Here is a 144,179-nt window from a genome sequence, read left to right on the forward strand (position 1 = left end):
ATTTGAGGGTTCTTTAAAAAAATTAGCAACTGTACAAATGCCCCATCAGATATATAGCACATGCAATATGCCAACAATTCAATTACAAGTTTGTCTTACAACTTCAAATGTGGCGAATCTGGCAGTGCATGTCAGAGGGTATGCAGAACCCCTGCTTCCCACATTGATCTCAATGGAACATAGGAGTCCTTTCGCCGCCATGGCAGCATATGCCAGTTGAACTTCCCTTTTGAAATGGAGCCCTGCCAGAAATAGTTTGACATTGTGTGATAGGAGCTGGCAGACTCAGTCACAAAAGAGAAGTTCAACTGGCATATGCTACCAATTTTGACCCCATCTGATGAGGTCATAAGTCTGTGCTAGGCTATATTTCAGAGGAAAGAAGTGGAAAAACAACCTATGAGTATATCTTGCCAAAGAAAACCCTTTGACATTCATATGGTCACTATAAATTGACATGCAATTTGAAAGCATGTGTACATGCAAGTTCTAATCAAGACTAACCAAGAGAAAATGCCCACAAATAAAGTGATACAAACTATGTGAGAAAACCAAGGGTGGGGTGGGGGTGGAATTATTATTATTATTATTATTATTATTATTATTATTAGAAACACAACAAGATTAGTACACAGCAATCAAGATTACTCTGCTGGTTGTTGTATTGGATCACATGTTGGCCACTTCCCAAGTGTCTAGGACAATGTGATGTATCAGCAAATAATGTGTGCAGATCCCACTAGGGTGTTGTTTTTCACCTAACAGATTTATTATTTGTTTATTTATTTACTAAATTTATATACCGCCCCTCTCAGCCCAAGGGCAACTCAGAGCGGTTATTTTGTCAGCGCTGATTGTGTTCAGGTGCAGGCCAAGGTCTTTAGGCACTGCACCCAGTGTACCGATCACCTTGACTGGCTTGTGCCAGAGTCTTTGCAGTTTGATCTTTAAATCTTCATATTGTGTCAGCTTTTCCAGTTGCTTCTCTTCAATCCTGCTGTCACCTGGGATTGCAACATCAACGATCCATACTTGGTTTTTTAACATGATCGTGAGGTCAGGAGTATTGTGCTCCAAAACTGTCAGTCTGAATTCAGAAGTCCCAGGGTAGTTTGATGTGTTCATTTTCTGTAAATTTTTCAGGCTTGTGATCCCACCACTTCTTTGTTGCAGGCAGATGGTATTTGTGGCACAAGTTCCAATGAATCATCTGAGCAACGGTATTGTGCCTCTGCATGTAGTCTGTCTACGCGATTGTCTTGCAGCAGCTGAGGATGTGATCTATTGTTTCATCTGCTTCCTTGCAGAGTCTACACTTGGGATCTGTTGTCAACTTTTCAATTCTGGCTTCGATGGCATTTATTCTAATGGCTTGTTCTTGGGCTGCCATAATCAGGCCCTCCATCTCCTTTTTCAAAGTTCCATTTGTGAGCCATATCTATGTTTTTTCTATGTTGATTTTGCTCTCAATTTTCCCTGGAACTGTCCATGGGAGAGCCTTCTTTTGCCAGTTTTCTCTTTTGCTCTGTATTGTATTTTTGCAGTATTCCCTCTTTGTCTTTTGCACTGGAAGCAGTTTACTACTATTGACTTCCCTCAATGTTGGTTCTTTACTGTCTTTCCCATCATTTGCCAGTGCATGTTTCTCTTCTTCTACCATTTGTTTCACTTGCAGAAGCCCTCTCTCTGTCTCCTGATTTTCTGGGCAGGTAAAGTCTGTCAACATCATTACGCTGGTGTAATGAGTAGTAGATTGTTATCGGTTTTCTTGTTTTTCTGTCCAGATCATCCAGATCTGCTTGTGTCCAGTTCACAATTCCAACAGTGTATCTAATGACAGGGATGACCCAGGTGTTGATAGCCTTGATTGTATTTCCGCCATTTAATTTGCTCTTCAAAACCTTTCTGACCCTTTGGACATATTCTTTGCTGACCACCTTTTTCACATGCCCATGTTTGATATCATCATCATGTTTATTATAACTCACCTTTTCTCTCCACAAGGAGATTCAAAGCAGCTTACATTAAAAGCATTTTGATACAATTTAAAATACACAAATATTAAAATAGAATTAAATATAAATGGTATTTAAAAATGGTTTAGCCTGCCCCTTCTTTAGGCAAGCTTGAATTTTGCCGTCCTCCAAGAAGGCATTGCCCACCACCTTCGCTCACTCTGCCAATCCCCCTCTGGCCTCTTTGATTATCTAGAAAGGCCAAAGATCTAGACTACACGTGGTACGTCTCACTTCTTCAAGATCCTGTTCACATCCTCAGGCTGAACAAATTGCAAGGATTTTGAAATATTTCAAGAAAAAGCCCATGTCCCTAAAAATGAAACCATGGAAAGAAGGGTTAAGCAAATATCTGACCACCTGTCATGTGCATTTGAATGCTAAAGTAAGAAAGAAAAACAATGCATTTGAAACTAACTCTTCTGTTTATGCTATGGGCTGTGATTGACAAAATGGCTCTTTTACATGGGCATGCCATCACTAGTGTTCAAGTGATAGTTATCAAAGTGATCAACCTGCATGTGTGAACAAACTCTGCAGGTAAAATGTTGCAATTGTAGCTTCAAACAATGGGCTGGAAGTTTCAGGATGATTTAAGGAAGAATGGTTAAGGAACATATGCTAGAATTTTTTTAAAATTAAAAAAAATCCCAATGGTAACCCAACCCTGTATTATTTATATATGAAATGTATAACCACCACATTTAGATATGAGGTGTGCTTTCTTCCCAAGAGGACAGCCTTATTTAAGAGTAATAATTTCACATGAACCTAATGACTAATTCATTTAATTTACAGTAGTCTGTAAATTATTCATGAGCATAAAATAGAGAACAAAATTACAAGAGTTAGCAGCAAGCCTTTCCAGTGATTTCTAACTCATTTCTGTTTTTATACAAGAAATTCTATTTTTTTAAGAACATATAGATTTTAAGATGATGCATATAAAACTGGTGAAGGCTTTATTCAGACATCACAATGGAAAATGTCCTTATTATTTCTGGGAATCAGACATCTGAAAATTCAAGCTTCCTCTGACATTATATTTTATTTATAGATTTTATATTGTGTTACGTTTATCTTCTATTTTATATATATTATTTTCCCTTATTGGAACAGGTTGATTCTCTCATTTTCCATCTTCACAAATTCAATTTTGGCTGAAAAGTGTTGCTTGTTAAAGGGCTCTTCAAGATAGGAAAAAGTGTCTGCAAGTATTGGGCCTTTCCCCTTCTTTTAAAAAATATTTTACCTACATTTCTTCAAGTTTGAATCTAAACTCTTTCACTAAATATCATGCCCTTTGCTCCATACCCCTTCCTTGTGTTCTTCTCCTTCTCCCTCCTACTGTTCATGCATCAGGTCTAGAAAAATACATTTCAGAAACTGATTTTCAGCAGTTTCCACTGAGCCTTCTTTTATATTGTTATTGTTATTTAGAAGTTATCATTCAAGGGCCAAAGTATTTTAGCAGTATTAAACCAGTTGAGCATTAGAACAATTTTTCACACTGCAGAATTATATCAGGTTGGCACTACATTGGGTGGTTGCACTGAAGCAGGCTAATCCCAACATACTGGTTGCTATGACTTGATTTCTTCCTCTCCCAAATAATTTGCCAGTGTTGGAAGGCAGCCTCTCCCCCCACCCTCCCTTTATTTAACATTACCTTTGGTGATTGCAGCAGGAAACTCAGCAGCAGAATTGGAACAGAATTGCTTTTCTTGACTATAGCTCCTAGCATCCCCCAACAAGCATGAAAATTGTAATTGTCAAAGGTAACTTTTCCGATCTCTAATCCTGCTCCAAAACATGAAGGTTCCATTTAGGCATCATGGCAAATGGCCACTGGTAGATTTGTCAGATGCATATCTATCTTATTCGTTTTAATTTATCTAAGCAAGAGACCTTTACCAAATCCCATGGCAGTGATTTCCATAAATTTCGAGATGGGATAAAGTTCACCCTCCAGATATTGTCAGTTTTAGGACTTATTATCTCCAGTTACCATGGCAAATAGGGACACATAGGAGTTGATGTACAAAATGCTGAGTTTTCCTAGCGCCAAAAATAACTGCATTGTTGAAAAATTTCTTTTGTCAAAAAGTTCGCTTTCAAGCCTCCATTAAAGAATGTAAAAATATGGCAGTGGGTGGTAATAATGTATCATAAAATATATACTATTGTATTTATATTGCATTTATACTATTGTATAAAGTCCCAAAATAATAGAGTGGCAGATAATTATGCTTCAAATTGTGTAGTAATAGCAAAGTCATTGCTCCCCCCCCCCCCCAAAAGGAGACAAATAGGAGTGATGCAAAATATGTTGTGACTGTATCAGCCAATATAATAAATATAGTAAAGCATATGTCAGCGCTCAGCTAGAGTTTCAGCTAAGATTTAAATGATCTTGTAATTCTCTTTCCTGGTTTGCTGAAAAGACTTGAAGTTTATTTCTTTCATATACCATTTATGTTCATGTATAAATCAACCTCATGCTTAAGTCAAGGGAAGATTTTGGGGGCAAAATAATGGATTTTGATCTGTCCCAACAAAAGTCGAGGGTCATCTGCAACTATTTTTAACATCTTTGTAAGCACTGCTTTAACACTTGCGGTTCTACAAAACCTTCCACACACTGCTTTGAACAGAAAACAGAATAGGATTATAGACTTCATCATATTGATGCCTGCCCCCTCTCTTTGGTTGCGTTTTGCTGACAATCACAGACAAAACAAAAATGTGTGGGGTGCCTCATGGCGGCCCATGCTCCCTCCCTCCTTTCATCACATGGGGGCATTGGGGCAAGGCACATTGACACCCTCTCCCTTCCTTCATCAGATAGAGAAATGTGTGGCAATGCACATTGCTGTGTTGTCACATTGCTGTTTTCCCCTTCAGACAGGGAAAAGGCCAAAAACTGGGGTAGCTCCATCATTTCCCTTACCATGGTTGGGGAGGAAGCTCTTATAACACTTCCTCACAACTTTGACCATCAATAAGGCAGCACCACAGCTACATATCTGTCCCCAAAGTGGAGCTCCAGAATAATAAAGGGCCAAAAAAACCCTTGTGTGGTGAGGTAGTTAGACTCCAGAGACCGGTTTAAATTCCTGCTCAACCATGGAAATCCACTTGGTGACTCAAAATCATACTTGCTCTGCCTCATAAGGAAGCAAAAAACACTTTGAAAAAAAGTCTTATTAAGAAAACCCCATGATAGCTTTGCCTTGGGTCTTCTAAAAATACTTAAAGATGCAAATCAACAATGGCAGAGGACAGAGTCTTATGATTTTATAATAAGGATCTTTGCAAGTGTCCAAGGACACTTGCAGCACACTTCATCTATGGAGCCCCACACCACCCATCACACGACACACACTCACTTCCAGCAGGGCTCTGTAGATGAACTGTGCCACAATTGTGCTAGGACACTCCACCCAGAACACAGGAGGCTTCCTGTGGTCTAATGGCAACATTTAGGCCAGCATGGGGGGGGGGGGGGAGTTGTGTGGCAATGCTTTCCCACATGTGTTGCAGAAGTGTTGCTACAAGTGATGTGAGGCCAGTGAATCTCCACAGATCCAACAGTAAGCATAATGAAATCCTTAAAGTCAGCAACTGCAGTATGCTACACACTACTTCATTCATTCACTAAACTTTGGAAATGGTAAAGGGGAAAATGAAGAACAAAACCAGAATTTTAATATTGTGAGTCAGAAGGGCCTTCTTGAGCAGTGAAAACCTTATGAGCTGGAAAGAAAGAGGGCATAGGCAGGCTTGTCCACAACGAAATAGGGAGGAGATCATCTGGGATGATAAAGCCAACTTAGGATTGCCATAAGTTAGGAATGGCTTGAATAAAAACAACAGCAACACATATACACAAAATTTCAAAGCAACGTTCTCACTCTAAGATTATACCATCTCATCCTGAAACCTGGAGAAAAGGTCCCAGGCCAGGAGATTCAAGAACAGATTCTGGAATTGGAAACTCTAGATCATATCACGAACTGCTTCATGTCCATAAAGTTTCTAAATTATGTGTGCTCATTTCAGAGGCAGCTCTGGGAATATCTAAGGTTAGTCTTTCCTTATCATGTCTTCAGCTTAATGTTTGCTTGAGCTAGCTAAGATACCTGAGTTCATGCTTCCTGTGTTAAGACATGAATTTTAAGTATCAGAGAATTTTTCCCTTCTCTGAGCTCATGGCATACGATTTTATTTTATAAACTTTTCCATTTGACTTGGTTCACTCCCTGATTTATACATACATATCTCACAGCCAGTCTACCCGGCATATCAGAATGAAAAGGATAAAAAACGGATCACATGAAAATGGCAGATTTTGAAGAAGGATTTAAAGGATGCTAGAGAGCTCTTCGTTTAAATTTGTGGTATAGCTGGTGCTTTGGCGCAGCTAATTCTCAAGCTCAGAATAGGGAATGGGGATATATATCCCGACTTGGCTTGTTCTTGTGTGGCACATGAGAAAATGAAAAAGAAAGCTCACCGTAAGAGACAGGAAGATTTTCCCCTCAGTGTCAAGGAGGTATTTTACATCAGGAAGGCATAATTTTGCATATTTTGTAAATGCATGTAAATTAAAATTGTGATCAATGTCCCCTTGTTTTGTGGATTAGTAAAACATAACAGTATTGGATGAATTTTTGACATCATCTTATCAACTTATCCCCCCACCCTCCGGTTCATGCATTGATTTAGAGATACTAGACCATACTGTCCCCCACCCCCCTCATATCCTTACCCCAGAGCTGATGAGATAGAAAATTATTCTTGGACTTCAACTCTCAAAATCCATTGGGGTCACTCAGGGATTCCAAGAGCTGTAGTTTCTGAGGTTAACATTTGTGACTGGAGTATTCAGTTTTTTCCCCAAGCCCAGTTGCTCCAGTAATGCACGTGATAAGGCAATTATACATGAAAGAGACACATTGAAGACCCTGGCAGGAACGTTCTGGAAGCTGTGATTCAAAAGGACATTTTCCCTCAAAATCCTGCTGCCCCAATAATGCATGTAATAAGGAAACCATATATGAAAATCACAGATGTATATTTCTGGCTGGGGGATTCTAGGAGTTGTAGTTTAGATAAATATTTTCCAAGATCTGATTCTCCAAGATCTTTCATTAACTGTCTTTAGGTGATCCCTCATAGTCTGAGAACGATGGTCCTCCAAGTCTGGTATCTTGGTGGTGAATTCGTAGATGGCTGTGGAGCCCTATTCTTGATTTGCATGTTCTCCCACAGTGAGAACATCAATTTCCTGGTGGAAGGCAGTCCCAGTCAGGGTTGGCTTGACATGTCTTCCTCTTGGCACATTTCTCCCTTTCGCCCTCCATTTTTGCCTCTTCAAATTCTGCAGCACTGCTGATCACAGCTGACCTCCAGTTAAAGTGCTCAAGGGCCAGGGCTTCCCAGTTCTCAGTGACTATGCCACAGTTTTTAAGATTGGCTTTAAGCCCATATTTAAATCTATTTTACTGTCCACCAGTGTTACATTTCCCATTCTTGAGTTGGGAGTATAGCAACTGCTTTGGGAGACAGTGATTGGGCTTTGGACAATGTGGCCAGTCCAGCAGAGTTGATGGCATAAGAGTATTGCTTCAATGCTGGTAGTCTTTGCTTCTTCCAGCACACATACATTTATCTGCCTGCCTTCCCAAGGGATTTGCAGGATTTTTCAGAGGCAGCACTGATGGAATTGTTCTAGAAGTTGAGTATGACATCTGTAGACAGTCCATGTTTTGCAGGTGTATAGCAGGTTTGGGAGAATGATAGCTTTATAAATAAGCACCTTGGCATCCTTACAGATGTCCCTGTCCTCAAACACTCTCTGCTTCATTTGGAAAAATGCTGCACTTGCAGAGCTCAGGCAGTGTTTTATTTTGCTGTCAATGTTGACTTTTGTGGAGAGGTGGCTGCCAAGGTAGCGGATATGGTTAACATTTTCTAATGTTACACCATTAAACTGTATTTCTGGTGTTGCAGAGGAAATGGCTGGTGCCTGCTGGAAGAGCAGTTTCATTAACTGTATATCTGAAACATATAGGCAAGGTCCTAATTGTGGAATTCTGGAGGTTTTTAAGCTAAAAATGTAACATTTCCCAGATATGATGCCCAGTAATACATGTATCCATATATGGAATGCAAATACAGTATTGAAATTTCTGGATTTAATCCTGAACAGCTTGGGTTTGAGGGTTGGGTGATCTGCTAATATTCAGACAGTAGACAGCCCTGGGCTAAATCTTGCAGCCCAGTATAAGGAAGCTTTTTAAATGAGTATACGTATTTGCCTGTTCTTGGAGAATTCCAGCATTAGCTAAACAATGCAAGTGACTTTGCATCAATTATTTCTTACATGGAAATATATTTCCAGACACACACACTTTTGTGTGAGTATGCCACAAAATCCTTACTGCATTCATTATTGATTTCCTTCTGAAGAAGATATCTTAGTTTCTCTGGATAAACAAAGGAACAAGCGACATTTGGTGTGCTGTACAGATTTCAGATTAATGTGCTTCACTCCTTTGAAAGCTGAAAGGAATGATCATAACCTTCCTGTATTAATCATTTCATGACAGTCTTTCCTAATAGCACCATTTTTATACCTCTATGGTAAATTTAGCTTTCAGTGTTAAATCTCCAAGTGCACATCATCCATCCTCACAATGTCATTCCATATTTCCAGCACCCAAAAATGTTGAATAAAAATGGCAGGGGAGAAAGGAGAGAGGGAGGTAGTGTGAGTCACCAGGTCATCGATCATATAGAGAAGGCTTGAGTTCGGCTATGAATGACATGTAAATATCTGCTCCTGTTCCCAGGAAGGCAGAGCCCACACTGGGTGCATGAGACAAGGCTTAATAAGAGACCAATCTGAACAGAAATGAAGAAGAAATAATGACAGGAAAAAAGAGAAAATGTAGGCGGTAAATAGAAGGATCTGAAATGTACCATGGCCTGCATCCTACATGAGCTTGCAACTCCACAGAATCAGTTCCACATCCACCCATCATCCGGAAATTAATAAGCCCTGGAAGAGGCTCCTACAGTTGTCATTTGTCAGTGGGTAATGGAGGGAGATAGAGATGATTCAGACAATGGGGAGGAAGTTAACCTCATCTCAGTTAAGGGGGGAAAATGAGGATACATTGTACACATCAGTGGTTCCCAACCTGTGGTCTGTGGACCACCAGTGGTCCCAAAAATGAAAATATGGGTTGTTGTAAGTTTTTTTGGCCTTCAACAATACAATGAAAATATGGTCTGCGGCCTCACCATTGCTACACTGTTGCTTCAAAACTGTGTGACAATGAGTGACTGGTCTCGCGAAATTCTTTTATAGTGCCGAAGCAACGGGGATGTCAGGAGAGGAGGAGCTGACTACCCACAAAAGATCACTACTACCACATCAGCTCTAGGTGATTAAATACGGTTTTCTGTGGGTGAGCAGATGACAAGTACTGGATAGCATAAGTTCTGTACCAGAAACTAGAGCTAATGCAGTCTAACCAATGCAATTTTCTGAATCAGCACCCCAAATAACCAAACCGAATCTAAAGCTGACTAAAAACTCATTCATAACCCTTTTGGTACTCATGTTGGAGAGTGGTCCCTGGTCTAAGTGGTCCCTGGTCATGTGGTCCTGGTGAAGTGGTCCCTGGTCAAAGTGGTCCCTGGTAAAAAAAAAAGTTGGGAACCACTGGTGTAAAGGATGCACTCACCTTTCTGTTTTAGGTCTAAGGGCCTTTCCACCTTGCTCCTATATCTCAGGATCTGATCCCAGATTGTCTGTTTATCCCAGGTTATCTGGCTATGGGGACTCATAAAGCAGATAATCTGGGATCAGATCCTAGAATAAAGGGCAGTGTGGAAGAGCCCTAAGAGGAATCAGGCCTTTGTGGCTAAATTGTCTCCTTCCACCATTTTCCCCTGGGAAGCAACAGCATAGATTGTATAGTATTTCTTATATAAAATACATTTAATCAAATATATAAAGATATATCATTAAATATTTAAGTTAAGATTGTCCACGCCATCATATTTCCAGTTTCTATGTATAGTTTATGAAAGCTCGACAGAGAAGAAAACTGTCAATAAGAAAACCAACATGTTTGAATGTGATGCTAGAGAATTGTGTGAATATTATGAACTGCTAAAATGAAAATGAATGGATTCTAGAGCAAAATAAGTCAGAGATCTCCCTGAGAAACTGAGACTATCTTACTTTGGCCACATCATGAGACAATATGACTCATTAGAAAATTTGACAATTCTCATTAAAATGAGAAAAAAGGAAGACCACATTAGAGTTAGATAGACTCAAGAAAGCTACATTTCTGAACTTGTAGGGCTGTTGATGGCAGGGTGTTTTAGAAATATCATTTTTAGGGGCACCACAAGTCAAAGCCAAATTTATGGTAATTAACAACTACAACAAGCAAGCAAGAGCAGCAGGACTCGACAGCTGCCAGACAGTGGAAGGTTTGGATGAAGTTCAAGAACAAATGAGCAGCCCTCTGCACCCTGTCCAAAATGGGACTTTTGCACGAAAGCTGCTTTACACACATAAAATTACTAACAAAATGCTAGCCAACGTATATAAGGCACAGTCCTAATACAAAAATAGGAAAGGGAAACTCAGCTGATTCTTGGGTAGTATGAGCTGTGCTAAATCCATTTCTCTCTCAGCCTAGCCTTATCTAGGACTAACATATCTTTGTCTAATTTTTGTGTCCCTGGACTAGATGGGATTTGATTCAGATACAACTTGATCCTCTCTTTTGCACCATACTTCCTTCATCTGCTTTTCTGCTAGCAGACTGCTTTGCTGGAAGATTTCTGAAGTCGCTCAGCAGAATAATGTTCCACCTGCAGAAGGACACTTTCTTTGCATAGAAGAGTCTTGTGGCTATTTCTGTTGCCCTTGGATTTCAAGGCACTTACAGAGAACTGGTGCACAGTAGTGATTAAGATGGTGGACTGGGACTTGCAAAATCCTGATTCAAATCCCTGTTGAGCTATAATTTCACTGCATGGCCATGAACCAATCCTTTCCTCTCAGTCTGACCAGGCTTAGGTGATTATTGCAAGAAAAATGTAGGGAGAGAATATTGCACCTTGAGCTTACTGGCAGAAAAGAATAATAAGAGTTTTATAAATTGGTAAATATTTATGGTATTTCCAGATTAAGGTTTTACTTTTGAATTATCATGAGGGAGATTGAGATCTTGTACTGCAGAGATGAAGTGAAAAGTTTATGTAAGTGATTTCTCTCCTTGTAACCCCATCTTTTGCATACTGCCCATACCGGTAACTTTGCCACATGCTGTGCCTTCAATGTTCAGGCATTAGCACATGTAATATTAATCTGATGTTTTAATGATAATCAGGTTATGGTTTTTATTCATCACACAATCCTATGTACTACCAGGGCTCTTGATGTAGGCTGAATACACTGCCTATATAAGAAAATTACTTTCCCCAGCCAAGTTACTGATTACAGCTTCAGTTCTTCTCTTGATGGGTCAGCTCTTGCTAGTGTGTTTTATGGATTCATGACCCTTGGACTGTTTCTTGACTCAGCTACTACTCCCTAGAACTGTCTCTTGATTTATGGCTTTCTTGACTTTGGACTGTTCCAATACTAGGTACCCCCTGCTTCCACAACTTCTGACTTTGACTTCCTGAAGTTTTGCTTGATGCTGAGAGCAGGACATCAAGAGCACATCAAGCCTGTCCTCTCCCTAGAAGCCAAAATGTTTAAATTGAGACTGTCATTTTTTGGACATATCACAAAAAGACATGCCCCATTTAAAAAGGCAATTGTGTTTGGCAAGTGGGAAAAGAAGAAGACCATATTACTAGTAGATAGCCTTGATCTAAGAAGCCAAAGTCCTCAGTTTACAATATCTGACTTTACAAGACTCAATACAGGATTATCTAGAGAGTTCTCATTTTTAGGGTCACATAAGTTAAATTTGACTCAATGTTCAATTAATATCAACAGTTGTAGCTAGTGATGTCCATGTTATTGCATCAGTGAATTATTTCTGGTTTAAGTGTGAACTTTAAAAAAGTGATCCAAGATATGGAAGTTTATGCCTCAAAGAAATCCAGAATATTGTGTTTTTTTCCTTTGAAAACAAAAACCTATAATAGTTTTAGCTCTTCATTGACATGAAAGCTACCAAGATTGCCAGCGGAAGTACTCAAATTGTGATTCCTAGGAGACTCAATCGGCTACCTTCTGCTGACAGGACTGGAGACTGTAGCTTTGTTACTTTGCAGATTGATTGGTTGGTTGTTCACTTGGCTATCCATAGCTATCTTTATATCAAATGATAGATGGGACAAGCAGATAATGTATATACATGCCCAGTCTGAAAAAGCAGAAAACAAAACAAAACATGTTTTTACCCTTCTTCTCCTGAACTATTTGTGATTGCATATGTTTCAGATTTACACTAAGAATAAGGATTTCCTTTAAGACCATTTCCTATTATTGATTATCTTGAATGCAAATCATGGTGTTTACTAAACTGCAGCATAACAAAACAAATGAAGTTACAATCCTATGAACACTTTTCTGGAGGAAATCCCACTAAATTCAGCAGGACTTACTTTCTCAGTGAAGAGGTATAGGATTGCACTGCATATTGCTTTGTCTCAGTCCCATAACATTCACAGATAATGTCGGTGAGACAGCCTTCTTTGTGGCTGTTCCCCTATTGTGAACCCTCTTCCATGGGAGGACCAGTTGCCCCCTCACCCTGCTTTCTTTCTGAGAAGAGGTTAAAACATTTTTATTTAAGTAGGAATTGGTGAAGGCAGATACAAATTTTTAACCATGAGGCAGTATAGAAAATTTATATTTTAGTCTCTTCTAATATCTTTTGTACGCTGTTTTAACTTGTCCTTTATAACTTGTATTTTAAACCAAAATTTAGTTCAATTATGTTTTATATTTTATTGAGAGTTTTCAAAGATGTGTATGCCACCTATAATATTTTTGTAGTAACACTCTGGAATAAATGGTTTGAAATTTATAATGTGTAACCTTGGGGCATAGGCCAAGCTAGTTGGCATTACAGAAAACAGGCAAGATAAAGTAAAGTAAGTAACTTGCTTACGTACATGTTTTGGAGGTCTGGGCAAAATATGAGGTGGTGTTGGAGGAACACTTTGGCCAGAAGGAGAAGAAAGGCAAAGACTTCAGAAGACAGAGATGACTAGAGATACCCTTGATGGGAATTTTGTCCCAACTCTGAAACAGCTGTCTCAAGGACTCTGAAAGAGCACATGTGGGATGTCCAACATTGGACTCATGTAAACATCTGGGAACCTTGATAAGAGAGACTAGAAAGGCTGAGCAAAACTGAGGAATGAAAAAGAGAAAAGAGATTCCTTGGATGACTGGAACTAAGAAGATGGAAAAGAAGACCACACTGCCAAAAGTAAGTTATGTGATAGTGTGCTGACCTTCTTTACCCATTTATGCACAGTCCCACCTGGAAAGGCCTATAGGCTTGAGTATGTGTGGTTAGTGATGTATCTTTCTGTGCTACTGCTATGATCTTGGTCTAAATTTGACATTTTAGTTGCTATCTTTTTCTTCTTGTTTCTGATAGGTTCAATTTTCTCCAGCAAGTTTGTTCCTTCTCCAGCTCCTGTTCCAGGTCTTCCATAAACTTTCACTTTTTTATCTTACCTTTTTCTCACAACAATCACATCTCTAGATATAACATTTTGCCCAACCTAAATCTCTAAACATAACCTTTTTCCTTCCCCTCAGATGTTACTGTTAACCAAACCCTTACAAAAAGCTGCATTCTAGTTATTGCTTTATCAGTTTATGGTCCATACCATTCCTATAAAATGCATTTGCCTTATTTTAATTGGAATATTAGATTTTTGCATGGATCATATACCACTTGGACACAAGCAAGAATAAATCCCTTGAGAATAGAGGCAGAAGTCCATTCTTGGGGGAAGTTCACATCTAAATGTGATACTCTCTATCCCCAAGATTTCATACTAGCTAACAGTGTGACTGAAAGAGTGATGCCTGAAACTACATTCCTTCGCCACCTCCTGTTCACCAAATCTGCTGACCATCAATAATTTCCCTTTCTTCTTGGACTCCACTCCATTCTAATGTGTTTGTTTTCTGTCACCAAAAGCCTGGCATACTCATTAGTGAAGTGGTTCATTAAGATTTTGCCATAATTGCTTTGTTAGGCTAGGCTTCAGCAAGCACCAGTGAATATTAGCATTCATTCAGCCAAATAAGAAGGACCCTTTTAAAATAAAAAATCCTAATATGTCATGAGAGAGATGTGCCCCCACCCCCCTATGAATTCAGATAAAACTAGTTATTTGATAGACAATAAAAATGAAATGTCAAAACTGTTTGGGTGAAATATCCTTGGGGTATAATTTTTCTCCTTCTGGTTCTCCAGCTACTGAGGAATATGAGACAATTTAAATTGATTAGGTGGGCATTAGATGTTGAAAAAGGTCCTTGTAGCATGCGTTCATTCTGTACAGAGCCTCTCCACGGTTTGCTAGAAATGCATAATGGGGAAATTGTCAAGATGGGAAAAAACATGTCATTGGTTCTGTTTCAATATGTCTGGTTCTGCTCAGAGAAATTTATAGAAGCTTTTAAGATTACCTTTGGGCACTGAAAGTACTGGGAATTGTGAGAGGTACTGTAGAAGGTCTTCCAAGCTGAGTAATCAATTAGTAAGGCAGAAGCTGAACAACACCCAGTCCCACAGCCTCTATTCCACTCAAAATTTAGAAGGAGCTGAGCTGAGCTTTAAGAAAATTAGGCTGAGCTTTAAAAGAATGAGTCAAGATGCCCAATTTCACTTGAGGGTGGAAATCAACACTTTGTTTTAGAATCCAAACTGGAACTTGGAGTGGATGCACATTTTTTACTGGCATGGAAGCCATCAGCCACCATTGGAAACAAAGATACTCAGGACGAAAATGATTTGTTCTAATTCAGAGATCTTGTTTTTGCAGAAACAGAAGACTGAGGCTGTGAAAGCTTTGCTTTCTGGTGCTTCAATGCACACAAACTTTGTTTCTTACACAAAATTACGGTTTAAGAATGGGAATAAAATTAATGTCAGGCTAGGCATTTAAGGTGTATGTGGAAATATACATGTATTTCATGTTTAGAACATGAATTGACTTTAAGCTTCATATTTGTATGATTTCAATCCATTTGATTTCAATTGATTTTAAGCTTCATATTTGTATGTGTTTAGATGTTTCCGCTGAAGCTGAGACAATGGAAACATCTACACTGACCACTTAATAGGGACTTAAAAAGCTCAAAAAAGCAGTGTTTAAATCAGTGGTTTCCAACCTTTTTTTGACCAGGAACTACTTGATCAGGGACCACTTTGAGCAGGGATCACTTGAATAATTGCCATATGTAAGCTGCCTTGAGTCCCTCTTGGGGTAGAGAAAGACAGGGTTTAACTGGGTAAATAAAATAAATATTGTGCATGTCAATAGTCCAAAATCCAAAACATTTCTGGTTCCAAACATTTTGGATAGGGGATACTTAAACCTATACAACTATATTTGGAAAGGTCACTCTAAACTATATTTCTAAATGCTTAATTGCTTTTTTAAATTACTGCAATGCTAAAAAATATGGAAACTGAAGAAAATGGGAGAGAAGAATATCCTAACCTTGTCCCCCTGCAGCTAAATCCCAGAATGTTGTGTATTTATAACTGCTTATATTTCGCTTTTTTAAAAAAGTAAGTAGTCACAAATGTGCATGGAGAACTTTAAGAAATAATCTGATCATTTTAGATTAAATCTTTAATGCTAACTTTCAGGACAAACACTAAATCTCAGCACAAAAAGTTGTGTTACATACTGAAATGGGCTTTCTACACGCTTGTAACATAATTATAATTTTACTTATTACTAACAGAGCACCAGATATTTTCAAGTGACCCTTTGCTTTCTCCTAGTTAGATCTGCTAAAATATTGATGCTATAACCCACTAAACATATTGTAGAAAATACTTATCAACATTTTTCCCATTTAAATTTGTACTATATAGGTTTAACATAATAGGGTACTAGATTATTACTAGATTTATACTGTGTTGACAAAAGACCCTTCTCTTCTGAGAAAGTGACCACAACTCAGTGGTAGAGGAGACTTTTGTAGACAGAAGGTCCTCTGATTTAAATACTTTCAGCAGTTAAACATTGCTACCTAACTCAGAACCAAAGAGATGACTATACACGTGAATATCACCATACTACCAATGTAGAAATCAAATTGAGGGATTTGCCAAAACAAGAAAAGGAGTGGATTGTAGAACATATATCAAAATTTGCTGATATCGAACAGTAGATTACAGTAAAGATATTCGAGTCATGTTTCTCAGTATTGATAAATAAGAAAAGAAGAGGAATTGTCATCTATGTGAATAAGAACTATATGGCTAAAATATATTCTGGACAATATGAACGAGTGGAAATATTGCTTCTGGTGCTAAAAACTCTGATAGTTGGCATCTATGTCCCTACAGGAGCAAAGCCTGAATTTTACCAAACGCTTTTATTAGAAATCAGTGAATTCTGCTGTGAAAATGTGATAAAGATGGGAGATTGGAAAGGAGCGATGTCACCCAAAATGGACAGACTATCAGGGGAAAAGATGAAAGGAGATCAAGATATGCTACTATTCACAGGTGGGGACAGGGAATTTAGCACCTACCTAGCCCCCACAATCAACTGCTTGAGGTGCCCACTAGATACAAAAATTAAGCTGGATACTGCTCAGCACCTGGCATGATGACATGAAGAGCACAGAAGTGATCAGAGAAGGGAAGATGAAAAGAAGGGGCTATTCCTCCTCCCCTCTTCTCTCCCTTCAGCACTCTGGATATCATCATTCCAGTCACCAAGTACTGACCAACTCCATTTTTGTGGTAAGGGTGAGTGGTGCCGAAACAGTTCTGGCAACAGTTCAGCCTCCATCTAGCCTCCATCTAGCTTCCAGGGCATTTCAGAGGCATGAAGTGTAGCCTCTATCTGCTCTTGAGCTGGATTAGGGGTGTGGAGTGTATCATCTAGTGCAGTGTTTCTCAAATTGTGCTCCTCCAGGTGCTTTGGACTTCAGCTTCCAGAAATCCCAGCCAGCCCTACCAGTTGTTAGGAATTGTGGGAACAGAAGTCCAAAACATCTGGAGGAGCACAATTTGAGAACCACTGCTCTAGTGACACTGATGTAATTTTTGTTGTTTTGTGTTAAATCTATGGGGGTTTCTTGGCAATATTTGTTCAGAGAGATTTTTGGATCTGCTTTCTTCTGAAGCTGAGACAGTGGAAACATCTACACTGACCACTTAATAGGGACTTAAAAAGCAAGAGCTCAAAAAGCAGTGTTTAAATCAGTGGTTTCCAACCTTTCTTTTGACCAGGGAACACTTTGACCAGGGACTACTTGACCAGAGATCACTTTGACCAAAGACCACTCTCCAACATAAGTACCAAGAGGTGTACAAATAAGTTTTTGGTCAACTTTAGATTCAATTTGGTTATTTGGGGTGCTGATTTGATAGACCACATCAGCTCTAGTTTCTGATACAGAACATATGCCATCCAATAGTCATCATCTACTTACCCACAAAGACACATGTTTAATAATCTAGAGTTGATGTGGTAGTCATAATCTTTTGTGGGTAGTTAGCCTTTCCCCTCCTGACATCCCAGTTCCCTCAGCACTCTAAGAGGATTTTGGGGGACCAGTCGCTCTCGATGCTGCATGGTTTCAAGGCAACAGTGTAGTAATAGTGAGGCTGCATACCCTGTTTTCATTCTTGCAGACCACTGGTGGTCCATGGATTTAAATGATGCTACTGGTTTAAATGATGCATGATGTGAACAGGTTGCAAACTGAGATAACCAAAATTGGGGAAAATACTGCAAAATTGGGCCTGTAATGTGCATTAGTGCATATAGGTGAAAATTACATTGCATGGTGGAATCAATTAAGGGATGGGTGATTCACTTAGGTGCATTGTGGTGGTGTGTTGGCTTAAATCAAACAACAACCCAGAAGCTTCCTCTTCATCTTGGAAAGAAGTGACAAGTAGTGTGCCGGAGGGTTCCGTCCTGGGCCGAGTCCTGTTCAACATCTTCATCAATGACTTAATGAAGGATTAGAAGGCATGATCATCAAGTTTGCAGATGACACAAAATTGGAAGGGATAGCTAATATCCTAGAAGACAGGAGCAGAATTCAAAACTATCTCAACAGATTAGAGAGATGGGCCAAAACTAACAAGATGAAGTCCAACAGGGACAAATCCAAGATACTCCACTTAGAAAAAATGAAATGGGGGATGATGCCTGGCTCGAGAGCAGTACGTGTGAAAAAGATCTTGGAGTCCTCATAGGGAACAAGTTAAACATGAGCCAACAATGTGATGTGGCGGCAAAAAAAAGCCAATGGGATTTTGGCCTGCATCAATAGGAGTATAGTGTCTAGATCTAGGGAAGTCATGCTACCCCTCTATTCTGCTTTGGTTAGACCACACCTGGAATATTGTGTCCAATTCTGGGCACCACAATTGAAGGGAGATGTTGACAAGCTGGAATGTGTCCAGAGGAGGGTGACTAAAATGAGTAAAGGTCTGGAGAACAAGCCCTATGAGGAGTGGCTTAAAGAGCTGGGCATGTTTAGCCTGCAGAAGAGAAGGCTGAGAGGAGACATGATAGCCATGTATAAATATGTGAGAGGAAGTCATGGTGAGGAGGGAGCAAGCTTGTTTTCTGCTGCCCTGGAGACTAGGATGTGGAACAATGGCATCAAACTACAGGAAAGGAGATTCCATCTACAGATTAGGAAGAACTTCCTGACTATGAGAGCCGTTCAGCAGTGGAACTCACTGCCTCAGAATGTGTTGGAGGCTCCTTCTTTGGAAACCTTTAAACAGAGGCTGGATGGCCATCTGTCAGGGGTGCTTTGAATGCAATTTTCCTGCTTCTTGGCAGGGGGTTGGACTGGATGGCCCACGAGGTCTCTTCCAACTCTATGATTCTATGGTGGCAGCATCAATCTCTCAGATGGCTAAAAGCTATTCTGTACCCTCCCAAGCCTGTCACCTAGCTTCACTTAATCGCTTCCTCCTCTGCCGCTTTCAAGCCGCGTTAAATGTTCTGTGTAGATGCTCCCAGTGGGTTTCCAAGGCCAGGTAGAACCTGGAATCCTGTTCCCCAGAATCAGAAGTCCAAAAGGATTCAGTCTCCGGACCAAATGGGGCGGGGGACCACTAAAGGCACCATTCTGTGATGATAGTATGCTGTGAATGTGCCAGGCAGGTACCACTGCCCCTTTCCCCTCCTTCTTTTCCTTCTGCTGAGCTTCCGTGGCCAAGGAAGGGAAGGCGGGTCTCTCCGCCAAGGGAAGGGAAGGGAAGTCAGAGGGACCGGGAAGGCGGCTGTTGCCGGTGGGAGTGGGGAGAATGTGAGCCGATGCTCTGATCTCATTGCGCAAGCCAGTCAGCTGCGAGCTGCCTTTCCCCCTCTCCCCTCTCCCCTCCTCGATTCCCCGTCAGCTGATCCAAGAGGAGAGCTTTCTTCCGCCTCATTCACGCTCCCCTCATTTCCCGAGTGGATTTTTTTTTTCAAATCCACACACCACAAAACACAAACGCTTCTACCACCCACTTCCCAGGCGCAAGGCAACAACTCCCTCCGGCGATTTTCTGGATCAGCAAGATTTGGGGAGGATTTATTCCAAAGGCTGGCCATCGGAGCCGGAGAGACCCGAAAGCCCCAAAAGCCCCCCACCAAAAAAGGCACCGCCAGCCGCGCTTGCAAACTGGATCGCCTCGCCTCAACTTTGGTCCCAACTCCTTCCTTTTCTCCAAGCCAGAATTGGGATGGCTTCCAATTTCAATGACATCGTGAAGCAAGGCTATGTAAAGATTAGGAGCAGGCGCTTAGGTGTAAGTATTGCTGCGGGTTCCTTCCCCCTTTCGGTGGTTGTGTTGACTTTGGGTTGGGAAGGGCACCCTTGGGTTCCTCTCGCTGCTTTTGACAGCCGGGATTGTTTAGGGAATCCTTGCACTCCCCTTTGACTGGGCGAAGTCAATGTTCTCTCCAGAGCCTCTCCACGGCCATGTGCGCTATAAATATAGACACAGCTTTGCAGGGCAGTGGAAAGAACGCTTCTCATTAAGGGTTCCTGAAAAGGGGGGGGGGGGGGGGAGGAAATCCAGCATGGCTTTCCATACAAGTCGAGTTTTCCTTCTCTGCAATTCCACAATCCAAAACACCCCAGACTAGGACACGAAACAATGGCTTCATACTTCAAGAGAGGAGATTCCATCTGAACACGAGGAAGAACTTCCTGACTGTGAGAGCCGTTCAGCAGTGGAACTCTCTGCCCCGGAGTGTGGTGGAGGCTCCTTCTTTGGAAGCTTTTAAACAGAGGCTGGATGGCCATCTGTCAGGGGTGATTTGAATGCAATATTTCTGCATGTTGGCAGGGGGTTGGATTGGATGGCCCATGAGGTCTCTTCCAACTCTTTGATTCTATGATTCAAATGTCCACATTTGAGGCTAAGATGGGATCATCTATAGTCACGGATAGGTGTTTGAGACAGTGACACCTTTGCTTTTTGATGCTCCAGTGTACTGTACACAAACTTTGTATCATGCACAAGTCTGTGAAACTTACTATGCATATCATTACCATCAGGTTGTGTGCATATATGAAATGAATTTCATGTTTATACTTGGCTACCATCTCCAAGCTTTCTCATTCCAATAATAATAATAATAATAATAATAATAATAATCCCAAAGATGTCTGGAAGCATTTTGGATGAGGAATGCTCAACTCGTATAACTTTTCAGATTACGGACTTAATGTAGCAAGTTTTAAACCCCCCAGAGTTCTTTGGCAAGCAGAAATGAAGAATGAATGGGAAGGAAATCCAGCATGGCTTTCAATACAGGTTGAGTTTTCCTTACCTGGAATTCCAGAGTCCAAAACACTCCAAAAATGTCCACATAGGGGTCTGAGATGGTCACCGATAGGTATTTGAGATATTGACACCTTTGCTTCTTGATGCTCCAGTGTACTGTACACAAACTTTGTGTCATGCACAAGACTGTGAAACTTACTATGCATAACATTACCTTCAGGCTATGTCTATAAGATGCACATGAATTTCATGTTTATACTTGGCTCCCATGTCCAAGATTTCTCATTCCAATAATAATAATAATCCAAAATATGTTAGGAAGCATTTTGGATAAGGAATGCTCAGCTTGCATAATGTTTCATATTACAGACTTAATGTAGCAAGTTTTAAACACCACAGAGTACTTTGGCAAGTGGAAATGAAGACTGAATGGGAAGGAAATCCAGCATGGCTTTCAATACAGTTTGTGTTTTCCTTATATGGAATTCCAGAATCCAAAACACACCAAAAATGTCCACATTTGAGGCTGAGATGGGCTCATCTAAGGTTACCCATGGATGTTTGAAAAAGTGACACTTTTGCTTTTTGATGCTTCAGGGTACTGTACATGCACAAGACCCTAAAACTTACTATGCATAACATTACCATCAGGCTGTGTGTATAAGATGCATATATGAAATGAATTTCATGTTTATACTTGGTTGCCATCTCCAAGTTTTGTCATTCCAATAATAATAATAATAATAATAATAATCCAAAATATGCATTTTGGATGAGGAATGCTCAACTTGTATAACTTTTCAGATTACACACTTAATGTAACAAGTTTTAAACACCACAGAGTTATTTGGCAAGCAGAAAGGAAGGGTGGGTGGGAAGGAATTCCAGCATGGCTTTCAATACAAGTCAGGTTTTCCTTATCTGGATTTCCAAAATCCAAAACACTCCAAAGTTGTCCATATTGGTGGCTGAGATGGGATCATTTATGGTCACCAATGGGTGTTTGAGATAGTGACACCTTTGCTTTTTGATGCTCCAGTGTACTGTACTGAAACTTTGTGTCATGCATAAGACTGCGAAACTTACTATGTATAACAATACCTTCAGGCTATGTCTGTAAGATACATATATGAAATGAATTTCTTGTTTATACTTGGCTCCCATCTCCAAGCTTTCTCATTGCAGAAATAATAATAATCCAAAAAAGAGATCTCACTATCTCTGAGGATGCCTGCCATAGATGCAGGCAAAACGTCAGGAGAAAATGCCTCTAGAATATGGCCATATAGCTCGAAAAAACCTACAACAATCCAAAATATGTTAGGAAGCATTTTGGATAAGGAATGCTCAACTTGTATAACCTTTCAGATTACAGGCTTAATGTAGCGAGTTTTAAACACCACAGAGTTCTTTAGCAAGCAGAAATTGGTCTGTGGTAGTGTCTCCAATGAGATAGAAAGCTTGGTTTGAAAAGGAATTGATAATGGGAAGAAGAATGGTTTCCAGGACGTTCCTAGCCTCAAACTTTCCACTAATTTCAGAAGTGGAGTCAGTGAGTTTGCTTCTAGTAACAAAGTCAACTTCAGAGTTTGGTTCTGTTCTCATGCACAGCCCTCCTCATTTCAGTTGGTCTGATAGAAGATAATGTCCAGGCAGGTTGGGCATCAAAAGTTTTGTGGCACCTTCAAGATGTGCAGGTGGATCCTTGAGCAATTCATTCAGAAATGAATTCAAACTCTGCCTCTGTAATTTCAGTGATTTTTTTTCTTGTTATTTGCTGTGTCAAGTTGATTGCCACTTCTGGCAACTCCATGAATCAAAAACGTCCAAGTCACCCTGTCATCTACAGCCCTTCTCAGATCTTGTAGACTCAAAGCTGTCGCTTCCTTGATCAATCCACTTGGAATTGCCTATCCGTCAGAGATGCAATCTTCCTCTTTTCCTACTACCTTCTACTTTACCACCATTCTTGTCTTTTCTAGTGACTTATGTCTTCTTATGATATGGCCAAAATACATAGATGATGAAGCAATTGAAATAGTTCAATATTTTCCATACCTTGGCTCAGTTACTACTCAAAATGGAGACTGCGTATAAGAAATCAGAAGACTCTTACTTGAAAGGGCGGCTATGAAGGAACTAGACAAGATCCCGAACTTCCAAGAAATAAGTTAGGATTGTTCATGCCATCACAATTCCTAATTCTATATATGGTTATAAATGTTGGACAGTAAACAAAGCTGATAGGAAGGAAATCAACTTATTGCACATGCAGTGATGAAGAAGAGTTTTAGTCCTGTTCATACGTGTGCATACACGTAGATCCATCTTAATAGGATGACTGACCACTGTAGTTTTATATATAGTGTTTTTAAAGTTGTTTTTGTAATTGTGATATATGATATTTTAATGAGTGTATATGTTTTTTATGGCTGGAAACCGGGCTGAGTCCCTCAATGAGGTTGAGAAGCTCGGTATAGAAAACTGTGAAATAAATAAATAAATAAAATACCTTCAAGTCTCCTGTCACCTTATGTCAACCTCATGAATTTCATAGGGTTTTCTTAGGCAAGAGTTATGCAGAAGCAATTTTGCAAGTTCTTTCATCTGAAATATATTCTACAGCACTGTTCTCAAATCCAAGTACTCACTAGACCTGGCTTTGTTTAGCTTCCAAGACCAGACAAGATATGGTGCCTTTACAATATTTAGGCCTCCCATGAACATCTGTTTTCAAAAATGATTGTTAAAGACTTAGTATACGAATTTCAAATAAAAAGGATAAACTAAGACTATGTGCAGTACTTTGGGCAGAGGCAGGAGGTTAGCTTCTAAGTTGACATGCATAGGATTGAACCAGTGCCTGGAGTTAGTGATGGGCTGGGTGAGAGTAAAGAAATTTAAACTCAACCCAGATAAGATGGAAGTACTACTGGTCTCACTTAGGATAGATCCAGGAATAGGGCTACAACCTGAGCTGAATGGGGTTACACTTCCCCTGAAAGCCTAGGTTTGCAGTTTGGGGGTGGGTGGGTTCTGGATTCCTCCTTAAACCTGGAAGCCCAAGTGATGGAGGTTACCAGGATTGCCTTTGCACAACTAAAACTGGTGTGCCAACTGTGACCATTCCTGGAAAAATCTGACTTGGCCTTGGTGGTACATGCTTTGGTTACATCCCGCCTGGACTACTGTAATGCGTTCTACATGGCACTACCTTTGAAAATGGCTGGGAAACTTCAATTTGTTCAGAGATCTGCAGCCAGACTGCTAATAAGAGAAGATGTAAGAGAACATACTACTCTGCTCCTGGAGCAGCTTCACTGGCTGCCAATTAGTTTTCGGCCCAATTCAAGCTGCTGGTTTTGACCTTTAAAGCCCTTCATGGTATTGGTCCAGACTACTTGCGACAGAGGGTCCACAATACATGCCAGTGAGAACTCTCAGATGTAGTGAGGAAAGGTTGGTGTCGACTAAGTTCTGTGATTCACTCAGGTTAAAGATTTCCAGAGATTGAACTCAGGATATACAAAGTTGAGGAATAACTTGGACTGTATGATGTATTTTAGGGATGGTTTTAAAGTATTAATGTTTTATTAGTTTAATGTATGTCTTAGGACATGTGACAGCAACTACTAATATTTGATTTAAAATGTTTTAACTTTATTTATTTATTTATTTAGGAATTTTACATTTCTTTTTCTTCTCTACCTCTATTGGAGGGACTCAGAACGGCTAACAACAAGAATTCAATGCTAAACAATAAATAGCATTTTAAAACAACATATATGAAACAGTAAGTTAAAAATACATATAAGATAAAATATATATAAAGCCATTGTCCAACTCAGTCCACACATTGTGGTCCAATAACTTTAGTCTTTACTGGTCTCAGCCATCACTCTGCGAATGCCTGATTCCAAAACCAGGACTTCAATTGCTTCCTGAAGGTCAGGAGGGAGGGGGCAGACCTAACTTCATTTGAGAGAGAGTTCTATAGCTCGGGGGCCACCACAGAGAAGGCCCTGTCTCTCGTTCCCGCCAAGCACAATTGCAAAAGTGGCAGGACCGAGAGCAGGGCCTCTCCGGAAGATTTTAACAGTCTTCATAGTTTATAGGGGAGAATGCATTTGGACAGGTAAATTGGGCCGGAAACATAAAGGGTTTTGTAGGTTAAAACCAGCACTTTGAATTGTGCTTGGAAGCCAATTGGCAGCCAGTGGAGCTGGTGCAACAAGGGAGTTGTGCGCTCCCTGTATCCAGCTCCCATGAGCAATCTGGCTGCCGAATGTTGGACTAATTGCAGCTTCCAGGCAGTCTTCAGAGGCAACCTCATGCAGAGTGTGTTACAGTAGTCTATTCGGGATGTAACCAGAATGTGAACCACCGTGGCCAAATCTGGCGCACAAGCTTTAACTGTGCAAAAGCTCCCCTGGCCACCACCGAAACCTGGGGTTCCAGGCTCAGCGATGAATCCAGGATCACTCCCAAGCTGTGAACCTGTGCCTTCAGGGGGAGTGTAACCCCGTCAAGCACAGGATGTAACCCTATTCCCTGTTGGGCCTTACAACTGGTTTTTATCTGCCGCTTTGGGCTCTTAAGTGGGGAAAGGCAGGGTATAAAGTTCTTAAATAAATAAATACATAAATAAATGGACTGTCATAGTAGTCGTCCAATGAGAGGCTAATAACGCAAATCTGATCCATTGTACTCAGAGTAAACCCAGCTAACATCAATGGGACTTACTTCCAGATAAGTGTATGCTGTATCAAAGGTTAACAGGGGTATTCAAAGATAAATCTAATTGAGTTCAATGGGATTTCCTTCCCATTAAGAAGGTACAGGATTTCCGCCTTAATTAGGTTTGGTAGAAATACTTTGACAATCAGAATGTGAAATCCTTCAGTTTCTCTTGCAACCTGTTGCCCCTGTGTTTGTGTGTGTAATCAGAATGGTTATTCTGAAGCATTATAATATTATCTCAAGCTATCAGATAAGTTGTGGGAGAATGATTATCTGTATGTGTAAGTTATTTCTTTTAAATGTTTCATCCATATTAGATTCAGATCTGTACAGCTTTAGCATTTCTTATTTAAAATTCCAAAATCTAAAATACTCTGAAATCCAAAATTTTCTACAGGGGAAGCTGAAATAGTTGCACCTTTGCTTTCAGATGGTTCAGTGTGCAAATATTATTTTTCATAAACAATTATTAAACATAGTGTGTCTAAAGATATGTAAGAACTTTACACAAATTTCACATTTAGTCTTGAGTCCCATCTGCAAGTTGTCTCATTATGTACATATATGCAAGTACATGTATTCCAAAAATAGAGGGGGGGGGGGGAACCCTGAAATTCAAAGCACTTCTGGTCCCAAGCATTTTGGATAAGGAATACTCAACTTGTATATGAAGGGTTATTTCTTGCAATAAATATGGAAAGATGCCCACTCTAGCCAAAAGCATTTGCAGGCTCAACTTTTGCTGGTGTAGTATTGAAAGGATTCCTTCATACATGTATTGCTATACTTTTAAAAAGCCATGGTCTTTGATGTGCTAATTGAATATGCAGATGTGTTCTGAATAGCTTGGGTGTTGGAGGAAAAAAATGAAACTTTCTTATATTGACGTGCGAGCTGTATATGTTTACAAAGTTTTCATGATATGGTAAATATGTGCCTGCGTGCATTTAGGCATCCCTTGTTTTCAGACAAATTGATGCCCTAGCTTTAAAAAAAAAAAGAATAAAGGAATAAATTGTGCATAAAGGAATTAAGTAACATTTTAAAGATTTAAAAGGTCTTCTAGCTAAACTTTTTCTGGGCCCAGTCTACTTCAACAGATGCAATTTACCTAGTTTCGCTTTTCATTGTATATTTCAACATTTAGTTCATTTATTTACAGAGCCATTAAATTTTTATTCTTAGATTCATGGTGGTTTATATGGTACATGACCATCTAACTCAGACATGGGCAAACTTCAGCTCTCCAGGTGGTTTGGACTTCAACTCCCACAATTCCCTATTGGCTATTAGGAATTGTGGGATTTGGAGTCCAAAACACCTAGAGGGACGAAGTTTGCCCATGCCTGAGTTAGATGGCCATGTACCATATAAACCACCACGAATCTACCAGCTATTAGGAATTGTGGGAGTCAGGCCCGTAGCCAGGATTTCGTTTCAGGGAGGGGGCTGAATTTTTTTCAGGGGGGGGGGAGGGTTGGGGGGGCTGAGTTTTTTGGGGGGGGGCTGAGTCTGAGTGAAAGAGGGTCTAGCCTAGCAAACCTTTTGTATCATTACCCCAATACCCCCATGCATATGGGATAAATTGAGTATGGTAATCAGATCATGATATGAATAAACATAACAGTTTAAATAATGCACCAGTAAGGCCTTTTCGCGAACCAAAATGAGAATTTCAGCTACATGCCTGGTGGGAGTTGAAGTTCAAGCCACCTGGAGAGCTGAAGTTAGCCCATGCCTTGTCTAACTATTTGTGCATATATATAGTGTAGGATTGAGTTCTAGATCCATGTTTGCTTTCAGTGGCAAACTTACCTGATAGGTTTTGGCAATTCAGTATAATACCTCTGCCTTTGTTGTTCCATCCGTAGACTGTGGTCATAATTTTCTCTGGATGAATATGCAAGGACTGATTTCTCTCAGAACTACCTCCTAAAAGCTTCATTATAGGGTTGCTGTGAGTTTTCCAGGCATATGGCCATGTTCCATACTGCCTGGAAAACTCCTGACGTTTCATCCACATCTATGGCAGGCATCCTCAGAGGTTGCGAGGTCTGTTGGAAACCATACAGGCCAGAAAATTCACAGCAATCCAGTGATTCTGGCCATGAAAGCCTCCGACAACACAGCCTCATTATACTTCATGCAACACATAGTTATAGTATGGGATGCCAGACTTGTAGAGCCAATCTGACAGGTAGAGTGAAATTCAGACATAAACCAAAAGTACGGTAGAAGTTGGAAGGATGTAATATGAGAAAGAAAAAGACAACAGTTATTAAGACTACTTAGCTAATTAAATATATAGATTGGATTGTCATTTAAAAAAACAATTAAAATGACCCTATATATCCTCAAAACTCTCCATTCCAGACCAGAGTGGATCTGTTTTCCTTAATATTTGTGTTTACCGATTCTGTTTCCCTTGTTAGATTCAAATCCATGCTGTCATATTGTAAAACACAAGCCAAGGTGTTTCAAACAAGATAGTGAGATGGGCGTTCCAAAGGTATAATTCTTTCACTATTTAAGGACATGTTGCACAAGATGTAAGGTGTTTGAAGTGAGATAGTGAGATGGATGTTCCAAGTGTTTCATTGTTTAAGGACATGTTGGATGAGTTCTCCGGTGTTTGAAACAAGATAGGGAGGCGGACACTCCAAGAATGCATTTATTTCACTACTTCAATGCTTGCTGCACATGATCTAAGGAAAAAAAAGTCCACTTTGCACAAGAGTCCAAGGTTTATACCTTGAAAGAGGTCCTCATATGCAGTCCAGAAAAAACCTTCAGAGACACTCATTAGCCGAAGCAATGTAACTATTCTTTGTTTTGTTTTTTTAAGTCTGATGCGTTTCTATGGATATGGCTTCTATTGATAGAAATATCTTGAGAATATAAATCTTATTCAGAATATCTCTATCATCCCACAAAATTTCTGTTTTTAATTGAATAATGAAGCTCTAATTAGTAGATCCATATGTTTATAGAAATATGAGTGCACAGATGAGAAAAATTGTCAAGTTCAGGAAGTATGTTGAGTATCTATTAAGCACAACATTTCTCAGTGTGGTACTTAGGTAAAGGTAAAGGTTTTCCCCTGACATTAAGTCCAGTCATGTCCGACTCTAGGGATTGCTGCTCATCTCGATTTCTAAGCCGAAGAGCTGGAATTGTCCATAGACACCTCCAAGGCCATGTGGCCTGCATGACTGCATGGCGCTGTTACTTTCCTGCTGGCGGTACCTATTGATCTACTCACATTTGCATGTTTTCGAATTGCTAGGTTGGCAGAAGCTGGGCCTAACAAAGGGAGCTCACCCCACTCCCAGGATTCGAACCTGCGACCTTTCAGTGCTTTAACCAGGCGCTGTGCCACCAGGGGCTCCAGTGTGGTACTTAGAATATGTGAAAGCTACTAGGCATTATTCTGGAGGAAGTGTATTCTTTTGCAAGTGTAGTTATTAAGCATACTTCAGCTAAACTTATACAATGAAGATTTTATCCTTGTACTTAAATTCATGTTAAACCTAGTAAATAGAGTTAACACAACGTTGGAAACAGAAATAAAGAAGCTGGATGTCAGATGGGTAGTTCGGGAAATGGCAGCACCCAAATCAAAACACTCATTGAAAATATACTTATAGGAAGTGCAATTGATAACTGATACACAGTGTGGTGTAGTAGTTTGAGTACTGGACTATAACTGGGAGAATAGACTTTGAATCCTTGCTCAGTCATGGAAGCCTATTGGGTGACATATGCATGTCACTCTCTCTCAGTCTCGGAGGAGAGCATATTCTGCCATGAAACCCTCATGAGAAGTTTGCCTTAGGAATTCCATAAGGAAGACTGGATTTGAAAACAAACAAACAACAGCAACAACAAAAACATTATAAACTTATAGCTAAGAAATGGGGATGGATGTTATCCTTGAAGTGACTGCCTTGACCTTGACGGAGCTGGGGGTGACGACAGTGTGGGCTGGTCCATGAGGTCACGAAGAGTCAGAAATGACTGAACAAATAAACAACAACAAAGAAATGGGGAAGGCAGAAATATTATGTCTCATAAAGGGGCACTGGCTGACAAAACTGTATGCCATGTTCAGCGAATTAATTTTTAAAGTGCCACCACAACTGCGTTCTTAATTTTGCAGCAACAGACTCACATGGTTCTTGGAATTATAGATATTGACACTTACATGAAATTGTTTTGTAGCTAACATTCTCTGGAGGCAAATGATATTTATTTTTCATTAACATATAGAGTGATTAGTTATTAACAAATAAAATACCCTGGACAGATTCAATATAAACACAGTACAAGCTCTTATGGAAAACAGCATCTCGTATTGTTTCATTTTTCTATTTGTTCACATTTTTTTCCTATTGTAACTGAAATGGAGAATCATTATGATTGGAAGGTTCATGTAATGTACTTGCACAGAGCTTAGTTTCTATATGTTGAAAGGAATAGTAAAGGTTTTCCCTTGTTATTAAGTCTAGTCATGCCCAACATGGGAGGGTGGTGCGCATCTCCATTTCTAAGCCAAAGAGCCAGCATTGTCCATAGATCACCTCCTAGATCATGTGGCCAGCATGACTGCATGGAGCGCTGTTACCTTCCCACAAAAGTGGTACCTATTGAGCTACTCACATTTGCATGTTTTGAACTGCTAGGTTGGCAGAAGCTGGACCTAACAATGGGAGCTCACCCCACTCCCCGGATTCGAACCACCAACCTTTTGGTCACCAAGTTCAGCAGCTTAGCAGTTTAACCCGCTGTGCCACCAGGGGGGGCGTTGAAAGGAATAGATGGTAATAATAAAATTAAGGAAATGTCTTCAATTCTGATCTATATCCTCCAAGTTGATTTCCATGGCCAAGCGGGGATTTGAACCCTGGCCTCCAGAATCACTTTCCAATGCTCATATCACTGTACCACATTGGCTTTATGGCTTCACCAACATAAAGATTATATCTTTGACTGTTAACAGAGAAGTAAGTAAATAAGAAGAAAGATGGAGATTCTCAGGGAGCTGTTTTTATATACTAGTTCTAACTTCTACATTTCCTTTATTCTTCTATGGGATTGTGGCAGAATATTGTCCTTCAAATTGAGCATACTATCTCATTGTTTCACAATCTATATAAATAAAAATGCAATGTTAGTTTGTGGGATTAACATAACTAAAAATTCATTGGACGAATTGACACCAAATTTGGACACAATACACCCATCAGGCCGAGTGACCATCACTCATAAAAACACTGAAAAACACAGAAGAAGAGACTTAAAAAGCCAAAAAACAAATAAATACATTACAATACATGCACAAAACCACATATATATATACACAAATACACATATATACACATATACACAAATACACACATATACACATATACACAAATGCATACAATTGGTTCAAACCGAGGATGTGGACAAGGTGCTTGGAGGAATGAGAGCTACCACATGCATCCTAGACCCCTGCCCATCCTGGCTTCTAAAGGAGGCCAGAGGGGGATTGGCCGAGTGGGTTAAGGTGGTGGTTAATGCCTCCCTTCGGGAAGGCATTTTTCCAGCCAGCTTAAAGCAAGCTGTGATAAAACCGCTGTTGAAGAAACCATCACTGGACCCCACTCAATTGGTAAACTATCGGCCTGTTTCCAATCTTCCCTTTTTGGGCAAAGTCATGGAACGTGTGGTGGCCTCACAACTCCAGGCATTCTTGGTAGACACGGATTATCTAGACCCGGCACAGTCTGGCTTTAGGCCGGGACATGGTACCGAGACAGCCTTGGTCGCCTTAGTGGATGATCTCCGTCGGGAGCTCGACAGGGGGAGTGTGTCCCTGTTGGTGCTACTCGACCTCTCAGCGGCCTTCGATACCGTCGACCACGGTATCCTTCTGGGACGCCTCGCGGGAATGGGTCTCGGAGGTACTGCTCTGCAGTGGCTCCGGTCATTCCTCGAGGGTCGGTCTCAGAAGGTGTCACTGGGGGACTCCTGTTCTACCCCACAACCTTTGTTTTGTGGGGTTCCTCAGGGTTCAATACTGTCCCCCATGTTGTTTAACATCTACATGAAGCCGCTGGGCGAGATCATCCGGAGTTTCGGGGTGCGGTGTCATCTGTACGCAGATGATGTCCAGCTCTGTCACTCCTTCCCACCCGCTACTAAAGAGGCTGTCGAGGTCCTGAACCGGTGCTTGGCCGCTGTGATGGTCTGGATGGGGGCGAACAAATTGAAATTGAATCCAGACAAGACAGAGGTACTCCTGGTCAGTCGCAGGGCCGAACAGGGTATAGGGTTACAGCCTGTGTTAGACGGGGTCGCACTCCCCCTGAAGACACAGGTTCGCAGTTTGGGTGTAATCCTGGACTCATCGCTGAGCCTGGATCCCCAGGTTTCGGCGGTGACCAGGGGAGCATTCGCACAGTTAAGACTCGTGCGCCAACTGCGACCGTACCTTGGGAAGTCTGACTTGGCCACGGTAGTCCACGCTCTGGTTACATCCCGCCTTGACTACTGCAACGCTCTCTACGTGGGGTTGCCTTTGAAGACGGCCCGGAAGCTCCAATTAGTCCAACGGGCGGCAGCCATGGTATTAACAGGAGCAGGGCGCAGGGAGCATACAACTCCTCTGCTGTACCAGCTCCACTGGCTACCGATTAGCTACCGAGCCCAATTCAAAGTGCTGGCTTTGACCTTTAAAGCCCTAAACGGTTCTGGCCCTACATACCTATCCGAACGTATCTCGGCCTATCAGCCCACCAGGACCCTAAGATCTTCAGGAGAAGCCCTTCTCTCCATCCCGCCTGCTTCACAAGTGCGGCTTGCGGGAACGAGAGATAGGGCCTTTTCTGTGGTGGCCCCCCGGCTTTGGAATGCCCTCCCTACTGAAATAAGATCAGCCACCTCGCTAATGGCATTTCGGAAAAAACTGAAAACTTGGATGTTCGAGCAAGTTTTCAACTAATTCCGATGTGATGATGTTTTGATCATGGACTAGCAATCAAGGATAACGAATTGGATTACGACTTTAACTATGAGATGTTCCAGTCTGTATTGGTGGCCCAATACTATGTATGTATATGTATGTATTTTTATATTTTATTTTATATTTTTAAAGTGAATATTGTATTTTTAAATATGTTGTAAACCGCAATGAGTCGCCGCACAGGCTGAGATATTAGCGGTATACAAGTGTACTAAATAAATAAATAAATAAATAAATACACACACAAAACACATCTACACAGACAGTAACACGTGGCAGGGAACAGCTAATTATAATTCTGGTCTGGAATAAGAAAAGAAAAATGTCCACCTTCTAGAAATACAGTGAGTTTTTTCTGTTATTTCTTCTGCTTCTAAAAATGTTACTCAGATTTCAGAGGTCTTGATGATAATCATTGGTCCTGTGTTTACCGGGGAAACATTAATGTAATTTACTTTATTCTTCTCCCTGGAACAGAAACCACACAGACTTGTGTAAAAATGGAGGAGGTAGTTAGGATATTGCCTACTGACCTCATTACCAATCTGTATGCATCCAAGAGGCCTGTACCTTCACTGGAACCCACATATAATCAAGCAAACAAACATACATGAGCTTCCAACATGTTCTCTATTTTCATTTTTGGAGAGTTGTGCCACAGGTCTTTAAATAAATCTGACCTCTAAATTATGGAACTCGATATAAGAATGCAGTTAGTGTGACTGATCCTAATCTCCTCATCCACATTCATGTGTAGAGGTTATAGTTTGTGGGAGACTGAGGACACGTGGACATTTTCCACAGAGTGGCCTTGGATTCAGCAGCTTTATGCTGAATCTGGGACTATTGTCTAGGTGTCTCTGAACCGCGTTCGCTCCACAGGGAAAGCCTGCATTTTATGTTCTCTTTGCTGTTGCTGCTGCTTCTAACAGGCCACAGAATTCCATTGAAGCTCCTGAATGTCACAGGCACCTCTGCTGATGTAAGAATGGAGTGTTAGCGTGACCAACAAGAAGAAGGGGAAATCACTCCCTCCTTGTTGGTCACATGGTCACCTTGTTCTGACATAACGAAAGGTGCCCACAATGGCCAGGGGCTGCGACAGAGCTTATAGGAGAGAGGCCCATATAGCCAGGAACGTGGATGGATTCCAATTGCTGGCTAGGAGTAGTGGCAACACGGGAATAATCCATCACCTTGCTCTTTTCTAATGCGATATGAAAAGGGTGATAGTGCCACCTTGAAGCTCTGTAATATTCCAGTTTCCAGAAAACTTTGAAATGTCTCCTGAGTTTGTCTGAAATGGTGCGAAATCACATTAAACTGAAAAAAACAAAACAAACGGCAATACAAATTTGATGTTGTTGTGCATTGTGAGGACAGACAGCAGTCTGTTTTGAGTACAGCCAAGATTTTGTGCTTGTGTATCTAAGCTGTGAGAGTAGCTAACAGCTTTGCAACACTATGCTTGTACATAACACTCTTTCAGATTTTCACATGCTCTCATGTTGTGTGCCTGGTTTAAGAACCTTATCATACTGGTCGCTGGAATCACCATGGATAATGGTGAATCTGGTAATGCATGTTGGGGGGCATGGGGAATCCATTGCCTCCAAACCCCGGATCACTTACTTAACCCCATCCTATGGGGGGAAGCATTGGCTGCCTGCCCCCCACCCCCACTGCTGCTAGTGCAATATAGGAAACCTCCTGTGTTCCTGCCACAATGGCATACACTAGTTCCACTGTAATTTAGACATGGAGCCACTTCGAAAGTAGTTTTATATCGTGGGATGGGAGCTGGTAGGTTCCATTACTAAACTATAGCTGTATGCCGCTAAAAAGTCCTGTCTAATAAGGTTGTAAGTAAAGCAGAAAGGGTTCTTAAGTGCTTACAGTCATTTTTTCTATTGAATACTCAAGAATAGGACTCAATGAGCTGGAAATCATGTTGTAGGCTGGGGAGAAGAGTGATCACTGCTACAACAAATGGCAACAGAATCAAATCCATGTGAAACTTCTTTTTGGCTCTTACTTAGTTAAAAATTAACCGTGCGGTATTGTTCCTGCTGTTCCTTCACTAGGACCCAGAGGAAAAAAATATGACAATGAAACTAGCTGCAAGTTTCCCCATTGCCACCCCATTTTATAGGATTGGAGCCCCGTTCCTGGATGCTATGTTATGATGGATTCTGGCTTGGCAAGAGTTGAACCAGGTGAATTTTGTGGTCTTTTCTAACTCTATGATTCCTAAAGCAACATTTTTCACTGAGAAATACTTTGGGGATATGCAGTTCTTTGACTACACATTCTCATGCTTCTTTCCCAGACATTGTAAGACACTCACTTTACCGTGGCCAGTGACATCATGTTTCCTGAGTTTTGTCTCACATGTGTGATTGCCTGCTTCTGATGTGTGAAGCAACATTTTCTCAAACTTGGCTTTGTGAATCCTCCAGGCCTGTCCCTTTTCACGAGGTGAAGTTGGAACAACTTAAGGCAACCTAAGTAGAATGCCACATTATACTTGAATGGAACGATATCCTAGGCTTTCACACTTAGTAGTCTGCCAACATGATGAAATAGACCTAGTTGCATTTTTCAGGATGAAACAGGACATGATGTCAAGTATTCTTCATGAATGAATAGTGCTAAACATCTGAACTAACTGAAGAAAATATATGTGCCAGACATCACTCCAAAGGGAGGAAACAGAATTAGAGAATTCTATTGACAGCTGTGGGTTAATTTGAAAATCAGATTTGAGTTAATTATGCTTAGCAAAATTGTAGTTTTGTATGCTTTTAAAAACTGGCAACTATATTTATTTAATAAAAAAGAATAGTTGCCATAGCAGCATTACAATCTCAAACTGCTCCTGACAGAAAAGGGTGTTATGGAGTAATAATATTGTGTCACAATGCGAAATCACTACATTCATGTTAAAAATATAATCCATCTCAGGTTCCCAGTACAAAACGTATTTTTATTTATTGTTCTTTCAATAATAGATACAACAGTAGTTATTTATCATTACTTATGTATTTTAATAATACAATTATCTTCTTACTAGTAATATTATTCATATTTTTGTGATTTCTGGGCATTTAGTGTAATGACCAGGCTATCTTTTCTTTTGTTGAAAAAACTTCAAAGAGTTAAATATTCTTTGAGAGCTCAGGAAATGGAAATGTATGATGAAAATGGGTTATGAGAGCACTTACGATTGCTAAAAGATTTGATTTGTTTATATAAGAAAAAAAGTTTCCTGTCAATTGTATAATGAACCAAGGCTTGCTCTCTCATTAGAAGGAATAAATTGCCTGCACTAATTAATTTTGAAAGACATGAAAGAATATCAAATGACCAATTATTCAGAAGTTGATATGGGGAAGCCATTACAAATTACTGGGGTTGGATAGTCCAGAAACTGGCTTGTGTCTATCTACATTGCATGTGTATTTATTTATCTTTCTTATTGATATCATTGTTTATCAGTTGCATTGTAAACATAAATGAATTTTGAAGAAAATATGTACACGGCATTCATTTTCCAAGGGCACAAAACTACTAAAGCATGACCCATGTATCGATTAGATTGGTAACCATGGTTTCACTAAACAACCAAAAATAAATATGGCCATTTTCTAGGTCTTCAAGATCACCTCTATGGTATGCTATAGCCAGAAACATACTATACAAGTTCACTGGAGGACTAGAGAGGTACTCTCTCTAGTATTTTCTAGGTTCTCCTGTGTGGTTCTATGGTAGGTTTCCATCAGAAGTTGATCATTTCTTTAGGATTCACTATTATACATAGTTATGCATTTCCACTGTAAGTCCAGGAATGTATCACCTGTAATGGGGGGTTGTACAAGCAGACCCTGAGTTATAAACATTTGACTTATGAATGAGTCATAGTTAAGAAGTGGGCTGAGACAACGGGACGTGAGAGAAATCTATCCCTCAGAATGGAAATTCATTTCTGAAAGAATTATCGTGGGGAAAAAGTGTCTCCACTGAAGCTTTATAATCAATCCTTGTTTCCACAACAAGCTAAATTTCCCAAAATCCAGTTTTCACAGGACAGAAAGTCAGGTGGAATCTTCTGAATGGGGGCACAGACAACAAAACAAACATCACAGAGGTGTTAACCCTTCCCTATGCTATTCAAAGATTTAAAACATATTTTTGGCTGAAGTTACATTTAAAAAATGTACATGTTTCCAGTTATGTACAAATTTAACTTAAGAACAAACCTATAGAACCTATCTTGTTTGTAACTCGGTGACTGCCTGTACTGTATTGGGTGGGCCAGGGAAGGAAAGTAGTCAAAATGGCCAATCCTCTGAACTCCAGCAAAGCCAGACTCCAGGTTGCTCTAGACTCCAGAGACTCTACCTTGTTTCTCTCCTGCCTTTTGTACTAAATAGCTGCCTTACTCACTAGGAGAAAAGCCACAGGTACCTGAACTCACTCTTGGTGTATCCTGTGAAGGACTAGAAAAATCTAAATTTCCACCACTAGTATATGACATTTTTTGTTCTACAACTGGAGTGGTCTAACAACAAAATGTGTTGTGATATTTTTCTGGCAGATGCCCAAATTAAGTGTCTGGCCTTGAGTTCAGTCCATCTTGCCCAGGAGATGGGGCTCAGTTGATAGTCTGAGGCCAGCCTTGCCATGGGCTGACAATCTTGCTAGCTCCTCTCATACAGTATATGCAAGCTTCATATTTTTTATATAAAAACCCTCCCAGTAGTATATGCAGATATTTAGACTGTGCACATGGATTTATATGCTTGATTTATTATGTTTATTTTGTAATAGGTGATTCATGCAAGCAAACATTCACTTGTTTTCTATGATTATTAACTCAAGAATCTTCGCCATCCTCTCGTCTTTCTCTTGTTTTCTTCATTTCCCCTGTTCTGTTTGCACTATTCAACAAAGAAGAAGAAAAAACTCAACTGCAAATATAAATAAATGTGGGAAATGCTTAAAAACAGACATGATGCATTGCGGTAGATTCGGTTAATGGAGCAGCTTTGAGAGAAGGGGTATTTAACTCTTCTTGTATTGTTTTCCCAATTGTAACTGCCCTTACAGCCATTATTAGCTCTGCTTCAAGGACACAAATTGCAGTAGGTTTGTTGTTATTCACTATCACATCAGCTTTGACTTAGGGCAACACTGTAAATGAGAAATCTCCATAAGCACCAGTTATAAACAAACCCACTCAAGTCTTGAAAACTCAGGACTGTGATTAATGTTATTGAGTCATTCACACACACCCTATCAATAGGCTCATCACAAATGCCAGACGAAGCGTCCCACTCCATCTGGCGTTGGGGAGAAAAGAGGGGTAGTGGGGTGAATCTGTTGCCCTTCTCAGTAACGCTTTCCCCATTGCATGGGAAGCGTCCTTCTGCGGAGGGCCTGTCCTGGCTCCATTAAAGTCAGCACAACGTAGGAAGTCTCCTATGTTGTGAGGGAAGCCTCTGGTGAGGCTTTCGCCCCGATTAGGGGTGGGGGCCTCCACTGGAAGTCACACCACATTAAGTGATAGCAGGTGTGGGGCTCTGTGCAGAAGACAGGGTGATAGCATTCTAAGATGCCTTTTTAGGTGAGCGTGATGCTGTCATAAGCCACCTTTTCACACAAGCTTCAACATTTCATGGACAATAGAGTTGGTTAGGTTCGCTTCGTTAAAACCTTAAATTAATTAAAACCTATTGAATTTGGCCTTTTGAATCAATTTTGAACCATGCAGGAAAAGTAAGAGGTGTAATTACGATTTGAACCACGTACCCTTTTTATTCATAAATATTTCGTAATGTTCGGAACTCTCCCAAGGTTATTTACATTTATTTACATTTTCACAAGCATTAAGCAACTTTTGTAAAGTTTTGCTTCTCCTCCCGGGTGATGCAAAGGAGGGATGAGGTGGGCATGCCTAAGCACAGCCATTGTTGTAGTTTGTGAAGGGAAGGCCCCCAATGGTAGAGATTGCAAAAGGCCCTGTTGTTAAACTACATTTCCCACCCTGCCTTGCTGTGCATTAGCCAAAATGGCTGAGCAGCAGGCTCCTCCTCCTCCTTTTCTGTATTACCAGTTGGAGCACCGGAGTTTGCATTCCTCACTCCCCTCTCTCACCTCAATACCAAGGTTGCTTTCTGTTATAGATCAGTGGCACTAAAGGTTGATTGGGATATTGGTTAAAGCAACCAATTTTGGAAAGGAAGGAGAACCTGTCAGAAGCACCTTCCTTCCCTTCCTCCCCTTCCTCTCTTCCTTCCTTCCCTCCTTCCTTCCTTCTTCCCTTCCCTCCCTCCCTCCTTTCTTCTTTCATTCCCTCTCCTGCCTCCCTCCTTTCAGGTGGATCAGGCAGATCTTATCGAGCAACCATTTCCAACTGCTTTGCCTCAATGCTACACAATCCTGGGAGCTGTAGTTTTGCATGGTCTTTTAGCCTCCTTTGCCAAAGAGTGCCATACTACAAACTCCAGGATTCCATAACATTGAACTGTTGCATGGCTGCATCTAATCCAGACCTGGGCAAACTTTGGCCCCTCCAGTGTTTTGGATTTCCACTCCCATTATTCCTAAAAGCCTGAAGCCTGCTGCCTGGTTGAGGCCTGGCAGTGGGAGCCAATTGGCACCTGAGGGGGCATTGCTGTCTCCTCCTTCTCAGCATTGACAGCCGAGGCAGGCCTGGAGTGGAAGAGCCCCCCGGTTAGGAGTGGCCTGAGTGGAAGAGCCCTGAAGTGCTAGTGCCAGTGCTGTTTTTTTCCTACTGCACATGTGTATCTGCTATTAACGAAGCTGTTTTGGAAATTTTGGAAAGTTTTGGGGAAAAAAAATATTTTTAAAGGAAGTGACTTTAGAATCGAACCACCAGCACCCCCTACAGCCAAAAAGAGTTTTGGACCATTTTTTCTGGATCAAATTGGGACATCTCTGAGAGTACTAATCAGAGATTGGTCAAGATGGCAAAAATTATTAATGAAGAACACAAAGGCTAAGAGAGGCTACTACATTTTGCTTACTGGGAAAGACAAGCTTTCACTCCATCCTGTTCACTCACGCATGCTGAGTTAATTGAACTCAATTTGCAGCAAAGTAAGCTGAGGAAAAAGGTTGAAACTGGGAGAAAAGAGAAACTGGGGCAGAAAACAGCTCCAGAACTCTCTCAAATAGAAATAACCAGAACAGTGCTTGCCAAATCAAAATAGCCCGAGAGTATGTTATGTTGACTTCATGGCTGAGAGGCCTCCAAAATAATGGGTTATCAACTTCCCTGTTCAGTTCTTGCAAACTTGATTGAAGCAATTCACTTGCAGTCAAGTCTTCTTTTCTTATTGCCTTCCACTTTACCAAGCTTTACAGTCTTTTTCAGTGAATCATTTCATCTCTTGACATGTCCAAAGGAGGACATGACAGTTTAGTCATTTGGGCGATTGAAGATTTCACTTGTGAAATAACATGGGGAAAATACTTCATTCCAATTCAGGTGCTGTGTTGCTACTTTCAAGTTGAAAAACAAAACCCTGTCTTCCATGTGTCATGTAGCTTTCCATAAAACTTGCAGCTAGTTTTGCCTCTGTGCTCTTGCTATGGATCATTGTTGAATTGTGAGACAGGAAGAAATTTAAATCACACCAGGAAATCACGCAATATAAGTTTAGTGTTCCTTATCTGAATTTAGGAATACTAGTATTTTGCATACATACATAATGAGATACCTTGGAGATGGAACTCAAGTTTAAATATGGAATTCATTCATGTTTCATAGACACATTCATGTTTCATAGACATGAAGGGAATTTTACACATAATATTTAACATAATTGCGTGCCTGAAACAAAGATTGTATACATTGAAGCAACAAAAAGTAAAGGTGTCATTATCTCAGCCACCGATGTAGATGATTTTGGAATTCCAGATAACTGATGTTCAACTTGTATAAATGACGGTTTATTCTCTGTCTAGGGTGTGTGAAGAGGATCTCGTAACACTTTCTACTATGTATTTATACTTTGAATGCTGCAGACAAAGCTCATTGTTTTTTATCCTGTTGTCAGTGGGTCAAATGAGCTGCTATATTATGCATTGTGGCCTATATTTCACTGTTGGTAAACACCACTATCTTTCTTTCCAGTGCCTGTGTCTAAACATAGACAGTTCTTTTGGTTTCCTCTTAGACTCTTTTCTTCTTAGTCCTTGTATAATTCTTGCCAATCTCTTGGGCATTCTGTACAGCTTATAAGATATCACTGTCACATTCTGCATGTGTTCTTGCACTCAGAAATAACACTGCCTTTTCCCATAGATTGTGACATGAGGAAAATCCCAGTTAGAGAAGAGCTTGTTTATATATAAAGTGTGAGCTGCTTAGAGTTCGGCATTCCATAGTGACTTCCTTCCTGCATCCTCAGTATCCTATTTAAAGAGGTAATTTGAGGACGAGCCTTGGAACAAGACTGTACCTGATCTTTTATATCAACTGCCCAGAAGTTTCAAGCTATCCATGGCTGTTCCTTGCTGAGGAATCCGGATTCCCTTATGTACTTTCTCCCCAGACACTTCCTGGTGCTTTAGCAGTTGTTTCAGTGCTGATGCCAATTAAGAATGCACTGAATGTCCAAGAGGAAGTAACAGCATGATGCCCATCAAATTTCTAGTTGATGCCAAGGGCAGCTGTATTTAAACATGATAACTGCATTATTTTTTTAACATGATAGTTGATTGTAGGTGTGTTTCCTTTTAACCTGTACCCTCAGCTTCCTTGTGTGCTGAATCCTTAAAAGTGTGGGATTAAATTAATTAATTAATTCAGACCAAGACAAATGCAACTCATCACTACTGTCTTGTGGCCTGTGCAAGTTAAGTGTGGTGAAAGATATACCTATAATAAGACCATGAAAATAATGCAAATATTGTAGTCATACAGGGAAGGCCAAGATACTCAAAAGGAAGATTAATATTTTTTTTATGAAAAAAAGATATTAAAAAACACACACATAATTATTTACTTATTAACATATATGAATATATGTTAAAGCATGAGTGATGTATGGTTTGAATGTCAGACTATGACTCTGCAAACCAGGATTTAGTTCAATGCTCAGCCATGTAACCCACTGGGTGACCTAGGGTGCCGCATACACTTTTAGCTAAAGAGAAGTTAGCCCAAGAGTGGTCAGTTATGACTGGTCTAGGATCTAGTTACAAAAAGATCTTAGACCAGGTTATGAACAAGACAGGTTATGTAGGTTTATTCTTAAACTGAATTTGTATGGAAGTCAGAACAGGCCCATTTTTAAAAGTATAACATCATCCAATTCTTTATTTATTCATTATTTATTTATTTGCTTTATTTGTACCCTACCTTTCTCATCCTTTTGAGGGAATCAAGGCGGCTTACAGCTCTGGAAAAATTCAATGCTTTACAAAACACAGTCATAAAAGCATATTACATCAACTAAACAATTAAACAATTATTTTGTTTAAAAAACGTTTTGGGTAGCATTGGAAAGGGTTAACACATCCGTGGCATTTGCTTTACTGTGCCCTTGTTCAGAAGATTTCACCTCTTTTCTGTTCCTGTGATAATAAACACAATCCACATGTTTTAATGGGTTTAATATGAATTGTTTTAATATTAATGATGTTTAATGCTGTTTTAATATTTGTATATTTGCATATTTAAAATTGTATGCTGATATTTTTTATGTTAAGCCACTTTGAGTCTCCTGCAGCCATTGTATTAGAGACTGTAAAAATATATTGGAGGGGAAGCTATTGTTGAGTGTCTACTGCCTTTCATATAAGACCAGCAGACTGTATTTGGTTAGTGGGGGGGTCACATGTTCTTCAGGCTTGCTGTAGCTCAAAATCCCCAAATGTACAGGATTTTAGTTATCTCTTGGTGTTTCAAGCTTTACTGTCTTTAGTATGCAAATAAGGACTTTCTTCTGTTGCCAACATTCTTGACAGGCAATTTGTTTGATTTGTCTGTTTTTTCCAATTATTAGAAGACCAAGGGGAAACCAAGAGGGAATGATAGCTCATAGCTGTGATATTTACATTCCTTGCACTTTGGTTGCATGCTTTGTTACATGACCTAACTCATGCTGGCTCTTAGGGAATTGATACACAATTTGTATTTCTGGGCCACAGTTCCCCTAGATTCTATGGATTTATGGTCTAAACTTGTCATAAAGGGGAAAAATGTCTAAGACAAAGTGCTGGCTGTCACTGGAGGTTTAAAGAATAATGTTTAAAAACAACAATGTTAATTTTAGAGCAACATCTTGCAAAATACTGGAAAATGCTTTCACGTGTTGAATTGGACAGCTCATGTGTTTGATGAGCGAGATTGGTGATGAAATTTCCTCTTGAAAGAGGTTAAAACTTATTAAAATTATTATTAAGATTGACCATGACTGCCAAAGTCTATCTTAGAAATGTAGAAAAGAGATAATAAGACTCATGTGGCAAAGTCTGAATTATTCTTTGTTAGAAATGCTTTGGTCATCTTTGACAGTCTATGGAATGCTTTTTTTTTTTTTTTGGAAACATTTCTGGGATGTGTTTTGAGGCTGAACCAGGTCATTTGCTGCCTAAGGTGAAGGACAATTCATGTAAAGAAACTGAATGGAGTGTCATTTGTATCTTACTTGAACATAGAACAGATTCTTCTACTGTGTTTGAATGGGGACAAATCTAGGCATGATCAGGCAAACCGTGAGGAATACATTACTCCATCCGCCAAGAGATAGCAATTTCTCCTTTGTGAAAAAGTTAGACTACTGAGCCATACAATCTAGGGGAATTGTGGTCTGAAATTACAAGTTGTTTCCCCTCTCCAGTACCTGCTCTTGAAACCATTACTTGATAAATGTAGGGCCAAGCCATAAGACATTATTATTCTCTTAGAAGAAAATGTAAATATCATTCATATTTGTTTCCTTCTTGGTAAGGTGGGTATTCATGATGTAACTTTTTGCAAGACAACATAATGTTTTGCAAATTACTATGCTTAGTCTGATCTCACCCTCTTGTTTTGCTGCAATGTGATGCAGCTTTCAGTGTGCCATCTTGGACCTTTTTAGATTTGCTGCAAATCCACTCATTTAAAATCAGAATAAACAAAACAACCGAAATGTCTCATAACTTTGAGTTGGTATTGAGTAGTATTGTCAAAAGATGTTCTTAGGTTATTTTATGTTCTGTAGCTTATTATTCCTGACTGCTTCACACTTACCCCTTAGGCCAAGGTCTGCTTCATTCACGAAGCATCACATCATGGTATGACAAAATAGTAGCCAGTATGATGTAGTGGTTAGAGTGTTGTACTATGACTTGGGAAATCCAGGTTCAAGTTCCCATTGAGGCATTAGACTAATTTAGTGGATTTTATCCTTTTATTCATTGTCAACTTGAGCTATTTCATATGTTTATTGTAAACATAATAAAAAAGCAAGATGAGAGCTGTTTATGTGCCTTGAGCTCATTTGAGAAAAAAGTGTACCAGAAGGGCAACTAATGAATGCATAACAGCGATGGCATGGGTCCAGAATTTGGTCAAGGATGGATCATAGGGTGAGTGACATCTGCCAAATCTATATTCTGGGTTTAAAAGTCCAAGAGAATTTTTGGATTAGTTTGCAAATAAGTTGTTTTTATGCAAGAGGAAATTGGTCAGTCACTACCTTCTAACATTATATAGGTGAAAACTCAAATGTATCTAAGCAACATCACACTGTTGTTATGCTGTCACCAGGCCCGTAGCCAGGATTTCGTTTCGGGGGGGGGGGGGGGGGCTAAAAAAATTTTCAGGGGGGTTTCGGGGGGGGGCTGAGTTTCGGGGGGGGGCTGAGTCTGAGTGAAAGAGGGTCTAGCCTAGCAAACCTTTTGTATCATTACCCCAATACCCCCATGCATATGGGATATATTGAGTATGGTGATCAGATCATGATATGAATAAACATAAGTTTAAATAATGCACCAATAAGGCCTTTTCGCGAACCACCATGAAAATTTCGGGGGGGGGGGGCTGAAGCCCCCCGAGCCCCCCCCCCCCCGGCTACATGCCTGGCTGTCACCAATATGATAAGTTAATGAGAAAGAAAGAAAAGCTGCAGCAGTTCAGTTTTACCTGTGTATACTGGGAAGGCAAAATTCAGACCTGTCCTCACTTCTTCTCCCTATTGAGTTAATTGAGTTTAGACCACTCTTGCACTTTGAACTCAGTTTTTAGCTGTGGAAGCTTAAAGGAGTGGGTAGGGTGTACAAGAAGACAAATGGGGATTCTCTCTACCAAACAGGGACAATAGGAAAATATGGTTAGTCACAGAAACAGCATGCCCATCTGTTCTTTAGCCTAGTTTTCCCTATGACTGAGGAACATGCTATCAAGTTTACTTTTTTGTATTTGTATACCATTGCATTTCATTTTGGATTTCATTAAATGCCAAATGCCAACAGCATTCAAACAGTTTTCTCACCAAGTGGGTGACAGTTCATCTTTTTAAAAATATATATTTTATTGAATTTATAGGGGAAGAAAAAACTTGATAAGGGAGGTATAGGAATATCTGGGGTGTGGGAAGAAAAATCTATCTGGGGTGAAAAGGGTAAAAGGGTTTCCCTATTAATGGGGGGGGGGGTGTTAAAGGGAATGGAATTAAAAAGGAAGAGAAAAGAAAATGGGGAATGGGGTAAAAATGGAAAATAAAAAAGGAGGAAAAAATCAAAAAATGAATAAAAAAGAAAAAAATAGCAATTTTAACAGTAAAACAGGGGGGAAAAAAGATAAAGATAAAAATAAAATCTTGTTGACTTCTGAATCTTTCCTGTCTTTTCCAGTTCATCTTTGAGATGAGTTGCTTTCAATGTTTTCTGGAATCCTGATGTCTAAATTACATAATTCAAAAGCAACAACTTTTTACAATCAACAACATTTGGGTTAGGGGACAATTTTTCTGCTTTGAGTTACTGTTAAAGAAACCATCTGAATAACCCAGATACCTAGACTGCTTCATTATACATTGGATGTACAGAAGGGAACAATGTTTTATTTCTATTAAGTGGAGATGTTGAATCTAAAACATTATTGATTCAGCATAAATATTGAATTTATAACATTCTCTATAATATTCATAGCTAGTAAATGACTGCCGTTACATTGCTACATAGCAGAGTGACTGATGTGTATGGAGATAATAATAGTGCAACAGGACCAATGCAAACCAATGTTCACAGTCCCATTGTGCTTCAGGATACCAACCAGAAATAGCTGCTGTACATTGGAACATACTTGCTGGTGTATTATTACATATCTTCACCATTCACTAACAAGGTATATAGCAAATCTGCTATATACCTAAGCATGCATAATATTACATAACAAACAAGTGTGCAAAAGGATCTTGAACAATTTTTGTAATATCAGGATTCATAGATTAAGAGTGCATCCACACTGTAGAATTAATGCAGTCTGAGTCCGCTTTAACGGCTTTTGCTGGTTTGGTGCAATGGAATCACAGGAGTTGTAGCTTTATAAGCTTTAATGCTTCTCTGTCAATGAGTTCTGGTGCCTTTTCTAAACAACCAAAGTGATAACAAACTGCATTAACTGTACTGTGTAGATGGACCCTAAGTTGATTTCTTCTGCACAGAGAATATAACTACCCATATCTCTTACCCAGTGACCATCCAAAAAAGAGTAACCTTTTCAAATGTTAGATGAGATGTTAAAATTGGAATGGTGAGTTCTGGTTTATTGGAATGGTGTGTTCTGGCAACTCTCTTGTTATTGCTTCTTACTGACCACAAAAGCATTGGAATTAGCATGAAATTGAACAGAAAACATTTTGCTCAGTTATACTAACAATTAAGTAATGTTGATTAAAGTAATGCTTGCTCGTGGCTCTTTCCTTAATATTCCTTTTTGGCAGAGCTTAATGGAGTAAAACTGGTTTAGATGAGCAGAGAAACCTGCTACAAAAATCGGGTTATATAGGCTCTATTACACTGAAATATCTTGGCTGTCAACACAAGAAATTTAGAGAAAGTTATGAGGGTAGAAAAGGTCAGAAGTGTAGATCACATGTATTTTTTAAAAACTTACATTGCACTATTGTGGTTTAACATGATGGTTCCAGGGTTGGGAATCCAATTGCATGTTTGCATGGTTGACTAGAACCAGACAGTAAAATGCTTATAACATTCAGATTATGTTAACTGTCCTTAAAAGAGAGCAATTGTTGTCTCAATCTCTTAAGAATAGAAGCAGCTAGCACAGGAGTCTTAGCAATGGAATTGCACCCCTGTCAACTGTGGAAACCTAGGCTTCCAGGCTCAAGGTTGAATACATCCAAGCTTTACACTTGCACTTTTGAAATAATGCATCCCCGTCCATTACAAACTGAATTTTTATTTTCAGGTCTGTATTTTCACTTACTAGGAGTACCTCTATCCTTTCTGGACTATATTTCAATTTGTTCATGCTCATCTCATTTACTAGTGATAGGAGCACTGGTTGGAAACCAAAACATCTTATTTGGATTGAGGTTGAAAGGAGTAGAGCTGGGTGTCATTCATATAATGAAAGCTCCTGCCTTTGCTGTGGAGTTCCCCAGGGTGCTATCTTCTGTTATTTAACATCTACGTCCGACCACTTGCTGGACTGGTGCGGAGCTTTGGCATCAAGTGCTACCAGTATGCAGATGATACCCAGCTACTCTTGCGTCTTGAACCTGGAACAACTGCGATTCCTGAGAAATTTAAGCTGTGTTTGGAAGCAGTGATGAGTTGGCTATGAGCAAGCAGACTAAAAGTCAATCCTGCAAAAACTGAGATACTCTGGCCTGGCCAGCCGCCAGAATTAACCCAGTCTCTGCCTGATTTCGATGGGGAAGCTCTGGTTCCGTCTGCCACTGTTAAAAGCCTTGGAGTTGTGTTGGACTCATCGCTGACGATGGAGGCCCAGGTCACTGCCATAAGTAAGCAGGCCTTTTTTCATCTTCACCAGGCAAGGAAATTGGCATCCTACCTTTCGGTAGAAGCATTGGCAACAGTAATCCACGCAACAGTCACCACGAAGTTGGATTATTGCAATGCCTTATATGCTGGCCTTCCGAAGTCAATGACCCAGAAGATTCGAATGGTCCAAAATGCAGCAGCCAGGCTGCTAGCGGGATCATCTATAAGATCCCATATTACACCGATTCTGCAACAACTGCATTGGCTACCAATAGAACATCGGATCTCTTACAAGATACTGATCCTGACATTTAGAGCTCAAAATGGCCAAGGACCTTTATATCTTAGGGACCGCCTCATTCCTTTTCTCCATCAGTGGTCACCTCGATCCACCCAGGAAAATCTCCTCTACATACCGGGTGGCACATTTGGAAGCTACAAGGCATAGAGCTTTTTTGATCTATGCTCCAATTCTGTGGAACTCATTGCCTCCATATATTAGAGCAATGTTGGAGTTGTAACCTTTTGCAAAGGCGCTCAAGACTTGGCTGTTCGGTTGTGCATTTAAGTAACCGGATCAAATTTTGCCATAGTCACTGCTGAATGTTTTTATGTTGAATGTTTTTATATCGAATGTTTTTATATCGAATGTTTTATATTGTGTTTAAACTGTTTTAAATTGTAAGTCGCTCGGAGCACTTTGGTGGAGAGCGACTAATTAAGAAATAAAGTGATGATGCTGATGCTGATGATAATATAATGATAGCACAAGACCTCAAACTTTCAGACACCCTCTCCTAGCAGCTTCATGTATCTTTTAAATAGTAGACAAAACAGATCCTCAAGAGAGCCCACAGGTGAATTACCAACGAGTTGAATAGAAGGTCCATAGCACTGCTTTCTGGGACTGCTTCCACACAACTGAATAAAACCCTGCATTATCTGCTTTGAACTGAGATATATGACAGTGTGGACTCAGATAACCCAGTTCAGAGGAGCCCCTGGTGGTGCTGTGGGTTAAACCTCTGTGACGGCAGGACTGAAGACCGACAGGTCGCAGGTTTGAATCCGGGGAGAGGCAGATGAGCTCCCTCTATCAGCTCCAGCTCCTCATGTGGGGACATGAGAGAAGCCTCCCACAAGGATGATAAAAACATCAAATCATCCAGGCATCCCCTGGGCAGCATCCTTGCAGACAGACAATTCTCTCACACCAGGAGTCACTCCTGATATGACAAAAAAACAAAAACAAAACAAAACAACAACAACAAAAACAACAAAAAATCAACCCAGTTCAGAGCAGATATTGTGGGATTTTCTGCCTGGATATTCTGGGTTATATGGCTGTGTGGAAGGACCCTGTGTTCAACTCTCCTGGGAAGAATGGAAAAGTGTAAAACAATGTCCCCAAATCCAATCTGAGACAGAAAGATGCCCTAATGTTGTTTCCCCAATAGCTGTACCTCCATAGACAAAATTGCAGCCTAAACAGTATTGACCATGGGTGCCCAACTTTGAACTATAGTGTATGATGTACAGAATAAGTAGAAACATGTTACACAACTAACTATAGATTGGTTTTTTTTCTTCTGAGTCAATAGAACCTTTTCCCAATTACTGTATTGATTTGTTATTGTATTTGATAAGACACTCCATGACTAGACATTTCTTTCATTGCAATTAATGTCATATGTAGTCAGTGAAAATATTGATCAATTCAGAATATTTACAGCCATTTTGACTTGGCGATTCAGCCATGAAAGATTGAATACCATATACACACAAGTATAAGCTGACTTTTTCAGCACTTTTTTAAGGCTGAAAATAGTTGGCTCAGCTTATACATGGGTGAGGCCGGGAGGGAGGGAGGCTGGTATTGCTAATTGGGAGCTGTCACCATTTGCACTCCTTGTCATTGTGGCTGAATGAAAGTGGGTGCCCCCTCGCCAGCCTCCTCCTTGTTGTCCAGCTGCTCATGTGAGCTGGGAGAAGGAGGTGCTACCCCTTGGAGATCCTTGCCACTGCCATGATATGGTGGCGAGGGCCAGGGGCCTCCCTTACCCAGGAGAAGGAGGTGCTGCCTCTTGAAGGCCATCAACAGGAGCCTCTCTGAGTGAGGAGCTTTCCTGAGCTAGGAGAAGGAGGCACCACCCGTCAGAGGAGGATGACGAGGAGGGGGAGAGAGGTGGTTTTCCTTCAGCGCATCCTCCAATGGCAAGGCATTAGCTCCTCCTCCTTGCCCTCACCCTGACTCAAGTGCAGCCTTGTTGCCTCAAGAAGGCTCCTGGCCCTCACTGCCACTGCCATGATTCTGGCCCAGTTGAAGAGCTCTCCTCCTCCTTCCTCTATTCCCATATCTCCTTCTCCTCCTTTCCCTATTCCTCCACCCCATTTCTTTTTTTCCCTTCCTTCCACTCCTTCTCTTCTTCCATTTTCTTGCTCTCCTCCATCTTCATCTATTCCTCCTCCTCCTACTTCTTTTTCTTCTTTCCTCTCCTCCTCCTCCTCCTCTTTCTTCCTTCTTTTTCTCCTCCTATTCTTCCCCCCTCTTCCTTTTTCTTCCTCTCCTTCTCCTTCCTCCTCTATTCCCTTCCTCCTCCTATTTTGAAATTTGCCAGTATCTGCTGCATTTCCCACCCTAGGCTTATACTCGAGTCAATAAGTTTCCCAGTTTTTGTGGTAAAATTAGGTGCTTTGGTTTATATTCAGGTCAGCTTATACTCGAGTGCGCACTGTAATTGGGCACTTTCTTTAATATTTTGAACCCTATCTAATATTAGTGCTAGTGAACTCATTGATTTTGTGCACAGAACGTATGTAAAGTCACCTGTCTGATCTTGGAAGCTAAGTAAGTCAGTCTTGGCTAATATTGGGATATGAGATTACCAGTGAATACCTGGTGCTGTAGGCTATATTTCAGAGGAAGGAACTGATAAAACCACTTCTGAATATTCCTTACCCAATAATACCTTGTGCAATGAGTGGTGTCACTTATAAATCAATAGTCAACTTGATGGCACTTACACACATACATTTATAGCAATTGATTGCAATTGTTTTATACTCAGATTCTAGATTGTGCAGAAGTGGGCAATTACTGGCAACTGATATTGAACTTCACAGGTCCCCATTCTCAAATGGTGCAATTGACACCAGAATTAACAGCTTCCTTAATGGTTTGCTTATGCCATACAGCCCTGCTAGTGTGCAGGGCAGAAGTGCCTCTTTTCTCTCCTTCCTTCCAGAAAAGAAGACAAAATATTTTTTCCCCTGTAGTGGCAACATCACTAAATTTTGGTAGTGCTGTTTGTGGGCAGTTCTGTCAAATGGAAAGTAGTGGAGAAAGAACAAGATGGGTTGGAGGCTGCATTCAAGTTAGCCTCTTTTGCCTGAAGGTAAGGGTATTGGTAAGATATCATTTGGGGCATAAAGCAGGAAACATTTTCAAGATATTCTTTTTAAAAACTTTCATGTTATTCACATGGAAGAAACAGACTAAGTCAGACCGTTATATGGGAGAGCAATGTGCTAATCAGCTCACTGTGCACACTTTATTATCAGTAGCTTGAAATATCTTTTCTTTCTCTGCTTCTTTTTCATTAAAGACAATAACTGAAAGACAGGGAGCCATAGAATAAAGAGGCCTTCATAATTGGGAAGCACATTCATTCCCAAGCTGCACAGTCTGCCTAGTCACAAGGTAGTCATTGGTGATAGTGTGCTGGCAGCCAGCCCATGTTATTAATGAACCGATTCATTTTTAAAACAAAGTGTAGCTGACCTGCACTGGTGGAGGCTCCAGCCAGGTAGCAAACCTCTGTGCTGAATTAATAGTATTTTCTGTACCTTTGCCATTAGGGGCATATGGTAGTTTCTCTACTGTAAATATTAGAGCCACACAATTTGTCTGGAATCAGCTTTGGATTTTATTAACACAAAGTTGCTATTCCACAACATTCACGATCACCAATAGCAGCAACATAACGAAATGAGTACCCTTGCTATCACACATCTCTGCATTTGTACAACTAATTTGCTGGTCTATGGTCCCATGGTAATACTTCTGCATAACCTTGTAACTTGCCCCGCCGTTGCTCTGTATTTTTAAAAGAATATTTTTAAAGCAATTTCACAATTCCAGCTGAAGTTATTTATTTAAAAATTCAGTTAAAATAAGAAAAATGCTGCCTTGGGAATACCGAGAGGGAGTGAATAGAGTGGGAAAGGAGAATACCTCCTCTTGATGTCACTTCAGTGCTGGCATGTAACACAAAAGTGGAATGGTCCCATCCACCAGGTACGTCATGGGAACATGTTATGATTTGCAATTATTGCTGTTTTTTTCATCCATCAGAAGTGGGAGATGGGCTGGTATGGGGAGAAAGCAGATACGCAACAGGATGCAGATGGTGTTGTGCAATTGGGCCAGTCAGTGCCAATTTGCCTCCTTTGTGTCAAAATATAACTGAGTGCCTAAATTCAACTGGAAGTTTGTAGGTAGAGATGAATATCAGTTGACTAGATCAAAAATGCAGAAGCCTTTTTAGGGTACAGTGACTTCCTGGCTTAAGGTGGTGGATAAGAAAGTGTACCATCACTGTTCCACAGATGGATGTCAGGTGGAATGAAAGATATATCTTCTTTAAACATTAGCAACAGCAATGTGTCTTCCACTTTGCCAGAAACAGGCTAGTTTAGGAAGATCAGAACAGGATGTATAGTGTACCTCTGTCCTTCAACAAAGAGGAGCAGCTGGGAAACACATTTTTGTTGTTGTTACAATATTTAAGATTCTCTTTCCCATAGGGTGTGTGTGTGTGTGTGTGTGTGTGTGTGTGTGTGTGTGTTAGCCCCCCCCCCCCAAATTTTTCAGGTTGGACCCCCCCCCCCCCCCGGTTTACTCATGATTTTTTTAACTGCCTTAACCCAATTTCCCATGCTAAGTCTATGAGAAGCAAAAAGTAGAGTTCCTCCAAAACTTCAAGCAGGAACTCAACCAAATTTTGATATTTTTGTCACGAATTTTTGTCACGAATTGTCACAAATACTTTTTAAACCAGGTTCTTTTTATTGCAATTTTCAGTGTGAGGGGGTATATCAGAACTTTTACACTTCTACACAAAGAACAACATTGGACATACAGACATACACATTCTATGTAACTGCATTGCATTCACAAACAACTTACTATTACTTTGGCAAACAAAAAAAAGGAGGGGGGAATTACATTTTTACTCAGCATTCACACACATGTACATGCATCCATCACCTCACATACAAATATTATCATATCCTTTTCTCCCTCCTTGGAGAAAAAAAACACCTCTTAGGCCAGACCCTGCTTCCCTGCAACCTGCCAACACATAGTTCCAAAACTTCCAGAACTTCAAAATGCATCCGTTCCCTAAGCACAATGTCAAGGACCAGATTTCTGTTTTCCATACAGCAGAAGCCAACTCCCTGCAAATGTATCATCTCCCTGCAAAAGCACTTCTTCCTCTTTCCTTGAGAAAAGGAGCAAGTGTACAGAATCCTGTTTCCTATAACAGATCTGACACTCTCCATACACTCTTTCTCGTTCCCCAGGAGCTGAAAGGTGGGTGACCAGCTACCCTATTTGTCACAATTTGAGAATTATTAGATTGAGTCTTTTATAGAAATATTCTGCTGATGTAGTAAACAATTGTCCTGTTTGGAACTATCTTGAGTTTTCATCTCCTGACAGATGCTGATCTTCAGGTAATAAACCATTGTGTTCTGGGTGTTACTTGAAAAAGCATTGTCTGACTAATATAAACAGAGATCATTTCCTTTAGAGTTAATCCAGTTTTTGGTCAGCAAATGTTGACAGAAGTAAAGATTTATCTTACCATTGTCACAGTTCCTATCAAAGTTTACCATTTCAGTTCTCATCAGCAGGTTTTAATTACAGTCCAGCAAGTTTCTTTCTATTTTCTTGTGCTTTATTCTTAATAATTTTATTATAATAATGAGTTTCATCAAAATGTTTTCCACTGTGAATTAGAAAGACATTTTCAGCCAAGCACGAGTTATTCTTATGGTACTCTGTTTTTTGGTGTCCATTGTATTGCATGTTTCCATCACACAAATTAGTTGGCAACCAATGCACCAAGCTTCTGATTATTACCTTTACCCCCAACTTCTCCAAACTCCACACAGAGTTTTGGCAGGTTAAACTTTGGGTGTGAGTACCACAGAACACTTATCACTCTCGGTAAGGTACATTGATTTTGAAGCTGTAGGAATAAGGGAAGACTTTATAAGCTTTGTGAAGATAAGTGATATGACAGGTGAAGGACTTGCACACATTATTTATAAAGCATTAGAAAAAACCAGTTTGAACTTGAAATACTTGTGTCGACATGGTTATGGAGGAGCTGCTAATATGAGTGGTCATATCAATGGTGCACAGGCAATTATATCTGTTATGCCCCCAGCATGTTGTTTATAAGGAGGGTGCCTTAATTTTGTTGAGAACAGATTGGAGTGGCACAGATAAATATTTAACAAGAATTTAATAACAACAAAGTTTTAAATAGTCACTCCTCCCAGGACTAACTAATAAAAGCCTTTGTAAGAAAAGGTAAAAGTCTTGCTGAATTGAGACTTCTATTTACTTAACTTCACTTTGTGTTCTTCCTTCTCATCCTTTTGTTCATCTGTGTCTTGCAAAAGAGCTCCAATGTTAACATGCTGAATGGTCCTTTTCCCAGAAGACTTCAACCCCCCCCCCCCCCTTTGAACAAAATGACTGACTTCAGGGGTGTAGCTGGGCCTGGATGCAAGGCTCCTCCTCTGGGCAGGGTTCTGAACGGGGATGCCTTAAAGGAATAATAATAATTATCCCTCTGATAATTATTATACACAGAGAGTTGAACTTTTCCTGACTAAGAAAGACCCAAACTCAGGGAAAATGGTAAGGGTGTCTGTGCGGGCACCCCACTCCTTACTAAAACTTCTCGTGAAGTTTTACCCATTACTAATCACCAATTAACAACTAATTGAACACAAAAGGCCAACTTTTCTAACTAACAAACTTTTCAAGCAAACAGTTTGGCATGATGATGTGTCTGATCTTGACTGTCTTAGTCTTGGAGGAGAACAAAGTCTGCAAAAAGTATCCTCACATAGTTTTCCCATTGTTCCAGGTTGGTCAGAGCAGTGTGGAGCATTATCACTATGCATCCTCTGTCAATCTCTTTAGCTCTATATGCAAACTGATGTTTGTCCAATGTATGTGGAAGGCAAGGCATGATACAGACCAGTTTATCAAGGTACTTCATGATGATGGAAGTGAATGCCATTGGTCCTGGAAATTTCAGTAGGAAATATATTTGGTACCAGAACAATGATGGAGGCCTTCAAACAATATGGAGTAATAGAATGAGATAAAGTCTAGTTAAAAATTATAGTAAAAACACCAGCCAATTAGTCAGCATAATTTTTAAGCATCCAACTAGAAATGCCATCTAGTCCAGCAGCCTTCCTAGGGTTTGCAGCTCTCAAAACAGCCCTTACCTCATGGTCCTCCATAGTGAGGTGGGAGCTGCAGTTGCCTGGCTGAATGCCAGCTACCACTTGTGGGGTTACTTCAAAGCGGGCAAAAAAAGTGATTCAGCTCCATTGCCAATGAGACATCCCCCTCAGCAGGAATGTCATTGTTGGATTTACAGTTAGTAATTTGTTGAATCCCCTGCCACACCTGCCTCACATTGTTACTGTGGAAATAATTCTCGACCTTCCTCTTATACTCCATCTTGGCCTGCCAGATACCTTTATTGAGACTCTGTCTGGCAGTGTTGGATAATTCGAGAAGGAGCAACACAGTCAATAGAGTAGAGGGGATCAGTGTTTCCTTAAGGTTCTCCCAGGATCAACAAATCTCTTGACTTCTGCTATTCCGCTCAAAGAAGAGTCTGGTTCCAGGTTTGTTTTTTTTTAAAAAAAACCCTTAAATCTCTAGATTTGTACAAGAGTATGTAGGAAATGTCATATCAGGACTTCTGTCAAGCACGGTAAGATTAAGGGTTGCATCATTTTAATCACATTCAAATCTATGCACTTACAGGAGATGGAAAAAAAACAGAAATCTCCATTCTGCACCTCACAGGTTATGGTACAGACATGCATTTTTGTGCAGTTTGGTTATCTCTCTGTAGCATAAAGAAATGTATGAAGCTGGATCTGCAGCTGCAGAATATTCCTTGTTTAATAAGAATAACTGGTGCAGTTAAAGCAGCAGGAGGGTGATGACAGTGTCATGCTTAATAAATTTCAGGCATATTTTATGACACTAATGTAGCAGCACAGCTTTCTATTACTTATTGGTTTGACTGTTATCCTAATTATGAAGATAGTTTGCATCTGCCGGCAGTGAGAACAGGCTGAGGTTGGGGGATGACGCCTGCTGAATTGTCTAAAGAAAACTCTTGAAATATTGTAAGGAAATTTAAACAAATCAAAAGCCCAGATGGTTAAGAGTAGCTGGAAGCAGAAATGGTCAGAGTCAGTGGGAAAAGAAAGCAATAAAACAGTGACACAGAACTAAATAAACTCTTCAGGCTTCAGAATGTTAAGAAAAGGTCAAGGATATTTTGTTAAAATACAAGAATTAGGAATGCTAAATCAAAATCATACCATACCATGAGATTTCTATATCAAAACATTAGAATTAGGGAATGACCCCTTGTGAGTGTTATACACTCTTTTGGCCATTGCCAAATTTTCCATTGCCAAATTTGGCTAGTGTGGTGCCAGCACCTTCTCCAGCAAGTCTACTTTAAAACAAAGTGTGCAAGGAGCATGCATTTTGTTCTAAAGTTGAATTGCACTCCTAGAAGCTTCCAAGATTCAGCTTTCAAAAACAGACCAAGATCTCCAGTTTAACACCATTTTAACTGTCAAGTCTCAATGCTCCGGAATCCTGGGATTTATAGTTTGGGGTGGTACTAGCACTCTTTGTAAATGAAATGAAACACCTTGTGAACTACAGCTCCCTGCATTCCATAGCATTGAGCCATGGCAGTTCAAGTGGGGTCAAAACTGTGTTAATTCTACAATGTAGCTGCACCCCTAGTTCTTCTAATAATTTTCCATCCAGCTAAGACATACATGGCAAACTATCCGGAACCTCTATATGCAGTAATGAGTAACATAAAGGGAACATACTTTTTTGGCTATTTTATGACAGAAAACTATACAGGTTAGTTTTAGAACTGATGACTCCCAAGGATGTTCCAGGGGGCAGACATTGGTCAGCAATTTCAGGTGCAGTTTTTTGTTTTTTATTCATTCAGTCACTTCTGACTCTTTGTGAGCTCATGGACCAGCCTACGCCAGAGCTCCCTGTTGGCCATTCAGCTGCAATATATCACCTTATTCTTAATATTTTACCCTGTTGTAATTTTTGCGTCCTGATACTCTTAATAGTTTTTTACAAGTTATAGTGTATTTCATTAGAAACTTGATGATGGATTTTTCATTTTTCAGATATACTGGTCTGGCTTAGCTGGAAAAAAATCCAGTTGGAAAAAGCTGTGTTGCAGAACTTGGACAATTAAAATTGCTGATGTGGAGGAATTTTTATCTTGTTTTTTTTCCTCCCTTCTTTTAAGGAGAGAACAATCTTAGTGAAGCAGAACACATGGCGAGAAACGTCTTCCATTAATGAGCTGCTGCCCTATCTCTAGGTCGTCTATTTTTACAGGTTTATCTTAAGTATATAAAAGTCAAGTTTTTGGCACCAGACCAGACTGTAGAATATGATCGTTGAGTTGCACTTTAAAAAAGAAAAGAAAAGCTCGCCGCTCTCCAGAATGTCTTACCTGTCAAATCTCCCCTCCTCTCCATTTTCTATGACCCGGGAGCATACTGGGTTTGTTTTCTATTTTTTGTTGGAAGCAGCAGAATCAATAAATTGAAAGGCATGTTTTCTAGAAGGTCATCTCTGCACCTAGAAGGAGCAGAGCCTGCCTAGACTTTTCCTTTATAGGATTGCAGCCAAAGTGATAAAAGTCAGCTTATAAAGATCAAGGGGACTCAGTGCTGGTGAAGCTTCTTTAGCTCTGCAGCCTGGTAGGTGATCTTGGACATGTCACAATCTCTCAGTACAGCTATCATTTTGAGGCTGAATGAGGCAGAAATGATAATGTGAGCTCTGGATGTCCAAACATAATATGGAAATAGTGTCCCCTTCAGTACTTAAGCATATGCGTAGCAACTGAAGCTATTACATCTGTTTTACAAATGATGGTGCAAAGAGTTAGAATTGTAGTTCATCTGTTTTCAAGGTCTTGTGGTAAAAGCCTCTCTGAACAAATCCTGCAGAAAAATCTATGATAGAGTTTGCTTAAGGTCACCATAAGTCAGAAATGATGTTTTTGTGTGTGTCAGGAGTGAATTGAGAAACTACAAGTTGCTTCTGGTGTGAGAGAATTGGATGTGTGCCCAGGGATACCCATATGTTTGATGTTTTACTATCCTGTGGGAGACTTCTCTCATGTCCCCTCATAAGAAGCTAGAGCTGAGATGGGAGCTCACCCCACTCCCTGGATTTGAACAGCCAATCTGTCAGTCAGCAGTCCTGCTGGCACAAGAGTTTAACCCATTGCATCACCATGATGTGAAGGGACACAACAACATCAACAAAAGGCTTTCCTGTTATCTGTGCAACCCAGCTGTGGGGAGGGTATAATCTCTTCCAGTTAAACAAAGGATTAGGATATGTTGGTCAAGAGAGTGACAAAGTGAAAGAACAAATACAGTTTGATTTCACTAACTGCAATGACTCAATGCTTGTGTGCCAGCTGCGCCCATTCCTTGGGAAGTCTGACTTGGCTACAGTGGTCCATGCTCTGGTTATATCCCAAATAGAGTACTGCAATGCTCACTATGTGGGGCTGCCTTTGAAAACCTCTTGGAAGCTTCAATTAGTCCAATGGTTGGCAGCCACATTGTTAACCGGAGCGGCGTACAGGGAGTGCACTACCTAAATGGTTCTGGCCCAGATTACCTGTCCGAATGTATCTTCTGCTATGAACTATCACGAAGCTTAAGATCATCAGGAGAGGGCCTGCTCTCGATCCCACCTTCTGTAACTACACTCCCAGGATTCCATCACATTGAGCAATGGCGGTCAAAGTGGCATCAAACTACATTTACTCTGAAGTGTAAATGCGCCTACATAGAGAGAGAGAGAGAGAGAGAGAGTGAAAGAGAGAAGCAACTTTGTGTTGAATCTGTTAGAATTGGTAAAACTGAACTGAATCTGACTCTAGTTTCAAAAGTAAAAGGAAAATAGAGGAGTTTGAATTGGAGTGAAAGGCTTGGTGTATTGACTTCCCAACTCTGATGTGTAATGTCCATATTCCTGGAAGTGGTTGTATCCAGATATGCATGCAGATTCAGTTTTGGATCCAGCAGGAGTATAGCTACGAAGGAAGGGCAAAATGAGGGCATTAACCCACAATAAGAATTGTGTCCCTCCCCCTGAGATTCTCCTTCAGTCCTCACATTTTTGCCATTGCAGAGAATGAAATCAATTTCACACATCGTTTTAACATTTGCTATGTTCACATTCTCTTGCTAATGTTATCCGACCCTTTCCTTTGAATGCCTAAAGTGTATGCCATTTTAATAATATGACCCCCCCCCCCCATAACCATGGAGAAGAAGTTCCAAGATCCCCTCCCTTGGATACTTGAAACAATGGATAATAGTGAATCCCATGTTAAGTTATATGTGGGCTGGAAATGTGCCACAGAATTGCACCGGAGGAGCTAGAGGGATCTACAAACACTTCTTGGGAAAATGTTTTTGGAGTGTGGTAAGTGAAACTATGGATATTGAATCCATAGATAGCATTTTACTTTAAATGTTCAGTTGAATTTTGTAGTTCCTGCAGTTTGCACCCCTACAATTTACCTCGATCAGCCCTACATATGTGGTTCTCAGGTGTATTGTTTTTCTTAATTACAGAGCTGTCTTGGCCACACATAAAATATGTTGTTCCTATGTGAGATTCCCAATACATTGTCTGTTTGAAATATGGATCAAGGTAGAAGTCTCTCACTTTCTGATACAATTTACAATCAAGTAATATGTGTGCTATATCCTCAATTTCAGGTGCTCCAAGTTATATAGCTTAATCAGTTCATAGCTCCATATGTGGAAATGCATGCTATGCAACCCTGACATTACTGATTCTTGATGGTGACAGGGGCAAGTTTGAAAATTCTGGCTTCTGTCATTGTGTTTCTTTCCTGATTATTAGTGGGTTGTCTAACCAGATGTTGAGCTATATAAAATCTAAATGCTTGAATAGTTATGGTTGCTAGTGGAAGCAATCCAACTCCATCTTTGGGTATTCTTTCAAGATATTAGATCTTCCTCATTTAGAACAAACTGCTACTGTTTGACTCCTTGGCTCTGAAAAGCATCCTGACATAATAGCTGCCATGTGTCAGGGTCAATACAAAAGTGTGAAGCAGTTGCTTTTTTGCTCCGCTTTAATGAAAGCAGAAAATTAATCATTTTGAAGCATCAGCACTTAGGGATACATTAAATCTCTTTGTCTTTTCCTGTGTTCCTTTTCCTGCAATCCTTATGCAAATGGAAATGGAATTCTGACAAGCCATTTTATTGATCTCCTTAGCTCTTGATGCTGCTTCAGATGTTTTTCTGCTAAAAAGTAATTGTTGGTTGTATTACACCAGCATTTGAGGGGGAGAGGGGGATGGGAAATGACTTTTTAAAACTACAGCTGCCAGAACCCTCTGCTAGCTGGCAAACCCTGAACATTTGGTCCACAAACATAATTTCTGAGCCTGACATGATACTGTCTATGATCACAAGGTTGCCAGGTGAAATATAGGACCCGTCCAGACAGTACCTTTATTGTGGTATCTACCACAATAAAGGAGGGGCTTTCCAGACAACCTTCTGGAAAACCCCGTTTTGTAGTGGATTTATTAGATAGTGGGTTTATTCCACACCTTCTTGGAAGATGCAGGATAAACCCACTATTTCCGGTTCTGGACAGTATTCCCACAGTTTATTGGGCTAAATAATCCTGGTAAATTGTGGGAACCCACCCGTCCCCTGAAGCCCCCAGCCCCCTTAGAAAAGTAATGAAAACTTACCTGGCCTCCATTACAGACTTTGGCCAGCTCTCCCAGTACATAGAAATGACATGCCAGGAGAGCGGGGGGGGGGGGGGGGGGGGAGAAGGTAGGAAAATCGCTCCCCCCCCCCCGCTGCTCTCCTGGTGTGTCATTTCTACACACCAGGAGAGCTGGCTGAAGCCTGTAATGGAGGCCGGGTAAGTTTTCATTACTTTTCTAAGGGGGCTGGGGGCTTCAGGGGAGGGGGAGGGGGTAGAGCCTCCAGACATTCTCTCGGGCTAGTCCTGGGAGAATGTCTGGACATCCACCTTCTGGGATGGGTGTGGACACTCCTCCAGGAAAACCCTCATGCAAAAAAACTTCAAAAAAAACATTAATAAAGCAACTTGGGTGTTTTTTTAACCTGAGATGATTCCTCCATAGGAATCTCTAGGTTCTCCAGAAGGACTTTAGTCAAGATTGGCAGAAACTGACACAGGACTGAGAAATTCCTCAAGAGTCTGTTTGAATCAAGTCCATAAACATTGAAATCCACAAAAGTTAAACCTACAAATCTGGAGGGCCAACAGTAATTGAACTGATTTAACAGGCACCAGGTTTTTCTTGGAAAGAAGCTGACAGAAACCTGAAGAAGAGAAGCATTTTGCGAGTGCCTGGGCTGAGCACTTATAAAAGGCACAAAGACAAGCCCAGAGTTCATATTTTTGCCTCCACAAGGACTCAGCATCACATCTACAAAGGGTGGGAAAACTGATAGGATGAGGAGGCTGCTGGACATGTCTTTTCTTAATATGATTCCCACTTAGAGGACAAAACCTTAAATACTGGTGTTTTTGAATGAGGATTTCAAACTGTTGCTCTAGCCCTGCTCACTGGGCCAGAAGCAATTACTTTCTCTCCCCCCCCCCCCCCACCCATATTCTAAGTCATACCATCCCAATGTAGCTGTTTTCTAGTTCAGTCTCCCCTATTTCACTACTTTCCATTGAATAGAAATGTAAACATAAGTTATTTAATATACTGGCTACTGATCTGAATAATTGTTGTGAATAGACATGGCAATGTTCAGTGAAACAATGAATTAATGCACACTTATTATTAAGATCTATTATTCCAAAATCTAAATGCTACCAAAGGATGTTGCCCTCAGATGTTTGCAAACCTATTTCACTTGCTCAGTGCATTGAGTTGTGTCCCCCTCCCCCGCCCCTCAATTTAGTCTAAGTCCAGGAGCTGCAGATTTGTTGAATAGGCTACAGCTTAAATATTGAAAACTGAATCCTATTTATAATAGCATAGGTAATGCTTGTTGGGAAAGATGCATTGCAATGCATGTAGATCATATATGTGAATATTCTGCAGAACAAATTGGAAGCACTAAGGCAAAAAATTAAAATGGTACACTGTTGTATTACATGTTCAGAAACTGACTAGTCCAGTGGATAAATATTACTTTTGCCAGACCAAAAAATCTTACTTTTAAAAACTACAAATTTTGGTATCTTTCCTGGAGGAGTGCCACGTTCCCAGTAATGCAGAGAGAGTTTAACCAAAAAACTAGGGCTGGGCAGTTTCGTTCGTTAATTTCGTAATTCGTTATTAATTCGTATTTAAATTAGCTTACGATCCGATATAGAGCCATGCAGGAGCAATTAAAAATCGAAACAAATTTTTCAATTTATTTCGTAATTGTTTCGAAATTGTTTCGTAATTGTTTCGAAATTGTTTCGTAATTGTTTCGAAATTGTTTCATAATTGTTTCGTAATTGTTTCCGTATGTCTGGTGCAAGTTTTAGGGTTGTTGTTTGTTTTATCAGTGATAAAAAAATAAATTATCACACCAACAGTCAACAACAGAGGGAGAGGGAAGCTTCAGAAGTTCCCCCTGTCCCATTTGGAGGGTTTTTTTGCATATTGCGCAATTGCGTCCGCCATTAACGAATCGATTCGTAATTGTTTCGTAATTGTTTCGTAATTTACGAAATTTTGTATATTTTGAACTTTTTTAAAGAAAAATTTCGGAATTCTTTTAAAAAACGAAACACAAAAACCCCCTAAAAACGAATCGAGTTTAGAAACAAATTTTTCCATGGTTACCCAGCCCTACAAAACACCCAGATTGTGCCAAAAACATCCTTATTGAATATGCAATATGCAATAACTTAAATACATAGTCTCTTCGATATCCAACTACAAACATAAAGATAGCACTGGCTGATAGTATAAAATGGTCTCAAGTTCAAGGGCTCAAACAACATTCCCAAAATAACATTCAGTAGTCCAGGCAAAGTAATGTCCATCAACCAGAAGTTTAAACTGGTCTTTCTGTTCCAGAAGTCACACCAAGAAGTCAGCCCAAATGCTTATACAAAGTTCCAAGATTCACTGCTATGTTTCAGGATTCCTCGGGATACACACAGGCTCTCAGGATCAGAACTGCCCACCTGCTCGTTCACCCACCACTCACTTGTCTCTCATTTGCTCACCTGAACCCACTTGCCTGTTTACCCCCACTCATTTGTCTGCTCGCCATCCTGCCCTCCGCTCACCCACTTGCTCAACTACCCCCACTTGCTTGTCTGCTTGCTCTCTCACCCAACTCCACTTGGCTCCCACTTGCCTGCTTGTCTTCTGCTCACTCACTATCCCACCCCTTCCTTGCTTGCTCACTCTCCCACACACCATCCTGCCTCCTGTTTACTTGCCTGCTCCCGCTTGGTTGTCTGCTCATTTGCTTGCCTTCCCCCTCCTTGCCTGCGCCCCCACCCCTGCCTGCCTACTTGCCCTCCCGCTTGCCCTGTCGCTCACTTGCCTGTCCTATCTCAACTGCCCATCCCTTCATTCACTGTGCTTGCTGCACTCACCCCCTCTCCCCTGTTCAGATTGTTCAGATCTCATGATTGGTGATGGAACATGGGACAGTCTAGCTTTGGAGATACTGTGCAAACCATGTAGCACAGAAAGTTTTGTCTTCCAATATATTGTCACCAGTCGCCACCCTTTTCCACTTTTCATATTTTAGCCTGCATTAATAGGACATTACTTTCCAAGTTAAGGGGAGTAAAACTTCCACTATATAATCAGTGCTCCTCTGGAGAGAGAGAAAAAATGGGGAAGTTGAAGGAATTGGGCATGTCCAGCCAGGTGAAAAGAAGACTAAAGAGTGCCATGATTGCACCCTAAATATCTAAAGGGCTGCTACAGAAAGGAGGGTGCAGGCCAGAAGATTCACTAGAAAATTCAACTCTGCTTGGTAAGACAGAAGCCACTGGGGAAAAGATTTCAGATTGATGGAATTAAGCAAGCAAGCCATGTCCATGAGTCCGCAAGACCTGAGCAGGGCTCTTGATGATAGGATGTCTTGGAAGTCTCATGGGTTTGTCCTAAATCAAAACGGTAGTGAACAACAACAAACGCTGGCAATAGAACCTGGTCTAATAGTTTTAAAATGTTGACTGAATCTTGGAAAGAACTTAAAATAAAACCAGTTTGTCAAGGAACCAATTACCTAGAAAGGTGCAGTTGTCTCTTTCCCTGGAAACATTAAAAAAGTGGATGGATAGCTGTCTTTTGGAATGCTCCAGTTTCAGGTCCTGGATTGAGCAGGTGGTTGGACTTAGAATAATAGAATCATAGAGTTGGAAGAGACCACAAGGGTCATCCAGTCCAATCCCCTGCCATGCAGGAACACAGAATCAAAGCACCCCTGACAGATGGCTATCCAGTCTCTGCTTGCAAACCTTCTGAAAAGGAATCCTTACCATGCTCCAAGGCAGCATATCCCACTGCTGAACAGTGCTTACAGACTTGATGGCTTATGAGTCCCCTTCCAACTCTATAAACATGTGATTCTATTATTATTCTTATTGACAAAGCCAGCCTTGATTGTTCAATCTCTTTTTTGTCTGCATTTCAAAGCAGAACTGCTGAGATGTGGAATGCAAAGTTTTCAATAGCATACATGGCAAGCCAAACTGAAGAGGGCAGGCTCTTCTCTTATGAATCCAATGAAATGAGTGAAAGCTACCCATCAGTTGTGCACTTTATTATTCCCCAATTATTTTGGTGAGGACAGTGTGAAGGAGCTTTCTGGAGGAATGGATCTTTGAAAAAAAAAAGTAAACTAATATATGCCACATCTTCTAATTTTTTATTAAATGCAACACACATTAATATAATTGTTAGTATAAACAGTGGCCTCTGACCAAAGGTTTAAAATGAAGAGCAACTGCCTCTGGAGTTACAATTTGTAGCTTTACTGAGAGAGTAAAAAATTAATTTCACTTTGTCTGAAGGCAATTTTTAGCAGTATTTTTATTACACTTGACAAATTGGCATGTTTACCTTTTGGCTGCTGGCATTGCAGATTGAAACAATCATGCTTAACCTTTTGAAAATAATCCTAAAGTTATTTTAATAAGATACAAACTGTTCCTGCACAAGCTGGATTCCCTAAGTATTTGCAGTGCTTTTCATTTGCCTAGTCGATGAACAAAATGCCAGGCACTTGGAGATTACAGCAGCTTTTGGACCACCATTGCCCCACTTGGAAATTGAACTTGTTGTTTTAATCCCTAGGCATTATTTTATAATCAAGTATCACTATTCTTCTCTTGGGATGATATACAGGCAGTTCCCAAGTTATGAACAAATAGGTTCTGTAAGTTTGGTCTTAAGTTGAATTTGTTTGTAAATCAGAACAGGTACATTTAAAAAATGTGACTTCTTTCATACACACACACACACACACACACCGCTTTGGATAGCACAGGGAAGGGTTAACACCCCTATGGAGTTTTGCGGTCTGTGCCCTTGTTCAGAAGGTTTCACCTCACTTTCTGGCCCTGTGATAATTGGATTTTGAAACATTTGACCTGAAACAAGGATTGATGAGAAAGCTTCACCTTTTCCCCAAGATAAATCTGGTTGAGAAGTGGTGAATGGATAACCACCATAGTTACTTGGATATGCAGTGACTCCAAGAATATAATTGAAATGTGTTTTCCAACTATCAGGATGGGTAGAATTTTAAACTAGGCAGGAGAATGTTAGTAGTTGGAGGCTTAGTTTTCAAAATTTGCATATTGACATTTTCTGCACAGAAAGCAGAATTTTCTGTACAGCAGATATTTTTTTCTGCACAGAAATACTGTAGATCCTATCCCAGGAGAAAATGGTAAAGACTGCATGGTTTTTGAAGACTTTCTTGTAGTAAGAAGAAAATGGCTAAACATACCCATTTCTTCTTTCAAGATGAATTTTAGTAAAGACATATATCCTTACAGTGTAGTGTATTCAGTGTACAGTTTTACTTGACCATCTGACAATCACACCATACACAATGATTACTCCGCTGTGGGTCTAGCACTAGGAAAATGGAAATACAAATTGAGTATACCTTATCTGGAAATCCAGAATGCTCTGGAATTGTTCATGTGAGTGGCTGAAATAATGATAACATTGCTTTCTGATGGTTTGATATATACAAACTCTGTTTTATCCACAGAATTATTAATTTTTTAAAATGTCATGCATAAAAATTACCTTCAGGGTATGTGTATAAGATGTATATGAATTTCATGTTTAGATTTGAGTCCTATCCTTAAGAAACCTAATTATATATATGTGAATATTCTAAAATCTGAAGAGCAAAACATTTCTGGACTGAAACATTTGAGGTAAGGGATACTCAACCTCTACCTGAAAATGATGCTACACTAAATATGGTGAAGATAAACCAAAAGCTCAACCAACAATCTCTTGACAGTTCAGCCTTGAATCCCAAGGTTATAATACCATAGTTGTTGTTGCCAATTTTGCTCCTAAGTCAAAAATATTCTGTTAATATCAAATACAGATTTCAGTGCTCAAGGATACATAATGAGAAAGAAAGATGCAGTGTTTGCTTTAATTACACAGTCATTAGATTGGTATGGAATCACAAGCCCCACAACAAAATGAACTCCTTAGGCATCATGTCTCTCCTGGGACTGAACATTACTTTACACTAACATATTTACCATTTGCATTTTTCCAATTGATTCCAGAAAGGCTAATGCTCATATAGCAATTTGGTAATCATTTAAATTTTATGCTGTTCTATTGTTTACCTTCTATTGCCCCCTTGGGAAAATATAGAAAAATCTGTGTCTTGTCCCTAAGGATGGGGATTTATTTGGTTTGCATTTTAATGCAAACTGACCTAATTTTCACTCCCCAAAGTAATTTTCCAGCTAGAATGCATTTATCCTTCAGTTTCTGGGTTCCTCCAAATTTTATTATGAATTTATTTGATTAAAATTGTGATAAAAAGTTACGGAAATAGTAGGTAAAATTGTTTCAGTTAGATAAGTAGCATCTTATTACAGGATACTACTTGCAAAAATCTGACCACCCCCCCCCCCACCCAAATCCAAATTTCTTCACATGGGTGGGTGAGATAGTAACTTTTACTTTCTGATTGTTCAAGTGCATAAAAAACTTTGTTTCATGCACATTTTTAAAGAAAAATATTGGATAAAATTTCAATCAGGCTAAGTGTATATGGTGTGCAGAAAACATACATGAACTTTGTGTTTGGACTTGAGCCCTATATCCAGGATATATTATTATGCACATATATGCAATAGGGGCATTCCAAAGTAGTGTGTTTGTGTGTGTGGGGGGGGGGGGGCATGGGGGGAATCCCAAACCCCAAATACTTCTGATACCAAGCATTTTGATAAGAGATACCCTACTTGTATTTCATACAGAGTTTCAAAGAAAAAAATTCAAAGGAGTGCATTTTTGTGTGTGTGTCAGGAGCAACTTGAGAAACTGCAAGTTGCTTCTGGTGTGAGAGAATGGACCATCTGAAAGGACATTGCCCAGAGGACAACCAGATGTTTTGATGTTTTACCATCCTTATGGAAGGCCTCTCACACATCCCTGCATGGGGAACAGAAGCTGACAGAGGGAGCTCATTCGTGCTCTCTCTGGATTCGAACCTCCAGACTGTCGGTTTTAAGTCCTGCCTGCACAAGGGTTTAACCCATTGCATCACTGGGGGCTCCTTAGGAATGCAGATGGGATCAAACTAATTTGCAGTTGAAAACATGTGAATTTCATAATGCCCCGTTGCTCCTATTTGGCAGGGACAGTCCTTCTAACATCCCATTTTCAACTGTTTTAAAATGTTTCAGTTTCTTTCTTCTTCCCCCATTTCCCTCTTTATCCTCACTGTACTACAATTGTTCCAAATTGAGTTCAAAGTGCAAAAGTAAATTGTGTTCAATTAAGTAATCACCTGTGAAAGATTGGAGGTTATGTTCTGGACCCAACTCAAATCAGGATGTTTTAAAAATAATATTTTAAAATAAAACATCAATGAGAAAAATTTCAAAACTTACTTATTTTAAAAACACACACATTTGTTTGTCTTTCTAGCTATATCAGAGATGTTGGTTGGTCTTCAAGAAAGCATCAAGCAAAGGACCTAAAAGGATAGAAAAGTTTTCAGATGAGCGCGCTGCCTACTTCAGATGCTATCACAAGGTACAAAGAGCTTGATGACATGCAGGCTTCTCCTGCATTTTCTTGGTGAAAATGTAATTTTCTGTATATAACTTTCACAGCCAATCTAGCCTTTGCTAGATCCAGATAATATTTGTAGGAAAGTGACATTACAATGCACTGGAATGGGGTTTAGTCATGACCGACATTCTAGCTTCAGTAGGATTTTGTCTCCACTAACGTTGTCTATATTGGAATGCAGTACTTCCAGCTTTACTGAATTAATTTGCATCTATTTACTTGCAGCCTTACTAGATAAAATAGCATAGACTGCATTTTGAAAGGAGTTGGTTTAAAAAAAATTGAAATGCTTTGGACCATCATCCTTTGAGATCTACAGAAGTTTATGAAATATCACAACTAAAGCGTTCTAACAGCAAACATGGTGCAAAACATCTATCTGTATTAAAAATTGCTGGAGCAGGAATATGGAAAAAAACCTCAGTGTTACAGAGATTTTGATCTAGATCTTGACACAGTAAGAGAGACTATGGAGGATTTTGTACTCTCTGTGACAGCTCCCTTGTCTATACAAGACTGAAACATCATATGTTCTTGTGGGGTTTGATGTGTTTTCTTCATTTTTGCTCAAAAATATGTCTTCACAAAACTAGTGTCTTATCTTTTTATGAAGCTAAGCACACAGATAATAAGCACAATCAATCACAAAGACACAAACAATCTTATTCTGCTATTTGTATTGGTCTATGCAATAAGCAACAGTTTTTTGCACTCTTAAGATTTGTTCATTTATTCAAAACTCTAATCTCGAAAATGAGCAAAACCTCTCAGACATCACTATCAAAAATCTGTTGCACTATGTGCATAGTTTCTGTCAATGTGTTACTTTAATGGTTTGCATCCATTCACTGCAGTTTGTCAGAGCTGTCAATAAGCAGAAAATGTAACTGGTCAGGACTATCCCTTGGAATTTAGGTTGAGGACATTGAGTTCCAATTCCATTTTACAAAACAAAAACAAAACAAAACAAAAAGTCAGAATGCAAATCCAGAATTGATGTTATTTTACAATGAACTAGTCAAGGTTATGGCACTGAAAATATAAATATCTTTCTATTTAAAATAAAATAACTGTATCTCATTAATCCTCTGATTCATCATGGTTCATGGCAAATCTAGCAGGGCGTGCAGGGGGCAGGGGAAACCTGTTGCCCCATGCCCTGCATCACCCACCTTCCCCCTCACCTCAGTATCCTAAAGTCATCACAGTACAATGGCCTTCAGCTAATGGTTGACACCAATTGGAGTAGAACCATCAAATTGGGGGTTTCTTGTGGGACTTTTTTTTTTTTTTTTTTGCAAATCTTCATTTACCAAATTCACATTGATGTAATGTTTTTTCTTTGGTTTGGACTAACAACTGAGTTTAGGCCACTGTAATCCTTGAAATGCTAATAGGAACAACATGGCAGGAGTTCATACACATTTAATCTGTCCTTGGCACTGTGGCTTCTCATGCTGTGTTTTGGAACTGTTCATGTAATCTAAACCCAAGGGACTGATGGGACACACAATCCATGTTACATATGCAAATGGTGCCAATTATGGGAATTAGAGCAAAGACATCTGCTTCCATGCAGAAAATCCTCTTGCTGGATTGGGCATGATCGTAGGCTTATTGGTGATGGGAAAAAATCCTATATAAATAAGGAGACCATAGTGCAGGAGCAAGAGAGTTAAATCAGTTTTATGAGAGTCTTCAAAGAGCAGGAAAAGGTCATATATTGAGCAGTATTCAATATGACTGGAGCACCATCCAATTTGAAACAGCCTTATATGATCAGGGTAGACTCCTACAATGTGGTTCAATGTATGAAAACTGAATTATATGAGCCTATAATGACCATATAATGCAGTTTGAAACTTCATTATATGGCAGTGTAGATGAGATCTGAGAGTCATGCTACTCCAAGACAAAAAGTGACAGCCAAAATGGTATTGTAATTAAAGTGTTTACCCAGGGGTACCCTCACAGTGCAAAATTATATCATTTTGATATTAAAATTCTCTGATAAAGAATTCTAAATACTAGGCCTGGGTAACAACGGAAAAATTTGTTTCTAATATCGTTTCGTTTTTAGGGTGCCTCAGCGTTTTGTATTTAAAAATATATCTGAAATTTTCCATTAAAAATGTTTGGTATTTACGAAATTTCGTTAATATTTACAAAATGTTTTGTAAAGATGGCGCCCGTGGTTGCGCATGCACAAAGCATCAACGAAATTTTTTTAATTTAATTTTTCATTAAAATTTAATTATTAATTTTTTTAATAATAAAAAAAAATTGGCAGAAAATGCTTGCCAAAAAGAGCCACAGGGCAAACAGACTGAGCCTCCCCGCTGCTCCCAGCTCTGTCCCACCCTCCTGAGTCCTGCGGGCTCTCTCTCTCTCTCTTTCTCCACCAAGAGGAGGGAAAAGAGAAGAAAGAAAAGAGGAAGGGAAAGGAGGGAAGGCAGGCACTCACTCTGGCGGGCCCTCAAGCGCTGCCGCCGAGTCGGGCCCGGCTCCTCCGAAGCACACCCACCGCAAAGGTGAGGAAGGAGGGACAGGGCCGCCTTCCCGCTGAGGGTCACTCGCCCTCTCGCTCGCTTGCTCAGCCGGCGCCTTCCCCGCCCTCTCCTCCTCCTCCTCCTCTTTCAGGCTCTGACTGGCTAAGGAGAGGAGAGAGAGGAGAGCTCCCAGCAAGCATCTTACGTATTTCCGAAATGGACGGAAATACAAAAATATTTGGCGCATGCTGTTTCGATTTTGAAAATACACTTCCGGGTTTGGAAAAAAGTTTGATATTGTTTCGTATATGGGAAATTAACGGGGGAAAAAACGATATACAAAATTAACGAACGAAACCGCCCAGCCCTACTAAATACCCATTCAGATAAACATTCCAAGAATCCATTGGATGAAGTTGTGGCTATTAAAATGGCTGTAATACTACTAGTGGTGTAGTGTGAAAGGGGCCCGGAAATTTGGAGAACACTTAATGGGGAGTGGATGATTCTGATTAATTCTCATTTGTCTCAGGTTGGATCTACACTGCCCTATATCCCAGGATCTGATTGCTTTGAACTGGATTACAGTAGTCTACACTGCCATATAATCCCCAATGGCCGTGGCCACCCCCAGCTCCTTCAAAGTCAAGCCAGTCACTTCAAGGATACAATCTATCCATTTTGCCCTTGGTCTGCTCCTCTTCCTTTTTCTTTCAATTTCCCCTAGCATCAGTGTCTTCTCCTTTCCTGTAGATTTAGGCAAAATGAAACAGCTGCACCTTCTATTCTCTGTGTTCTTCCTCTTTAATAACTTTTGTCATCTTTACTACACTGATGTTACCTGCCCCCATATTTTCCAGTTTTCATGTGTGCAGGATTGGAGGCTATGGAATCTCTCCAGAGGAGGACTTCTCTGGCAGTATTTAGTTGTCAGGCAGGTAAATTTAGGGAGAGATATTGAAGTCCAAGCATTAGATACCCTTGTCTGATATCCATGTTTTTTATATTTATATAAATATAATTGCTAGTGAGAGCTGGAGCCAACAAACTATTTGAATCCTTCTTTTTTTCACCTTAACACCTAGGGGTGCTATCTTGATTTCTCTCTGGCTGAGAAGATACATGTGTAATTCCCAGAGGCACAATGATAGCAATAATGGGCTGTTTAATTTTTAATCTTTGGAAGTAACATCTTAATATGTTGAAAAATTGGGATGTAGGCACACAAACAGCCTAAGCGCCTGTGAACGAAAAGATAAGCTTTCAGTAGCTAATCTATTCTTATTTGGCTTGAGTGGCGTTTCAGAAATAAATCTCATGGGAATCTTGAATTTGAAGCTCCTTAGTCTATTTGCTCCTGCCTACATCTCTCTGATGCATAATTTATGTAGACTTGGTCATAAAACGCCAGGGACTATTTGCTGTACTTGTCACATCTAGAAATAGGAGTTTTGTGAAAATGTATATGAGACAATTTTCAAAAGGCCTATCCTCTTCCTCATTTGATCTCCTATAGGGATTGTGCGTAGGGTATATTTAGAACAGTTTTAATTTCAGCTCAGTGCAGAAAGTGTGTCACCTGTAATGATACTGAGCTGAGAAATTATCGATGCAAATCTTATGTCTCTTTCTCACTTTTGCACTCTTCATAGCCACGCAAGGCAGTGTGTTACATCCATTTCTCTTTGAATGATGTGGGAATTAGTGCCTAAATATAAGACCTGAGCTTCTTAAATATTCTGTTCTCTCAAAAGGGATCTATTTTCCCCCATGCATAATCCATAGGGTTGATTTTTCCACATTCAGAAAAAGGAGATATCTGGAACTTATGGTGTACAGCTCAATTAATTCTCTTCCTGTGATCATCCTGTGTGCATAAATTTTGCCTGAAAATAAGCTATTTAGGTTCTGTCCAGATTTTCAAGAGCGGTTTTAGATGGGGCTTTTCACAGGACATCAACCTGCCTCATGTAGGGAATTCCAGAAGGAAGGAAAAGGAGATGGTGGTGGTGGAGGAGGTATAATGATGTTAGGGTGATAATGGCGCTGGGAACAGACCAGATATTTGTTGGTATATCCCATCCTATATCAAAAAACACAGGGTGGTATATTGTGAAATCAAATCTAACACTCCTTACATTCAAGTTAAATTTAATTGCAATTTTAAAACAATAAAAGTTAAGCTAATATAGTCTAAATTAAAACTTATTAAACAAAATAATTTAGTCATAGAGTTGGAATGGGTTTCATGGGCTATCGAGTCCAACCCCCTGCTTAATGCATGATCTTAACAAAGCATCCCCAGCTGGTAGCTGTCCAGCTGCCTTTTGAAGACATCTAGAGTAGGAGACACCACCACTCTCGAGGCCAGCATTTTTCAAACCGTGCTCCTCCAGATGTTTTGGACTTCAGCTCTCAGAAATCCCAGTCATCTTATCAGCTGCTAGGAATTGCGGGAGCTGAAGTCCAAAACATCTGGGAGAGCAGAATTTGAGAAGCTGCTCTAAGCAATTGGTTCTATCACCAAACCACTCTTACTGCCAAAAATGTTTTTCTCATGTACAATTGAAATCTACCCTCCTGTAACTTCGAACCATTAGGTCTGGTCCTGAAACAAATAGAATCCATTTTAAAACATAGACCTGTGCAAACTGAAGAACATCATGAAATCTCGAAGACGTTCATACAATCTCTGATTTTACCTAGTTTTATCTAGATGTTAAATCTTGCAGTAATTGCAGGTCCTAACTCATCTTTGAGGGGAATCCTTTGTAGAACACATTGTAGTAGTGTAATTGTTAAGTTCTGAGACCATAAAGTACTGTGGCAAGGTAATCGCTATCAAGGAAAGCTGCCCAGTTGAAGTTGGCCCCAAGATTACTAATTTAAGGCTGTCACACTTTGGACATATTATGATAATAATGCTTAGTAGAGTGGAATAGGCAGTATGAAAAGAGGGATAATACCCTACAGATGGATTTTCATTCAAGGAAGCCATGTTCATGTCTTGCAAACTCAGGAGTATGGCTTGCTCTGAGAGCTCTCATTCTTCAGCTTCATTACAATGGGACTTCCTTTTTCTTCGCCTTCTGCTGCCCTTTAAACTGTCTGAAAACTTTATATAGAGATATTTCCAACCACCGGGAACAGATATAGAGGCACACAGGAGGTTTCAGGGAGTAAAGGAAAATTGCTGTCTTTCCTGTTCTGCTGATAGGAGCAGTCCTTCTGTTGTTATGAGTTAAACTGAAACCTACAATTACACTATGTATCTCTGCTCCTGGTTATAGATTAGGCTCCCATGAATGATAACATTATTTTCCTTATATATAGATTCTGGAATTAAAAGCCATTACAAATAATTACTGGCAGTATTGAAATTGATACTGTGTCCTAATAAGCAACATAAGTAAGTTGAACTCCACAGAGACATGAGCTGCTACTCTATGGCTGGTTTTTCCTTGTTACTTCGGTGATTTATTGCACTAATTCATCAGATTTATGCTCACTTGCATTAGTGATGTATTATACTCACATTTAACCATGATGCATTGGCTTCTTGGATATAGAAGCTTGGAATTAGGATTTACTTTACCATTGGGAGTTACTTATAAACAGAATTTAGCTCACAGGATACTGGTACTTCAAGGGTAGAAGACCTATTCCCCTTTCTGTCCGAACTTCCCCAAACTCTGCTCCAAAGAATCAAGAATGATGGAAAGTCAAAAACTGTAATTGTATGTGTAAGGCTTTTTAAAAATTCAGCTTTTAGTTTCTTTGCTTTCTAATGTGTTACCAAAACTTGTTTTCGAAATGTCACCACCAGAGTCATAGTCTGTGTCAAAAACTGAATAGACACCATGCCAATGAATATTTTAAAGCTTAGTTTTAATAGTTTTCTTTCCCTTCCTTTTGATGTCAGTAATGCTTTCTTTGTACCATAGGAATTAAGCTATACCTTCAAGAGGTTGAACATTGTGAGATATTTTACTTTCTATATGCTTTAAGAAGCCCCCCCCCTTTTTTTTTTTGCAGGGCAAAAATTCCCATGATATTTAGAATGCAATCACATGCAACCCATGAGTTGACTTAACTCTAAATGAATATGTACAGGATTGTACCCTAAGGGGGTCATTCCAAATGGCTAGTGGGGTGGGTGGATTTTTCAGTGGCTGCAATCCCCCCCTCCAAACATATGTCATTCCAGCTATCTCCTAGAGCTAAACATATTATGTTTTATTAATTTTGAGCAGGTTTTCATTTCACAGTAATATATTATACAATCTTGTATTTCATGTTAATCATGTTGTGTACACATACCAATACACACATTCTTTCACTCACACAAACAATACAGTTTGCAGCTGGAGTTTTAATCTCCTCTATCTTTTCCTCAATGCAGTATCTTTTCTAAATTCCAATCTTTCTTTGCTGAAAATTGTAATTTTCTGTGTCCCTTTGTTATTTGATCAAGTTTTCTTAACCACAGATGTTCCAGTTTTTATCTATGAAATGTAAATATTGTTGGTTGGGTTGTTGTAGGTTTCTTTGGACTATATGGCCATGTTCTAGAGGCATTCTCTCCTGACATTTTGCCTGCATCTATGGCAATCATCCTCAGAGGTAGTGATGCTTGCCATAGATGCAGGCGAAACGTCAGGAGAGAATGCCTCTAGAACATGGCCATATATCCCGAAAAAACCTACAACAACCCAGTGATTCCGGCCATGAAAGCCTTCAACAATATAATATTGTTGGCTGATTGTCAACCCCCAGTCAATATGCCAAATGCCTCAAAACTGTGTATGAAAAGTTGTTTCACCCTAATCTCCTGAATGACACCCAAACACACAAAATCTACCCTAAATTCAAGGGGGTGGAGTTTTCCAATAGGCTGAATCCACATGTGGGCTATTTCCTAGCTCCAGTACAGTATTGTGCACCAGTTTTGCTCTATTAATGTCACACTCAATTGCTTTAAACCAAACTGTAATTGGTCTTGAAAGTCACACAGTTCCCCCACCCTGAAGTCATGTCAATAGAAAAGCTACAAAAGTATTTAAAAATATAGTGTAGTATTTAAAATATAGTATAAAATTACATTCAGGCTATATACAGAATGTGTATGAAACATGAATGAATTTCTTATTTGGACTTGGGCCCCATCTCCAAAATATTTCATTATATACGTGTCTTCAAATACAAGGGGAGGATCCCAAACCCAAAACCGTTCTAGTCCCAAATATTTTGGATAAGGTATACTGAATCTGTGTTATCACAATGCATGGTAATGCATACCAAGGCAACCATGCATTCTTACTTAGAGGTGGCATTCCTCTGTTCATTGCTTTTAGGATGATGACTTAAATTGGTGATTTGTTCTGTTCTTATATTGTTTTTATTATAATATGTATATTTATGCTTTTTAAAATGCTTTTTTCTTGTTGTGAGCACCATGCAGTGCCAGTTGTTAGCCCCCCTGTGTTCCTCTGCGGAGGTTGAGATAGGACAGGACATAAATGCCCTAAATAAATAAATAGATAGATAGATAGATAGATAAATAAGTAAATAAAAGATTGTCTCCCAATAGTTGTCCCAGTTCAGTATAAATATAAAGGATACTAAAAAAAATGTGAGCAGCTATTTCAAATCCTGCCTCCAACAGTTACCACCTCCATAGCTGACTGAGCCACACTTGGTCACAGTCTGCCCCACTATTGTGACATGGACTACATCCCTGATAGATAATTACACATTTATATACATATTTTGTTTGTGAAAATTTGCCTCCTCCTCCTTCTCCCAATCCATATGTACTATAGTCAATCTAATATATGCATCACAATACTTGGGGCTATTACTGAGTTGAATGGATGTTATTGTGTTAATGCAGACGAATGCTTCTTGATATTTTCAATATCAGATCAGGACCTTTGGAACTATAGATAATGGCTATGGGGAAATGAGCAATCTCCATTGTCTGTTTTATGAACTAATGCCATAAGGAAGCGCAAATGTGGGAAGAAGATGTAGCCTGGTGAGAGCAAATTTTCCTCTTCAGGTGAATGAACTTTTAAGTTTTAGATGTGAACTGAGGCTTGCAAAATGTAGGTTGAAATATATTGCACTGCCTTTCAGATTTCTACCCAGCAGTTGCTCTTTCAGCATCTGACCTTTAAGAATGAATTGATAACACGAATAAATTGAGTAACATCTTTCTTTTATTGCTTCTTTCCATCCCAAACACCATAAAGCCACCACGAGCAGTCAATAGCCCATACTTCATCCATATAACGTTACCTTCATTTTATTTTTATTTTTTTAAATTACTTGGAAAAGTGTTCAAAAACTGAATCCAGAATTAAACTGTCTGGAGAATATTAAGTATTATTAAAGGGCAGGAAAGACAGTATGTTCCACTTCAGCTGAAATAAAAAGTTTCAGAAGAAGTGAAGTTTTAAGAAGAATATTTAAAATTGCCTTTAAACTCCATTAGCAAAAAACGATAAGTCCAGAACCGGAGATGCTCAGGAAATGTTTCTCTCTGGTGGGTATTAGGTAGCTCTTTATTGGTTCAATATATGTGAACTGGGTCTTTCTTGCACCTTAATTAGATTCCCTCCCATCCTCCCCCCCCCCCACCCCACAAATGAGATTTTATAAGATCAGGAACAGCATTCAGCCTCTTTCCTTTATTTGACATGAGTGGTGGTGGTGAGTTGGTTCCCAATATGTCCCCGTGTATAAAATTGTTCCCAAATACACCTAGAGTTTGCTTGTCTCCAGATATAAATGATACATATACAAAGTAAATTTGACTGAAGGGACAAATAAACCCTGGCGACAAGAGTGCATCTTCTGTTGCATACTCTCCAACTGTCCCATTTTGACTGGGGCAATTCCAGTTAATCTTCTGTTGTCCTATTTTAGCTGGTTTTAAGATATCCACATTTATTTCTCCTCCTCCCAGTAACACCCTTTATCCTTTGTTGTATTTCTGCAAATTGAATTCAAAGAAAAAAAACTAATAACTTGGCAGGGGGGAAATGAGATGATGGGTGAAATCTTTTCCTTCAGAGTGATTTGGCAAAAGCAAACTGCTGCAGCCTCTCCTGACTTGTGAATGATTTCTCAATCATAACTTTTTTTCCCATCTTGATGACACCCTGATGTTACTTGGCCACACCTGTTCTGTTTTTCATCTATGATATTGGTGGTAATACTATTTCTTCCGATAGTAGCAAGTAAACATTAGGAAGTATATGGCAGCACTTTGTTAGTGTTTCCTCACCATTGTTCTTAGTTGCCACAGCTTTCCACTTCTTGCATGATGTTCATCCCTTCAATGAGTAAGACCAGTTTTCAGCATTGTTGAGCCCGATGCATTAGGAAACTTTAAAAGAGAGCATGAAAATGACAACTGTCCCTTTGACCACAGAAATTGTTTAGGATACACTGTATATATTACAAACAATATACATAGTTCGCCACATTTCATAGAATCATAGAATCATAGAATCATAGAATCATAGAATCATAGAATCATAGAATCAAAGAGTTGGAAGAGACCTCATGGGCCATCCAGTCCAACCCCCTGCCAAGAAGCAGGAATATTGCATTCAAATCACCCCTGACACTTATTCACTTATTCACTTAGAATCTCCTGTTAAAGCAACACTCTCTTTTCAGTTACCCCATCATTCATCCCATTGAAAACAATAAGATTTAATAATGTCTGTGAGTTTATATATTCATGTGAAATCAGAAATACATTTCTTATGAACAGGGGGTTGTCCTGTACTGTGCTAGTGAGACTCAAGAGATGACATTTGAATGTATGAATTAAGTGTATAACTGGGCCAGAAGCTTTAAAAGGGAGTTCATTATAGTAACCCTTTACTTTATCAATATTATGCAGAAACAAAATTAGTTATTTCTATTTTATGTCAAATAATAAGTAGATAGAGCGAGCTTTTCTGCTAAAGCAAACAAAAGAACAGAAATTAATGCACTGAGATTATGAGAAAAAAAAGATTCCACTTAAATATTAGGAGGCACTTCTGGACACTAACAACCTCTTCACATGGGGCTAAATTCGGCAGCGTGTGCCAATTCAGCCCCACCCACCCACCAAGCCAGCCAGCTGTCATCAGATGGCACTGGTGTGGATCTGTGGGTGAAGGAGGGTGGATGCTACCACTAGGGAAACATGGGAGGGTTCCTGTGTTGCCATTGCAATGCTTGGGCAAAAGTCACGCTTGCTCACACTTCCCTCATCTGATCGCTTTCACCTGGAACCAATGGGGGTGAGGAACATTGGGTTCTCCACACTCCTCTATGAAGCGGAGCACTGCCAGTTACTGTGTGACAAGGTCATAAGAGATATTCAACATTGGAGTACATTGTCTTGGAATGTGGTGGTGTTTTCATCTTTGGAGATTTTAAAGCCTCTTTTAGGAGTGTTTTAGTTGTTTAGATTGTAGCGGGTTGGACTAGAATGGCCTTGTGGCCCCTTCAAATGCGATACAAGAAATCTGTAGTTTTGGAATTTTGTGTATAAACTCATTACCTGTGGTGCAAAACATGCCCAAGTAGTGAGATCATATTCTGTAATCTTGGTAACTAAAACAGTTACCAAGATATATTACATCAGCTGGCTTCTAAATGATTTACATAATCTCATAGATACTGCAGGATTAATTTATATTATTTTATATGTTCTGGTTGACAAACTGACATTATTGTAGTTTTTGAAATGGTGCCTATTATTACAGAAAAGGAGTGATGCTGTCATTTATTATATTGTTTAGTTATATAACTTACCCTAAATACTTATGAATGTCAAGAAATTTTATTTAAAAAATCAACCCCCTAAAACCTGGATTGAGTTATCTATGGGTCAGGGTGAGCAATGGGTTAAACTCCTGTGTTGGCAGGACTGACAGGTCACAGGTTCAAATCTGGGGAGAGCACAGATGAGCTCCCTCTATCAGCTCCAGCTCCTCATGTGGGGACATGAGAGAAGCCTCCCACAAGGATGATAAAACATCAAAATCATCCGGGCGTCCCCTGGGCAACATCCTTGCAGACAGCGAATTCTCTCAAACCAGAAGCAACTTGCAGTTTCCCAAGTCACTCCTGACATGACAAAAAAAGTGTGAACACTGTAACTTAACTCATCAAAAAAAGGAATCACCCATTCTTTGCATAGAGTCATAAAAGGCAAGAGCTTATTCTGTTGTGAGATAACCCAAAATAAACACCTACCTCTTTTACTATCTTCACTGTGGCTTTTCTGAATACTTTGGCAAGGAAATGGAGGTGGTATTGTAGCTTTCCCCTCTCCCTAGAATAACCCTTGAGTTATCAAAAAGTCGTATCAAAACCCAAAATTTTGGTCCTAAAACCTGCCCTTGACATACATGAAGTTGATTTATATATTAATTTATATGGTATATTCTTCTATTCTTATGTCAGTAGAAAAAGGAAAAACAAGGAGGCGATAGGACCTCTTCGAGGAGAAGATGGGGCAATGCTGACAGGGGACAGGGAAAAGGCAGAACTACTTAATGCCTTCTTTGCCTCGGTCTTCTCACAAAAAGAGAGTCTTCAACCTCAGCAAGATGGAGTGGATGAGGGATTGGAGGACATCCAACCCCAAATTGGGAAAGAAGTCGTCCAGGAATACCTGGCCGCTCTTAATGAGTTCAAGTCCCCAGGGCCAGATCAACTACACCCCAGAGTATTGAAGGAACTAGCGGAAGTCATTTCGGAACCATTGGCAACCATCTTTGAGAGTTCTTGGAGAACGGGAGAAGTTCCAGCAGATTGGAGGAGGGCCAATGTGGTCCCAATCTTCAAGAAGGGAAAAAAGGACGACCCAAACAACTACCGTCCGGTCAGCCTCACGTCGATACCGGGCAAGATTCTGGAAAAGATTGTTAAGGAAGTGGTCTGCAAACACTTAGAAACAAATGCAGTCATCGCTAATAGTCAACATGGATTTATCAAAAACAAGTCATGCCAGACTAATCTGATCTCTTTCTTCGATAGAGCTACAAGCTGGGTAGATGCGGGGAATGCCGTGGATGTAGCGTACCTGGATTTCAGTAAGGCCTTCGACAAGGTCCCCCATGACCTTCTGGCAAGGAAACTAGTCCAATGTGGGCTAGGCAAAACTACGGTGAGGTGGATCTGTAATTGGTTAAGTGGACGAACACAGAGAGTGCTCACTAATGCTTCCTCTTCATCTTGGAAAGAAGTGACGAGCGGAGTGCCGCAGGGTTCCGTCCTGGGCCCGGTCCTGTTCAACATCTTTATTAATGACTTAGATGAAGGGCTAGAAGGCATGATCATCAAGTTTGCAGACGACACCAAATTGGGAGGGATAGCCAATAGTCCAGAGGACAGGAGCAGAATTCAAAACGATCTTGACAGATTAGAGAGATGGGCCAAAACTAACAAAATGAAGTTCAACAGTGACAAATGCAAGATACTCCACTTTGGCAGAAAAAATGAAATGCAAAGATACAGAATGGGGGACGCCTGGCTCGAGAGCAGTACGTGTGAAAAAGATCTTGGAGTCCTCGTGGACAACAAGTTAAACATGAGCCAACAATGTGATGTGGCGGCAAAAAAAGCCAATGGGATTTTGGCCTGCATCAATAGAAGCATAGTGTCTAGATCTAAGGAAGTAATGCTACCCCTCTATTCTGCTTTGGTTAGACCACATCTGGAATATTGTGTCCAATTCTGGGCACCACAATTCAAGAGAGATGTTGACAAGCTGGAAAGTGTCCAGAGGAGGGCGACTAAAATGATCAAGGGTCTGGAGAACAAGCCCTATGAGGAGCGGCTTAGGGAACTGGGCATGTTTAGCCTGAAGAAGAGAAGGCTGAGAGGAGATATGATAGCCATGTATAAATATGTGAGAGGAAGCCACAGGGAGGAGGGAGCAAGCTTGTTTTCTGCTTCCTTGGAGACTAGGACGCGGAACAATGGCTTCAAACTACAAGAGAGGAGATTCCATCTGAACATTAGGAAGAACTTCCTGACTGTGAGAGCCGTTCAGCAGTGGAACTCTCTGCCCCGGAGTGTGGTGGAGGCTCCTTCTTTGGAAGCTTTTAAGCAGAGGCTGGATGGCCATTTGTCAGGGGTGATTTGAATGCAATATTCCTGCTTCTTGGCAGGGGGTTGGACTGGATGGCCCATGAGGTCTCTTCCAACTCTATGATTCTATGATTCTATGATTCTATGATTCTATATCTCTTAGGCATTGAAATAAAGACTTCATTTAAATAAAGCTGATTGATTGCAACTACAGTCAGTCCTCCACATTTGTGGGTTTAACTGCTGCAGATCTGATTATTTGCAGTAATATTTTCTCTCTAGGAATGTCTAGGTCATCCAACATAATTCTATGCTTAGCTTCTAGTTGATGTTGCCCATAGAATCATGTGGAAGAATCTACACATTCTTAGAGAGAACAGTTATTTAGGCATTTGTAGGACCTCTAGTATAATTCTATGTTCCCCTTTGCTTAAAGTTCACTAGTACATAGTCATGCTGCAGAAACCAGAAATTCCTGGAGAGATGCTCCTTCTCAAGTATTGCACCTGAATTCCCATGAAAGTGGAGAATCCACTTTAGTTGACTAATCTAGTGCTGATTAACTGATACATTATAGCAAGAGTGGTGAACCTGAATCCCAAGAGCAGCACACTGACCCTGGCTTAGTTTCTTTCATATCTTGGCTTCATTCATGCTCTGTGCACCTTGCAAACAACTCACTTTTTCTCTCCATCCCATCAGGTCTTTGAATCTAGGCTTTACTGTGTTTCGACAGAGATAATGTTTATCTTGAAAAGATAATGTTTGCCTACTCCTAAGATACAGGAAGGAAAGAGACTTTGATAAACATGTAAATCTCAGATAATCTGATCTGACACATGAAGTTAGAATTACAGTTGGGAAAAATTGGAGGGTTCCAGCTGTTTCACAAGTTGTCTTGTCAAGTGAAGAAAAAATGGGAGCATTACTGCTATATGGATGTATACTCTTCAGTGCTGATTAGTCCTCTTTTGGCCCACATTTTCCGTTGATTTCAAATGTTTAGTTTCCTTTATCTTCTTCCTAAATTCCTCTTTTATCCTTAGCTTACTTAAATTGATGCAGACTTCAGAAGTGTAAAATAGTTAACACTGAATTAACTCAGCTGTGGAAGGGGAGAATAAACTGTACTTTCCCCAGTGTGCTCAGACAAAGCAAACTGCTGCAGTTTCTTATAGCTTGTGTGTGCTTTTTCATCAATAACATGTGCCATCCTGATAATACTCTGCATGACAGAGGGTTGGATTGAATGCCTCCAACTCTATGACTCTATGATTCTTGTATGCTGCTTGGTCACACATGTCCCAATTTTATTTTTTGAAATGTTGGAAGGTTTTGGAGATGTGACTTCTGACATTATGAATCAAGTACTTTGGTAAAGCACTTTATTGTGTGTTGTGTTCATCTTTAACTCACCATGTCTGATCTTTCCCTTTTTTATGGATTGAGCACACCAATTAGTTTATGAGATCCTACATTCATGAGAAGGACTATAACTTTATACTCATGGAGTTATGTGGCAGTTGTGCATCACCACCTTTACAGAGAGAATTCACAACCAAATACATATTGTGAACAAGTGTGTAATGTATGACCACATACACTTCTGCAACCTTTAACAGAATATGGCTTTCCTCATTTGATAACATTTTCCACTTCTAATTTTATGTATCAGGCCTACATGACTTGCTACCTTCAAAGCCACACATAATCCATTCAGCCAAGTACAATACATTAGAAGCCCCCTAGTTTTCCAGTTCTATGCCCTCCAAAACCAACATTAGAGTGCCATTAAAAAGACCAAGATTATTAATGGATACACGAGGTAGGAAAGGCTGCATCAGTTTGTTTTTGCCTTATACAACTGGGAAGAAAAGATTCCACCCCTTCATCTCCTTTCAGTCTACTGAGTTGAGTACAAATTCTTTTGAGTTGCGAACTCCATTTGCAACAAATGAAGTAAGTCTGAACCAAGAGGAAAACTGGGAATTGGAGAGGGGAACCAAGACATGTGAAAAGCGGCTAAACAAGTGGGATGACAGAACAGTAATTGGGATAGACCCTGCCAAATCAGGACAGTTGAAGAGTATGCAGTCCCACACTGGAAGCCAAAACACAAAGTTGATTGCCCCTAATGGGCTGTCATACACTGTTGATGGAGTATCTTTAGCTGGGTGAGTCATATGAAAGTCCATTCTACATACTGCAATATGTCTTTATATAAGGATATTAATAAGAACAGAAGGCTTTTGCCATATCTACTCATTTGTTTATTTTTTAAAATTTCAGGTTACAGAACTTAATCATGTGAAGAATATATTGCGGTTGCCGAAAGGCACAAGAAAGCATGCTGTAGGAATATATTTTAATGATGAGACATCCAGGACATTTGCTTGTGAATCAGGTGGGTGTAATGGCAGAGGCTGGTTTTTTTTTTTTTCTTTTTCAAAAATATAATTATTTGAGATAGTAGTAAATGCCACACTAACATGCAGATTTCTGGCCAATTATATGCAGAACTTGAAGCAGATGAATGGTGCAAAGTCCTGCAGATAGAGTGTCTGGGGACTCAGATTAATGACATTAGCCTTGGAGAACCTGACCTATTGGCTTCCGGTGTAGAGAGGGAACAAAGTGGTATGTAAATACAGTTTTATACACAGCTACAAATAGAAATGTTCAGGGTGCTTCTACCATGTGCTCATAAGAGTCAGAAATACACAAGGTCTGTGGGCCTGTTCAGCAGGGTGTTAAATTCCTGCCTGCAGTCATATTTGTGATCCATGGTTACTTCTCTTTTCTCCCTCCCCTCTTCTCTCTATGCACTTTATAGCCAGTGATCACAAGATTTACTTCTAAGAAAGATTTGCTTGCTTTTGTGAGATGTGTTCTACTGATCACATTAAATAAAGTGGCGATAGTTTGAATAGTTAACCTGCTAACCTTTATCACCATCGTTGGGATTTTCAATTTACAGAATGGTATCCCACATAAAAAGCTTTCTGCATTAAATAAACTAGTATGTCAAGCTGACGGATATCCTAAGCTGTTCTATGTGTAATGTAGTAAACATTAAAAGCTATGAACGTCCTCGCAGATTCAAGTTGTACAATTAAAACATTTTACCCATCTGTGTGCTGATGTTCTGCATAGTGCAGGGAATCACATAGTGCAACCCCTATGCCTGCTGAAGATATCTTCCAGGACTTTGTATGGATGTGTAAAATCCTTGGTATAGTGAACCCCATTGAATTGATAACTTCTGTGGAAGCATTTCATAGAGATGCTTCGGAGGACTTCGGAGGTGCACTAAGAATTGTTGAGCACTTTGGAAGCTGAAAATGTATGACTATTTTGTTATGACTGTACTTTGTCTGCAATCTTTTAATTCTGCAAAGATTTTTTGTCTAAATCTTTTGTTTTCCTCCCAGAGAGATTCAATGTGTATTTGATGCCATCCCCTAATTTAGATGTCCATGGGGAATGTACCTTACAGATAACTTTTGAAAACATCTGTCTTTGGGACATCCAGAATCCCAGAGTTAAACTTGTTTCTTGGCCTTTAAGTGCCCTGCGGCGATATGGGCGGGACTCCACTTGGTTTACATTTGAAGCTGGAAGGTGAGTTAACACTTTTTGTGTGTATGTAGGTATTTTCAGTTTGCCTATTGCCCTATGGTGACTTCATGAATTTCGCAATGTTTTCTCAGGCAAGGATTTTGCCAGCTAACTCCTATGAAATTAGGGAGAGGGCCTCCTCAATGGTGGCCCACCAACTCTGGAACTCTCTCCCCAGGGAGATTAGACTGGTGCCCACCTTGTCCACTTTTAGTAAAGACATAAAAACGTGGCTCTTCCACTTTATTTTTGATTAAACAGTTTATCAATGGACTTGATAATTTTGCTCCTGCACTTTACCACTGTTTCCTGCCCTATAGATATAGTGTTCTATTTGACACTGCCCTTCTAGCCCTAACTTATCCTCTGGCTCCAGCACTTTATCCATCAGCTCTGTCCATACAACTGTATTGCACCAGCCACTGCCCACCTGAGTTTTGGATTTGGTTGCTATGTCATGCTATTGGTTCTTTGTTGATGGTATTTTATGTTGTTTTATGATGTTGCTTTATAAATTTTACTATGTTATATTTTAAACTATGTTTGAACAGGCTTGTCCCCATGTTAGCCACCCTAAGTCCATTTGGGGAGATAGTGGCGGGATACAAAAATAAAGTTGTTGTTGTTGTTGTTGTTGTTGTTGTTTAGTCTATAGAACCTGGTATGATCAACAGATGTTTCCCAATACAGATCCCTTTGAGATCTTAGGGTTGCTTCACAGGCAGAAGCAGGCTGCTGGCTCCACTGCTGCTCTACTCCATTTTTAATAGAGGCTGGCCAGGCATTTACAAGGCTGCCCATGAATTCATAGTCACTCTATATTTTGCAGCTCTGTATTCCTTATTAAAATGGTGTAGACAGCAGTAGAGGCAGCAATAATCCACTAATAATAATACAATCTGCAAAAGCTAAACCTGTAAATTTGGAGGGCCACTAGACTTTATGGCCACTTAGGGTGTATGTATTTTGATTTACAACTTCTCTCTGTTGTTTCTTTCTTTCTTTCTTATTTTTGAAAGACTGCTACAAGTGTGCATTTCCAAATCATTCTGATCACATTGGGACTTTGTTTTTTTCCTCTTTCCAACAGAATGTGTGACACAGGGGAAGGGCTATTCATCTTTCAGACAAGAGATGGAGAAGCCATCTATCAGAAGGTTCACTCGGCGGCTTTGACCATAGCAGAACAACATGACCACTTGTTACAGAGTGTGAAAAACTCCATGGTATGCTTGCTAGTTCTGCCTGTCATCCTCTGACAGTCAGCACTGCTGACATCTACTCCATAGGTCATCTTGCTAAGCATGACTTCAGATTTAGATTTTCAGAGAGCAAACAGTTCCAGCATATGACTGTCTTTCTTTTGTCCTTGTTAACTCATTCCATGTTTTTGTTTTTAACATATGGGGGTCATAAAAGGCACCTGGAACTGCAGTTGCTTTTTAATTGTTGGAAAATGTGCTAGGAAATTACTTGCACCAGATTTGTTGTCTTATAGAAGGCACTTCTTTAAAAAAGGAAAGAAAACCCACAACAGTATGTGTAAGGTACAGCAAAGGATCTAACTCCTGTAAATCAGAATAGGTAATCAAACTGTATCGGTATGCAGAGCAGGGCAGTCCTTTCAGGAAACAAAGTCATGATTATGAGTGATTTAAAAAAATGAGCCCAACTGCTTTCCTCAAGCCTCCTCAGATAGGGTGTAGTGGAAAACTTCCTGTAAGCAAATGGTTACTGGTGGTTTCCATGTCAGTAGAATGATGAATACCAGTCTTGGTTTTAGTCCAGTTGGCAGAATGAGCTTGTTCTTCTCAAGGAACAAAAAATCTTGGGCAACTAACATCTTTTTATTGGTACTAAAGTGCTAAAACGGTTAAAAGATTCCATGAAATACTTTTCTGACAGAGAAACTGGCACTATATTGTGTATAAAAAGGGGTGAAAATAATAAATGGTAGTGGAAGGGAGCCAATGGCTACTGAAAAATATTTGTTAGTCTATGTTTCTTGCCATTTTTTACTTCTAAGTTCTTGAATTAAAATATAAGATGATATCAGCAAAGGCATCTGTGATAACCAGGAGCTTTCCGGAGCTCTGTGGTCATCTACAATGGTCACAGGGGAAACATGGACCTGATCCATAGAATCATAGAATCACAGAGTTGGAAGAGACCTTGTGGGCCATCTAATCCAACCCCTGCCAAGAAGCAGGAAAATCCCCAACCAATGGCCATCCAGCCTCTGTTTAAAATCCTCCAAAGAAGGAGCCTCCACCACACTCCAAGGCAGAGAGTTCCATTGCTGAACAGCTCTCACTGGCAGAAAGTTCTTCCTAATTTTCATGCCCTTTTACTTGCACTGATGAAAAGGGATGGTGGTGCCAGTCCATGTGTGCACCAGAGCTGGTCTGCTTTCCAGTTACACACTGTGTTGAAGTTTTGATGAAACTCTGGAGCATCCCCTGACTTTCCTTAGCATGAGACTAAACTGATTCACTCTGATTTACCTGTGGGCTTTCAGAAGTCACTTCTGGTCCACTTTGAGTTTTGTGGTCAATGTAGACAACTCTTAGTATTTCCTTTCTCATTTATTTTCTCTATTCTTTAATTTATTATTAGCAACTTTATGTTGCCAGGTGACATGTCTCCCTTTCGTTGTTCCATATTGGTTTTGATTTATAACAACCTACAAGAGATCTGTCTGATTGTGTTTAGCCAGAACAGTTCTGTAAGCAATAGCCTGTACTGAAGGTGTGTTGATTGCCTATTAACTGTTAGCTCCATGGCTGCAACTTCTTAAATTAATATTACTTGATCAATGGCTTGATTGATCAAATGTGTTTTACAAATTATTTCAGCTGCCTAAATGTCTTCTTCTGAAGGAATTACAGGCTGTCCCTGAGTTACGTCTGACTTACAAACAAACATCTGACTTACAAACAACTCACACTAAAGAACAGGGGTGAGACAACAGGAAATGAGAGATATGTGCCCCTAAGGAGGAAAATTACCCCCTGAAATAGTTAGCATGCGGAAAAGGTGTCTCCACTGAAACTTTATCTGCAATACTTGTTTTCATAACAAGCCAAATTTTTCAAAATCCAATTATCACAGGGACAGAAAGTGAAATCTTCTGAAGTGTGGCACAGGCAGCACAACAAATATCACAGGGGTATTAACCCTTCCTTGTACTACCCATTAACATACATATATGGATGAAGTAACACTTAAAATGTACCTGTTCCAACTTACATACAAATTCAGTTTAAGAACAAACCTACAGAACCTATCTTGTTTGTAACTTGGGGACTGCCTGTACACATTTGTAGCAAGAAACTTTTTTATCTCCGTGGCTGGAGTTGAGCATTGCTTCCAGATGCCAGAGATTAAAGGCAAAGGCCTTTACCTTTGTCTGTGTATTTTATGTCATTGTTGTTTACTGTGTAAAATGCACTGAATGTTTGCCTTATATATGTATACTGTAATCCACTTTGAGTCCTTCTGGGGAGATAAAACGGAATATAAATAAAGTGTATTATTATTATTATTATTATTATTATTATTATTAACATTATTTTGATAATTTAAGAATATTGGAAGCTAAGCAGAAAATGCCCCTTATTTTGTCTCAAGTTCAAAAAACTAATTTTACTAGAAATTTCTAGAGGCAGAAAAAAATCAAAGACAGAAAATCTTAGCAATTTTTTCATGCCTACCACCCCATTGAAACATTTTAGGTCCAAGATATGACTTTTTAAAGCATGATGCAAACTGGAAATAATTTTCAACCTGTCCTGTTATTTAAAAATGGATCTAAAACATGGTTAGAAGTGCCCCTATGCTTCCATAACGGAGGCAAATTCTGTGGGGTTTTTTTTGTTTTTGGGGGGTTTTTTTACAAAATATGTTTAGTAATGATAGAGACAGTGGTCTGCCTATATCTTAAAGGTACCAGATCCTGTCTAATTGTGGAAGGTAAGTAGGATCACTTCTGGCTTGAACTTGGGATACCAAAAACAAATACCAGGTTCTGCACACTATATTTCAGTGGAAGGAATTGGCAAATCATCTCGAAGTATTTCTTGCTTAAAAGCACACCATGAAATTCATAGGGTCACCATAACTCGAAAGGCATATCCATTCACATATACACACATGTGGCCTCATACAGTTGCCCACCTCTGCTTTCCATAATGGAAAAGTTGTCCATAAAATTAAATGATAGTTTTAATTATCTTGTGGAATTCACCTACACAGTCTGTGACTTTCTCTTTTTAAAAATCCTAGATACTCAGAATTTGAGGCACAGCTATAGATTCATGTACATTTTAAATTCACAGATTTTAAATTCACAAATCTTACTGATTAGTTCTAACTTTCAATGTGATTATTAAATTCTGCTGCCCTGGAGACTAGGACACAGAATAATGGCTTCAAACTACAGGAAAGGAAATTCCACCTGAACATTAGGAAGAACTTCCTGACTGTGAGAGCTGTTCAGCAGTGGAACTCTCTGTCCCAGAGTGTGGTGGAGGTGCCTTCTTTGAAGGCTTTTAAGCAGAGGCTGGAGGGCCATCTGTTTGGGGGTGCTTTGAATGCAATTTTCCTGCTTCTTGGCAGGGGGTTGGACTGGATGGCCCACGAGATCTTTTCCAACTCTATGATTCTGTGATTCTATGAAATGGTGAATCAATGTGTAAGTAAATCCTATTTATTCCAATGGTTTGATTCTAATAGGGACAAACAATAGCATTTGGACCAGAATGTTTTCTTTTAGTCTATTTATATACTAGGATTAACTGCTTTTCTCCAACCAGTGAAACTGCTTCTGATAGAAACATCTAATTCCTAACCTGATGTCATTTTCAAATTCAAAATAATTTCACTGCCACTCCTTTCACCCAAATTGAATGAGGATTTATTAAACTGAAAATATGAGGGGGGCTGTGATGCCAGCATACAATATTTTACAGAGCGCTACATCTCCTAAAATAGATTCTTTCTTGTTTCCATAGCACTGGAATATAGGATAACATTGCAAGCTGTGTTAAAGCATGAGCTGAAGAGACATATTTACTTAAGATTGTGTAGGTGGAAACATCTATTGTGTGGCATGATTCACTATTTGTAAGAAAGATGTGGGTGTTTAAAGATAAGGAGTTGATTTCAAGTTTTATGTGATTTGCAGAGAGTGTTTTGAATGGAATGGTTGCATTTTATAGAAACAGGAAGTTCAATACCCCAAAATAAGAACCTGTAAAAATTCTGCTACATTAAACCACAGGGCCATCTGGTCCTATCTGTTGATTCCACATTGGCCAACCAGATGCCTTGGAGGGTTAGACCTTGAGTCTCGGATTTGGGAAAAATACAGGATATAAATACAGGGAAGAAAAAGATAACCAAGATGAGGAGGAGGAGGGAGCAGCACCATAACTGCCGCCACATCATTCTCCTACTTGTGCTCCTTAATAACTGCATACTGACTCTACTACTCAGTCTAATATAGAACTGCCATGATTTATAGTCATGGATAGCTTTATCTTCCTATATTTTCTAGCCACCCTGATTTCGCAGGGACAGTTGTAATACACATATTCTAGTTTGAATTGTGTAATACGAATATGCCTTTCTCCCTTTAAAGCTCATTCCAGACTAGAGGTATTAACCCCTGCCCCCTCATGATCATCACCATTTTATGACAGTGGAGATTGCTCCCCATCTTCGTATGACACACCAGCTTATGAGAAGATGTGGAAACAATGTGGAGTTTAAAGTTCAGAGAAAGCCAATGGCAAACTCTTTCAGAATAAATTTTGCTAAGAAAGTCCCATGATAGGTTTGGCTAAGAGTCACCATAAGGCTGAACTCGGAAAGTCAGAAATGACCCAGTTGGGATCTAAAGATGAGACAGTACTCATCAAAAGCATAATATTCAAAAGTAGTTTCTACTTTGTCAGGCTACAGCTATCTATCTCTATTTTATTAACACTTTAAATGTGCTTCCTTTTAAGACAGTATAGAAATAAAAAAAATTAGAAGCCTAAGATAAATGTTGATGAGACATTCCCCGAAGAAGATTGAATGCAGTCTTTTTGTGTTCACCCCATTGTCTCTTTCATTTTATTCCCACTGCAGATGAAAATGAGTGATCGGGCCGTTTCCCTTGGCACCATGGTCCCTTTGCCACGGAGTGCCTATTGGCAGCACATCACACGGCAACACAGCACTGGGCAGCTCTTTGGCCTACAAGGTAGGAAACTGATAAACTATTCAAAAATAGCCTTAAATATTATCAGAGTCCTCTCATCATTTATCAGTGTACTGAGACATATGTTTTGCCAAATTGTGGCTTGACATTTTTTGAATGATCCTTAGGCATTCATGGCTTTCTCCCTTTACATCAACCACTGACATGGTCTCATTACCTCCATAAACTTCCAATTTCAGGTAAACCATGGTTTTCTACTACAGCTGAGTCACTAAACCATGGTTTGTACTTATCATTTAAAGCAGAATTGGACAAGAGCAAACTGCAGTTAGATGATCTGGGTGCAATGACAAATGATAGCTTTCCATAAACAAACAGGCAAATTAAATAACCAGAAAATGCAAAATGAGGAGGGAATGAGACAAGCAAGCATGAAAGCAGTTTTATTCATATACTGATAACTTTGCGTATAAACTACTGCTGCCAGTTGATTGGAAGATAGTTCTTTTCTGATAATGCACACGAACACTGCCAACCCCCTGGTGATTCAACATTTAATTCAGTTGGTCTGTTTTAGTTAGATCTAGTGGACCACACATCATTAAATGCTAAGGTCAGGAGAATCCATCCCATGTATTTCCAGTTCCTATATATGGGGATGGAGAATGAAGAAAGCTGACAAGAACAAAAATTATGTCAAATGTAGTGCTGAAGCAGATTTTATAGCTAAAGTGAACCACCAAAAAGACAAATATGGGTCTGAGATTGAGCCTGAATTCTTCCTAGAAGTCTGAATGGCTTAACCAAGGCTATCATACTTTGGACATATTTTGAGACCAAATTATTCATTACCGTCACACAGAGGTTCTGAATTTCTACTCAGCCCACTAGGCAAATGACTGCTGACTGATGGGTGTTTACATGTTGTCCCCACTAACCAAAGCTTGGAAAAGTTATGGGTATTATTGTTGAACTACAGTATCCAGTATCAATTCTAGTTGGAGGCTTTGGGAGCTGTAGTTCAAAACATGTATATGGTTCTTTCCCTTTTAGATCTTAGACTGATCTTTTCTTCATCAAATTATAAGGGGTTCAGTTTTGTTTCAGTACAGCCAAAAACAAAAGTGTGAAGAGAGTTTAACCAGATCTTACAAGATCACAAGTACTTTTGAATACATGAACCATATTATGTTTTGGCATCTATGGGATGAAAATTTATAACTTCAGTCCACTACCACCTTATTCTCAGCCTTATCTTTGCATTATTTCTTTAGCTGGATTTTAGATTCCCTTTGCTCCACTGGTACTCTTCATTTTGGTGAGAACATAGATTCCCCCTTTTTATGTAAATGTGGATATTGGGATCCTATTCATGGCTGTAGAAAGGGAGAGTGGGTAGAATTAAAGGCTGAATCCTTTTGGTTGGCTTCAGCTATCTCTATAGTGGAGTTCTATTGTTAGCGCTTTGAAATTAATTAGGTTTACAGCCCAAAGCTAGTCCATGCTATTAATAAGCTGAAAGTTCAGCAACCATGCTATGAATGTTCACACACACTCATTATACATGGAAGGTCATTTCCTTCCATTTCTGGACTTAGCCTAGACATTTTGCAAAAACATTGCAGATGTTTTAACTTATATCATCGCAAACATGAGTACAGGGAATATTGCAATGTTTAGATCTTCATTTAGTACCAATTAAAGTAGATTCATTGAATCAGTATGATTGCTCTATTTGTTGTCTCATCATTCAGCAATAGATTCAGCAAGTTTATTCTAGTTGAGAATAACCAGTAGAATTCAGACTTTTATCACCCCATCCCCATCATTTCTCCTAATATGGGAATAAGGTAGATATATTTGTGCCATTTCTCATCAATGCTTTCTCCTACAATCTCTGAAGGACATCTAGTGGCCAGGACAAGTATGTTCAGTGATATCCAATATAACAATTTCATTTGTTAGGGAGTAAAAAGATGAGTACTCTTAGTTTTACAGTGCGAACCTGTACATATCTACTTGGAAGAAAGGTCCACTGAGTTAAATGTGATGTGTTTCCAGGTAAGTGTGTACCTTCTCTCCAACAGTGCTGATTTGGCAGGACAGCCCCAGATTCAACCTCGGAGTCAGTGGCAACCATTGACTTGCTTAGTATAGGTTTGCGTTAGCATACTCATATATTTTAAGCAGAGGCTGGATGGCCATTTGTCAGGGGTGATTTGAATGCAATATTCCTGCTTCTTGGCAGGGGGTTGGACTGGATGGCCCATGAGGTCTCTTCCAACTCTTTGATTCTATGATTCTATGATTCTATGATATCAGGAATCATTTGACAGCACACAAGAGCAATGCCCTCACTACTCCCCTCTGTAACTACATCACTAGTTCCCAAGTTTGTGAAAATGCAGAATAATATTTTTATGTATTTCCTTAATGATAGTTGACTAACATATTGCTATTTCTCCCTCCTTTTGACTTGATTTGGAGAAGAAAGTCCACTGAAGATTCATCGAACAGAAACTTTCCCCACCTATCGATCAGAGCATTGATAAAAGAGAGCCAAGGACTTTCAGAATACGTGTGCCTGTGTCTTGCAATGAACAAAATGTAAAGAGACTTTCATTGACATTGGACAACAATAAACAAATAACAGCAGATAGAAGAGAGGAAGACCGGATTAAGATTGCAGGATAATTTTATAAAACGTCTTCAGCCAAAGGACGTGCAGCCTGAAGATAACTTTGGAAAGTCACTCCATTTGATAGTTATGTCTGGAAATACAAAACTATCCCACAGTGTGATTTTATCCCCCTCTTGAATATAATTGATATAGGTTGATGATTTGTCCTATGGTATAAATTGTTGAAGATTTTTCTTCATTAATTTTGATGGTATCTTAGATTATGTAGTTTACCGTCTTTGTGTATTTTCTCTTTACTTCAGTGTCCCAATCCATCACTGAGCGTAGCACTTTTCATAATAGTGACCAGTTTTTTTTGGAGCTGGAATCTGTTGTCCTTGTCTATTAAAAGTCTGGTTAAGACTCATCTAAGTTATCAAAAAGACACTTCTCTTGTCTTTTGATTTATGTTTCTTTCATAGCATTGAACTCTGCCTTTTAGAAGTTTAGAAATATAAAAGTTATTTCCACACCTTATGAAAAGTTGCACATATGTTTTCCTAAAGGAACAATTAGATAACATAAACAAGAATGACATACCCAAGATTCTGTGAGCGTTAACTGCAATAGTGTTTGCCTCCTACATTAATATGCTCTTATTTGAGATAGACTTTTCTTAGAGCCACATGATACTTCAAGCCAAATTGGAGGCCAGATCATCTCTGTGACACTTGTATGGAGTACAGAACAGATTGAAGATAATATAGCAAAGGCCACTTAATGTTAAGAGAAGTAACAGGATATTTGAAAGCAGCCATGGTTGATTATACCATCATCACCATCACCATCATTATTATGTTTATACCCTGCTTTTTCTCTCCACACGGAGACTCAAAATGGCTCGGGCAGCTCAGGGACAAGAGATGGCACCTACATTGCCCCCTCAGAATACACAGCAAACCACCTTTGGCCCAAACCACAATAATTTGTGGTGGCCACCAGGCACAAAAATGATACTGTTCAACTCTTGGCTCCTGGAGTGTTGATATCCAGAGCACAGAGGCAATTGGAGAAGGGAGAGGGGAAAGAAGGGCTCTCACATCACCTCAGTACTCTGGATGTCATTGCTCCTGGTACTGAGCACTGGCCAGCTCCATTTTTGTTTCCAATGGACACATACCATGAACAGCAGATGAAATGGGGCAGGATTAGAGTCACAGGTGAGCAGCGTCGAACTGGTTCTGGTACTGCTCAGGCATACAGCCAACATCCAGCCACTAGGGTGCTTTGGGGTTTTGAAGTGTAGCCTCCATCTAGCTTCCAAGCTAGCTCAGGGGCGGGGAGTGTAGCCTCAGCAGTGCTGATTTGGAGTACACTGCCCCAGATTAACATCAACTTTTCTTTCCTGTCAAAGTGCACCCCTTGCTATGCCAATGGAAAGCATTTTGAGAGCACTGTACTGAATGAATGGGAAGAATGAGATGTCTTCATTCACTTGAGAAAACTCTTCAGCCAGCTCCGAAGAAGCTTGGAAGCTGGTAGGGCAGGCTTTCACTATTGACAAAGAGTGCATCTGCATTGTAGAATTAATGCTGTTTGATACTACTTTAACTGTCATGGCTCAATGCTATGGGATCCTAAGATTTGTAATTTGGTGAGGCATCAGCACTCTTTGGCAGAGAAAGTTAAAGAGAATGTAAAACAATGACTCTAGGATTCCATAGCACTACGCCATGGCAGTTAGTTGTGTCAAACTGTAGATGCACCCAGAGTTTACTTCTTATACTGTCTCCCCTGTCATTGTGTCACCCATGCCACCAATGTCACCACTTGAGGCATCATTACACCAAATAAAAGGATTGTGGGCATGAATGGTTCAATATGTGGATCACAGGTCAAATTTTCCAGCCACATCTTTCCTCCATCAGAAGGATATACTGTGTGTGAGCATTCGGTGTATGTGTAGAAGAACTTAAAAAAATATGCCATGCTAGAGGAAAACATAGGAAAAAGGTAATGAGCTGTGATATGCTGGAGGAGCTAATTGCAATACACCTGCTATGCTTCCAGACCTTCATGTCTTTGGAACTACTAAAAGACTGTGAAAGGAAGAACTTCATGAAGTCCCTAATGGGGCATTACATTTATAGCTGATGAGATATATATATATATATATATATATATATATATATATATATATTGTTTCATGCTGTGCAGACTTGTAGCAAAGGTGATTTTTGTAGTCAAAGGCATGTCAAAGGCATGTGTGGCATTGTTCACTTTATCTACTTTCATTGGGTGGGGGAAAAAAACCCTAGAATGCATGAGATCACTTTAAGATTCTTTTCCACAGAGATGCTTCATATACACTTACCCAACCTTGGCATTTCTTCATGGCTGCTTGTATATTAAATGAAGTCTGATCACAGGGAACTGCAGAGACTTTTCCCACCCGATCATGAAACATGATTGACTGCATAAATAATTATTTTGCCATGGATCATAATTTCTCAAAAGACTTCTTTGCAATGCTTGGTTCTGCCATTAGGTGTTGCCCTATCACTGCTCACTTTCTCTGGATGTGCAGAAGCAAAATGTGATAGTATTTTACAACGCTTCAACCAAAATAATCAGGGAATGCTTTATTTCCCCAAAGAAGTATGTTTGAAATCAAAAGCAACAAAATACCAGCTAACAGAGATTTAGAGCCATAAACAGACTGTGGTAAAGTTACTTTTAAAGACTATATTTCTCAGAACCCTTCTGAATTCTAGAAGTGATTTTTCAAGGTCTGAACAAGAATTAATCAATTTGTGCAAGCTCTAAACCAGCTTTATTAATTATCTACACTGACCTTTGATTCTAATCATGCAGCTCCAACTCCAGATTAGAATGACTAATATCCAAAGGCACGTATCAAGGTAAAGAATTGGTATCAGTCTATGTCCATAACATTGGCTATTTGTTAGAGTGCAGAGAGAAGGGAAATGGCTACATTTCTGGCAAGCTTTCCTGAGGCTCAAGTTTGCATTCAGAACTGGAACAATAGTTCTTAAAGACTGTGACATGGCTGGAATCCCTGGCAGTACTTAGAAGTATGAGATTATGGATGATATATGAATAACTCTTGTTTCATAATTTCAAACATATACGAATGTATATCCTAGCTGAATTGGATACAGTATGCAGTTGGATTCAACATAATCAGAGTTCAGTTGTAGCTGCATGTCTCTAGTATATTCACATATAGTAACTAGTGAAGCCCCAATGGGAAAACACATTCTCACCTTCATCAAAGGGTACAGTAAACAGAATATTGATTTGTTGGAACATGACCAGAAGAATGCAAGCCAAGTCTATAACACAAGAACTGTGGGCACTGAGTAAAGGAACTAGGTAAGTTTAATGCAGAAGTTGAGTATTTCTTAACAAAAATGCTTGGGGCCAGAAGTGTTTTGGATTTCAGATTTTTTTTCCAGATTTTGAAATACCCGTTTTTGCATCTACAGTAGACTCTCAGTTAAACCAGCATCCACAGGAATTGGTAGATGCTGGATAAATGTTTCTGGTTGCTTGGGAGCTACTATTGAAATAGGCCTAATGCAATACCGTAAAGTTGGTATTGACTGGGCATTAATATTGAAATACAGCAATTAAAAGATTAATAAAAACAAACTAAACTTTATCTAGCACATTTTTGCTGTTCTAATGTATTATTAAAACACATTTTAAAATTTTAAAGTTATATTTTTTATTCTTTTTTGCTGGTTCCTCAAGAGTTCCAGTTCTTTGAATTCCAACTAAATGAGAGTCTACTGCACTTCCAAAATGTAATATCTTGAAAAGGAAAATCAAACAGGAAATTTATTTCTGTTTCATACATATTGCATACACTTGAAGGTAATTTTATACAATATTTTAATTTTTTGCATAAAAGAAAGTTTGTATACATTATTATTATTATTATTATTATTATTATTATTATTATATTTATTCATACCCTGCTTTATCTCCTCCAAAGAGGACTCAAAGCGGCTTGACATAAAATCATCCACATAACCATTTAAAATATACAAATATGCAAACATTAAAACGGGATTAAATATAAACAATATTCAAAAATTCCCAGTTAAAAACCATTAAAAAAATTCAAAGTTAAAACACGTGCCACTATCTCAGCCACCCATGTGGGCATTTTTAGATTTTGGAATATTTTGGAATTTAGAATACCAGATAAGGGATGCTCAACTAGTTACATATCTGAAGTCATTTTTTTCTGCTGCTCCAGAGGGGACTTTGAAGCAAAGGATTCAAATTACAAGAAAAGATATTCCAGGCAAACTGCAAGACTCATTTGACAGTGGAATAGCTCACCTTGAAAGGTGGTAGAATCTCTTCGAAATAAAACCTGAATGACTACGCACCTTGAAGTATTAATAACTGTCCATTCAGAAATGTAATCCTATACAGATCTCCCTTGTTGCATTAAAGCAATTGATAACAATGCCACATTTCATGTTACAAACTATTGTACTTATTAAGGGATACTTTAATGACACCTTTTATTTATATTCTTAGGGAGGTTATCAATTTTGCAGTTTAATCTTCTTTATTTTAACCATGAACATAAACAAAATGTTCCAGATACCGGAGAATATAGTGATAAGGGTTGTATTTAAGCATCAGTGAAGAAAGAGGAGAAAAATATTTGAGTAGCATTACCAAAAGTCCTAGAGAAAACAATATTTTCTGATATTGGGATGGGAGGTCACAATGGAAGAAGGAGAATAAACAGTCAATTATTATTCTATTTATTTATACCCCACTGAGGTATACTGAGGACAACCCAGTATCTCTGCACGTTTGTGGTCTGAACTCAAAACAAACCTGAGGGTGACATTTCTTGTAAACTTTCATGTTCTGAAGGTGAGCTAAATAAGCAATATTGCACCATGTTGGTTGTAGATATTTTTAATAAAGCAGAACTTGTATAACTGTAGCTGTACGCATACAGCCAAGCAATAAAGCAAAAATCAAAATGTGCAGTGAAACAGATACCCAAAATTTAATATGAAGGTGATGAAAGTAAAAGGAAAGATATTAAGGAAGAACAACATCAGAAGGGAATATGGATGTAACAGACAATCTGTATGACTCAGGCAACTGTGGAATTCACCAGAAAGTGGTTCATAAAATGATCCTGCGTAGAAAGAAATAACAATTATTTTTCAGGTAAGATGTAGAAGTTCTGATTCTCGCTGTTTGTCCTCATAATCCCCAGGAGCATGCTGTTTGCCCTCTATATCCACAGACTCTGGATCCAGCTATGCCTTGAAAACATTTTTAATTCCAAAAAGCAAATCTTGATTTTGTCATTTTATATAAGACTTTATTTTGTAATTGTATATAATTGGATGTGAACACTCATGAATTTTGGTATTTACGATATTGACCTTAGTGATTAGAGTTGTGCACAGATCCCATTTCTTTCAGTACCTATGGCACCTCGAGCACCTCCGGTACTTTTGGGTTTCTAATGTCTAAAATTCTATTAGCATACAAGCAGTTGGACTTTTTTCTAGAATCATACAGCAATAGACAAGGGAAGGTAGGCAACCCACAAATTCATCTTTTAAGCAGAACAGTTCTCTTCCAAACTTCCATTTCCATGTTTTCAGGGAATCTTACAGACATGTCCATATTTTTCAGTACCTGGATGCATTGTGATAGGAACTCATATGGACCTTATAGGGTCCTTAGAATGTCCCTGCAGATAACATTCTTGTAGTACTTACAGCTACCAAAAGTAACTGGTTGTGTCTTTTCTGACACCCCCTCCCTGCCCTGCAAGAATACATAAATGGCTGTGATGTGTGTGAGAAGCTGAGTTGATTACAATGGCATTTTGATGTTGGATCTTAGCTCTTGCATAATTGAAATAGAATTCAGACCTACTCAATGACCCTCAGTTCCAATTATTTATGTCATTGTTACTGTCTAATATGGGTGCCTCTATACTGTAGACCAGGAGTCCTCAAACTTTTTGAACAGAGGGCCGGGTCACAGTCCCTCAAACTGTTGGAGGGCCGGATTATAATTTGAAAAAAATAATAATGAATGAATTCCTATGCATGCTGCACATATCTTATTTGTAATGCAAAAAACACTTTAAATAATACAATAATTAAAATGAAGAACAATTTAAACAAATATAAACTTAGCAGTTTATAATAAATATAAACCTAGCAGTTTGAAAACATGCAAATGTGAGTAGATCAATAGTTACCACTCCGGTGGGAAGGTAACGGCGCTCCATGCAGTCATGCCGGCCATATGACCTTGGAGGTGACTAGGGACAACACTGGCTCTTCTGCTTAGAAATGGAGATGAGCACCATCCCCCAGTCAGACATGACTGGAATTAAGGTCAGGGGACAACATTTGGGCCCACGGAGACGGCCAGCAAAGCGGCCCAAGCCTGTTGCTGGCTGCCTCCCTCCCGTTCCCCAGCCTCCTGGATGCAGCGAGGCAGCATCCAGGAGGCTGGGGAAAGGAGCTGGGCCCACGGAATTGGCCGGCTTTGCCCGCCGCCTCCTCCCTTCGCCCGCCGCCTCCCTCCCCCTTCGCCCTCCTCTCACCCTCCCCGCGGGCCGGATAAATGCCCTCGGGCCGGATCCGGTCTGTGGGCCGTAGTTTGGGGACCCCTACTGTAGACGCAATGCAGTTTGACACCATTTAAACTGCTATTGTTACATGCTATGGAATCCTGAGGAAACCAATTTTGGACAGTATTGAACCTTTTCTGCCAAAGAATGCTAGTGCCTCACCAAACTACAAGTCCCAGGATTTCATAGCATTGAGCTATGGAAGTTAAAGTAGTGTCAAACTGCATTACTTCTACAATGTGGCTGCACCCTAAGATCCAAGACAAAAACAACAAAACTTTAATATGTAAGCTACAGAATCAATTGCAATTTCTAGAAGGAATTCTGAGACACATAAAATCATCTTCAAGAAATCTTAGATCGAAAGGATACATATACTTATTTTCTAGTTCATGTTGAATTCAGCAAACAGCTTCGTGTTGTCTGATTATTCTCTTCAATGCCTTCTTTCAAGTGTTAGTTTCTCTTATAATGCCAGATTTCTCATTCTCTTGTACCATTCATTATGGTCAATAGGCAGATCACATTTCTGTTTTTTAAGCAAAATCCTGCATGATTTCTTACAAAAAAATAAAATAGGTATTTTTTACTTACATAAACCGAATACTATATTTGTCATATAGATTGAGAAGTGCAAAGCACAGGTTAAGCCCAATGGATTAATTAGCAATTTTATTAATTTCATTTTGAATCTCATCCTTGAATAACTGGGCAAGTGGGCACGTTCTCCGGTGATGAAAATTGGCACCTATAATACTGTATCCTCTCCAGTAAAATGAAGACATTTCCTGATTTATATGCACTAGCTTCACCAGAATGAGGTGCTGGGGTGAGTTTAATCAAGTTTTCCACTCAGTGAATGACTCTTCTTATACTTGGTCTTTCAGCTATTGCGTTTAACATTCATGGATGGCACAGTTTAGTTACAAATCTGTGGTGCAGAATCTAAACTTAGTCCATAGATACTATGCAGCATGATTGGAAATCCTTACCTCATGTTTCAGTCACTTGCCCTGTTTGGTTTTTTTTTCTTTTAAAACTCAAACAAACAAGAAACAATTGGAAAAAATAAAAATAAACAAAACCTGTCCCAATATTTTTTTTCTTTTTTTGCCATGGTGAATGTAACCAGAGGCAGCCCTAGGTAATTTTCAACGGTAAGCAAACAGTATTTTGGCACCTCCCCCAACCAATCACTGATATGTATTTTCTGCTTGTCATGGGAGTTCTATGTGCCATATTTGGTTCAATTCCATCATTGGTGGAGTTCAGAATTCTCTTTGATTGTAGGTGAACTATACATCCCAGTAACTACAATTTACTCACATATGTCAAGGTCTATTTTCCACCAAGAGCGCCTCAAGAGCGCCCCTGGGCAAAATCAACTATACTGCAAATGCTTACTTTGCGTAATGGGTTGAGCCGCCCCTGAATGTAACTTTGGCTCACCTTTTCTATTAACCTATGTAATATTTGGATGGGCGAATCAAGGTATTTGGGTGAATCAAGTGGTGCAAAGAAGAATCAAATCTCTGGGCTAGAACCCTGATGCATAAGGGATAAATAAAGCATTTAAGCAATGAGGACAAGAAAGAAAGATGACAGAAAAATCCAGAAAGTGTGCAGGCTTGTCACATGTGAATAAACCCTGTGGCTTTACTGCACTGTCAATGATGACCCAATTCATTTTTCTGCTGAGGTTGATGGTGCCCTCCGTCTATAGAATACACTCCCAAATGAGGTAAAGATCCGCTCCCTCCCTCCTGGCTTTTAGAAAAAAAATTAAAATCATGGTTCTGGGAACAGGCCTTTGGACAGTAGATGTATGTAGCATTTTAGAGGGACATTGACTGGAATGGTGATTCAACTGACGAGACCATTTTATTGTTTTAATGCTTGTTGATGTATTGTTTTAATTATGATTTATGTTTAATTGTGGTTTTACTATTTTAATTGTTTGTATTGGCATTGTTTTGCCATTATTTATGTGTAAACCGCTTTGAGTCCCCCCAGGGGTGAGAAAGGCAGTATATAAATACTGTAAATAATAAATAAATAAATTGTATACCAAACTGAAAGTCATTTTGACATGTAAATCACACAAGCATATTTCCCCCATCCCTGGCAATAAAAATACAACAGTAAATAATAATAATTTGTTATTCTTTCATGACACACAGATTCTCCTACCTGAGGTCTCTTCTTGACCATGCCTAACAGATGGCTCAGGCTTCTTAGATTTTCAGCAGTGATGCCAAAATATATATAAAAAATGGAACATCAGACATTTAAAAAATGTATTGGAAGTTCTAGTGTTCTTTCAAATCCCAAAATGAACTCTAAAAACATGAATGCAATGAAATGTTGACATTGTTATCTCATTGATAACCTGATGTACTTTCATTAGGCTATCCTGGAATAAAGTATAAGGCAGGAGAATAAAAAAGCCACGAGAGTAAAGACAAAGATCCCTCCTGAGGAAAAGTATTCTTGTCATACATCAAGGGAACCACTGACCACACAGGGAAGCTGATGAGGAAACACAACATACAAACTATCTACAGACCCACCAAGAAAATCCAACAAATGCCATATTCAGCAAAGGACAAGAGGGATCCTCTCACTTCTGCAGGAGTCTACCATGTACCATGCAGCTGTGGACAAGTCTACATAGGGACCACCAAACGCAGCATTGCCCAGACATGAATCAAGGAACATGAAAGGCACTGCAGACTACTTCAACCAGAGAAGTCAGCCATAGCAGAGCATCTGATGAACCAGCCTGGACACAGCATATTATCTGAGAACACAGAAATGCTGGACCACACCAACAACCACCATGTCAGACTACATAGAGAAGCCATTGAAATCCACAAGCATGTGGACAATTTCAACACAAAAGGAGGAAACTGTGAAAATGAAACAAAATCTGGCTACCAGTATTTAAAAACTCTAAAATTACAACAGAAAAACAACAGAGAGGAAATAATCTGGAACATCTAATCACCTCTCAACAAAAGTTTGCCCTAGGCACTGCCAGGCCATCAAATGCTAATCAAGGTGGTCAGTTGAATCATTCACACCTAGCTCCAGCAGACAAGTGTCCCACCCTGGTCATTCCACAGATTTATAAACTCACTTTCCTAGTTCCAACAGACCTTACTACCTCTGAGGATGCTTGCCATATATGCAGGTGAAATGTCAGGATAGAATGCTTCTAGAACATGGCCATATAGCCCGAAAAAAACCCTACAACAACCCAAAGGTAATAATAGTCTTTGGTTCTAAACCTCTTGATGCTATTGCTGTGTGTCTTCAAGTGGTTTCTAATTTATGGCAGTCTTAATGAACCGTATCACAGGATCTTCTTGGCAAGATTTGTTCAGAATTAGTTTGCCCTTGCCTCGCTCTCAGGCTGAGGGAATGTGACTTGCATGGGCTTCCATGGCTGAATGGTTCCCTGAATCATAATCCAAAGTTCAAACCTCTATATTACATTGGTTCTTACCCCATGCTGATTTACTATTGCCTTAAGTATCCTAGGGATCATTCCAGATGGAATAGAAAGAAAAGGCATTCCAATAATTATCTAGATATAGTATTGGAGCTTCAGAAAGCACAGCTTGATTTTTTTTTTCAATAAAAAAATCCATGGAAAATAAACACATGTTAAACAGCACTGTGTTCCTCACTAAGGGAAATCAATCCACCAGCTCAATTTTGCTGTAAACAAGGATTTTTTTATTTTAAAATATCATTTATTTCTCAACTTGACTTCTCATACGAATAAATGCTTCAGTTGCATTTTGGGTTTAAGGGGAATATGATCTTGGAAACTATGTCTGACTGACCCAATACTTCTGCATAATGAGAGCATCTCTTGTTTTGTCATGAAAATGTCGTGTTTGTAAATGCTTTAGTTCAGATTTTTTTGTGTTCACTGATTAATGCAGAAAGATTTTATGTAGAGTTGAATAGATCAATTATTTAAAAAACATGTGAAAGTCATAACCTTGGTCTTGAATCGATGGTTTCTTAAATCAACAACATCTGATATGTAGACCTGGATAAATATTTTTTCAAATATTTTGTATTCCTTGTGTAACTTGAATATCATTTATGACATTTGCTGTCAAAGAATTGTCACAACTTCTTAATGAATGCATACCTGTATATACTGAAGATCAAAATGCATTTGGCAATCACTTTGTCTAGCCACTGTTGTGTGATGAATTAACTGGAGAGGTCATTAGCTAAGCAGAAGGAGAGAGATTAGAATACCAGCTTTACTAATATAGTTATTAGTATACCAGACAAACCCTGGCTCTGGGTGAAAGGTTAGTTGGAGCTGAATTTTGAGAGCCTCTTCTGTACTCTAGGGCTATTATGTGGACAATTGTTAAGAGAGAATTCATCCACTGAAATCCAAAAGCATTTTAAGATATTTCTGAAGTAATGTAATTTTGGACAGTAAGAAACATAAACTGAGAAAGTCCAGTGAAATAAATGAGAAGGGCCATTATCTATTGCAGTTAAATATCCCTAAACTAGAGTTAAGGATCCATAACTGTCTGAATTCACTAACTTTACATAGTCGCAACCCAATTTAACAACGAGAAGCTGATCTGACACATGGAAGTGGAAGAAGAATGTGTTATGTGGCTGTTCTCTGATTCCAGTGCACACTTATGTTGTCTTGTAGCTCAATTTCCTATTCCCCAAAGAGGGCACTTTTCCTCAAGCATATCTTACTCTATGTATCCCTCCACCTCCTCCTTTTCTTTCTAATGCAGAATTTACTCAGATAGAATTTACTCTGAGTTCTGGGGTATTAGTAAAGTCATGAAATCACTTCATGTCCAAACCTTAAAGGAGTTAAGGTTTTGAATTCTCCCTCAGAATTAAAGTTGGAGTTTACTGTCCCATAGTTATGGAAGTGACCAAACACTGTTATACAATCTTTCTTTGAAAAAGATCCAAGACTCAAATTTGGGCATGTAGCCACCCTCCCCGGGAAAGCCCAGGTTTTGAGGGGTTTGTGGGGACTGAAACTCATGCCAAAGTGAGTTTTTTAAGCATGCACCAAAGAGGGTTTCAGTCTTGTCTGGAAGTGCCCTACATCAATAACCATCCCTAGCAAATACAACACAGCTGTTTGTTTTTTTGTTTTATTACCAAAATGCTTAAAAGACAAGCAGTCAAAATCACATTGGATTAAATATTTTGGATCTATGGTGAAAAACTGTAACTATTATTTAGCTAGAAAACTAGCAGGGAGTCAAAAACAAATTAAGATCTGCTAATCCTTACATTAATTTGACCGAAGCATGTTCAGTCAGCAGATTACAACCTGAATCTTAATGTGACTTTCTACTAGAGTAGATCTATTGAATCAATAGAATGTACATGAGTGTTGATTTAATCATATTCTAAATATAAACACACAAATAATAAACATATTGACAACAACATACAGCTGTTTAAAACTGTTTGACATGTCAAAAACATAAAGTAGAGGGTTAAATTTATTATGAAAGGGTAAAAATAGAAAGTGATGAGATGATCATGGTTTCCACAAACTTTTCTTTCTCTTCTTTCAAACTCATTTTTCAGTAATTGTTTTCTCTCCCTTCATTCCATTTATGCAAATAGCAATCCCTTTTCCTGACCATATAGCTAGTTAAGGGGGAATGAAAACACTGATTAACTTCCAATCCATTACCACCACCCAGTTCTTACTTTTTGGAGGGTGTGGTGGGGGAGAATGACAAATACAGTGATGTAGTGATTTAACATATTGGCTAGTTAGGAATCGACACTGCAGCAAACAGGATGATGTGATGTTACTACATTTATAGGTCTTATTGCATCCTGAGTTCAACTGATGAAAGCAAAAATGTCTCTCTAAAGAATTGACCAACATAAACCCAACCTGAATGAAAGAAGGAATTGGAAAAAATGTCTTTAAAATAAAGGGGGGGCATCCATCTTAGCTGCTTAAATGTTGTTTGATTTTGTTTGCTTTTTTAACCTCTAGGTGTCTCTCTCTTTCCATCTCGGAGAAATGGTGAAGGAGGCAGCCAGCAACTTTATTTACTTTATCAGTGCCTACCCCATGCTTTGATCCCTAGCTAAACTGGGGTTTATAGCTAATAAAGTCAAAATATCTTCCGCTTTTTCTTCTTTTTATCTGACTTAAGGAGTATTTCTCTGCCCCATTTCTGCTATAACAAACTTCCATTCTTTATCGCCCTTGTTGTACATCCAGCAGTAGTGCCAGCATGAGGTACCTTGGTTACTCTAAATGTAAGCTCACTGATGAAACCATCATGGGGCTTATGGACAAAAGGATAAAATTGCAAACGGAAAGGCAAGAGAGCTGTAAGTGTGTCCCTTCCAAATACATGAGGCTTATGCATGTCTTCCTTCAAAATATATGAATCCCTCTCCTGAATATGGAAAAATATTTTTACTGGACTACAAATGCCAGAATCTCCAGCACCAGTTTGAGGCATCTTGGCTATTCCAAATAGGATCACACTGATTAAAACCTTATTAATAAAGTAATCACAATGCAAGCAGGAAAAAAGAGGGAACTGAGATGAGTGGCCATGATGGACGAGGAGTTCTGGGATATATAATCAGACAAAGTGGGACTTGAGACCTGAGCTGCTGCTACCTCCTCAGCAGCTGAGAATATTGTGTGACCATAAAAGAGATAGATACCGCTTGAAGAATCCTTTCTGCATACAAGAAGAATAACATGTCCATGTAAGAGAGAGGTCCAAGCACCTCCCCCCCCCCCCCCCCCCACAACACACACACAGTCATATAACCCAGAATATTGAGGCAGAGAATCCAAGAATATCTGCTTTGGGTTATCTGTATCCGTACTGCCATATATTCCAGTTCAAAGCAGAAAATGTGGGATTTTATTCAGCTGTGTGTAAGAGGCCTGAGGAGGCAGCAAAGCAATTTTATAAGGTTGAACAGGTTTTTTCTCTCTCTTTTCAGTTCCATGGAATTGCTCTGAATTTAGAAATAAAATTCCTCATTAATCTTAATCTCACAAGAAGCAGCAATGTTACTAAGTTGACAAAGTCTATGATAAAATATTTTAAAATTACAGTTTTTTAAAGAATATTCACAGTTTGAGTCTTTTTTGGTGAAAAATTCACTTTTTTGTAGCAAAAGGGCCTTTTCTGCATGGAAAACAATATTTTCTTGCATAAATAACTGTTTTGTGTGTAGAAAATGCCATTTTCAGTTGTCTGTGTGCACATACATGTGTGTATGTAAATTTTGTGCAGAATTAATCCTGAGCTGCAAAGACTCTAATCAGTTCATAATTCTTTTTATTTATTTATTTATTTATTAACTTTATTTGTACCCTGCTACCATCTCCCCAAAGGACTCAGTGCGGCTTACATGAGGCCGAGCCCAAACACAACAATACAAGCAATAAAACAACAATACAAGCAATTTAAAAGCATAGACAATAAGATAAACAACATTATCAATAAAACAACACACAATTAATTCTTCCCTTTAGGGCAGTTATTCTCAACCTTCCTAATGCTGCGACCCCTTAGTACAGGTCTTCATGTTGTGGTGACCCCCAACCATAACATTATTTTCGTTGCTACTTTATAATAGTAATTTTGCTACTGTTATGAATTGTAATGTAAATATCTGATATGCAGGATGTATTTTTAGTCACTGGACCAAATTTGGCACAAATACCCAATACGCCCAAATTTGAATACTGGTGGGGTTGGGGGTGATTGATTTTGTCATTTGGTAATGCTAGAGTTGCTGGGATTTATAGTTCACCTAAAATCAAAGAGCCTTCTGAACTCCACCAATGATGGAATTGAATCAAACTTCATCATCATCATCATCATCACTTTATTTCTTAATTAGTTGCTCTCCACCAAGGTGCTCTGAGCGACTTACAATTTAAAACAGTTTATACACAATATAAAAGATTCAATATAAAAACATTCAACATAAAAACATTCAACATAAAAACATTCAGCAGTGACTATGGCAAAATTTGATCCGGTTACTTAAATGCACACCAAACAGCCAAGTCCTGAGTGCCTTTGCAAAAGGTTGCAACTCTGACATTGCTCTAATATATGGAGGCAATGAGTTCCACAGAATTGGAGCATAGATCAAAAAAGCTCTACGCCCTGTAGCTTCCAAATGTGCCTCCCTAGGACCCGGTATGTATAGGAGATTTTCCTGGGTTGATCGAGGTGACCACTGATGAGGAAAAGGAATGAGGCGGTCCCTAAGATATAAAGGTCCTTGGCCATTTTGAGCTCTAAATGTCAGGATCAGTATCTTGTAAGAGATCCGATGTTCTATTGGTAGCCAATGCAGTTGTTGCAGAATCGGTGTAATATGGGATCTTATAGATGATCCTGCTAGCAGCCTGGCTGCCGCATTTTGGACCATCCGAATCTTCTGGGTCGTTGACTTTGGAAGGCCAGCATATAAGGCATTGCAATAGTCCAACCTAGTGGTGACTGTTGCGTGGATTACTGTTGCCAATGCTTCTACTGAAAGGTAGGATGCCAATTTCCTTGCCTGGCGAAGATGAAAAAAGGCCTGCTTACTTATGGCAGTGATCTGGGCCTCCATCGTCAGCGATGAGTCCAACACAACCCCAAGGCTTTTAACAGTGGCAGACGGAACCAGAGCTTTCCCATCGAAATCAGGCAGAGACTGGGTTAATTCTGGCGGCTGGCCGGGCCAGAGTATCTCAGTTTTTGCAGAATTGACTTTTAGTCTGCTTGCTCGTAGCCAACTCATCACTGCTTCCAAACACAGCTTAAAGTTCTCAGGAATCGCAGTTGTTCCAGGTTCGAAACGCAAGAGTAGCTGGGTATCATCTGCATACTGGTAGCACTCTATGCCAAAGCTCCACACCAGTCCAGCAAGTAGTCGGATGTAGATGTTAAATAACAGGGGCGAGAGGATAGCACCCTGGGGAACTCCACAGCAAAGGCAGGAGCTTTCAGAGCTTTGGCCTGACCACTCCACCCTCTGTCTCCGGTCCCGGAGGAATGAATTGAACCATTTGAGGGCTAAACCTCGTACACCAGACATAGCCAATCGATGAATCAGCAAGTCATGGTCCACGGTGTCAAATGCAGCTGTGAGGTCCAAGAGTACCAATAGCGCTGATCCGCCTCGGTCTAACTGACAATAAATTTCGTCAGTAATAGCTACCAAGACAGTCTCTGTCCCATGACCTGAACGAAAGCCTGATTGAAAGGGGTCCAAACCCGCAGTCTCATCTAAGAATTGCTGTAGCTGTCCCGCCACTGTCTGTTCAATCACCTTGCCCAGGAACTGAAGGTTTGAAACTGGGCGATAGTTACTAGGTATGGCAGCATCAAGGCTTGGTTTTTTCAGGAGAGGGTGGACCACTGCTTCTTTAAGGCAATCTGGAAAAATTCCTTGCTCCAAGGAGCTGTTGATGATGCTCCTTAAGGGATCTCGTAGTCCCTCCCAGCACTCCTTAACCAACCAGGAGGGGCAAGGATCGAGGGAGCAGGTGGTTGGTCTTGCTGCAGCTAGAGTCTTTTCCAGGTCTTCCATTTCTAATGACACAAAATGTTCGAGAAATTGGCCACTAATTGGCCAGGAGGCTTCTAGTTCCCTCAACTTGGCACACAGAATTCCCATGACCAAGAGAAAATACTGGGAAGGTCTGGTAGACATTGACCTTGAGTTCCTACATCTCACCTACATCCAGAGAACACTGGGGACTCAAGCAATGATGAATCTGGATCAAACTTGGTACAAATACTCAATATGCCCAAATGTGAACACTGCTAAAGATTGGAGAAAAGAGACCTTGCCATTTCGGAGCTGTAATTGTTGGGATTTATAGTTCACCCACAATGAAATAGCATTGTGAACCCCACCAACGATAGAATTGGACCAAACTTTCCACGCAGAACCCCCATGATCAACAGAAAATACTATGTTTTCTGATGGTCTTTGGCAACCCCTCTGACACCCCCTCGTGACCCTCACAGGGGTCCCGACCCCCAGGTTGAGAAACACTGCTTTAGGGTCTTCCAACACTTGTGAAACATGTTTTTAAACCATTATTTTTGCATAGTATGATATGTTATTTCCAATATTATGCTTTGAATTTCATTCTTTCATCTAACATTTGCCATAAAATTATTAACAGAATGGGAACATGAGCATTGAGCTGATGTGGCTCCTAGCTCCTTATCATGTTGTTCTGTCCCAGCCAGGCAACTTTCCAGAGCAGATTCTCCAGAGTATTTTTAGCTTCCAGAATGCACCCTGAAGTCAACAGTTTCAGAAGCAGGTTCTTTGAGATTTAGCCCTTTGTCCCTAGAGAAAGAGATGGCTTTCTATGTTCTTTTTTGCTACTGCTGTGTCTGCAACCCCCTTCCTCCTCTTTTTAAAAAAGTAACATATTTAGCCAAACCTCTGAAGATAGAGAGCAGACACCACGGGAAAAATCTCCAGTTTATGCTGATAAGCCAGTGTGGGTTTCTGTTTAGTGTATTGTTTTTGGGAGATCTAGATTCCAGACTCCATCAACCCATGAAAATCCCCTTTTGCCACTGGACCAGTGAGTCTCTCTAACTCTGGCCTACCTCCCAGGATTGTAGTTGTGAAGATAAAGTGGAGATGAAAAAAGTCATGTACATCACCTCTGCATCATTGGTGAAAAGACAAGCTATGCATGTACCTCGATATGCACAGTGCAAATCTTCACAGAGCTATGCTTTTATTTTATATAACAAAATTGAAAAAAGATGCAAGCTGATATGATTCACAGCTTCTTTTGGTGTGTGATAAAGGCAAGACATCCTTGGCTAAATATATTTTCCCTAAAATCAGAGCTAATATTTGTATAAACACTTAACAGTATTTCTTAACAAACACATTAACCACCCAGATGAAACCTGCATGGTGTTAGATGATGGATATGCTCTATTTTTACCATGATTTAGTCAAAGAATAAAACATCTAGTTTTAACAAGTTTTTTTTAGAAAAAAAAGAACAACTATGAATATGGATCATATCTTTTAGTACTTAAATTTCAGATCCAAGAAGCTGACATTATATTTATGACACTATGTTGCTGTTTTTAACTTAGAAATACTTCCAAATGCTTGCTCTTGTTTTGAGGGCCAGGAATGCTATTTTGTAGAAAATATCTGTATAAAATATCATAAGACATAGGGAAACTTCTTGCCTCCAACAGAGTTCCCTCTTTTTAACTCCTGATTCTGCAAGATGTCTAGGTTTTCAAAAGAAGCATGAAAGGGAAAGAAAGAGATGTGGTGCACAGTGATGACAAACAGAGCAGAGTCAGATATTTCTGCAGTCTATACGAAGTATTTGGCTATAGTAAAGGTTTCCCCTGAAATTAAGTCTAGTTATGTCCAACTCTGGGTGGTGGTGCTTATTTCCATTTCTAAGCCAAACAACCAGCATTGCCTTTAGATACCTGCAAGGTCATGTGGCTGGCATGACTGTTTGGAGCACTGTTACTCTGCAGTACCTATTGATCTACTCACATTTGCATGTTTTTGAACAGCTAGATTTGCAGAAGTTGGGGCTAACTGTGGGAGCTCACTCTGCTATATTAACCAAAAACTCTGGATGCACTGCAAATGCACTGCTAGCTGTCATCATGTTGCACAGTGGCTTCTGGTGAGTATCACAGGGTGAGTATCGCATTTAAACCAACTTTGCCCCACTTTTAGCAGAATTTATTGGAAACTCTTGAGTATCTTAGTGCTTTGGGCAGTCTCTCTGATTTAATTCCACATTTACGATCTCTAAAGTTTATGTTATGGTGTACTCTGGGGAGGACCACTTTCAATACCTGGAGGAAATGCAGAAATTGTGTTTCACATCTTTAGAGAGGGAAACAAATCAACAAGGTCTCCATCAACTCTACTCTTTCCTCTTTTTAAGAGCATTCTGGTTTAGTAATTCTGACCCAAGAATAACAGCAGGGTTCTGTATATGGCAGAGGTTAGCAGTTTTCAAAAACCGAATTCAAGTGTTTTTGAGACTGTTTTTTCATCCACAAAGGGACAGCCTGACTCCATAATTCTTCTCTACGCTAGCATGATGTCATCATTATAACTGCTCCCTATATCTGAATTCTGATTACCCTTTCAGTGGTTAGTTCCTATGCACATAGTAGCAAGAAGATTAAATAAGATGGTAGTACAAATTTAAATGGAAAGAACACAATCAGGATGATGTTAAATGATTTTACAGCATTATATATTAATGATACTACATGGACTAAACTGCAGGAAAGAAGAAAGGTTGGATTTGAGTTGATGGTTCAGGTTTTTTTTTAATGGACACTGATTAAACAGTTGACCTTCAGATAACAACCCATGGAAAAAGAATAATTTCATTTTTCTGTTTAATCATTTGCATCCATTTTACATCTTGGGACTAGCCGTACCTATCCATTTCCACCCATGATACACGTGCAGAGTTTTTGAAAAGATTGTTTTTTTTTGGGGGGGGGGGGGGCATTTCCCAGAATTTCCTGAAATAGTACAGAAAATGTGAAGTCACAGGCTCCCAGTCCTGCTTTATAGCATACTGATGTCTGACTTTCAAAAATCTACCCATGAAAATGGAAAGTTTAATTTGGCTAGAGGTGATTTTTATCTTCTATCAGGGAAAAAATGAATGCAAAGGGAATATATGCGGGAAATCATCTACTGCTTGGTATAGCCATACACCTCTATTCCAGATAACAGAAGTAGTAAATATTTATAGGAAGAAAAAGAAGAAGAAAGCATCTTATAGTGGACCTTTGATGACCTTTTGCAGAAAGATGATAAGGATCAATAGAAATAGGAGGTTACCTTGAGCAGTAATATAGAAAATAAACTCTACTGAGGTCTATTCAGGGGGTCTAGCTTTGTTTTTAATAACATTTACTCTCTTGATGGATTAGTCAATTTACTTGTTTATGACATGAAACCAAATCAATCCAGATTCTCTCTCCTTTTGCAGCACATGATGGCACAGCCTTTCCACACAGATACACAAATAATGATTCAAATGCACTGCTTTGTTACTTCCGAGTGGGAATAGGTCATTTAATTAGAGTTTCATTTTCATATTCAGTGTTAAGATCTCTTTTTGTTTGGGGATCCTTTCAGCTTTATTTTATTTCTTCTGCTGTGTCTGCTAAAAGAAAATAATAGATTAAATTACAGCAGAATAACAGTCACGTTTGAGGAGCATAGAGTTTCTTATCTGTTGAATCTAGGCTATGCAGACTGTTGTGTATGTAACTATGATGGATGAGGTAGCCAATGAAAGGGGAGAATAATGTGGTTATTTGCAGCAGCACTACAAGTTAAAAATAAACAGAGAAACAATATTCAGAGTTAGACACAATCATAGAATTGCACGGAGTGGATCCAAACTAGATATGTAGACTTTTGCAACCATGTGCATGGACAAGAAACCAGAGTCCCACATACACTGCCAAATAATTCAATGTAAGGATTACATTAGCCTGGTGCAGTCACACGACACACAGGCTAATGTGATTGACCCTAGGGTAAACCACTTAAAATGGCTTGACTCTGGGTTTAAAAACCACTGGGAAGATCCAGTTTTTCCTGGTGTTTTGGCAGTGGGGACTACAATTTGAGATCCCCATGTGGGATCCAAGATTGCATCCTCTTTCAGGCAGCCCAGAGAGGTGCAATTGCAGTATCTTCCTACCACTCGAGACCTCCATTCACCAAATAGCAACAGGAAATTCTCTGTTACTGTTGCTGCATGGTCTTCGCTTCCTGTGACCACTGACCGCATAGGGAAGCTGATGAGGAAACACAACATACAAACTATCTACAGACCCACCAAGAAAATCCAACAAATGCTACGTTCAGCAAAGGACAAGAGGGATCCTCTCGCTTCTGCAGGAGTCTACCGTATACCATGCAGCTGTGGATAAGTCTATATAGGGACCACCAAACGCAGCATTGTCCAAACACGAATCAAGGAACATGAAAGGCACTGCAGACTACTTCAACCAGAGAAGTCAGCCATAGCAGAGCACCTGATGAACCAACCTGGGCACAGCATATTATTTGAGAACACAGAAATGCTGGACCACTCTCACAACCACCATGTCAGACTACACAGAGAAGCCATTGAAATCCACAAGCATGTTGACAATTTCAACAGAAAGGAGGAAACCATGAAAATGAACAAAATCTGGCTACCAGTATTAAAAAACTCTAAAATTACAACAGCAAAACAGCAGAGAGGAAACAATCTGGGACATCTAATCACTAGGGCTGGGCAACCACGGAAAAATTTGTTTCTAAAATCGATTCGTTTTTAGGGGTGTTTTGTGTTTCGTTTTTTAAAAGAATTCCGAAATTTTTCTTTTAAAAAGTTCGATATTTACAAAATTTCGTAAAATTACAAAACAATACAAAACAATTACGAAACAATTACGAATCGATTCGTTAATGGTGGACGCGACCGCGAAATATGCTAAAAAACCTCCAAATGGGACAGGGGGAACTTCTGAAGCTTCCCTCTCCCTCTGTTGTTGACTGTTGGTGTGATATTTATAATTTTTTTTATCACTGATTAAACAAACAACAACTATAAAACTTGCCCCAGACATGCGGAAATAATAACGAAACGATTTCAAAACGATAACGAAACAAATACAAAACGAATTCGAAACAATTATGAAACAAATTAAAAAATTCGTTTCGTTTTTTAGTTGCTCCTGAATGGTTCGTTATCGCTTCGTTATCAAAAAAATAACAATTTTTTAACAAATTACGAAATTACGAAACAAAACCGCCCAGCCCTACTAATCACCTCTCAACAAAAGATTGCCACAGGCACTGCCAGGCCATCAAATGCTAATCAAGGTGATCAGTGAAAACATTCACACCTAGCTCCAGCAGACAAGAGTCCTTTGTCCTACCCTGGTCATTCCATAGATATATAAACCCTTTTTCCTAGTTCCAACTGACCTCACTACCTCTGAGGATGCTTGCCATAGATGCAGGTGAAACATCAGGAGAGAATGCCTCTAGAACAGGCATGGGGAACCTTCGGCTCTCCAGGTGTGATGGACTTCAACTCCCACAATTCCTTGAGGCCAAGGTAAGCCTTTGGGGTGAATGCCGAGCCTCAAGGAATTGTGGGAGTTGAAGTCCACCACACCTGGAGAGCCGAAGGTTCCTGACCCCTGCTCTAGAACATGGCCATATAGCCTGAAAAAACCTACAACAATCCAAACCTTATGTTGGAGCTCAGCAGCAAGATGCTTTGAATGCTGGGGATTCTGATTCAGAGAATGAAGGAGATGATGGGATTTTTTATGGAGTCTGTGTTTTCTCAGGTTGAAATGCAGGCCACAGATCACAGAGTCAGGCCAGGGCCAGAAGAGATAAAGGATGTTCTTTTTTCCCCCCCTGAGAATCAGTTGGCTGGGCCTTCCCAACCTTTGGAGATTGGGGAGTTCACTCGTGATAGGACTCCTCTCAGAGATAGCCAAAGAAAGGTTAACAAGGAGGTCAGAAAGACTTTGTGAGAAACAGGTACAAAAAAAAGAAAAAGATAATCTCATGTTTGGTGAATAAGGTTTGATCTTAAATTAGGTTCTGTCTCTTGTAGCTCTTCAGAGCAGCCAATTTCATTAAACAATCTTGTTCATGACAAGCTCTCAAGTTTGCCAAGGTTTTTGAATGGATTTTGCCTCACCACGTTCTGGTTTTCATGCTATGGATTATTGACTATGCTTTGGCTCCTTGGATTTTCATATGGCTTGTTATTTTGGTGTTCATGTACCTTGCTCCTGGGTTTCCTGTATCTTGATATACCTTTGATTTCATGGACATTACCATTGTGGACAATTACTATTTTACAGTGCTTTTTCTACTGCATTTTGGAAAATACCTTTTTATCCTTTTGTAAATAAACTTCTGTAGTTACTAACTACTGGACTCTGATGCTGGGGGAAAAGCTGTTCCAGATCTTGTGTGTGACACCTTATCTGTTATTGCTAAGCATTTTGTGATGCGTTCTTGTCATATTTAGGCAAATTAATAAAATAATCCTGCTTTAGCTTCTGAAGATTATATGATATGAATGCTGTCTAGATACAGCACGAAGAAACAACCACACGACTGACACATCAGTTTGCTTGAATGTATTGATTGACGAGACACATATTCTATGAGTTTGCAATACTGTATTTCTTGTCTTTCATTTGAATGCCAGAGGAAGTGTAAATATTTCACTAGAAACTCTTAAAAACAGAGGGCACCTTGTAAATTTATCAGCTTTTAAATGCATCTGCCTCCCAAATGTTTCACCCATCCTCTGATCTGCAGTAAGTTAATACAAAGGCCAAAATCCTTTTTGTTAATACCAACTAAAGCTAATTAAATAGCCACTGATTTACTAAGTTATAGTTATTTCTTTGGGTCTGTTCCATTAGGAACTAACAATAAGATTTAGACCAAATTTTACAGTGGGGCAAACTGGGAGAATCATATATATGTTGATGGGTTTTTTGGTTTGTTTATAATCATTTTTGAATTTGGAGGAACAAGCCCCTCAAAATTCCCCAATAAATCAATTTATATTATGGTGTCAGGCTACTATTAGTTTAACGGATTTGTTGCAGTCCTGATTAACAATAGTATTAGGCATAATTCCCAATTGAAATTTTGTTAAGTGGCATTGGGGTGGCTTTTAATTTGGAGGACAAATTCTCCTCATAGTCCTATAGGCAATTTGTGACCTGAATTTTATGTTTCTCCACAAGAAGTTGCCATGCTTTGTTTGTTTTTTTAAAAGCTTACATTCAAAAGACTTCATTATTACTTCATGTTTGCCTATATCACTATAATATTCAAGCACAGGTGGTCCATCTAGATTCTCTGTAGGGTTTCATTTAGCAGATGTAGACATCCAGCTGGCACAAAGTTGATGGATCTGTTTTTCGTTTCAGTTCTACATTTATTAATGTGTTGGAGGGAGACTTAAAAATGCAGATTTCTTGATTTCTCTCTTCCATCTTTCATGTATTGTGCTCTCTGCTGTGCAGAAGGTCCCAGAGTTGCTTATTTGCAGTGTCTTTGGCAGAACCTGCTGATGCTGCCTTACATATCACTTCAAATTCTCTTCAGAACTGCTTGCACCTCTCTTATGCTTTTCTAGGAAGTTAACTTTTGGTTATTTTCAAACAAACCACACCTATTTTTTCAAGTAACTCAAGGTGTATTTACATTGTAGTGTTGATGCAGTTTGATTCCACTTTATAATAGCATAATGCTATGGAATCGTGGGAATTGTAGTTTGGTGAGGTATCTGAAATCTTTGGCAAACACGGCTGAAGACCTTGTGAGACTACAGCTCCCATTATTCCATAGCACTGAGTCATAACAATTAAAGTGGGATCAAACTGCATTAATTCTACATGTAGGTGCATCATGACTGTTCCCATATGCTCATGTTACTCATTTGTAGACTAAAGGAAATAATTAACAGATTCTTTTGTAAATCATACCTAGCTGGCTACCTGGAAATATTTTATGTGAACCAGAACTGACCAGGTACAAAGTACAAGCTTTAGCTTGATCGATCTATCAATTGATCTATTACTCAATCAATCAATCCATGCTATCCTTTCTTTTTTTTCATGTCAGGAGCTGCTTGAAAAACTGCAAGTTGCTTCTGGTGTGAGAGAATTAGCTGTCTGCAAGGACATTGCCCAGGGGACACCCGGATGTTCTGATGTTTTACCATCTCTGTGGGAGACTTCTCTCATGTCCCTGCATTGGGAGCCCGAGCTGACAGAGGGAGCTCATCTGCGCTCTCCCCGGATTCGAACCTGCGACCTGTCGATCTTCAGTCCTGCCAACACAAGGATTTAACCCACTGTGCAACCGGGAGCTCCTTTCATGATCTCCTCTAAAGCCTTTGCTTCAAGTCTGACACTCAAGGATTATCCCTGGCTATGTAAATCCATTATTCAATGGGTCCCATAGCACTCTGATATCTATTGTACAAATGGGCCCATGACACAACATCCACACACTTGGCTCTAACTGTGCAGTGAATTCAGACAAACAGCTCCCCTCCTGAGAATGTGAGTGTATTACAATGTCAAAATTCACCATTACATGATCATAAGACAGTTTACGATGATATGAATACCTAAAATGATGCCTGCACAGTAGTGCGACCAGATGATCAGGAAACTTCCTGATCATCTGGATGTGTCCAATGGAAGCCATAGAAGAAGAAACAGGTGACAAGATGGTGAAATGATGTTAGTTTATTAGTTGAAAATCTTGATATCTTTTGACCTTTATGGGCTCTTGGACTTCTTGATTAGAAATTTCTGAAGTTTAATTCTAAGTTAACCCCCTTAGGGTTCAAGTCACATACAAGCCAAAACAGATCAATTAAATCCATAATAAAATGTACATGACCATTAATGGACAATGAAAAAACATTTTGAATCCATATGTAATGCACACTTAATGCAATGAATTGTATGCACTTCTGCAACCTTGAAATCAGCGGGAATGTTCTGTATTGCACAAAAATGTCTACCTACTTTTGTATAAAATGTATACATGTTTTATACAAAAGTGGATAGATCAACAGAGATTTAGTTTCTGTGTTAATTTTTATTGTATTAAACATAATAGGCCATGTAATTGTTGGTTACAGAAAGTTTTTTTTTTTGTCCTTTGTGACTTAGTCTGCTGATTTAGTTTTTTTGGAACAAGCAGTGGTTTGAGTCAGAGTCATTAAAACTCATTCACTAAAATAGGCCACCGTGGGGGTGGGGGCACATTTACAAAATTAAACTAGCAATACTAGAACTCATCTTTTAACAGTTTACACACAACAAGATTTCTAGTGTCGTTTTTCCATTCAGGTTCTTCTCTTATGACAGGAGCAACACACTTATCTTTGAATTCATTTAATGGCAATATGATTCCGGACATTTAACGGCAATATGACTCATATTCTGAAAGGATGACAGCCTTATTCTCCCTTTTGCATGCATGTCAGAATTGCACTTGAAATGCAATGTATTGTTTGGGGCTTAGTGTCAGTTAGAGCCATTTCCAATGATCTGTCATCCTCCAACTCAACTGATTTTGTTGGAATGTGTCATGACTCCCTCTGATAGCTCAGCAATGAGCACATCTGAATATCTCATTGTCTATAACACACACCTGAACATTTTTCCCTGGCCTATAGCCAGACTTTTAAAAAGTTAAGCACGTGGATATCAGAAGCAGCATTGAATATAAACAGTATTATTATTATTATTATTATTATTAACTTTATTTGTACCCCGCTAGCATCTCCCGGAGGACTCGATGCGGCTTACACAGGCTGAAACCTCAAACACAATACAGTAGAAAGTATAACATCACAACAACAAGGCAAATCAGACAATAAGCAAAATAACATAACACCACAATACTAAGCAAATCAAGCAATAAGCAGAATAACAACAAAGACAGTACATCAGGACATTATTAAAACTGGTTCGGCCGGCGCACTGGGGTACAAGGGTTAAAAGTGCTGAATGGCAGGAGGCACGTAGGGTTAAAAGTGCGATGTGCAGTGACAATTTGTTATACTAAGGTGCTACTAGGACTTGGGGTGGGGATTCCTAGTCTGGGAAGGCACAACGGAACAGCCAAGTTTTTAGGTTCCTTCTGAAGACGGCTAGAGTGGGGGCTTGTCTGAGCTCTTTTGGGAGGGCGTTCCAAAGTCGGGGGGCTGCCACAGAGAAGGCCCTGTCACGTGTCCCCACCAAGCGCGCTTGCGACGTGGGTGGGATCACGAGCAGGGCCTCCCCAGATGACCGGAGCGAGCGTGTGGGTTCGTAGATGGAAATGCGGTCACGCAGGTAGGGTGGTCCCAAACCGTTCAGGGCTTTGTAGGTGAGCACCTGCACCTTGAATTTGGCTCGGAAAATAAATGGCAGCCAGTGGAGCTCCTTGAACAAGGGGGTTGACCTCTCTTGATAATGAGCTCCAGTTAGCATCCTGGCTGCTGCCCGCTGGACCAATTGTAGTTTCCGAGCCGTCTTCAAGGGCAGCCCCACGTAGAGCGCATTGCAGTAATCCATTCTAGAGGTGACCAAGGCGTAGAAGACATTCTTCCCAGGCTGGATACCTTGGTTTTGATCCTGCAATGGCTATGATTATATTCCTGTTTTATCAGTTTTCTGATCCATGGACTGATTTGATTCATGTCATCTACATTTAACAGGTTATATACCACAGAACACATGAACTACCATATTTCCTTGTGCTCATTACCTTGAATGGCTCTTTACAGCAAAAAATACCAGACCAATCTTTCCATCCATCTGAGAATTATTAAAGTGAGAGAGATGGACAAATGTAGAGTGTTAGCCATTTCAGGTTCCTCTAGAGCAGGGGTTCTCAAACTAAGGCCCAGAGGCCAGATACAGCCCTCCAAGGTCATTTACCCGGCCCTCACTCATTGTTAAGCTAAGTCTGAAATGACTTGAAAGCACACAACAACAACAACAACAACTACAACTACAACTACAACTACAACAACTACAATCCTATCTCATCAGCCAAAAGCAGACCCACACTTCCATTGACATACTAATAAGTTTATATTTGTTAAAATTGATCTTCATTTGAATTATTCTATTTTAAAGTGTTTTTTGCACAACAAATAAGATATGTGCAGTGTGCATAGGAATTCATTCATGTGTTTGTTTGTTTTTTTGAGTGACAGTGACCTGGCCCTCTGTTTAAAAAGTTTGAGGACCCCTGCTCTAGAGCATTGACTGGCTGTATTAGTGTGCCTGGTGACTATGAGAAGTTATATTCCAGTGTCAACCAGAAGTAGCCAGAAATCATACTTCAGGGCCCCATTCACACTTCACAGTTTCAGGCAGTTTAAACTCATATGGCAACATGCTATCAAATCCTAGGGCTTGCAGCATAGGAATAGGATATTATAATTGCTGGCCAGAGTTCTCTAGTGTCTCAGAAAACTACAAAACCCAGGATCTCATGGAATAGAACCATGGGAATTAAAGAAGAAAAATACCACTCTGTCAATTCACCTCTAGACATGTTTAAGAGAATTTTCAAACTGCTTCAGAGTGTTTTCTCTAAGACTAGCATTTACACATCAAGACAGTGGCTTGGAGTCTATTTTCAAATCTGTCTAATTTTACGGCACCATTAAAAAAAATCAAGTTATTCCTGTCACCCAGCCGAAGAAGCAAAGTTGATTAAACTGAGATTGTCATGCTTTGACCATATTACAAGAAGGCATGACTTACTAGACAAGACAATAAAGATTGCTAAGGTACAAGGTAGTAGGAAAAGAGGAAAGCCACATTCCACATAGATAGACTTAATCAGGGAAGCTGTTGCCCTGAGTCTGAAAGACCTAAGAACAGACATTAATAATAGAGTAACTTGGAGGGTCCTGCTCATGGCGTCACTGAAAGTCAAAACCAATGTGATGGCAGTTAAGAACAACAAAAGAAGTGAGCCAAACCTGCAAGGGATAACCCAAATGATGCCTGCGACCTGCAGGTTCCACAGATCACACCCACAGTGAAGAATGTGCTGCTCTGTATGTGGATTTCACATTCTTAATACATCAACCACATTCTTATGTGAATTACCCAGTTTGTTGGCACTCTAAAGGGGTGAGGCCTTCTCCCATAATCATAGTCTTCCCCTGATTTTGGAAATATTGAATTACAGGTAAAATAGTTACTGTAATCTGTTAAATGATATCTCTTACATGATATGCAGCTAAACCATAATGAAACTTCAAAAGGAATATAGCAGGGGGGAGTGATGTGGTTTTTCCTGGATTGCAACAAGGGCTATTTTAGTTACATATACAACCTTGTTCTTTCCAATGAAATTGTGGAGATCAGGCTGAACAGCAGAGAGGGAGTATTCCCAGTTGGTATAATTCATCCACTTCACACATTCGCCAGAAGAGATTGCTAAAAAAATTTAGTTTTGCCAAACAGCTTGTTGTGGGGACAGGAAATGAAAAGCTTGGTGTGCCCTCACCCTTTGACAGACACATAGTTTAATTCAATCTTAGAAGAAGAAAACAGGTAGAGTAAGGGAGAGTGTCTAGGGCAGTGTTCATCCATACACATTTCTCTAATGATGGATCATGCAACAACTGGAATATTTTAGTCAGCCTGTCCACATTTTGGCATGAAAAGAAAACTGGTAGTTAATGATTTTGAATGACCACAGGTCAGATTCTGCCACTTGCCTAATGAAATAGTTTGTTCTTTGCCTTTTCATTTATTAATAGCAAATAGAAATTAATTTCTCTTGTGCATTTCAGGTGACCTTACATTTATTAACATAAACTTTCTACGTCTGAGTATTTCTCATTTTCTTTTCTATCTGCCTTAAATACATGCATAAATTACATTGGTTTTTAATTCATGTTCCAGATTTTTTTAATGATAATATGCAAAACAACTCTTTTAAAGAGGTGAAAAGACCGGAAGTAATTAATTAGATGTATTTCACTATAGTTTGATCCCTGGTATCTAGGATAGGAAGCTGCCAGTATTTTAATTAAAATATGTCTAGTCTTTCTCAGTGCAATATGTATACACCTTCACTGTGGTGTTAAACAAAGCACTGCAGAAAGCAATGTAGCATGAGGAAATGATAAACCATTCTAGTCATACCTGTCCATGAAAATCTACAGAATGGCAATGATTAAATAAAACATGTGCTTACTAGATCAAATAATACCCCAGCTCAAAGTTTTGAGCTTTGAGCAGAAGGTGTACTGAGATACTGTACATTCTGTCAGTAAATTGCTGAACACGGCAAAGCATCAAACTCCCTCAATTTCATCCACTGGTAGGATAGAATAAATCTTTAATATCTAGGGTTAAAAGACACAAGGTTCAAAAGAATGATGATAAATAGATTGGGGAGGGGGGCATCATGCAAATCCAAAGCCAAAAACAAAATCCAATGTATTATTATTCATGCCTTGAGATAATCAACTACACTTGGAAACAGTATTTAATATATGTAAATTTAACAGAGATGATATATACAATATAGAAGAACAACTGAAAACAAAAACCACACCTGGAATATTGTGTCCAATTCTGGGCAACACAATTCAAGAGAGATATTGACAAGCTGGAATGTATCCAAAGGAGGGTGACTAAAAGGGTCTGGAGAACAAGCCCTATGAGGAGCGGTTTAAGGAGCTGGGCATGTTTAGCCTGAAGAAGAAAAGGCTGAGAGTAGATATGATAGCCATGTATAAACATGTGAGAGGAAGTCACAGGGAGGAGGGAGCAAGCTTGTTTTCTGCTTCCCTAGAGAATAGGACACAGAAAATTGCTTCAAACTACAAGAAAGGAGATTCCATCTGAACTTGAGGAAGAACTTCCTGACTGTGAGAGCCATTCAGCAGTGGAACTCTCTGCCCTGGAGTGTGGTGGAGGCTCCTTCTTGGAAAGCTTTTAAACAGAGGCTGGATGGCCATCTGTCAGGGGTGATTTGAATGCAATATTCCTGCTTCTTGGCAGGGGGTTGGACTGCATGGCCCATGAGATCTCTTCCAACTATTTGATTCTATGATTCTATGAAATAGGAAATATGATGACATGCACAATTCTAACTTTAATATTCAATTATATAGGGATTGTAGCATAGATTTCTACATCTGGAGATGCACATTGGTTGTGCTACTTAATTCTTGAGTTAAATGGTAACCTTGCAGAAATGAATATTTGTATGTATCACATCTATATAATGGGACTTCATTCATAACTCTGTTTTTGCAAAGTTAAAGTGAATATGGGCATTCAACATCAGACAAATTGATTAACTGCTTCGTTAGGGGAACTTACATATATACGAAACACCAACAGAATTCCAGCCTAGACAGACAAAAAAAGAAGGAAAAATGTGTTGTCGAAGGCTTTCATGGCTGGAATCACTGGGTTCTTGGTGTAAGTTTTTCATGCTGTATGGCCATGTTCCAGAAGCATTATCTCCTGACGTTTTGCCTGCATCTATGGCAGGCATTCTCAGATATTGTGAGGTCTGTTGGAAACTAGGAAAATGGGGTTTATAAACAGACCTCACAAACTCTGAGGATGCCTGCCATAGATGCAGGCAAAACGTCAGGAGAGAATGCTTCTGAAACATGGCCATACGGCCCAAAAAACTTACAGCAACCCAAAGCAGAAAAAGTGTTCCTTTGTAACATCACATCTAGGATGAATGTGTGTTTACTCTCTCCTCATATGAACTAGCCAAAGTTAAAATCAGTCTTTGAAGTCTTATCTTAAACCCTATGGGGGTTGATTCTGGCCTTCTGGAATTTCTACAGATTCTAGTACTTCATTTTTGAATGAACAGCTCTGTCAACGTCTTCTCAGTCCTTTTGTAGTCACCACTTCATAGAGTTTGCATAGAGACAGCTTGTTGAAGCAGTTTTCTCAAAGAATCAGGTAGCACTGAGAGCACTAAACCTGAAAACAGTCCTATTAACATTCTCTTTGTGTGTTTCAATTACCCAATAGGGAGGTGGTCATGCTCACTGACCAGAGAACCAACTATATTGTCCTACATTGGTATTCAGTATTTGGAGTTCTGTAATGAAATTCTGCTGGTGGATAAATATCCAATGGCAGAATTTAATTACCTACTGAAGCAATGTATGATCTTGGCTATTCTGCTGAAGCAATGTAGGTTCCTGGTCGTTATATCCTGCATCGTAGAATTCCATGAGATAGCTGTGTTAGTCTGGATGAATATAGAAAGAGATATCATAGCACTTTTGAGACTAAGAAAAAGAAGCTGCTAGCTTCAGTTTTTGTAGACTCAAATCTACATAAGCTTACGCTACCAACTTTCCTCTCTTAGTCTCAATAGTACTATAAGATTCCTTTGCATTGTGTTCAGCATGATAAGTGAAAATTGCATTGCCCCCCCCCCCCTTTTTGGAAGAAACCCTATTTGTTGGATTGGTGTCCAAATCCAAAGATACTGCATAGATTCATTCCTTCTTCTCTGCCATCTCCATCTCCTGATTTTATTCTTCTTTTACTCTTCTTCCTCTTAATTTTATTCATTTAGACCCCTCCTTTCTCCCAATACTGGGACTCAAAGTGACTTACAAACAATTGTCATTATCAAATAAAATCCATACAAAAACTTCAATATTAAACTATCCATTGAATTAAAAATCACTTTAAAATTCATGGCAAGACAGAAGATAAAAAGTAACAAGACATTATGCCAATAAATGCTCCTTGCAGGCCAATCCCTAAAAGCCTTCAGGGAATAGAAATGTTTTCATTTACCAAAAGATCTCCTAGCTTCTCCTATGCTACTTTTTAACAAAAAAATTCTTCCATGTTAACATGAGAGACTGACGGATAGCCTGTGAGTTGCTATCCACAAGCTAGATGGCAACAACAATGTATTTTTCTCCCACCAGGGAAGAGAAACACTGCATGATCACATTCATATGGAACCTAGGAACGTCTGAAATTATTTGGAAATTTAGAAATTGAGATAAATGAGGATGTTATTTTGCTGTAGTTGAAATGAATGCAGCATTACCTGGAGGAAGATGATGTAGTGAATACTGATTTCATAAGGCTCAAGTAACTGATCTAGAAATCTACTGAATATGCTGATTTATTTTTAAGTCAATGATGTTTAATTCTCCCACATATTCAATGTAGCCTGTCTGTTCAGGAGAGCGTCCTTGTTCTTAGCTCTGAAGTCTGGAAAATTTTGTCTTTCCATATTTCTTCCTTTTTATTATATTTAATTATTAACAGTCTTCCAACACTACTGTGGGCAGATTTTGGAAGGTCTGTTCTTTTATTAAACAGCAGCAGCAGTTACCCCCATAACAGTTCTTCAGCCTTTTGTTGGCATCATGGGAGTATCAGATTCTGATGGAGAATTACCTCTCCCTCTCCCTCTGACTTCCCTTAAAGCAGTGGTTCCCAACCTTTTGTCCTCCAGGTGTTTTGGACTTCAGTTCCTACAAATCCTAAAAGCTGGTGAGCTGACTAAGATTTCTGGGAGTTAAAGTTCAAAACAACGGGAGGATCAAAGGTTGGGAACTACTGCCTTAAAGCTTGTCCACTTGACTGTGGCCCAGCAGCAGCAATCCCACCATGGCCAACACTCCTCATTATTTCCTATTTATTGATTATATTGAGTTAGGCCTGTTTGATCAAGAAAAAATTTGTTTCTAAAATCGATTTGTAATTGGGGTGTTTTTTTGTTTCGATATTTAAAATATTTACAAAACTTTCCAAAAAATGTTTTGTTATTTACGAAATTTCGTAAATATTTACAAAACATTTTAGAAACAAATTTTTTCTTGATCAAACAGGCCTAAAAGATAGAGATGTAGGGCAAATAGACATATGTTTGTGTGCTGGGGAGGGACTGGGCTGGCATGGCTGCAAATCCTGTTTCTTGCCATGGGAAAGGCAATTGCTTCTGCTGCAGTGGCCCATCCAAGGCCCAGAGAAGAGGCCTGCCTTCCTGGCTCTCTCCCTGCGAGGCCCGGCCAGCCTTGCTTCCCCTCCCATTTGCGCCAAGCCCTTCCCTGCTGGGGAGAGGGGCCCCTCCTCACCTTCTCCTTCTTCAGCTTGTAGGGCATCCCGGACCGTGAAGGGCTGCCTGTGGCCCCGCGCTCGGCCTTTCTCTCGTCTCTCGCCCGCTTCTCCTCCTCCTCCTCCCAGCTGTGTTGCAGGAAGTGCCAGGAGGAGGAGGAGGAGGAGGAGGGCGCAGGAGCGCGCGCGCCATCCAATCGGCTCCGGCTGCTGCGCCCTCCTCCTCGTCCTCCTGACACTTCCTGCAACACAGCTGGGAGGAGGAGGAGGGCGCAGCAGCCGGAGCCGATTGGATGGCGCGCGCGCTCCTGCGCCCTCCTCCTCCTCCTCCTCCTCCCAGCTGTGTTGCAGGAAGTGTCAGAAGGAGGAGGAGGAGGGCGCAGGAGCGCGCGCGCCATCCAATCGGCTCCGGCTGCTGCGCCCTCCTCCTCGTCCTCCTGACACTTCCTGCAACACAGCTGGGAGGAGGAGGAGGAGGAGGAGGGCGCAGCAGCCGGAGCCGATTGGATGGCGTGCGCGCTCCTGCGCCCTCCTCCTCCTCCTCCTCCTCCCAGCTGTGTTGCAGGAAGTGTCAGGAGGAGGAGGAGGAGGGCGCAGGAGCGCGCGCGCCATCCAATCGGCTCCGGCTGCTGCGCCCTCCTCCTCGTCCTCCTGACACTTCCTGCAACACAGCTGGGAGGAGGAGGAGGAGGAGGAGGGCGCAGCAGCCGGAGCCGATTGGATGGCGCGCGCGCTCCTGCGCCCTCCTCCTCCTCCTCCTCCTCCTCCCAGCTGTGTTGCTCGCGCCGCCCCTTCGCCCCGCCCGCCCCATTTACTGCTGGGGTGCTTGGGAGCGCCGGATTGGCTCCCAGGCACCAGCAGCACAGCAGCCTCCATCCCATTAACGAGACGAGCTGAAGCTCGTAAAAAAAATGGGGCTGCTGTTTCGATATTTTTAAACCCTTCCAGGTTTGAAAATATGTTTTGAAATCGCGTCGGATATGGTAAAAATAACGATTAAATTACGAAATAACGAATTAACGAACTAAAACGGACAGGCCTATATTGAGTAAGTGAGAGAAGGAGCATGCCACACACACACACACACACACACACACACAGAAGCCAACAATGTGGCAGAGGAACAACAAACAAGCTTCTAATATTTAGTTTTCAATTTTTATGTTTTGTTTTTTGAGAGAAAGATTAGACTGGGGCACAAAGGGTCACACACACAGAAGCCTGGTGGTGAGGGACACAATGTTTTTGGAGAGTTTCTGATGAAAGGAAGCAGGAAGAGATACACTGTGGTGTGGTGGTGTGCAGAGAGTGGGTGTTGTTCAGGAAGACAAAGTCCCCTAATCTTTTTAAAAGAAATCACAAAGTACTGTACGTCAAATCTGAAGCAAAGAAAGAAAGACCCCCTAAATGTTAAAAGAAATCAGGCAGCCACACAAGTTGTTGTGAGTTTATTATTTTCCCTGCCCCTACTGAGCTAGAATCCAAAGGTTGAGAGAGAGAGAGAGAGAGAGAGAGAGAGAGAGGGAGAGAGAGAGAGAGAGAGAGAGGGAGAGAGAGGGAAGGAGGGAGGGAGAGCACACTTCCCTACTAGCACTTATTTTTTGTGATGAAGATTATTATGGATCCCAAAAGTTATAAGATATAGTATTCCTCTTGTCAGGTATGGTAGTATTAGGAAAGGAAGGTTGAAGCAGGCAGTGAAGGCAGTTGAAGTGCACAGTGAGAGAGAGAGAGAGAGAGAGATTCCTTCTTACCAACACAGGCCCTTTTTCATGAGTGGAAGTTGTCATTTTGTGCCAGGAGTATTATAGGAATTAAAATACAGGTAACTTCATGGTTGAATTTATTTCCAGAAGCCCTATATTATCCAAGGCAAGCTCAAGGCCCTGTTGTTTTTGTTGTTGATAATAATGACGATGATTCAAAGTAAGTTTTAGTAAGTTAAGTAAGTAAGTAATTCAAAAATATTTTTAAAATAAATCCCTCCTTTAATTGTTGAGCCCCAGGTGGCGCAGTGGGTTAAAGCACTGAGCTGCTGAGCTTGTTGATCGAAAGGTCGCAGGTTCGATTCCGGGGAGCAGCATGAGCTTCCGCTATCAGCCCTAGCTTCTGCCAACCTAGCAGTTCGAAAACATGCAAATGTGAGTAGATCAATAGGTACCGCTCCGGTGGGAAGGTAACAGCGCTCCATGCAGTCATGCCGGCCACATGACCTTGGAGGTGTCTACAGACAATGCTGGCTCTTCGGCTTAGAAATGGAGATGAGCACCACACCACAGAGTCAGACATGACTGGACTTAATGTCAGGGGACTACCTTTACCTTTACCTTAATTGTAGATATTGAGTTTGTCTAATGTATATCTGTATGGAATTGAATTGTGCCTTATATGTGAGCCACTCTGAGTCCCCTTCAGGGTGAGAAGGGTTAGGTAGAAATATGGCAAATAAATAAATAAATTTACAAGTCTTCTGTTCCATCTTAGTTCCCAATTCCCCAACACAAGTAAGCTTATTGCTAAATCCCTTCTAACTGACTGAGTGGTAGGTTAGAAAATGAGAGAATAAGTAATAATAATAACAACAACAACAACAACAACAATAATAGTAATAATATAATATAATATAATAAGTCATTCAAAGATGTTGAATAGCACTAGGCCCAGGACAGAATCCTGTGACACCCCACTGGTCACTTCTCTCCAGGATGAAGAGGAGTCATTGCTAAGCACCCTTTTGGTTTAACAATTCAGCCAATTACAAACCCACCTAATAGTAGCATTGACTAGATCGAAAATGGTGCCAGAGAAGAGTTCTAGGAAAACTATGAACTGTGAAAAAGACAAATAAATGGATCCTAGAGAAAAATAAAGCCTGAATGTTTCCTAAAAGATAAGATGTTTATAATAAAACTGTCATATCATATATTAGCCACATCATAAGACCATTTATTGAGATGATGTGACTCAGCAGAAAATATGTGATACACTCCAGGAAGCCATGGCTCTGAATTTGCAAGTGCTATTGATGATGGGATAACTTGCAGGTCTCTCATTCAGAGGGTTTTTTGCTATATGTCAGTTGACTTGTTAACAGAAACCTACTTTTTATAAACATAGACAAACATAGATAATTTCAATCTAATCTGTATATAAATAATCTTTTAAGCATCTCTTCTATAAAATTATAATTTTTAAATACATCTCAACACATCAAACTAAATATATTTTCATAGGCATTTTTGAAAGTGGGGAAAGTGACTTAAGAAATATATTAGAACATTTGATAAGTGTGACAACTAGTATATAAATAAACTTTGAGCCACGGGTTAGTTTGAAAGGTATGGATCAGTTTGAATTCGTAAAGATGAAATTCCTCAAGCACCCTTGTAATGATATACAACCTATCTGACATCTCTCTCAGTATGTAGTTGCTATGGTGCTGTTTCGAGACTAAATCTTTTCACTCATTTCTATTTCCCTTTGCAATATCTTTTATAAGTCCCAGGATATCCTCACATCCAATGTTACAGTGTCAAAATGTCAACAATTCAATCTACTACAAACAAGTTGGTATTTAACAAACACAAAGGTAGAATTTAGAGGTCAGACATTCTGACATCATTTTATGCACTTTTCATACCAATAATAAAAGGCAGGAGATGGTTCAATTTACCTTGGTATCTCAAAGCAAAAAGGAAGGTGCTCCCTCACACATTATTCAATAGGAGTTGCAGATGACCCCAAAATCTATAGCAACAATACAATAACATGCTCACTCTCTAACACAGTTTCTATTCCAGTCAGTAGTCTGCAATCTTTTAAACATATTCTCCATGGTACTGACATATTACTAACCACCTATAAATCCTGAAACCTTAGGTTAAATACTGAAGTTGTATCTATTACTAGAACATTTCATCCCAATGCACCTGCTTGACATCTTGTATCATTGTGAGATACTCCATTTAGGAAGTATTTCCAACCATATAACTTGGGTGGCCAAAGTTTGATTTCCAATATTTTGATACCTGGGTTGGGGTAGGAATGGAAAAATGAAAGAATTAATGAGTTCATGAATCCATTTCCTGTGTATCAGGCTGGGAGAGCTAACTGGAGAATTTTATTGTTCTGTTACATGGCAAACCATTTCAAGTATAATGGCCTCAGTATATTCTTGGGTTTCTGACAAAGAAATGAACTGGTGCAGGAAAATAAGAATGGCATAATTCCCCATAAGTGATACTAAAACCTTATTGAGTACAGGTAGTTCCCTCCCTCCCTCCACCCCCTCTTGCTTTCTCTCCATTAGTAGAAGTTAGGAAAGCTTGTAAAAAAAAAAAGCCAGTGGCTTGACTGCGTGATTGGTGCCAATGCTTTCTTTTTCTTTTTTGGTGCTAGATTAACACATGATTTTAAGGTAACATTGGCATCTACATTACATTTAAGTATGTAAATGGATTTAACTCTTTCATACCTTTGAAGTTCTTTTAGGTCATTTGAATTATTTAATCTGTTTTATCATATTTAAATTATTACTGGATTTTAATTTGGATTCATTTAAATGGTTTACATTATATCTGTCTGCCACTTTGAGATCTTATGATAAGAAGTCAGGATAAAAACATTTTAATAAAATAATAAATAATGTAAAATTACTGTTATGTGTATATGAATATATATATATATATATATATATATGCATATGGGGTTAGGAAAATAATTTTTGCATTATGGATATATAAGAATAAAATAATACACATTCTTTCTCATTTTCAGTTTTACAGGCCAATCATGAGATTCATCACTCTATGCTATATGCCTGCTAAGCATATTTGCCTTCACATTTAAGAATTCAAGTTCACCTTAATTATATTCTGCCTGTCTACTGCAGTGGTTCTCAACTTTTGGGTCCTCAAGTGTTTTGGCCTACAACTCCCAGAAATCCCAGCCAGTTTACCGGTTGTTAGGATGTCTGCGGGTTGAAGGCCAGAACATTTGGGGAGCCACAGGTTGAGAACCACTGGTTTAATGCATCTTCTCTTTCTCCCTAATCATTATTAGTGGGCTTTGTACTACAGTAGAGTTGTGCTAATTTTCCTCTTGAATGCTAGATTCCCTACAATGATCACAGAATGAAACCCCGAGAAGCAGCTTTTCAAGCAGTATAGTCTCTCTGTGAACTGACTTTTAAAGATCCTTAAAAAACTCTTAACAATAAAGCCTATATCCTTTACCATCACTACCTGTACTTATTTAAGCATGTCTTTTTCATTACTACTACTTGTTCTTTGGTATTCATGTCTTTTCTGAGAAAAGTTTGGGGAAAGAGGGGAGGGAAATTTCAACAAACAATTAAAATTAAAATCTGTCCCCTTATTACTGCCATAAGAATTCCTTGGGGGAAACTGAACCAATGATGTGAAAGAGAGTTCAACCATATTTTCTAATGAAGTAAATCAAAATGGAAAACAAAATTTATAATTCACATAAACTGCTACTGACTAGTTTAATGGATCCCAATGATACAAGTTCTTGAAAAGCCCTCTATAAGGGAATTACACAATTAACCTGCAACATAACTAACCAATAATAGAAAACAGGGCTGAAAAAAGAGCATATTTTAGTCTTGTATAAAAATTACATTATGTGTTTTACTAGGAAATGTACTTACTGTGGGTTGATGTTAATGATTCCATATACATTATGGATAAAACAAAAGTCTGGGTGGAAGTGCAACATGTGATCCTTCATTGCAAAATTTAATCTTAAGTCCAGACTTTTTCAGCCAAACAATTAGTTCCAATCTTGTATGGAAATGTTCAGAATGTCCACCAAAATGTAAACATCAAAATGTAAACATCAAACCTAAATTGAAATCATGTCATAAATGTGCCATCCAGAGCAACGAAATACAGACATTTGAAGCATTTGTTTTTTCTTATCCTCCCATTTCCCATCTTTGTTCTTCTTTCATTTGCTGCAAATGTTGAATTGAGAGGCAAGTCCAGATCCTTTGTTCTCATGGCAGCAATGAAATGAAATGGTGAGGAATGTATCCATCCTTCTGCTTTTGCCACAGTGTAAAATCACTGGTCAGTATGGGGTCACATAAGAATTCTCTCCTCCCTTTTCTAATTTTTTCCTACGCCAAACTGTCACAGGGACTCAAGATTATCTTCAGGTAGTGTCTTAAATAGGTTGGCATTGACAGATATTGAGGGAGAGATGAGTATAATTAGCATATATGGCATCCATTTTGTGAAGGATAGGAAATATGTGTCATATGACTAGAGACTGGGAAAATAGACTATTCTTAGAGCTGGCCACAGATTGACTTACCCTTGCCAGAATTATACAGCTTATGGGCAGAGTCCCTTTGGTTAGCTTTCCTGGAGATATCCAGTCTGGAAGCAATCCAATTTTTAAGATAGTTATCTCTTGATGGCTCTGATGTTTTTGCCCAGGAACATGGGGCAAAGTCTGTGAAATATCAACTGTCCCAGTGGCTCCTGCATCAGATTGCTCCACACCCCTGTTTTCCCCATTTCATAGAGTTCTCAAATAGAGAACATATCAGATATTAAACTGATAAGAACATAAAGAAACATCTAAATAGGTGGCAGTTAAATAATGGAGCTTATAGTTCATCTCATATCATGTCTTTGGTCTCATTATTTCACTGGCTGGACAGCAAAGAAGGAACTGCAGAAGTAGAGACAGAAGGATCCACAGTTATCTGCTGCACTGTAGGTGTAATGTTTATCCTCTGGCCAGAAAACATAATGAACTCCACTTGCAGCAAGTGCAAATTGATAGTTCTCTTGGAAGAGAAGGTCAGTGCACTACAGCTAAGCATTGAGTCTCTTCAATGCATCAGGAAAAAGGAAGACTTCCTGAATAGAGCAGAGGGAGAAATAATAACATAGAAACAACAGAAAGAACTGTCAGGGAAGATGAAGATGCCAGTAACAGTGAGGAAATATCCTGGAGGAAAGTCACTATCAGGAGCAGAGTGTCCAGAAGGGAATCAAAACCTCTCCAACTAAGCAATGGCTTCCTATATCTTGAAACTTTAATCCTAAAATGAGCATGGAAATTGACACAATTTCTATCTAAAACACAAAGGAAAAATATATCAGTAATACTGTATACATTTTTAACAAATTTATTATGTCTGTTTGGAAATACACACAAAATATGTAGATTTTTTCATAAATGCTTCAAATTGGCACAGAACAGAGTTGTAGATGGAAAAAGAAGGAATGGATTTAACAAACTTGCACCTCTCTTTGCAAATATTACATCTGGAGAGATGGAATAGCCAAATCATGCACCCAAACCATGACACCAAGTTATAAGATTGAAGGAGTAAGATAAATTCCTACCAAAAGAGATTGGAGAATTCGACATGTTCCTTCTTCCCTGTTATCTCTCCCCTGCCCTGATTGTTGCATACCTTAATCATTTTTAAGGTCTACCATTTCACAATTTTGGGGGTTTCCATTTCCAAGTTCAAGGTTTCAAATGAATAAAAACACTTTGCTTCACCTTGTATAGTGATTATGATTTTCTTGCCTTTGGGTCAAGGCAGAAGAGGTAACTATTTGAAGAAAAGAAGCAGACCGGTTTTGACTTTTCAGACTCAAAATTGGGTCTGTTCATTTTCTTTACATTACCAAAGAAGGGCAGATATTCTATGAAGCTGGTTGGAGTTGTGTCAGCTGAAATCTATTTCCAGTAAACGTTGAATGTGGTTATTTTTTATGATGAGTTGAAAGTTCCCATTATTTACCAGACAGTTTGAGCCTCTGAAACAAATCTTTCTCTGTCTCCGCTGATCACATTTTCTTCTTGCTATTTTATCTGCTTTCTTTCAGAAAGACTATTCCCAAAGTACCTCAGGGTGCATTGCTAGCTCTAGATGTTCATTACCCATGGATGCCCCAAGCCCCTCATATTTATTATCTTCTGACTTCAGTCTGGAAACAGAACAATAAACTTTGCAGTTGTTGTGGCATTGGAATAATCTGAAATTTGATTCCCTCTCTATAGAAAAGATAGTGGTATTGTGTGTGTGTGTGTGTGCTATTTACAGAAGTTGTTCAACATTGCAATAGTCAGGCTTATTTTATGTTCTTTATGTCCCTCTCTTCTTCTACAACTGAAAGTGATATAGAACAATTGTTGACTCGGACATTTTCAGGAACTTAGGCAATGACAGACATTTTCTTTTTGAAATGTGTCTAGAGATATGTTAGAATCTGGCGGGAGTTAAGTTTTGTGCGGTTGGGCACATGCAATTTAATCAGAAGCAGGGTTACCTTTTCAAGTGCTATAGGGGATGAAATAGAACACTTAGAAAAGAAATGAAGATAAATACTTCCTTTCAGTCTTCCTAGCCTTCCACTAATGTTGGCCCATATCTAGATCAGGAGGAGTCTCATCCAGCCCCATTCCAGGATTCTCCAAACACTGGGATCCCAGGCTACATCTGACTTATACTAAGGTTGGGCCATGGCAAGGAGCTGAGAGGCTGTGTTTGCCCTTAACAGACCTTTAGAAAGTAACTTGATCTGAAAGAACCCAACATCATCTCGTCCATGAATCCTAAAAATAGGGTTATTCTAATTAGTTTATATCATTATACTAATTCTAATATAAATAACTTTACACTAAAATTAGGGTTATAGTAAGCTTTCATATATGAAAGCTTTCCTCATCATTTCATGCAAGGCACCTTTTCTTCCTTTCTTTGCCTTGTCTGTCTCTTCTCCCCATTTTTCTCCCTTTCTCCATTAATTCTGGCGGACTTTACACTATAGAATTAATGCAACTTGACACCACTTTAACTGCAGTGAATTAACTAGGACTGCAGATAAAAGGATCCATGCCTGGTGAGCATATGCTAAACCAGAAGAGCCAGGACAGAGAAAAAACCCATTAGTTTGAAGACAAGCAAGTACAAGCAATTTACTTCAAAATGTACAAGCACAAACATACAGAGAAAAGGAAGAAATCTCATATAGTTCTGACAGCCATTAAAAAACCCCGCTCCCTCCTCTGATTGGCCCGAAAAGAGGCTGGTTAGGATCTGCACCAGGATTGGCCAAAGGCTCCACTGACATCATTGATTCCAGGCAGGGATTCCCTTGGCAGGGAGAATGATAGCTGGGGATTGTTGGCCGAGGGAGCAATCAGTGCCTCAGAGGGCGCAAACTGGGAGAAGACAATGCTAGTGATATTTTGATGAGCTTTTGATTAGTTCAACTGTCTTGTTCTGTTCCAAACAGAGGTGGAAGACTCAGAAAGAAAGGTGGCAATCCTGGGCAATCAAGCTCTGCGCTGTCAAATAAAAGAGTTAATTAATGTACATAATTTTAAGTCTCTGTTTCCATGGGGGTAACAGACTCTCTGCTTTGGGGAAATCACGCACACATTTCTGGGCTAATCTGGCTGACACAAGAGATCATCTATTTTCACTCATAAATAATGATGCTGATGATTTTCTGGCTTTGGAAACAGCCAAGGGGATTTGCCAACCTTTTCCATTCCCAGGAAGTTATCTGAACATGGTCAGAGTGGGGTGGTTGTTTCTAAGTTACATTTTTATACATTTTATGTATTAGAAATAGATACAGTACACAGTTGAAAGATACAACTTACATAAAATCACGAAGTTGTTACAGTTTATTGAAGGGTTAGCTATGATAGAATTTAGGGATTTACAACTGCTGCTGGTTCAGTCTTGATCATCTGGTGCTTTGAACTTGCACAAGTCCAGAAAAGTTCCTTTTTTTAAAAAAAAGGAAAATTATATATTTATTTCTGAGCCCTCGATGAACTATAAATCTTCTGAGGAATGGATGTTACTGTGGCTCGATAATATAACTACCATGAGCTAAGGGATCACGGAAATTGCTATTTGGTGAGCATTCCCACTCTTTGGCAGAGAAGGCTGAAGACCTTGTAACACTGCAACTCCTACGATTTCATAGCTTTAAGCTATGTCTGTTTACATAATGTCAAACTGCATTAATTCTACAGTGTGGATGCACACTTTGTTTCTTTCATTCCACCCTCAGGCAAAGACCCCCTCTATTCAGATGAACATTTAAAGTTGATTTTGTTGGAGAGGGTGAGTGCTCCTTATTTCTTTTATTTCACTTTAATTATAATGTGCTATTTTATTCTGCATTTCAATTGTTGTTAGCTGCTTTGAGCCCTATTTTGTAGTAAAATATGACATGTACATTTAATAAATGGATATTTTTCTTCAGTTTGTTCCTTCTGCATACATGACAATGCATTTCTGTTTTAATTATTTGTGTGGTAAGTTTAAATGCCAAGGATTTGAGCTGTGACATTCTGCATGCAACAGCACTGGAGAAGAAAATACATCGAATTTGTGCTTCAAATAGCACAATCATTTAATTGTTATATCTAATCACACAATTCATTTGGGTCATCATTTGAGCATCAGATAACTTTATGTAGCAACGATCAATATTATTTTTTTAAAAAACCCTCTTTGATTACAATGCATTGTCAGGACTTATCAGCTCTTACTAGCAACTTCTTGCGTGTCACTTCCATATCTAAAAGAGCTGCATATGTCCTGGTAATGACAGATAAAACAATAAAGTTTCAATGCCTTAAACTAACTTGCAGAGGGAAAAAAGTGATACCTGACAATAGCTTTGATTTTTCCCCACATGATCACCGCATCTTTGAACTACTGTTGATATGTGTGTGTGTGTGTGTGTGTGTGTATACACACACACACACACTAGCTATCCCCTGCCACGCATTGCTGTGGCCCTGTTGTGTGAGCTGGAAAATAAAGTAATAAGGAAGTGTTGGTTTCTAATATATGTAATATCTTGTTGCTTGTGGGTTAAAGGTATTTCTTGTTGTTTCTTAGTCAGTGCTGATGTGGAGATTGTCGGGTTTTCCTACTCTGAAACATGCAACATATAATTGTACTTCTTTAGGGGTCCCCTTCAAATCTATGATACTATAGCTCTCTCTGTGTGAATCATATCTATCTATCTATATCTATGGCTGGATGGCTCTTTGTCAGGAGGGCTTTGATTACGTTTTCTTGCCCTGGTTAAGGGAGTTAGCCTCAATGGCCTTAAGTATTTTCTGTTGGTCCTGGGGGTTCTGTGTAGGACGTTTGCCTCAATTCTCTCGTTCATGGAGTTCAGAATGCTCTTTGATTGTAAGTGAACTATAAATCCCAGTAACTACAACTTCCAAATATCAAGGTCTATTTCCCCCAAACCCCATCTGTGTTCATATTTGGGCATTTGGAATATTCTAGTCAAGTTTGGTCGAGACCCATCATTGTTTGAGTCCACAGTGCTCTCTGGATGTAGGTGAACTACAACTCCCAAACTCAAGGTCAATGCCCACCAAACCCTTCCAGTATTCTGTTTGTCATTGGAGTTCTGTGTGCCAAGATTGGTTTAACTCCATCATTGGTGGAGTTCTGAATGCTCCTTGATTATAGGTTAACTATAAATCCCAGCAACGACAACTCCCAAATGACAAAATTAATTTTTTGAGTGCTGGTCACTCCTTGGATTAGTACACACACACACACACACACTAGCTGTCCCCTGCCACACGTTGCTGTGGCCCAGTCTGGTGGTCTGGAAAATAAAGTAAAGAGAAAGTGTTGGTTTCTAATATATGTAATTTTTTATGCTTGTGTTGATGTAGAGATTGTCTGGTTGGTCTGCTCTGGAACATGCAACATATAATGTCAAGGTCAAGGTATAATGCTCTTTGGATGTAGGTGAACTACAACTCCCAAACTCAAGGTCAATGCCCACCAAAACCTTCCAGTATTTTCTGTCATTGGAGTTCTGTGTGCCAAGATTGGTTTAACTCCATCATTGGTGGAGTTCAGAATGCTCTTTGATTGTAGGTGAACTATAAATCCCAGCAACTACAACTCCCAAAAGACACAATCATTTTTTGAGTGAAAGACATACATTGGGTTGTTAGGTGTCTTGTGTCCAAATTTGGTGTCAATTCGTCCAGTGGTTTTTGAGTTCTGTTAATCCCACAAACAAACATTACATTTTTATTTTTATATTTATTTTTATATTATATTTTATATCTATCTATCTATCTATCTATCTATATATAGAGAGAGATATTAGAATAGTCTATAGGGTTTTTTATTCTATTCTGATCCATCAAATGTTTAATTGTGTTCTTTGTTTGGATCCTAATTGAGACAATGTGAGTTTTAAAATAATTTCTATTAGATATGATTATCTTATGATGGTGCTGGTTATTTTTTATTATATGCAATGTTTTTACTTTTTATATGTTGTTTGCCGCTTGGAGTCCCAACCCGGGAGAAAAGTGGGGTAGAATTAAATAAATATCTTCCTTGCCTAAGAAAACCCTGTATAATTCATGGGATTACCATAAATCCACAGGTGACCCCAAGCACATACACACAAACATTAATCCAGATTACATTATTATCTGCAACTAGCAAACTCAAGTGAGTTCCAACGTAGATCACAAACACTTTTGAGTAGATATAGATCAAAATTTTCAAGGCCAGTCTTCACTTCATTACATTAATAAGAGTGACACCCCATGCCTTTTTCAGATATTTGGTCAAAAGACTGGATCAGAGCACCCTAAGCTACCTCGCTGCCTTCAACTGGTCTGCTGCTTCAATAACAACAGTGATAAAGAAAGATTCATCACACAGTTCATCCATTTTTTGTGTGCTTGGAACAGACGGGGGTGCCATCTCATATGGCTGCCTCAGGCAGTGAAATGTGTTAGTGTGCCCAATTACTGTAGGAAATTGGATTAGCTGGAGCTTGGTCTTGTATTTTTATCATTTCCTTCTATTGAGATCTCTCAACAGCAGACACCGTTCCATAGTTATGCCTTCAACAGTTGGGTCCATTGGTCTAAATACAATCAAATAAATATTAAAGTGTTGATTTAACACTTTTCCATTTATTTAATGAGCCTACTCTAGTTGAGAATAACTGAATTCGTGTTTTCGTATATATCCTTAGAGGAAGGCAATGGGAAATATTTTCTGAACATATCTTTCTAGGCAAACCTTGTCAAAAGTTCACCTTATGGTTTCCATAGGTCAGATATGACTTGAAGGCACATAACAACATTTTTCCTTTGCAATTACTGTGTTTCATACAGTGAAGCATACATTTTTGATATGGCTACCTTTGTTTGATGAGAGAAAAAGAAATAAATACTGAAGTTTGCCAGTTATTTAAGCAAATAATTCATCTACCATTTTTACAGGTCAGGTGGTTTTTATTTTGTTGTCCACAGGTAGCTGTAGCATACCATTACTGTTTAAGAGGCAATTAATCTTAATGTACTAATTACTTCAAATGTTCAGTCACAATCCTGATGTTGCAAATGCAAAAGATTTAAATGGGGTTTTAGTATAGCCTAATACTATAGCCAGGGTAAGCATTCATTTATAATGAAAAGGAAAATCACAAACAATGTATCGCTGTTGGTTTTAAACTTCCTGCTGTGAGAACTGAAAGAAAATATAGAAGACAATCAAAGAAATGAACAAAAAGCAAGAGAGTAATGCAACACCTGAAATTTCATTCCATTTTGATGCTATACCTCAAAATCACAACCATCAGAGTAAAAGCCTGGACTCCCTTTCCCGCTCTCTATTTCACTTTCTTAAAAAATATCATTTCACAAATTCATATAGATTGATTTTCAAATGAAAGCTGATCACTTTTTGAAGAAACCATTCATTTATGCATATGCTGTTACGGGATGATTTTGGCTTAGACAGGAATTGCCTTGTTCAAAAATTTGATACCGATAGTGTAGCTTTTCAAAGGGAGGCTCTTCAATGAAATGCTTTGTGGCTGAGTAATTAATGAATCTGCTGAACCAACCACTGACTGGTACTGTAGAAGACTGTTTTCAAAGAAGGGAGACTAGAAAGGTTTCTTCCATTTTAAAAGTTCCTAAAATTATTTATTGTACTGGATTTTCACTCATCCTTATGCATATCTACCATTGCCAGATGGAGTAACACATATAATAAAAAATGTATTGTATTCTTGAGGCCTCCAGAGTAGAAATGGCAACTGGTGCTCACCAGCTATTTTGGACTGCATCTCCCACAACCCTTGACAATGAAAACTTTGGCTGGGATCTATGGTAGGTGCCCAAACTGCCTGGATAAATACATGAACTATAATTATCGATTAGATTTCTGCTCCTCTTAACCTGCAGTGTCTGCAAAGAGATGACTTGGTGTCTTTTGGCTGGAAAAGTCCAATTTATTTAGTAAACTCTTGAGCTCTTCACTTTCTGAAGTAGACGATCCTTTTAAAGAGACATGTTATACTCTCCCTGTTGCCTTTTTGTTATGCTGAAATGTCTGTTAATTTTTTGATAGAATTATTTCTGCTTTGTATTACGATAAGATACATTTTTCAAACACCACAGCACTAAGGTGGGCTGTGACTCGAGAGCAGTACATGTGGAAAAGATCTTGGAGTCCTCGTGGATAACAAGTTAAACATGAGCCAACAATGTGATGTGGCGGCAAAAAAAGCCAATGGGATTTTGGCCTGCATCAATAGGAGCATAGTGTCTAGATCTAGGGAAGTCATGCTACCCCTCTATTCTGCTTTGGTTAGACCACACCTGGAATATTGTGTCCCATTCTGGGCACCACAATTCAAGAGAGATATTGACAAGCTGGAATGTGTCCAGAGGAGGGTGACTAAAATGATCTAGGGTCTGGAGAACAAGCCCTATGAGGAGCAGCTTAAGGAGCTGGGCATGTTTAGCCTGAAGAAGAGAAGGCTGAGAGGAGACATGATAGCCATGTATAAATATGTGAGAGGAAGCCACAGGGAGGAGCGAGCAAGCTTGTTTTCTGCTTCCCTGGAGACTAGGATGCGAAACAATGGCTTCAAACTACAAGAAAGGAGATTCCATCTGAACTTGAGGAAGAACTTCCTGACTGTGATAGCCGTTCAGCAGTGGACCTCTCTGCCCCGGAGTGTGGTGGAGGCTCCTTCTTTGGAAGCTTTTAAACAGAGGCTGGGTGGTCATCTGTCAGGGGTGATTTGAATGCAATATTCCTGCTTCTTGGCAGGGGGTTGGACTGCATGGCCCATGAGGTCTCTTCCAACTCTTTGATTCTATGATTCTATCTAGATACTAGGATTAATGAATACAAACCAATTGCTGATCTGTAACTTTAGGTTATGCATCTATAACTGCAATACTGACTTGTTTTCCTTTACAAATACAAAATAATTATTCTGCTTATAGTCAACCCATCACATCTGTAAGTTTCATTTTATGGATTTTATTATTTGTAGATTTTATCAATATGTTTTCTTTAAGAATATGTACATCTTCCAGCATGTTGACCATAGAATTCTGTTAGGTGATTTAGGGCCCTTCCACGCAACCATATATTCCAGAGTGGTTCCAGAAATGATGTGCCAGAAGAATGGGGGGAAAGGGAAGGAAAATTGCTCCTCCCCTTCCCTCTCCTGGCACATCATTTCTATGTGCTGAGAGAGCTGCTGCAAGAGCGTACTGGAGGCAGTGTACATTTTCTTTACTTTTCAAAGGTATTTGGGGGCTTTGGGGGTGAGTGGGTATTCCCACCGTTTTTCAAACTAATTTAGTCTGGAAATCTGTGGGAATGGTGTCCGGACTGCAGCCCAGACACCAGAAATAGTGGGCTTATCTGATGTCTTCCAAGATGGCTTGAAATAAATCCACTATCTAATCAATTTGCTGGTTTGTAGCGAATTAATTCAGAACTGTCCAAGACATCATCTGGACAGTCCCTTCTTTGTTGCGGGAGTTATCACAAGAAAGGGGCTGTCTGGACAGAATATCAAGGCAGAAAATCCCACAATATCTGCATTGAACTGGATTATCTGAGTCCACACTGCCATATATTCCAGGTCAAAGCAAATAATGTGGAATTTTATTCAGCTGTGAGGAAAGGGGCTTAGATTTTCCTAGACAGAACACATTTCTAGGCATCTATAAGTGCTCCAGTGTGATTTTGTGATCAAGAAAATGTAAAGGGCTGACTCTATATCTGTATGCATAGTTTATGTAATTTACTTGTGAAAATCCATGAAAGTTTAGAGACATATTTGTACTAACAGTAATACATTCAGGAAGGATGAATGGTGCAACACCCCATACTGACAGTCCCTAAATGGCCACTAACTATCA

The 144,179-nt window shown here is 39.5% G+C and overlaps 1 protein-coding gene across 3 annotated transcripts; it reads left to right on the forward strand.

Annotated features, from left to right (window-relative positions):
- The first annotated feature begins 19,526 nt into the window (after positions 1–19,526).
- DOK5 (docking protein 5) lies at positions 19,527–94,971 on the forward strand. Of its 3 annotated transcripts, none has more exons than XM_060772081.2 (8): positions 19,527–20,047; positions 68,336–68,443; positions 84,370–84,484; positions 84,598–84,717; positions 85,551–85,701; positions 86,789–86,924; positions 91,834–91,948; positions 94,397–94,971. In XM_060772081.2, exons 1-8 carry the CDS (start codon positions 19,982–19,984, stop codon positions 94,453–94,455), a joined length of 870 nt encoding a protein of 289 aa, XP_060628064.2. In that variant the 5' UTR covers positions 19,527–19,981; the 3' UTR covers positions 94,456–94,971. The 3 variants fall into 3 exon arrangements, with proteins under 3 accessions (XP_060628064.2, XP_060628065.2, XP_060628063.2); XM_060772080.2 differs by having other exon boundaries at positions 19,529–20,047; positions 85,512–85,701; XM_060772082.2 differs by lacking the exon at positions 68,336–68,443 and having other exon boundaries at positions 19,528–20,047; positions 85,512–85,701.
- The last annotated feature ends 49,208 nt before the right edge of the window (positions 94,972–144,179 follow it).

Source organism: Anolis sagrei, chromosome 4 (genome assembly GCF_037176765.1).
Source record: "Anolis sagrei isolate rAnoSag1 chromosome 4, rAnoSag1.mat, whole genome shotgun sequence".
NCBI lineage: Eukaryota > Metazoa > Chordata > Lepidosauria > Squamata > Dactyloidae > Anolis > Anolis sagrei.

What these genes read in the sequence shown, in the direction of transcription:
- DOK5 (XM_060772080.2), top strand. Translation starts at nt 19,982, where the DNA reads ATGGCTTCCAATTTCAATGACATCGTGAAGCAAGGCTATGTAAAGATT. An exon ending in TTAGGAGCAGGCGCTTAGGT is followed by an intron (nt 20,048 to 68,335) that starts GTAAGTATTGCT and finishes TTGTCTTTCTAG; the next exon opens with CTATATCAGAGATGTTGGTT. An exon ending in AGAGTGTGAAAAACTCCATG is followed by an intron (nt 86,925 to 91,833) that starts GTATGCTTGCTA and finishes TTCCCACTGCAG; the next exon opens with ATGAAAATGAGTGATCGGGC.